The 144,179-nt window shown below is 40.7% G+C and overlaps 1 protein-coding gene across 3 annotated transcripts; it reads left to right on the plus strand.

Annotated features, from left to right (window-relative positions):
- Positions 1–38,313: 38,313 nt before the first annotated feature.
- Positions 38,314–107,183, plus strand: SHB (SH2 domain containing adaptor protein B). 3 transcript variants are annotated; one of them, XM_015849495.3, is made up of 6 exons: positions 38,321–39,171; positions 58,371–58,488; positions 77,096–77,311; positions 87,436–87,607; positions 91,538–91,657; positions 104,509–107,183. In XM_015849495.3, the coding sequence occupies exons 1-6, from the start codon at positions 38,614–38,616 to the stop codon at positions 104,690–104,692; spliced, it is 1,368 nt and encodes a 455-aa protein (XP_015704981.1). In that variant the 5' UTR covers positions 38,321–38,613; the 3' UTR covers positions 104,693–107,183. The 3 variants fall into 3 exon arrangements, with proteins under 3 accessions (XP_085385629.1, XP_085385628.1, XP_015704981.1); XM_085529502.1 differs by lacking the exon at positions 91,538–91,657 and having other exon boundaries at positions 38,320–39,171; XM_085529503.1 differs by lacking the exons at positions 77,096–77,311; positions 87,436–87,607; positions 91,538–91,657; positions 104,509–107,183 and adding an exon at positions 70,019–71,571 and having other exon boundaries at positions 38,314–39,171.
- Positions 107,184–144,179: the final 36,996 nt, after the last annotated feature.

The following is a 144,179-nucleotide window of genomic DNA, read 5'->3' on the forward strand; positions in this document are numbered from 1 at the left end:
CTGCCATGAGGCCTCCCCTCAGCTCCTCTGCTCTGTGCTGAGTGCATGGAGGGGCATCAGCTGCTCCTCACACATCTTGCCCTCCAGACTCCTCACTGTCTTCATAGATGTCCCTTGAACTCTCTCTAATCATTTGTATTGTGGCACCCAAACCCACACCCAGTGCTGGAGGTGAGGCTGCACCAATGCAGAGCAGATCTGGACAACCCCTTCCCTCACTCAGCTGGTGCACTCCAGGGAGCAGTTGGCCTATATCTTACTTACATTTCACATGGGAGTTTAAAAGCTCTGATGGCTTTTAAAGGGTCTTCCTTGAATGACACTCCTTAAACCAAGACATAGCAACTGCTTATTCTTGTCAGAAACACTTTTGTTATCAACGTATTAAATCATCAAAGCTTCTAACAGCTTAAAACATCCCAAGAGGTTTCTTTCTAAGCACCAACCCTGCCTGACATATATTTAGATACATTAAAGAAGCATTAATAGCCACACAGCTGACTCAGCGGTGCTGGGGTCCTGCACTGTACCACACACGGTCTGCAGAGAGGCTTGAGTGACTTTTTTGAGCTTCTCATCATTCTCTTTCACCATTCTTCATTTCCTAATACTTAATTAGCCTAACACATCTCAATGAAACTGAAAAGCCAGAATGAGGTCCTGCTCATGAGCAGAAATTTATATATCTGAATGTTCCTGTTAAAATCAATTTTCAAAAGGATATGTTCATATGGACAAAGTTAGGTTCAGAGGTAATTTCATGGTGGTGCTTTTTCATGTCTCTGATATTAGGCGAATAAGATCTTCAGTATAATTGACAGAAGAACATTTAGAACAGAGTTATAACTGAAGCTTTAGCTTTGCTGGAGCTGTTAAAAAATAGAAAGCTAAAATTTCTGCAATATTATAAAAAATTGTGTCCAAAAGTTACAGAACCTTTTCTCTGCAAAATACAGTTTTCAGCTGTGGTTCTAGTGGGTCAAGTGATAGATAAAACTGAAGAAGGTTAAGAACTTTTTTTTTGGTCCTTAAGCTAGCAATTGCCACACAATCTTTTTATTTAAAATACAGAATAAACATTTATTTAAATGTTTGGACCCCTGGGTGTACCCTTACAGCATATGCAATGACATACTTTGCATTTGTTTGGTGGCCTGCATTCAGCAACATCTTAGCTGACTCTTTTCAGCGGGGTAAAATAGAATTTCTAGCAAGCTCGCCTCTTTCTTGTCTTTGAAGGCCAGCTTTCCCTAAACAATGTTTGAGATATTTCAGCTTTTAAACAGCAGGAAATATGACTCAAGCCTTCTTTGTTCTGATTTGTTTTTCTGCTGAGAAGAACAGAGAGCCGATCAAGGAGCACTACAAGTGTCAGGCAGACGGTTGGGTGCCTTTGACGCAGTGGGAAGTCACCAGTTGTGTTCAGTCAGATCTGCTACTCTGCGGGAGAACATGAATATATGTAGCTGTGGAGCTATCAGGATACTAGAGGCCTGAAGGCATGGAAGTTACTTCACCAGCCTTACTAAGTGGAGGAGAGATCAGGTGTGGGACTGGTGAAGCGTTTGGCCAACAACCTCAGGAGGAAATATGAAGACTGCCCTAGTAAATACCTGTGCCTAAAGCCTGGGCCAAAACAGGGCAATTCCCCATATTCACTGACTTAGGTGGTTAATTCCACAGACTAATGTTTTACTTTTCTCCTTCACATGAGGTTTTGTGTTTAAAGCTGAAAATGTTTCATTTCCATACACCCAATGGCATAACTTCAACATCTCTCCCAGTAACTACAGCTGTTGGCAGCCAGTGTCTGCTCAGGATATTGTCCCATGCAATTCACAACACTGCTTTCAAAACAGATCATGTCTGTCTGTCTATCCGTCAATCTATCCATCTGTTTACTTCTGTAGGTGTACTTAAAATACGCAGCTGCTTCCACAGAGGAGTTACTGCAGTGTTTCTTTATAGAACCTGCTCCTCAACAATTCTTTGTACATCTACATCCCTTCTTGCAGAGGTTGTAGTTAAATGAACGCTGTTACCTTGCCTCTCTCTTTGTGTCCTTCGAAAGTTTTGAGCCCATTGGAAGATTACAACACATGTATCACAGGAAAAGCATCTCAAAGGCAGTAAAATTACTAGTAGAGAAACTAAAATAAAACTAGGAAATATAAATAAAATAAATAAAATAAAACTAGGAAAAACTAAGTACCTCAGTTAGAAAAATTATTCTGGCATGAACTAAATACCAAAGAATCCTTGCATAGGAACAGTTATACCTGTGCCCATAAGAAGGATGTAGGAGACAGGGAGCATCTAAATAACTAAATACAAGAAAATCTTCCATCAAGAATTTTAAATGCACCAAGAGACATAAAGATGACCACATCTTATTAACTCTGTTGCTCGCAAAATTATTTTCTTTAATTCTGTAGCTGTATATTTTCTTAAGTAATCTTTTGTCACTTTGGGTTCCAACCCACAGCATGAAGAGGAGCTGGCAGATCATGACCTTTGGTGTCACCTTCTGCATGCATCCCTGTTAGCCTGCAGAAATGAGATGTAAGTCACTGTTAAAGCTTTCATCCAATTTGTTATCAGCAGGTGCAGTTAAGGCCACTCCTTAATGCTCCTTTTCTTGTTTATTTTTTTTTCCTCATGCTCATACCAGTGTGCTAAGGAAACACATGTTCTCAGGATGATGATTTTTTTAGCATACCTCCGTATTCAAAACAAAATGCTCAGTGTGGCGAAAAACAAAACCTGCATTTTTCCAAGGTGGCTTCTGCACAAAACACATCAGTTTGGCAGAACACGTTTTTCTGTTGAAGGAGATGTTCTGCTGTGCATTAGCTAGCGACTCAGTGCAACTGATGCCAAACAAAACCTGTTCAGACTGCAGTCAGATTTCTTTTGAGCCACCGCTTTAACTGTCTGATGCACCCATATGCTAAAAATGATAAATTCCATAAGATTAAACTTTGCAGCGAAACTTGCAGGAGGTACTGCTGCAGTCACAAGAGTCAACCATGGATGGTTTGACAAGGGAAATCAAGTCTTAAGTAGTTATTTATCTGAATATGTTTTAAAGGCCTTGTATTCTACTTACAACAAAGGGACCATCTGTTTTTAAAAGCATGCAGCTTGTTCTTCCTATGTTATTAACTGTATTATCTGAATCTTCTCTTTGTTATCTAAATTTTAAGCTGATTTCACAGCATCTAGAGTTTTCTTTAATGTGTCGATGTAATTGTTCCTGTAGCGTGATAGCTGTCAAGTCTGAAAAGACTGGATAAGAACTCTTGAAATTAGAACATTAAAGGAAAGCTGTGCTCTCAGGAAGAAAGATGATTTGCCAGAGGTAGGTGATTTATTTCTAATTACTCTAGTGCCATGTATCACTGGCTTTAATATTTATAATTCCATTTGCAGGCTTGTCCTGTGTCTGTCCTTGCTTTAGGTGAGCTATCGGAATGAAGCACTTTGCCCAAACTTATATGAGGTAAAACATGAACACAGACTTCCCTGTTTTGGGGTGGTGTACTACCAAGCTCCATTTCGGTCTCACTAAGCAGCAAGGTTTAGTTCCCACATCTGTAACACACCTAGAGCAAACATCACACCAGGCTCTAGTGACTGTAACTTCTATTCCAACGTATAATAAAAATTATGTCCTGAGATTATTCCTTCATTTATTATATTATATTTTTCCTGCTTATATCAAACTGGACTTAGTGTTCTCATTGAGTGAGGAAAAATAAAATAAAATAAAATAAAATAAAATAAAATAAAATAAAATAAAATAAAATAAAATAAATGCTGTGTGAATTTGTTTGAAAAATAAAAAAAATAAAAACAAAAGCTGTCAAATCTATGGTATTGGAATTTAAAAATAGTTTTGCAACATTTATCCTTACTTTAGGACTTTTAAGTCAACCAAGTGGAAAAGTCACAGAATTATCAAGGTTGGAAAAGACCTAGAGGATCATCCAGTCTAAGTCTTCCAGAAAGTCCTTAATCCTTCTAGATTTTACATAGAAATGAAAGTGAAGGAAACGAGGCTTGGGAATAAAGTATAGATTTAAGGAATTTACATCACTTTACACAAATCTAGCACACAATTTAAAGTGTGCTTATGTGAAAAGCAGTCTTGAATATAATAAGGTTTCTGACTTGTGAGAAAATATGAGTTCTAATGCATTCTGAAAGTACGAAAGGTTCAAAGAGAATGATTTGTTAATATTAAAGATTTATAGTATGGATACATTAAATTAAAATTAATAGTCTAATTATAAGTATTAGGATCAGAGCAAATGTAGATCAGATCAGAGGAAATGAAATATCCAATCAAACAGTTTGAAATAGGAGCAGAACAAAATATTAAGAACAGCCAAAATTTCCATTTTTGTCCTACAAGGTACTAAAGTATTTTAGGTATCTAAGCAACTGGGCTGAATGATCAAAAATCAAAGATCAAAATGACTTTACTTGTTCTCGTGGACCAGGTAGCAAAGGCTTTTATTTCAAAAACTTTCTCTCTGGAAGTTAGAATAAGATGACAGCTCCAGCTCGCAGAAATCCTGAGTGATTCCTTTCCATTCCAAGTTCCATAAGTCAGCACCAAAAAGCACCATAGAAACAGAAAATATTCAAACTGCTTACTTACACATGGGAACACATTCAGTACTATAATGTATACTGGTCGTATACTTATTTCTCATAGTCTTACCTCAGCTTTATTTCCCTGAAGCAGAATGATTTGCTGGTGGACAAACTTAGCAAACTTATTTACAGCCTCCATTTAATTCCTCAGTGTGCATATTATCATGCTGAAAGCCTGGTAGTAACAGTGCAAGTAAATTCAAGACACTTTTATATTTTTTAATGAAGAATTCACTTAAAGAAGAATGCCTGTTATTAGCTTTCACAAAGATTCAACTTGTCAGAATTATTTATTTCATGCTCAGTAATTAGGCTGTATTCACACAAAAGAGCGTGTCGAATAGTTACAAGGATGAATTGAATAATAATTCATGTGAAATATTTCCTACCTTGTTAATTCAATATCATCTTTGCTTCTTGCCAGAACTGAGCAGATTTTTCTCTGTTCAGCAACAGATATGGACAATTTATGTCTATACAAAAGGAAACTCCAGTCAGAAGCTGATAACACTGTTCCATTGATCCTTACAGGAACAGAACACTGCACAGTACTGTCCTTTAGAGGATGGCAAAGTATTTGGAAGCAGAACAAGTGCTACCCAAAGTCATGGAGAGTAGGATAACCCAACAAATGAGCTAACAAGACTCAATCAACCTCATGGATGAAGTCAAATGTATTCTTGGAAAGGGAAATAATGGAATATATGGGTAGGAAGGACCTCTGAAGTTCCAGCCCTCTTCTCAAGGAGTAGGTCAGCTTGTTCAAGGCACGACTTCTCTTGTTCTAAGGCTATCTTTGGTCACTCTCGTTATGAAAACATTTTTTAATTACATTTCCTATATCACATGTGTCTGTTGTGTTTCCTGACAGCATTGTGCACCTTCAGGAAGGCTCTGGCTTATCTGCACCTTTCCTATGCCTTACCCTCAGGTAAACGAAGGTGGCAATTAGATTTCCCATACAACTTTCTTCATGAGGTCCAACAAACCCAATTGAATATCCAATGCTCCAGCACCATGGCCCCTCCTTGGCCTTGTCTGGACTAATTTTGTGAACAGCCATGTCTTTCTTGTAGCAAGGAGCTCCAGCTCCAAAACCAGTATTTCATATGGTGTTACAATGCCTGAACAGAAAGAAAGAATCATTAAATACTGGAAAATTGTTCTGAAACTGCCCTGCTGGCTACACTCATGATAACAGAGACCAGCCAAGAGGTGGTTGGCTTCTAATGGCACCAAGAATGCATTGCTGACTGCCACTCATACCCAGCTCAGTATTCTGTAAAGCTCTGATCCTTCCCTGAAAATGCACGTTGTGAAATTATTCTGAGCTCACTGAAGCTGTTGTGTGGAGCCACTGGCTACTGCCATGAGTGTTCTTCTGTGCTGATTGCACTCTTCAACTTACAGCTGTGCAGCTGCCCAGCAGCTGAAGGAAAAGTGGGGTGAAAGCACAAACCAAAGCTTTCTTGCTACTAGAAATACAACACATCAGCCAAGCCCAGAAGAGTTATATACAACATGGTTTTATTTTCATTATTATTAAAGTTAATGTCAACTTGATATTTATCATACACTTTTTTTCCTTCATGCTGAGTTTCCTTAGTAGTGAATCCCAGCATTTTGGTAAAGCTGAAATCTAAATGATAAATAATTTGCATTCTGCCTTGGAATTAGAATGTTGTGTTTGTATTTATTTCACTTCCTCCAGGTCTGCTGGCCGAGGTGGAGCAAATAGATGTGCAGCCCCCTGGGTAAAGCAATGCTGGTACTCTCCAAGCTGCGAGGATCCAGGCCACTTGACAGCAGAAGGGCTAGTGAGAATCCAGCCTTTCCCAGCTTGAGGAGCATTGTTTGGTGGAAGGTATGGTTGGACTGCATGATCCTAGAGGTCTTTTCCAACCTCAGTGACTCTATTCTGTGATTCTGTACCTCATCCAAAAAATAATGTTGTGTTGGATATTGCCATTGGCAAACAAGTAGTAGAGGAAGGTGAAGGCAGTGCACAAATAGGAGAAATAAGAGTAGTTGTCCTAGAAGCCCAAAAATGGAGCAAAAATTATGTGTGTAGATTCTTACACTGTGTGGGCTGGTACCACACAGTTCCTTTGTCAGTGGGAAGCCCTGAATTGGGAAGCAAATGGATCCCCAGTTTGGAGGGGAAAGGATTGGCTGTTTTTAGTAGATGAAGCCAAGATAACACCTTTTAAGATGGGAGGGGTAAAAGTCCATGCTGAGAATAATGAGCCAGCCTCAAGATGGAATCAAAGGGTGGGTGATATAAATAAAATTAGGAAAATCCAGACTGGTATTGGTTGGGAGAATGGTTACATCAGGTCATGCAGGCACTTTACTTTGCTGCACAGAGCAAAGGCTTGATCCTGTCAACTGTTACCACTCACAGAACTGAAATGTACTTACAAGAAGGATGGAATTTGGATAACACTAAGGCTCCCAACCCACAGGAGATACAGGATAAGAAGCAAAGGTAGGTTGTTGGATGGTCAGCGAGTCCACCCATGAGAAGGCAACTCAAATATTTATCTGTGACTAAGATTAAATGAATAACAGCAGAGTTTCATCTGTAACTTAGAATCTCTAGAAAGAGTATATCTGGAAATAAATAACCCTAACACTGCTTAGATATTTTGTGTTTCTCACTGTGTCTTGAAATACCAGCTGCAAGATTCTGTAGAATACACCTGACTTGTTCCCACTTGAAAGACCAATTACAGGTTAGACTTCCCAGATGTAACAATATACAGACATTAAGGAATCTGCAAAATAAGCTGAGCATGTATAGAGTGATTTTCTCATTGACAGGACTGGTTTCCAGCAAATAGAGATTATAGGTCTCCTAAACTAAAGTTACTGTTTTGTTTTCAGCTTAGTAGATTGGGTAACTGTCTGCAAATACCTGTTGAGTTACAGTAACTACTTTATAGAAGGCTTACAAGGTTTATAACAGACATGCCTGTCTACTTCTGAAGCTTAAAAAAAAAAAAAAAAAAAGGCAAGTTGTCTAATAAACCTTAAAATTCTCTTGATACCTCTTGTGGCAATGAGTTCCAAGATGGGTTTGGTTTGCACTGGATTTATCCAGAGGTTTTTTGCATTTTTGAAAGGTTTTCATCTCCTTCCCTTGATCCTGAGCCAAAGGGGATTTTCTTGATGCTAAAGATAGTTCCAAGAAACACCAAGGCCATAGCAGCAGACAACTTTTGTGTAAGCTCAAATGACAGGTCCATAAATCAGTGCTTTCTTGATAACGAGACCTTCGTTTGTTCCCTGATCGGCCAGCAGGTGGAAGCAAGCAATGGCACATGTATCTGCACAACTGCAGCACTAGCCAAGCGTAATCATTCAAGTCTGTAATCAAGAGAGGAAATGCTAGTGACACTACTCTGCAGGGCTCTTTGTTCTTTAGGCACTTTCTGCCGCGTATTTCTATTAGCCATTTCTGAGGGAGTCTCTCTGTTGTTTTCTGTACAATCTGCTCTGCTTTCAACTTTCCTGTTCGCCTTTTTGTTACCACTACTTGGTGGCATTTTAGAGCAGGCTCAGTGCTGCAGATGACTCAGAGTGGGTTCTCTGCATGTTGTTTAGCTGACCTGAGGCATGTTTTGCCAGGAAGAGAAGAGAAGCATTAAATATTGAACATCAGTGTCTGCTAGTGCTGGGGAACAGGGCCAACCTGGCAGACTGGTGACAGGTGAGGCTGCCGCAGCTTTATACCCTATGTCCAACCAGAAACAAGGCCAAGCATGTATCCCCCATACCTACACCTATATATTTGTACTACACTTGTATACATAGCCAGAGCATCATACAAAACACCACAAAGAACAGAGCATATGCAAAAATGAAGAGCAGCAGCAGCTTTAGCCTGTTTCCCTCTCTAGCAGCTCAGGATAGGAGTCCATCAGTATGAGGAATTGTGTGTGTAATTACATTGTGAAAGGTTGGACTTGGTGATCTTGGAGGTCTTTTCCAACATAGATGATTCTATTGTGTGTCTGTGTGTATGTGTGTGTGTCCACATGTCTGCAGATGAGATGACAGCAGCAGTTAGCTACTGGATGGGCTAGGGGAGTCTCAGGTAGCTTCTGGAGAGACTGTGGAGATGAAGTTTAAGTCCTTCATTGAAGTCTGTGTGGTACTGCTTTAGATTTGTGACCAAAAATGTGTTCATAACACAACAATGTTTTATCTATTGCCAAACAGTGTTTTCATGGTGTCACAGCCTTCTCTGTTTCTCAGCCTGCTCACTGCAGTAAGTGGCTAGGGATGAGCAGGATGCTGGGAGGGAACAACGTAAGAACTAAACCAACCAAAGAGATAGTCTGTACCATACAATGTTACAGTGTCCTCTTCAGTAATAAAACTGGAAGGGAATTTTTCCAAGGTAGCCATCACTTCAAGTCATGGGGTATTGGACTGCGGGTAGCAAATGATTGTTTTGCATCATTTGCTTTGTGGGCTTTTATTATTTTATTTTTATCACATATTAAACTGCCTGAATTTTGACTTATCAGGATCTTCCTTCTTGCTTTCACCCTTCTGATTCTCACCCACATTGTGCAGGGGAAGATGAGTCAGCAGCTGTGTAGGGTCTTGGCTGCTCACTGCATGGTGATTTTGGAGAAGATATTTTAATATATATATATATATTCCTTTTTCAACAGTGTCTGCTGCATCATTAATTGTGTTCTCATAGGTGGTGACAATGTATACTGCAGTCTTTGTAAGTAGTTTAGAAGTAATGGATACTACAGATGTCTTCAGATGGTATTTTGAGGTTTCGTTTTAACCATTTTTATCAGTTTCAGCTAGGTGATGACAATTTCAAGGTCATATCACTTTCTAGCTGTTAATAAACTGAAACTTTCTCCATGTTTTTCATGATCTTGAAGAATATGGACCTGGCAAAGAGCAGAACCAAGATCCTGAATTTCAGGAGTGAAATCCCAGCTCTTTGTGGAATTGTTGAATGAGATCTTCTGGGAAACTTTTCTTAAGGTCAAAGGAGCAGAGCAGAGTTGGCAGCTCTTTAAGGACATCTTTCTGAGAGCACAAGAGCTCACCATCCTCCAGCGTAAGAAATCAAGCAGAAGAGGCAAGAAACCAACATCTCTGAGCAAGGACTGCTGGTCAGACTGAGGAAAAAGAGGGCCATGAAGATGACCAGAGAGCTGGAAGGTAGGCTGAGAGAGCTGGAGTTGTTCAGCACATAGAAAAAGCCCCGGGGATACCACACTGCACCCTTCTGGTACTTAGAGGAAGGTTATAAACAGGAAGGAGAGCAGCTTTTTACATGGGGAAACAGTGATAGGACAATGGGATATAGTCTTAAAGTTAAAAAGGGGAGATTCAGGTTAGTTATTAGGAAGAATTTTTTCCTTCAGAAGGTGGTGAAGCACTGGCACAGACTTTCCAGAGAAGCTGTGGATGCCCCATCCTGGAGATGCTCAAGGCCAGGTTAGATGGAGCCCTGGGCTGCCTGATCTAGCAGCCCTGCCTTCAGGAACCCTTCCAACCCATGCCATTCTGTGACTGTATGATTCTAAGTTTCTACATTTCTATGATAATAGCACAGGGAAGTACTCCTTCCTCTTTATGTCACTGACAGTTCAGTCATGTTATTAAGAGCCTGGTCTAATCTGACCTTGAATGCCTCCAGGTTTGGAGCATCCACCATCTCTGGGCAACCTATTCCACTGCCTCATTAGATTACAAGTTGAGAAGTCCGGGAAGTCTAAACTGCGAGCCACTGGTCTGAGCACCCTCATGTTACACACAGAGCTTCCCCATGAATTCATTTCCATTTGAAACAAAGTCTAAAAAGAAAGCAAACAAAAATAAACCATTCTTAACTAACCTGCAAGTAGAAAGATGTTAGCACAGACATAGCAGTTGTTCTAATGAGTTATATGTTCTCACAGTCAAGATGGCTTATCCTCAACTCCATTCAAATTTCTGCTGTTTCAACTTTCATATGCTTGTACTCCTTCTGGTTTGGTCTTCAGGATAATGACAGAGTACGGATGTCTTTGTGGTAGAGAAAGTGATTTCTGGCTCTCCAAGAAAGACACATTTTACACATAAATAAAAAATAGCAAGAATAAGTTGGATGTTGTTCTGGCTCACATCTGCTTCCAAGTTCTGCTCAGGTCATGTGAAACAAAATGTGACAAGCTGAGCCCTATAGCTAAAACCAATTAAGTACTCTAGACTTATTAATTATCTTTTGCTTTTGTATGACAGAACTTCCCATTAGGGTAAAAAAGATCCTTTCCAAGACAGTTTAAATTAGAAAAACAAACTTGCATTGTTTAAATTTTGATCCCACTGTGATAAAGCCTAGAAAAATGTTAGTTTAGATGGCTTTAGTCCATAAGAAACTGCTACATATTTTACTGAAATGCGATTATTGTTGCTGCTGCTCTCTTTGCTTTGTTGTAATTTTTATGTGTAATTAAGCCTTCAGGATATCAAGATGAGGTATTTTCTTTTAGTATTCTATCTGTCTCAGTGCTTTTCTTTCCCAATGAAAATTTCACTGATGCAGCAGAATCACAAATTTACTATCTCTAAGATTAAATAAAAGAAAGTCCAAAGTCAAATCACTCTTTTCCTTGACACATCTGATAGGAAAAAAGCAGCTAAGAAGAAACATCCAGAAAGTTTAATTTTGTGGCAGCTCTGTGCTTATCAACCAATCTTTTTTGCTCTGTACCTGCCCAGCATGAGCAAAGAACCCACACACTTTTGTCAGACCAGTTTTTGTCAGTCGTTTACCATGTGCTGTTCATTGCCTGGAGGATACCAGTTGACGAAGTGTTCAAACTGAATTTTTCAGTGGTCCCATTTGTGAATGAGGTGAGGGAGGTATAAATCCATGATTTTTGTTTTTGGTTATACCTACAATAATAGGCTTCATAAGGTACAATCTATCTTTTAATACTATTGTCCTTTGTGCATGGGTCATTCAGGCCACAGGTATGGATCAGTGTACAAGAAAAATTAAGCTGAATATGTAGAAAAATAAAAACCAATGTGAGTAAATCAAAACCTGTTTCTTTGTTACAGGGGGAAACACATTTCAAAGATTTTTAAAGATATTAACTTATCTGTATCATTATTTTTGTTCTTCCTTATTTTTGTTCTTAAATTTAACTATATGTCAAGTTTTGCTGTGATAGAGGTATAAGGGAACAGTGTTATTGTATTAATTTTAATTAAAATTAAAACAGTGTATTAATTTCTTCTTCTCTAATCTTGTGACTGCAGTATGACAAGTTTTATAATCCCTGACATGCTTCATTTACCATGAAAAGTATAAGGGAAGTGCCAGAACAAACACAAGGTTTCTCATAACACGATACATAGAAACAGTAGCAGAGGTATTTGTTAACTGTGACTTACTTGTAGATAATATTACTTCCCTTAAACACTGCTGTGCACTCTTTGAAAATTACCAGTAAATATTTTATAATGTATTTGTTTTCACTGATCCAACAAAGTAATTAAATGAAGCTCCTAAACAAACACTGCAACAGTTATTACATCAGAACATCTTTCTCCTTAGGTGCATGCATCTCAGGTCACTTTAGAAAGCAAATATCTTTGGACATTATCACATGTGACTTTGCTGCATTTTAGTTATTGAAGATTAATAATACTGTGGAGTGGAAGCTGTGAAAGGAGGAGCAAAATGGTGAGAGCTGAACAGGGAACATTTAGGCAGAAGCAGAAAGAGATGACGTGTTCCATGGACATCAACTTCACTATGCCATCTTAGCTCAAGTTGTTGCTCATATATGAGACACACAGTTCCTCCTGCTATTGGCAGTGTGGTTTCTCTTCTGCCTTGATTTAGAGAAAGAAGAAGCAGACTTCAGAGAGGAACAGAGCCTAGGCTTGCACCTGGTCTTGACTTTCCAGCCCCTGTAGGTCCTACAGGTAAGCCAAGCCACAGCAGAACTGCTTTCTAGGGAATATGCTGAGCTTTCCCCTTAAATCTTACAAATGGGCTTTACAATGAAGCCCATGTAACTAACTTCATGTCCCATGCTTGGGACATGTGTTACATGTGTAACTATGTTACTCTGAAATAGGCTACAACAAGGTCCTTGTTTGTGTTTACTGATAGCTTTGTTACCATCATTGTGCTTGGACTTTCTGGAAAAATGGAGTCCAATCCCACCCAAACTCAAAATTCCTTTCAGTGTGCTCTCCAAAACCTGCTGTCCAGTTGTTCAACACAGGAAGCTCTCAGCCTTAGAAGGTCTGCTTTGGCAAGACAGTGCAGCCACCCATTAAGCCACACCAAACACAGAGTTATATTCCCTGAGGAAGCTGGCAGCAGGCTGGGAAAGGATGCTTTGGTTCTGCACTGGGACCTGTCACATACAGTTCTTAAGAAGCTTGAAGTTGAAGGCTTCAGGCTAACCTATGAGTAGGGCTGTCATCTTCAAACACAATAATAAAGAAAATACTTGAGGGATACAGTGGCCAATCTGTGTGAAGGAAGGAGAGAAATCCAGCATCAACCTTTTGTAAGTTATAGCCTGGTATTCTCTCATCGTACATCTCATATACTATTAATATTATTTCGCATTCTGAGCAGCCACTTGAGATGACTGTCGTACACCAGGACAGATGTATTCTCCATCTCAAATACTAGTACTGCATAAGCAAATGGTGAAAAGTTTAAATGTAGCTTCGTTACTGAGCTCTGGAGACTCCTGATTCAGTCCGACAGTAATCTCACTGGCTTATGTATTTAGTAAAACTGGGACATAATATAACACTCTGTCACAATGGACCTAAAACCAGAAATTCCCATTACCTTGTGATGCAAAACTCTGCTGGAGCAGTGGAGAGGTAACTTTTACCTATGTAAGTCTTTGCTAAAAAAGTTCTTGTTTGGGGAGAGTGGGAAGCATAGGAGAAGTAAAAGAACTTCTGTCAGCTAAGCTGATTGGACAATGTATTCATGGAATTCCTCATGACAGTCCACTTCTATGAGGATACTCTGGCAGTAGCAAGATATTTACTCTCTCCATCTACCTGGATCTGTTTTCATTTACTAGAATATCTGGTACAACATGACTCATGGGACAAGCAAAGACTGAGGAATGAGAACACCCAGACCTCACCGCTCCACACACCCAGCCCCATGCAATGAAAAAAATGTGATTGCTTAACCCACGTACAGTGATTTTCTTCTGGGGAGGAGCAGTCCTGCTCTTTCCCGTGCTTCCACACGTGATGTGCAACAGAACAAATTCAGAGTTGCTACAGTCCACAGTGAGGCTGGCAGGTGGACTTTCTCCATGACAGCAGTTTCTTATTCCACATAGATGGAATGTGTCCTTGGAGCTGCTGCTGACTGGTGCTTCAGATGCAGATCCTTGCAATGTATGACAATGATAATGAAAGCTCATGATGGACTCTGATGGGACAGAGGAAAAAACACTTTGGTCACTAGAAAATACAGTGTGCACCAAAAATAAATGAAGCCATAGATGTAGATATTTGATTCATAGTACCTCTTGCTGGAGTAGCTCAGATATTTCTGATGAACACCTGTCAGCAAAGATCCACCTTCAGGAGATGACTCAGACTGTATGGAAAAAATGTCTTGGGAATTTCTTTTCACACCACTTTTTGTTGGTCTGGAGTTTTCCTAAGGAGGTTTATGTGAGTGAGAATGGCCAGGACCATACCAGAGAAAAAGCTAAGCAGCTGAGAGCACGAGGACCAGTTATCCCTGGTTAGTGAAAGACAAGGGGGAGGTGTTTCCTATTTGATGTCACATTGGTAGGTAGGATGAAAAAAGTTTGCAGGTTGCTTGGAAATGAACAATGAGTAATAAGGCCTCTTTTCCCACAACACAATTGTTCATAAGTATGTTAAAATCAGATGATATCTTTCATAAAACAGTGATGAAAATGCACAGACTGAAGACAGATATTGATTTTATATACAATTACTTGTATATACCTGGTAACTCTTCTCAAAACAAGACAAAAAACTGACCTTTTTTAAAAAGTATTTCAGGACCTTCTGTCATAATCAGCTGTGGCCAATTGACACATAGTCAGCTGTGCCATAGTCAGCTGTGGCCAAATGCAAACTGAGCATTTTTTAACATAAGATCCTGTAAGCTCTCACAGAGGGTGCTGGCTTTCCCTATTCTGAGATGCATTTCAGCAGCAAAGTCTGAGACCTGGCTGAAATGCATTTAAGTGGTGATTTAGTAGTACCCACACTTCTAAAAAGCAATTAACAGTCAAAGTTCATGCCTTGGCTTTGACGTATAAACAAATAAACTTTTACAGAATTCTTCTGTTGTTTAGAAGAACTGAATATCATGGGTACCATTGTGTGTGCTTGTGTTGAAGAGAAGATAAACTGCATTATTACCAAAGTTCAGGATGAGAAGTATCATGATCACTTCAGAAACCAAGTTATCCAGTTGGGCTATGGTATATTCAGTTAGGCTATTTCATTACAATTTTAACAACAATTTCCTGTTCCCATATAATACTTGGAATGCAATCTGAGGGATAAACATGAACTCAACAGTGTTTGTCACTAAATCATGTCCCTCAGTATAACATCAAAATGTTTCTTTAACACCTCCGGGGATGGTGACTCTATCACCTTCATGGGCAGCCCACTCCAGTGCCTGACTACTCTCTCAGAGGAGAATTTTATCCTAATGCCCAACCTGAATCTCCCTCAGCACAACTTGAAGCTATTCCCTCTTGTCCTATTGCTTGTTACATCACCACAACCTCCCTCCTGGCAATAAGGTCTCCCCTGAACCTCTTCTCCTCCAGATGAAATAGTAACAGTTTCCTCAGCCTCTCCTTAGATGACATGCTCCAGACCCCTCACCAGCGTGGTTGAGCTTCTCTGAACATGCTCCAGGGCCTCAATGACTTCTTTATAGTGGAAGGCCTGAAACTGAGCACAGTATTCAAGACGTAGCCTCACTAGGGCTGATTACAGAGGGATGATTACTATTTCTGATACAAGCCAGAAAGCCATTGGCCTTCTTGGCTACCTGGACACACTGCTGGCTCACGTTCAGACATGTCAACCAATACACCTGTGTCCATTTGTTCTACTCATCCAGCCACTCTGTCCCAAGCCTGTGGATTTGCTGTGCATTGTTGTGACCAAGTACAGTATCCAGCTCTTTGTCTTGTTAATCTTCATGCTGCTGGCCTCAGCCCAGCTATCCTTCCTGTCCATATCACTCTGTAGAGCCCTCTTTAATCGAGGCAGATCTTGCCAACTTGGTGTCATCTGCAAACTTACAGAGGGCGCACTGAATGACCTCATCGAGGTTATCAATAAACATAATAAACAGGACAGGCCTCGGTTTTGAACCCTGGGAAACATCACACCTGACCGGTCACCAGCTGGATTTAACTCCATTCACTACCACCCTCTGGCCCAGCCATCCAGCCAGTTCTATACCTCACCAGAGTGTGCCTGTCCAAGCCAAGGGCTGCCAGCTTCTGCAGGAGAATACTGTGAGAGACAGTGCCAAAGGCTTTGCTGAAGTCTAGGTTGACTGCCAACAGAATACGTCATCCACCAGGTAGGTCATTGATTATACAAAGAGATCAGGTTGATCAGGCAGGACCTGCCTTTCATGAAGCTGTGCTGGCTGGGCCTGACCCTCAATTGTCCTGCACATGCTGTGTGATCCCTCTGCTCTATAAACTTACCCAGGACTGATGTCAAGCTGACAGGCCTGTAGTTCCCTGGATCCTCCTTACCACCCTTTGGTATTTACAAGATGTTTACATCCCTTTCTTTCTAACGATGTCATTTCCTAGTACCAAACAGTTCCTGTATTAAATCCCGTGCCATTTCTGCAAAAATCACTATATGAGTTTCTTTTACACATCAGTATGAATAATCAAAATGGCTGAACAGGAACAAAACCAAACAGTGCATATACTCTTGTGTTAAACAGCCCTTCAAAGTGCAAATAACTGCTCAGCACCTCAGTAGTTGTAGGAATGAACAAAGGTGTGCAGCTCAGGACATGACACTATTTCTTTTACCCATATTGCACAGTTCCTTGGGTTTATGATAGCTTATAAAATGTAAATCAGAGTCATAGCTACAAGTATGCATGGGAAGGAAATCAACCGAGAATAATTATCTACTTCCTGATTCATTCTGAAGAGAAGTAAACGGTGTACCTGTAATGAAAGTGAGACATGGAAGAGAGAAGTCAACAGCTGAGACATTAATGTCTCTAGCTGCAAGAAATATCTGCTCAGGAAAGGATAATTATGGACATTACCAATATCTTTGCTTTATCGTGCAGAAAATTCCCCAGATTTAGGAAGAAGGAGATTAAAAAGGGCTTTGCCAGAGTCTTCCAAATCCTGGGACACTCCCAAACTTTTCTGTCCAACCTACCACAATGGCTATCAAGGGAAAGCACAAACATTAATATAAAAAGTTGGTTGACTCCCAAATGTGTAACAAGGTGACTCATAACAACAAAGCTCTCTAGCCAGAAACAATGAGAATTCACTGTTCTACCAAGCAGCCATGGGAGCCAAAGTTCTAAATAAAAATGAAAAGATCTTTTGCTCTGCCTTACAGACAGATGGATTTTAATAATTTCCTTGCTAAACTTGGATCCTAATGGGTACATCTGTAATAATAAAACAACCTGATGATTTAAACCTTGCTCACAGGCTCCCTTTCTCCTGCACAGCCTGAGAAGTATGATTCATATCAAAAGCTGCAGTGGAACTTCTGCATGATCTATATCAGATATTTTCTTTGCTCTTTGCAGCCAAAGCAATCCCTAGATGCACTGAATCATGGAACAGTTTGGGTTGGAAGTGAACTCTGGAGTTCATTCAGTCCAACCCTCCTGCCATGGGCAGGGACATCTTTCACCAAATAAAGCTATTCAAAGCTCCATCCCACCTGACCCTCAACACTTCCAGTAAAATGGCATCCATGGCTTCTCTCTCCAATCTGTTCAGTGCCTCATTACCACCAATGTAAAAGAAATATTCTCTATATCTAAAGTAAATCTGTCTTCTTTCCATTTAAAATCATTATCCCTTGTCCTGTCTTTACAAGGTCTTGTAAAAACAGTATGAGCTCCCATGATTTATTGAGAAGATGCAATGAGGCCTCCCATTCTCCAAGACAAACAATCCCAGTTCCCTCAACTCTTTTGCAGCCCTCTGATCATCTTAGTGGCCCTCCTCTGGACCCGTTCCAAGAACTCCATATCCATCCTGTGCTGGGGGGCCCAGTCCTGGACAGAGTACTCCAGATGGGGCCTCACAAGAGCTGAGGGTACAATCACCTCCCTCTCCCTGCTGGCCACCACTTTTTAAATGCAGCCCAGAACACACTTAGTCTTCTGGGCTGCAAGCACACACTGCAGGCTCATGTGCAGCTTCTCTTCCACCAGGACCCCCAAGTCCTTCTCTGAAGGGCTGTGCTCAAGATCTTCCCCCAGTTTGTATAAATACCTGGGATTGACCCAACTCAAGTGCAATCCCCTGTACTTAGCTTTATTGAACCTCATTAGGTTCTCATGGGCCCACTTCTCCTGCCTGTCTGGATCCCTCTGGATGGCTTCCCTTCCCTCCCCTCCAGTGAGTGTATCGACTGCACCACTCAGTTTGGCGTCGTCTGCAAACTTGCTAAGGGTGCACTCAGTGCCATCATCTGTGTCACTGATGAAGATGCTGAAGAGCACTGGTCCCAAGACCAACCCTTGAGGGACACCACTTGTGACTGGCCTCCACCCTGGCACAGAACCACTGATTACAACCCTTTGGCTGTGTCCAGACAACCAGTTCTTAATCCACCAAACAGTTCATCCTTTAAATCCACACCTCTGCAATTATGAAAGAAGGACCTCTTAGAGACCCACACTGCAAGAAACTAAATCATCTGCTCAACATTAGTTTCTGGTACTGAAGTGTAGCTTAGTCCAGTCGTCCAGTAGAGGCACCTTTCTTTAAAAAGTATGGTCACAGAGTTGTGGTAGTAGCACATCAGACCCTTCTCAGCTTCTCTTCTTGGTGCCATGGTGAGCCAATTCATCTGCACAGATAAACCTGGCTGCTCAGTTTCATCAGGAATAATAAAGTGTGTTCAGCATCGTTCAATAATTTTAATTATTAGTTTTAATCTCTAGAAGCAAAAAGGATGGGAGGGAAATTTAGCTACAAGTAATATATTGTTTGCCTATAAAATTATTACAATGCTTTTTGAAAACCAAATGCAGAAAAGCCTTAGATAGGTTTACCTGCTCATTCTGAGTCCATTTATGCCCTTATCTGTGTAGACAGAGTGGAACTATTTTCACTGTTCTGAAGTGCAAGTACATGCAGCCAGTTTACAGTTGCACATACTGGAAATTCAGCTTTGGTAACTGACAGATCAGAAGATTAAGAATAAATAGGAAATATTGGATTTGGGATTGGAGAGGGGAAATAATCAAGTGTAACATCACTCCAACATAGAAAAATAAGGAGACAAATGCTTAGATGTTCAGAGACTTTCATTTGATTCTGTTTCCCTCTTTGGTCACACTTTTAGTCCACAAATCGAATTTCCCTCTTCATGAATAACAACATGCAAGAGAAAATCTCAACAGAAGTGAGTCCAATTCATTGCTTTCTGTGGCCCCTTAATACTCAACAGGATGTGAAAATGATCTATTTAAGTAGCACTGACTATTTTCACAAGTGCAAAAAGCAGAGGATTATTGCTTTTTTCCCTTGCTATTTTGTTTTGTCCCTCCCATGCAGTGTTTCCAGCATGCACAGCTCTTCCAGCACTCAGTATAGCTGGGAAAAAAAAAATAAAAATAAATAAATAAAATAAAAAGACAAACAAACAGAAAACCAAAAAAGCATCTTTTTCAACTGATTTGAATTCTCCTGCCAGTCTGTGCACCTACAAGGTGAAGGAGACATTTGTGTCTCTAAAGAAATCAATATGCTAATCTCAGATACTACTTTAGATGCACAGGGCAACCAAATTTCTGGACCACGGGGATCAGCTGCCACAGACCCTGAGGGAAGATATAAATTACACAGTGCATGTAAATGGCTCACACTGAGTACGCTGGACGAGAGTGGAATCAAGGTGTGTCATTTGGCTTTGATGTCTACCAAAGGGCAAGCGGCAAAACTGTCTGAAGACACACACATCTCAGAGAGGAGTACACTGCAAACGTATAAATAATTTGCTCTCTATATAGATATGTTCAGGTAGCAAGTTCTTTATTGCTTTGACATCCAAATTCCTCTTAAGGATCTCCTCCCATGCAAAAATTACAAAGATTAGACTGGGTGTTGAGGCAACCTCATATCTGCCACTGAATGTTTTCAGCTTCCTTTGAGGGAGGTGAATCATCCTGCTTTTATGCATAATGTCAGTGATCCATAGTTACCCTGGATATTTCGACAGCTTTGCCTTAAGGAAGTACCTTTTTACCTGATTCACTGAAGTCTTACCTGGGAACACTTCATTGTGATTATGGACCAGAAGGAACAGCTGTGGGAAATGAAGGTGAGATGTCTGTATGTTTAGAATGAAGAACAATGGTCATATATAACACAGCACAGCAGTTCACCAGCACAACAGCTTGGACAAGGGGCATGAGCTCTATTTGCCTTCTTCCAAAATCCAGTAATCTTCAGCTCTGAGAGATAGGAATGCAACATGCAGGCCCCTCTCACTCAAGTCAGAAATCTCATGTTCTGCAAACTCCAGATGACTGACCGTTCCCTGCATGGCCAAATAAAGTTCTTGTGGCTAACTATTAAATTGTTCCTATTCTTGGTTCAGACTAAGTTCAAAAGTGATTTCAGGACTAATTTCAACCTTATGAAGGATATTTCATAATGAAATAGGCAGACCATTGTGGCAAATTTATTACTTGGTGAAGGAGAAATTCAAGCTGTAATTGTTCAGCAGTGTTAACTTGTGACCAGCAGATAGTCTGGTACAGAGGATAAGAAAACCTGTCTGCAAGATGGGTTAAGCTGATGAGGAGCAGCAATACCAAAGCAGAACAGCTCCATACAAGGAGTGAAGTTTCCCTTGCTGCTGAGATGAAAAGTGACACACTTCTGTCCTATGGAGATCAGCCACACAAAGCCACCTCTGAGCAGCAGAGCTACTGCTGGGGAATGGGCTCAATGCCAGGTGAAAGGCTCCCCATGCCCATGCTCATGCTTGATGCTGGGGCAAGTGTATGTAAGGGATATGTTCATGGCACATGTTTGCCAGCTCTTTGTAGAACTATACATGTTGGTAGGATTTTGTCTAATGCATTGTTCATTAAATGTCTTTATATTAAAGCACAGATAAATCTAATTCTCTCTAATGGGTACAGTAAAAATTCCCCAGTAGTCTGGAGTAAGGAATTAGATTTCTATAGTTTTGTAAGGGCTCCAGTGCCTGAAGGATTAGGCTCGCACATCTTTTTATTTTTGAATTGCCAAGTCTAATCTAAGTCTTCTTGGGTATGCTCAGACTTCTCTATCTCTTTACAATGAAAATTTTTTCTCCTTTACTAAGAAACAGTACTTTGCCTTAGCTTTGTATTCCCCAATTAGAAAAGTCAAAGACCAATTAGGAAAACATGAGATTCCTTCTATCTGGATTCTAAATGTCCAATAGGCTCAATGTGCCACAATTATGACACAGGACTGGGAGGAAATAGGATCAACTGGTATATCCCACCTTCCCGACAGTGGCACTGTTATGCTCATCCTGAAGAACTACAGTTTCTGGAGATATCCTGATCAAGTAGCTTAAGCTTCGCAATTGCCACAAAAGAAAATAAATGGAGACAAAGGAATACTTGTTCTGTTGTGGTATGAAGAGGCAAAAAACCACCAGCAGAAACCCACAATAGCTAACATACATGGCAATAATGCAAAAATGAAAGAACATATCAGAAAGATGAAACTAGGTGAAAATCAGAATAAAAACCCTTTTAAAACTTCAGTTGTGGCACCTAAATCAAGATGTCCCAACCAAGATTAGTACTTGGTGTTTATATATAATGTGCTATCCCTGACCTGTCAGCAACACCAACCATCCTACCTTACACCCCAGGCGGAGCAGGGATGGAAGAGGGTCAGGCTCCTGGCAGGGCTACCAAGAGAACAGAAGAGTCTATGATGGTACTCAAGTCACTTGCTCACTTTTTCAGCAAAATAATATAAAACAGTAGAAATACAGCTGCATGTCCTAAACCACAGTGGCCATTTGTAAATTTTCAAATTGATTTTAATTGGATGTCTAAATGCAGTTGTTGTGCTTGTGTCACTTTAGGTATGTTCTCAGGATGGTTAAAGGCTCATTTTGCAAATAGTCAGGTGTAACTGTTGCAAGAAAATAAAAATAAAAATAAATAAAAATAAAAAATAATAAATAATAAAAATAAAAATAAATAAAAATAAAAAATAAAAAATAATAAAAATAAATAAATATAAATATAAATATAAATATTAAAAAAATAGAAAGTTGCTGGTAAAACTAATTCCTGTATGTGATATTCCTATAACACAATATAGCATTCTCCTAACACATTTTACAGAAAACTGATGCAAAAATTTTATACAGCCTATCAAACAAAATGAAAATGTCATTATGCCTATCACTGCTAATCCAGGGGGTCTGTAAAAAGGAAAAACGGATCTTTGACTGCATGGAAGTTGAAGGTGCTTAACTTTTGCATATATCTGCCTATTAAAATCTTGGGAGGTGGAATCTCTATTCAAGCTGCTTCTTATGTATTTACTGAATGGGAAACACTACCTACCTGGACATTTCAGACATGCTTCTTAAAATCTCTGACATTTGGTTTTCAAACCAAAACCTGACAGATAACAGCCTTCTAAAATAGGAGTGTTAATGAAATATGCAAAGATGGCCCGTACACCTGAAAGGAGCTTTTCCAGAATGAATCACTGAAGTGTGTCACTCCTCAAAACCTGGAGACTGGAAGTGCTTGAAGTTATACCAGTGAAAACACACACTTTGGCTGCACTGGAAGGAACTTTATTAGGTACCTGTAATTACTAATACTGCAGTAAAGTGCAGGGGTGTGTTCCACTGGGTCTGTACTTCCTGGAGTAAAAGGATCACATCACCTTCAGACACAACACAGGGTGTAACACCTGTGACAGCAGAGCTGAAGGATCAGTATGAACTTCTTTTGATCAAACCTTGACAACAATATAACCTACAACTCTGCAAACAGACTTTGATGACCCTATTGATATCACCATAATCTGTTGATTGTTTATAGAAACTGTAAGTTTGTTTGCTCTAGGATTATGCATTGTGTTCTTATTGTTACTGGCCATAAACTCACCTGTCAAAATTGTTATATGATCATATCTCAGGAATGAAGGATTATGAGTATATGTGGCTCTTAAACCTGTTACTTTGGCACTTGATACAGTAGGATATACTTTTTCCTCTGGCACCTCAGTGCGTTCATTTCTCTTCTGGAATGTTTTGGACAACTTACCTAATGTAGTGAATTAAATACTAAATGCTCTGTGGAAAATCTGCTAGTTACTTGATGAATGGGCTTCCACCAGCTTTCACAAGCACTTTCATCTCTGTTAATAGTATCACAGCTAGAGGATGTGGGTTAACACTATTTCAGCCTCACATTAGCAATAAAACAAGCACCTCAAGAAAACCTGCAAAACAAGATTACCTTAGACTACATCAAGTCACATGTGTATTCGTTCATAGCATTTGCTACACACATGGAGACCATGGTCAGAGAATAGAAATGGACATTCATAAATTTGAAGTAAACTTCAGATATTGTATTAAATACCCTTAAAATAAATAAATAAAAATTAAAAATTAAAAAAAAAAAAAAGAAGCTTTTTTGTTGGTGGGAAGTACTCCCAGAAATAGAAGGATAGTTGAGAAAAAACACTAGCGATGAAGTGTACTTTGTTGGGACTGTTAACTTTGGTGATCATATATATATTGGTCCAGTTGATTTTATCCTGTAGCAAACTGGTATAAGAGAGGATGGAATGAGACACAAGACAAGAGAGGAGAAAGAATGCTGATTATGTTAAGGGATAAGAAACAAGAAAAGGAAGAAGGGCTTGGACTAATGACTGTAAACGATTATGAAATCTAGAGTCAAGAACTCATGATAGGTCAGCATGATCTATCCTGGATTTCCAGGACTTGTGAGCAGGATGTCTGTAGGACTACACTGCCATATTCTCCATATTTAAAGAAAGATAGTATGACATGGAATGATCCTCTCTTCCTGACAACATGGGTCAGCATGGAAAAGCAACTTGTTAAAAACACAAAATTAAAATGAGAGAGTTTTCTTGAATTCATTGGAAACATAAACAGTCAGTCTATGCTATCATTAACAGAGAATTAACGGCAAGTAAAGATCATAATGCCTGTTCCATACTTTGACATTAGCAGGTGTATGGAACACAGATCCTTGGATATCTTGAATAATAACTCAGAATTGGGAATTTAAAGAATATTAACCTCTGACACTCTCACTAATGATCTAATACTGAGTCAGTAGTGTAAAAGGCAAAGTTGTATTTCATAATGAAAGGAATTCTAAAAGGGTAATTAACAAATTGGTTATCATGTTAAAGGTTCTCCCAGGTTACTATCTTGAAAGATAAATATACCTGTATTACTTCCTGTTCATTTTGTCGGCAAGAGTTGTCCCTCAAAGCAGGGCTCAGTTACTGGAGACTCACTCATAACATGATGCTTTTTCCATGAGTCAGAGTTGCGAGGCCTGTGCTAGGAACTGCTGTGGGAAAACAGAATCTGTCTCCATTCTATAATCCTCTAAAAATCTCCTTTGTTCCTGACGCTAAGTAGAGACAAGCTCAGCTACTACTGCTGTGCTATTAAACCTTTTGCGTATGCAGTCAGCCAGCTTTGGAGTGGCCTGTGAGCACAAGTCTTTTGCTGTGGAGAAAAAAGTTCAATCCAAACGCATACCATGTCTCCTTTCAGCAGCACTGCTCCACCTGGTGCCAGAGGATGTAAAACTATTAGAGCATGTCCAAAAGGAGGCTATGAAAGTGAGGTCTGGAGGAGAAGATCTGTGAGGAGCAGCTGTGGACATTTTGTGTGCTCAGAGCAGAGCAAAGGAGCTGAGGGGAGCCCTCATGGCGGCTGCAGCTCCTCACAGTATGGAGGGCAGCCCTGAGCTCTGCTCTGTGTGACAGCGACAGGGTCAGAGGGAACGGCATGGAGCTTGTGCCAGGGGAGGGGTGGCTGGGGGCCAGTGAGGTGCACCACTGCACTTCTCTGTCAATGAGCCATCACATGAAGCTGGTGGCCTGGCTCTGCAAGGAGCTGAGCAGCCACACAGTCAGCACTCCTTCATCCAGGCCACAGAAACGCAGGCTGGAGATGACAAGGTGCTGTGCTGCAGAGGATGCCCTGAGGTCAGCCACAGAGAGCTGCCTTAGCTCCTGGCACGGGCATAAGCATAGGAAAATGTTGGCATTGAGAGGCAATGTCAACTTGGTGCAAATTTCTGTTCCTGCAAGTTTGGGGAAAATGACCAAGAAGTTGTGAATCATGAACTGAAGGAAGTCTTGAAGAACAGCACTGTCTTTGATATCAGTGGATGTTTCTGTCAGTGGCTAAAAACACAGACAGTATCTTATAGTGTGTCAGGCCATTGCCAGTCAGAACTTGTTTACCCCTCAGAGTCCACCTGGCCATACAAACGCACTGCAAATGACTGCTGCTGACAGTACAAAGGCAGTACTTGGTCAAGATAAGCAGGAGTAATATCGTGCTTCCTTAGATCCACAAGGAGTAAGGAATCAACTGCAAAATCTGCATGCCTGTCTCCTGACAGGTCTAAAGGTAAATGCATAACCAATCTAAAAAGTCAAGCTGGAGAATCTGTAATTGTCTTTCTGTGGTTACTGGAATGTCATGCAAGTGAGGTGGCACAAGACCTCTGGAAGTCATTAATCCACCCCTCTACTTAAAGGAAGGCAGTGCTAAAATAAGGTACAATAAGTGAATGTGCCACTTGCATTGTAAAGTTGAGTAATGCTGGAATTAAAGTTGCGTGCAGAAACTTAATTTAACAACTTTCTTATAGGTATAATAATTCAGCCTTTAATTGCAGAACTGTATTGTGTTTCCATAGAACTCACACTCAATTAGTGCACCAACTGAATGAACTCAGTATGAAGTTCTTTCCTTGATTTCCACATGGAACAACGCCTCACCCCATACCTACTGTACAGTCCATCTCTGAAAACAAGATTATAGAATGTCTTATTTTATTTTATTTTATTTTATTTTATTTTATTTTATTTTATTTTATTTTATTTTATTTTATTTTATTTTATTTTTTGTCCAAGTAGTTGCTGCTTGTACATTTCAGAAGCATCTGTAGATAATTACTTGTGCAATTGCTGAGGCTGAGGTCAGCATGCTACACTTCTTCAGCTTTTTTAGAGGCTTGTAAATGTTCATGGGCAGATGCATTCATTTTCTAGAGTCTCTGGATTTAAATTCCATCTCTTTAGCTCCTTGAAGTGTTATTAAAACAACCCATACACAGAATCATGGAATTATAAGAATTGGAAGACACCTCTGGTAATCATCTACACATTAAACTTTTCTTCTTGTTCAGAGAGTTAGGGTAGTATGGTTAGGTTGTGGTTGGACCTGGTGATCTTTAAGGTCTTTTCCAACCTGAGTGATTTTATGATTCTAGGTTTCTGTTCCAGTTCTCTGCTGATAAGCTCATACTGAAGAAGTGCCCAGCAAAAATGGGTTATTAACAACTTATGAAAAGAATTCTCCTGACAACTTTATTGGAGAGTTATAGCAACTCCTATGAAGTGCTTTTCCTTCATTGTATTCATTGTACTGAAAAAGTAATTAGGTATTCTGAGCTTAATGTGAAAGAGGGTCAAGAACACTGCAGGATTTTTTTAATTTATTTTTTCCCATTAAGTCAAATTGTCACTTCTACACATACTAAAAGCATTGTGTGGAGCTCTTTAAACAAGATGTGTTTCCTCATTAACAAAGAGATTTATCCCAGAAACTGGGAGAAGCAGGGAAATTTTTCACTCCTTTATTTGTTGTCAGAATTATTTGATAATTCACTTTAATGTTTTTAAAATTACACCTCCTGAACAGCTGACCTGAAGCAATGCATCAGTGCCACTGTCAGTAAAATGTGCAATGGACATCCACAGAACAGGATTTTTGCAGGTGAGAGAAAAGCTACTTCAATGTGAAGAATTTTCCTTTTTCTTCACAGTGAAATGGAATTTTTAGCAGACATGACCCCAAGTCAAGTCAGAAAACTCCACAATGTTGCTAAACATAAATGCAAATTTTCCATCTGGAGATTTTATGAATATTCAAAAATAGTCAATTTCTTCTATGCCTGTTTTATCCATCCTAATCTTCTGTGAAACATGATAATTTCTTCCCAGACTGGCCATGGTTCATCATACCATGAGGCTAGATATAGCCAAGATAGACATGGTATGGCCAGCACAGGCAGGATTGACAGCTTTGTAGAAAACACAGAGGAGGTGAAGTAGGACTCACCTGTGTTGCATGTCACTTGAAAAATAACCAGAAAGAATACTGAGCAGCTGACTAATCTTCAGTGAACTGCCTAAATCCAAGTTACAAAATGTAGCTTGTCCCTAATTAATGTGTTGCTAATGAAATTGTGTCATCCTATCTGGGGGGTCAGTGATTGCTGTTGATCTAAGATGTGCTTGTATAGAATTAATTCGCCGTTTTTATCTTTTCCCTTCCAAAGTCTTACATGGATGTCTGTTTTCCCACAGTTTCTGATCAACACATGTCCACCCAGATCTTTTTTGTGATTCTACAGATCATTTCAGACATAACTGACTCTAGGATATGAGAACTCCTTTTCCCAGTTTGCATCAAAATATTGACATAGGTAACCTGTGACTTAAAGCCACCAGTACACTCAAATAAAGGATTTACTTAATTCACAGATGCTACAGGTGCATAACAGAATCCAAGTGGTTTGCTGAAGCAGAACTTCTGAAATGTACAAACATACAGCCTGCAGATTTCATTCAATTTTAAAACCTTGTGCCAGTACCAACAGTGTGCCAGATTCTTCCAATTGCTGTTCAATTTCTGTGGTCAATCAACAAATTAAAACTGTTTTTTTCCCACTTCGCAGTGGCCACAGAGTAAGTTTTCTGCCATTTAATTCTTACTGATCCTGATGTATGGAGGAATTATTTCTCTAGCTTTGTTTTCTGTGTGACAGGAACTTTCCTAATGCTGTCAGCTGTAAAGCATCTGGACTTTTGCATTTTTCTCTGTGCTTTATTAAAGGTTTCCATTTCTGCTGAAATGATACACCTCTTCCACAGGGCTTTGAACACTTGATAGGATCTTGTTCTGATGTGTTACCTAATGCATCTTTACAGAAAGTATGTACTTTCCACTGTGTTAGATACCTTTGTGTGTAATATGCCATCTTTCGGGATGGTTACAAGGTCATAAACAAGTCAAACACAATCTTATCTTTGGTTTCTCTGTCTCTTCACTCTATTCTGTTAACGTTCATTTCCACATGATATCACCCTGTATCAGGGTACAGAGGTACAGAGAGCCCTTGAGAAAACATCATACACTAAGTGTTAACCATCCTGATCATGTAATGATTGTTCTAACAGCCCCTACACTTAAGAGTGAGTAGCTTATGTGTTAACACAGGTAATCACCATAAGAGAATCTGCTGAAGTGTCCTGTGCCAGCCTGCACTGCATGCTGGTGAATGTTGTAAGAGAGATAACATTCCAGCCTGTCAGAAGAAGATCTGTGGTTTTGTATATTTACACAAGATAAAAGACACCATGGAATGGGAGGGGGAAGGAACATCTCCAGGACAGAACTTGCACAGCATGCCTTGGGAAAATCCATTTGGGATCTCTCCAATGCCACATGAAAGCAAGTCTCCCAGCATCTGAAGGGACTTAAGATTGACTCACTATTTACTGTTCTCTTTTTATGCCATCTTATTAAAACTACTGCTTTATTACTCCATTTTCTGTTTACCTTCATTATTGAGATACAGAAAGAACCATGCACTGCACTGTGCCTGCTGCCCCACCTTCAAAACGTAGAGCACCTAGCTTACGTTGCATTTCTGCTTCTGTATGAGCCACTGTTCTGCTGAAGGAAGACTTTGGTGAGGATATAGCACAAAGAATGCTTGCTGAATTTTTCTTTGTACTTGCTCTGCACATGGCAAACGCAAAACCTCTTTTGGCCACTGTTGTCACCATACATGCAAGTTCATATAATGTGATTAACACTAAGCCCTGTATTAGCATTCAATCTGACTGTCTTCAGACAATGACAGAAAAGTCAAAACTCAGATCCCTTGCTAATCCAGTGTAGCACTGAGGGAGAACAGAGGGCTTTCTATATCAATCTTTCAAGAACACTGCAGAAATGTAGGATGTTAAGTCAGCAAGTCTTATTTTTACATTCTGCTGAAGAGAAGCACAGTGAAGGCAAGATGGGTGAAATTCCATGCCTGTTGCTTTTAAATACTCTGTTATATCCATCAAAAGTAGCATGTATCTCCATGCAAAGTAATATTAGGAGTTGTTGTGACTGAACAGGCCTTTTTAGGGTGGATTCAACAGTTCTATATTCTGTAACTCCCAAGTCATGTATGACAATTTGATGTGAAGAGAAAAAACACCAACGGCTCTTCTTTGAGTTATAGTGTGGTTAAAGGTCTGAAATTACTCTCAGCTACTCATGAGCGGTGACAATCTATTACTCCCCACTCCTTCTGGTAGCTTAAGGTCCTCATTTCAAATACAGAGATCCTTCCACAACTCTACTTCACATCTAGCTGAAAGTAAATGGACTTGCCATATTCATAACCATATGATACCAAAACTTGTGCAACAGTGATCTTGGAGGTATAGCTTCTCTCCCTCCAACGGTGGGCAACACAATGTTCTGTAACCTGAGGAGGAATAGTGTCTATACACTTCTGCATTCTCTAGTTCACGTCCTTACCTTGCTGCCTGACTAGGGAAGGCATTGTTAACTGTAAACAAAAGACTCTGGGTTTTACTCAGTGCTCTTCCTGAAGAACCAGAAATTCCTGGCAGTGAATGCCAGTCCCATGTTCTTGCATTCCATAGCTAGTCTTTTGAGGTAAATGCTGTGGTTAATAACCGGTTGGTGTTGTTTTAGATGACAAGAAAATCCCACTGAGTTGATATTTGAGTTCATTAAGATTGGTTTTTCTATAAGATCACTGGCCTGACATTGGTTTATTAGTCTTTATTTTCTAAAGCATGACTACATGTCCATATAATATGAAAGATTTTAGAATGATAAAATCATTTGAGCTTGTAAGGACTCTTATAGGTTACCTAGTCCACTTTCCCTGCAATTAGTAGGGACACCTACAGTTAGATCAGGTTTCTCAGAGCCCCAGCAGCTTGACCTTGAATGTGTTCAGGGAGGGGATGCCCACCACCTCTCTGGGCAATCTGTTCCAGCATCTTGTCACACTTATTGTAAAAAACATCTTCCTTATGTCCAGTTTAAATTTTCCCTCCTTTTGTTTGGAATCATTTCTCTTTGTTCTGTCTCAAAAGACCCTGCTATAGAGTCTATTCCCCTCCTTTTGATAGCCTCCCTTTAGATACTGAAAGGCCAGTATCAGGTTTCCCCAGAGCCTTCTCTTCTCTGGGTTCAGCAGCCCCAGCTCTCTCAGCCTGTCCTTGTGGTGGAGATATTCCATCCTTGGGATCATTTTTGTGCCCCTCCTCTGGATGTGCTCCAACAGGTTCACGTATTTTCTGTACTGACGACTCCACATCTGGATGCAGTACTCCAGGTGAGGTCTCACCAGCACAGAGCAGAGGAGCAGGATCACCTTCCTTGCCTGCTGACTAGACTTCTTTTGATGCAGCCCAGGATATGGTTGGCCTTCTGGGCTGTCAGGACACATCACTGGCTTATATCCAGCTGCCATCCACCTGTACCATTAGGTCCTTTTTGGCAGAACTGTGCTTTATTCTCACAACCAACAGCTTGTACTTGTAGTGGGGGTTGCTGCTACACAGGTGTAAACCTTGCATTTGGATTTGTTGAACTTCATGAGGCTCACCTGGGCCCTTTGCTTGTGCTTGTCTGAGTCTCTGGATTGCATTCCATCTCCTGGTGTGTCAGCTGCACCTCATAGCTTGTCTGAGTGACACCACTTGTTGGTGAACTCCATCTGGATATTGAGCCTTTGACCATAATCCTCGGGGTAATATAATCCCCATCCGCTCTGTCCAATCCACATATTTCCAATTTGTAGCAAAGGATCTTTTGGGGCACTGTGTTAAAGCCATTACTAAAGTCCAGATAGATGACATTAGTGGCTCTTCCCCAGTCCATTGGTGCAATTAGAACATCACAAAAAATGACAAAGTTGGTCAGACAGGACCTGCCCTTGGTGAAGCCGTGCTGGTTATCCCATGTCACCTCCCTCTCTTAGGTGTGCCTTAGCATAGCTTCCAGGCAGATCTGCTCCATGATCTCCCCTGACACAGAGTTGAGGCTGGTTTTGGTAGTTCCCTGGGTCATCATTTCTACCCTTCTTAAAAACAGTTGCAACACTGCCTTTTTTTCAGCTGGGTGGCCTTTTTTTGAAAGAAGAACACTAAGTAACCTAGTAAATTTATTGCTGTAATGTGTTTTGTTCTATTTCTTCAGGTTTAGCGTCACATTTTCCTTCCTCCTATGGTACTATAGCAAAGTAATTTTTAATTTTAGAAGTGCATTTTGATCTTTGAATTCTTTCTTTTCCTTTTTTCTTTCCATGACTTCTCATTTGTGTCACTGCATCAGAGTACCATGGCTTCACTCTCCCTGTTATACCATGAGGGAATAGCTCCTACCTTCTACATTTCCCTCCAGCAACACTGGAATGTGAATGACTACACTTCATTCACTAAGCCATGCAGATAAACAAGAAAATTAACCAACCTTATATTACTACATACATTTTCTGGTAAAGCAGAGAGCTGTCTAAAAAAAAAAAAAAAAAAAGAATACAAATTACAAATGGGAAAATCTATTTCTATCAATAAAATGCTTCAGTGCAAACAGTTCATATGTCATGATGTAAATCTGTATTTTGGCATTAGTGATTAAACTTCACAGTCTCCTGCCTGTGCAATGCTGCACTTGATGTCAGAACTAATGTTGTCAGAATTTAGTAGTAAACACATCTCTAGTGGTTTAGAGGCTCAGCTGATGTCATGGATTGTCAGTGTCAGTGTTCAGTCTGTGCAGAAATCATATATCTTTGTTCAGAATGGAAGATGCCAACAAATCTGGTTTCCTTCACCTCTGTTTTCTGTCTACTCGCATCCCTCCCCTAACCCCCCAAGAACTGTAAGGGAGAGTGTGAAACTCATGGCAGAACAATGTGGAAGACTGGAGACAATGCTTTTCTTGCCTTAGCCTAGACTGATAAGTATTACAAAATGTGTATAGAGGAAATAATCAAAATATATCATATCTGTTTTAGAACTAAAGCCTGGAAAAAATAGTTGGCAATTTTTGAGCTACTATTATTTAGTTCTTGTTTCTGTCGTTGGAAGGGTACATTGTCAGATATAGGAAAGACTGGCCCGTGTTGACACTCCTAGTGTAATATGAGCAGAAACTTTTTTAAATGAATACTGCATGGGAAAGCCAGTATACCAAGGCAAAACTTGGTCCCATTGCACTGTAAGCACGAAACTCCTCTAGGAGAGATGATGCATTGGCTTCTGTAATTCGCTGGACTGCTGAGAGTTCTGGTAAGTCTTTTTGAAAATAATATAATTAGGAACAGCAAAGTATCTTCAAAACCTGAAGTGCATCACTTTAATATGAACATGCACAGAGTCCCTGGATCAGTCTAAAAAGAAAATTTGGAAAGCAAAGTCATTTATTTTAGAATTCAGTGAAAAAGTTAAATGCATGACTCGGGTATAGGATGTAGTTAGGCTTTCAATAAGGCTCCTGGTACTGCTTCTCACAAGAAACTTATCAGGGAATTGAAGTAATAAAGGACTAATAGTAAAACCCTGTGAGAGATTAAAAACTGGTTAAGAGATTGGAAATGAAGGAATAAATGGCCAATGATCATGTCTGAAGGAGGTTAACAAGAGCATGCCTGTGGGATCCATGTTAAGACTGCTGATGTTTGCTAATAATAACCAAGAATAGAGTCTGAACATTCAGCTGGCAAAACACACTGATGACTTAAATTTATGTAGGTTTCTTACAGATTGTAAGGAAATGGAGGATCCCCCAAGAGGTTCTAAGCAAACAAGTTAAGTGAGAAGTACCAACAAAACATATATAGACAACTGCAAAGCAGCAAACAATGGGAAGGCTGTGGAGTAGTACAACAGCTTTGAGTTCAGGATGAATAACGACATCTCAGTAGGGCAGCCACGAAGCATATCCATCAGGAAAATCCTCCTGTTGTGCCAGCAGAGGCTTTCAGGTCAGAACATGTTCTATCTTATGCAGCACAAGAGCACAGGAGCTGGAGAGTACATAAAAAGGAGAGCAGATTCGTGGATGCACAGAATAATTTCGGTTGGACAGAATATCCTGAACTCAAGTCCAATCTACCAGTGAAAGCCAGGCCAGTGTAAATCTGCATGTTTAGAGCCTTCTCCAGCTGAGGTCTGAGCTACATGCTGTGGAGATCACAGCGCCACTCTGGGCCCCTGTGGCACTGCCCAACTTTTCATCACTAGCATTACTGCTATGAAGATACATGTAGTACTGAGCCTCAGAGCAGAAACCAGAAATTCTGAGATTATTGTATATTGCAACATAAAGCAAGGAAAAATAAATAAATAAAAATCCTTGCAACAAAACGACTGTTTATCCAGCCGAGCCAGCGAATGCTCAGCCTCACAGGCTGAATGAAGGTCCCCAGGCAGATTTTACAATTCATGAAGAACTTTCTGCTGCTGCAGCTACATCTCTGCCAGACCTAATCATTTTCTGATGAGCTGCTGGTGTTGGAAAGCTCAAATCCTATGATTCCAGACTGCCCACATCCAAAGCAAACCTGTGATGCAGCCCGTATTGTTCTCCTGCCAGAAACCTTCAGAATGCTTGCAAGTGAACAATGTCCTAATGCCAGCTGGCTTTATGAGCAGTTCTTTCTATGGTGCATCTGAAAGTGAGAGAAAAACTTCAAAATCTGACCTTGTTCATAAGATAAATGACAGAATCATTGGACACAAACTACACTGGTCCTTGGGAGGAAAGAGATTACCTGGAAGGAAAAATATGAAAAGCAGCTCCCTTTCTTTTCCTGCAGTAAGACAGAGTGAGAAGAATCAGCTGGGTTTCAGTAACCAAAACTGATTCCAGAATGAGCACTCCTACCTACTCAGAAGTGATCTGGTTGCTGTAGGTGATCACTTTGGAAAGCAGAAAAATCAGATGTTCACATTTAGCCACATACATACACAGAAAGGAAAATATTTAGAAATATAATGGGCTATAGGTCACAAACTAATCTAGAATCGTTACATGACCATGATGCAATATGCACAATTAGGAGAACTCCAAAATCATTATGGACATTACACACCCTTTCTGAAATATCCAGTATCAGTCACCAAGAAAGAAGCATATCAATAAAGTAAACATTTTCAGTTTTATGATGGCATTTTTTAAAGTGTTGAATGCTTGTGATGTTTTGCCCAGCCCAAAGCTGTGAAAAACAGTGTAATTCCTACTTTCCATCCTTGTGAGAATTCCAGTTGGAAGAGCTGATAAATACAGAAAAATGTTGTACTTGTTTTCTTAGAGAACTGTGAAATTATATATGGCAACATTGCTTGTATGTTTATTAACCCAGAAAGTTATTTGCTATGTGTGGCACTTGCTTCTTTTTCCTCTTTATCTTAATTTAAAATGCAATTAAAATATATAGCAATACTTATTACACATGGAAACGAGACGCACGAGGGGAAATAAATGTCTTGTAAATTCCCAAGAAGTTGCTCCTTAACTTCATAATTTAACTAAATAAATATAATTAGCAGTGTGCGCACTCAGCACAAATGTAAAATAATATACGCTTGTATGTAATAATATATACGTATCAAATTCCAGCTCTTCTTTTGGTCTTGCTGGCAACAAGAATCTCAGTATTACTCATTCTCTAAGTTGGAGCAAATTACAAACCTCTCCCAGTGCTTCTACTTCAAGAGATGAAAAGCTAAACAGGAGCAGATCTACTGACCCTTCTTTCCAAAATCTGGCTTTAAAAAATAAAATAAAATAAAGTAAAATAAAATAAAATAAAATAAAATAAAATAAAATAAAATAAAATAAAATAAAATAAAATAAAATAAAATAAAGTGATTAAATAACCAGCCAGAATTCATAATTCCATTCCAGGCTCTGAAAAGATGAAGCCTGGTTCCTCCATAGATCCGTGTGTCACAGAACAGAGATCAGTCATGCTGTAGGTTCACCTGCGTGAGCATGGGCCTGGAAAGCAGCCAGGAGTGCTATGGTCCTTACAGGCTCAGGTTGGTGCAAGCTTGAGGCTGGTATATTCAACAGGTGGCAGAAAATTAATCTCATTTTTCTGCTATGCTGTCTTTCAGATACTTTTGCTTTCATTTATGCCAGTTAGCACCCAGGCTGGACTTTTCTTGGGCTTACCCAGTCTCCCCAGCTTTCCTTTTTTCACCCACTGATGTGATTTTAAGGTAGGTAAATTAAGAGAACCACTGAAGTATTAGATAAGCTGCCTTGCACTGGTAGCATTTTTTCACCTATCCATCTGCAAAAGCAGTGTTTAAAATGCAGTTCTTTATACATCCATAAGTGATGGCTGCGGAACTGAGCTTGTTGTACTCCTGGGGCCTTCCTGCCTTTCCCATGCCCCCATACTGGAGCCAAATTCTTGGTGGAAAGACTGGTAGAACAGGAATTAGGGAGCAATTAGGAAGCTGGTTTTCTGAGCAATGAGGTCCTTGGAGTCTTAAAGAAATTGAAGCTCATCTCCCTTCTGGGCAGAAACTCATACTTTTGCATAAGGGACATTCCTAGAAATAGAAGTTCTGGGAGTTCTCAGCTATGTGAAGGACCCTGGCTGTCACCAGGTAAGATGCTGGACACCTTCCAGTGTTCATTTCAGTCAGGAACACTGTTCTGTTAAAAGCTATGGTCATTTTAACCCTATGTTGGCAATGGAGGAGCTCTGCTCTCCGAAGGACACTATACAATGTTCAGACTTAGTCTGAGCAAGGTGACCAAACCCAGTAAATTTTCTGGCATTCAAAAGAGAATGGAGCTTTCCATAATGTGTGAATGTGCCAAGAACAAGGTTAAAATGGCCCACAAAACCCAAGGAAAAAAAAACGTGTGAAAGTCTAATCTATCACTACTGAAGCAGTGAGCACAATTTACTTTATTCTGCCTTCAGAAATCATGACTGAAGCTGAGTGTGCCAAATATATCACAGGTATGGCTCTGAGGTTGGATTTCAACAGTACAAAAATGCAAGCAGGGCTCTACACAGCTGGCTTGTAATCCCATGCAGTTAGTGTTTTCTCTTCTCCCCCCTCACCCCCCCCTTTATGGATAGAAAGTATGAGATAAAAAGAGGGCCCAAGTGACTCAACGGGAAGATGGTCCTCCACATGAAAGCATAGGTCTGAAAACCCTGTCATAAACTTGATTTGAGTTGAAGAGGTGATATTGGTGGTTCCAAAAGGAGGCAAAGAACCAAGGTTTTAGTGCTTGTGTTGGTATTCTGAATCTTGGCTGATGGAAGCCTCCCAAGGATGTAATTAGTGGGGACTTCACCATTTTGTAAGCTGAATCCTGCAGTGCAGACTGAACAGATAAACAGTGGTAGCCTCCTGTTCCAGACTAGTTCCCACAATTGTAGCACTGCCAAGTCTAGGTCCCACTTGGAGTGTTCTTTGATCTTCTTTCTCGTTGCAGAGGCCATAGATGGGCTAGAGGGATCAGCCTAAGGATGTTCATAACTGCACTTGAACATCCATTCAATGCTACCAGCTTTCTTCAAGACCAGACCAATTAATTAGTGATAGATACTAACAATGCAGATGAGACTAACACAGCACTTCAGAAGAAAACATGGGAGGACCTGCTAATTGTCTGTGCAAGAGGAGAAAGTTACAGCAAGCAATATTAACCAGTCACAGCAACAGTGGCCCACATGAAAAACCCTCCTGACAATAAATCAGTGTGATTCATGCAGATAACATCTCCAACTCACTAGAACACATAAGGGAACTCATCTGGGAAAGGCATCTACTTACAAACACCACTACATCTTCTTTGCTTAGCAGCACCATCTCAAGCCAGCAGCAGAGCCTGGTGCCCTTCCCTGAGGATATGGTCAAAGACCTCTGTCTCATGGAAGGGAACAGCACACACAGGCAGTGGGGTTGTGATGTCAGGGCTCAAACTGAGGAAAATGGCAGGAGGGCACAGCCCTGGCTACAGGCCTATGGCTTCTCCAGACAGAGGCTTCAGTGCCCCAGCCCATCTGGGAGAGGAACAGGACCCATGACTCCTTCCTCCTTATGGTGGGGGATGAGGAACCCCAGAAGGACACTGCTGCTGCTAATGGCAACAGTGGTGGTGGCTGCAAAGGTTAGCTGTACTCTATACTGCATCAGGCCCAGCACTGCCCGCTGGGCAAGGGAAATTGTCACACTCTGCTCTATATGGTGTGGCCTCACCTTGGGCACTGGATGCAGTTTCGGTGGCATAATAACTTAAAGCCATAACAGAACATACAAAGGGGGGTTTACAAAGATGGTGAAGGAGAAGTTGTGGATCTTTTGTGTGCTCAGAGCAGAGCAGAGGAGCTGAGGGGAGCCCTCATGGCGGCTGCAGCTCCTCACAGGGAGCGGAGGGCAGCGCTGAGCTCTGCTCTGTGTGACAGCGACAGGGCCCGAGGGAACGGCATGGAGCTGTGCCAGGGGAGGGGTGGATGAGGGTCAGGGAAAGGGGCTGCACCAGAGGGAGGTGGGCATGGAACGGGCTGCACAGGGCTGTAAACCTGGCCCCGAGCAATAGGACGACAGGGAATGGCCTCAAGTTGCACCAGGGAAAGTTCAGGTTGGGTATTAGGAGACATTTCTTCTCAGGAGTGGTGATGCAGAGGCACGGGCAGCCCAGGGAGAGAGCGGAGTCACCGTCCTAGAGGTGTTCAAGAACCGTGTGGGTGGGGCACTGAGGGATGTGATTAGTGGGCATGGTGCGGATGGGCTGACAGTTGGACTTGTTGATTTACAGGTCTTTTCCTTAGTATTCCCATGATTCCATGACTCATTTGAGTCCCTTCCAAATGGGAATATTGTGCGATTCCCCGGTGACGGTCACTTCCAAATGGCGCTGTTCCACTTCCACGCTGGAAGCGCCGCTCGCCCCATCCCGCGGCCGCGCTCCTCCCCAGGGCTGAGGCAGCCCCTCCCCGCCCCGCCCGTCCCCTGCTGCCCCGCCCCGCGCAGCCGCGTCCCCCGCCCCGCTGCGTGCTGAGGTCAGGCCGGGCCGCGGTGCAGGCACGGCGGCGGCGCTCGCGAGAGCGGAGCTGCGGCTCGGCCGGGAGCGGCTGCGTCCCGCGGGGAAGCGGGGCGTCTCGGTGGCGGGGAAGCCGCCTGTACGCGGAGCGGAGCGGAGCGGGGCGACCGGCCCGCCCGCCCCGCCGCCCAGCTGCTCCATGCGGGCGGCGGCGAGCGGGGCCGGCGCGCAGGGCGGCGGGGGCAGCGCTAGTCGCTGAGGGGGCCGCGGCCGGCGGGGACGATGGCTAAATGGCTGAATAAGTACTTCAGCCTGGGCAACAACAAGACCAAGAGCCCCCCGCAGCCTCCGCGGCCCGACTATCGGGAGAAGCGCAACGGTGCCGGCGGCGCGCCCCGCCCCGACGGGCCGCCGCACCTCCACCGCCACCAGCACCACACTTCGCCCGGCTTCCCGCACCGCCACCTGCGCGACGACACCAGCGAGCTGCTCCGCGCCTACCGCGCGCAGAAGGACCGCGACTTCGAGGACCCCTACAGCGGGCCCGGCTCCTCCTTGCGCAAGCTGCGCGCCCTGTGCCGGCCCGAGCCCTGCACGCCCGACGAGCCGGGCCCGGCCGCCCCCCGCGCCTTCTCCTCCGCCTCGTGCGGTGCCGCCGCCTCCGCGCCCGCCGGCTCCCCGCTGCTCGCCCGCAGCCAGAGCGAGCGGCGGCCCGGCACGCCGCCCGAGGTGCGGTACATCTCCCCCCGGCACCGCTTGATCCGCGTGGAGATCGGCGACGGCGGCAGGTTCGGCCGTGGCGGGGAGCAGCTGGCGGCCTCCGCGCCCGCCAAAGAGAAGGTGAGCGCCAGGCCCGGCCCTGCCCTCCGGGGCCGGCTGTGGGGAAGGGGCCGGGGAGGCGTTCGTGTCGGTGAGCTGCTGGGATGGAGGGGGCCTTTGTGCGTGCTGCAGGTCGGTGGCGGTGCACTGGATGCCTACCCTGGCGAAAAGAGCTGGGGCTTGTTGTAGAGTCATAGAATCGCAACGGTTGGGAAAGATCTCTAAGATAAGTGAGTCCAGGCATCAGCCCACCCTCCCCATGCCCACTAACCACATCCCTCAGCGCCACATCCATGTGGTTCTTGAATACCTACAGGGGTGGTGACTCCACCGCCTCCCTGGGCAGACCGTGCCACTGCCTCACTGCTCTGAGAAGCAGTTCTTTCTAATATCCAACCTGATACCTGGCTTCTACTGACACTCTGGTACATCTCAGAGTAGATGTGCTGTGGAGGAACATGGAATGTGTTGCTTGTTCCCGAAGTACTGTGATTACAATCACACTATCAGCTCAGCTCCTAGGGTGACAGCAGGCCTGGGCCAAGGGTGCCTAAGGGCTGCTTGGCCTACAGGTGCTGCAGCATGAGTGGCAGGGAGTGCGCCCAGTGTGGTGGTGGTGGTGGTTTTTTCTTCATCTCTGCCCTCCTGTAGTCACTCACAGCCTCTTGATGGTTTTGTGCAGGCCGGGCTGTGTATCAGCATTGTGCTTGTTTTGGCACATGAGGACTAATTGGTTGGTCAGATCTCAGGAGCAGGGTAGAGGCTGTTCTACAGTCTGTGTGAGAAGCAACTGTGCGCAACATTGGAAGGGGTTTTCTTTATGTATTACTAATCCTCCGCAAATCTGTGTACTTTAGTGCTTGCTGCAGACTTTGGCTGTAACTGCTGGAGGAGGCATGTTCCGCTCTGCAGGGCAATGTCTGCTTATCAGCCAGGCTTCTTACATCTGTATCTAACATACATTTACAGGAAGAATTTCTATCCAAACAACAGCATCCTCCTTGCTTTTTCTGGAAAAAATTGTCATGCTCTAACTTCTTCGCCTCCTTGTTCACTGCTGAAGGTGAGGTTGATCAAAGTCCTGTGTTACAACAGCACAACACTTCCCTGCACATCTATGTCTTCAGCTGACAGCTTAAGCAAGCTCTGCAGCCACTGGCGTGGCTGCAAATGCTCTCTTGTCTTTCAGTGGTGGTTCTTTACAAATATTTACAAAAACACTGTAGAAACAGTGCTGGGAATGCTCCAGGCTTAGGAACTCAGGTTTAGGGGAAAGGCTTAGCAGATGCTAGTGCGGCTCTGATGTTCTAAGCACAGCACCTCTGCTCTTCCTGTAAGTACAGGTTTTTGGTGGTGTTTTTTTGGTGTTGTTTTTTTTTTTCTTTTCTTTTTTTTTTTTTTTGTGTGTGTTGAAAATCAGTTTTTCTGCAGTTTGTAAATTGGCTTGTGAAACTTCGGAGTTGTATTCTCATCGCAGGAATTCAAAGTATGTGCTGAACTTACCAATTTAAACGAACTGTGGTTGCATGTTTAAGTATGTAACAGGATTGAATTGAGTGGTAACACATTTCTGTGACAACGTGATAAATTGTGTCCTGCCCAGGTGGAATTCCCAATATACCAGCTTGTCATGATGATAAGAGATTAAAACACTAGCATTTATTACGTAGTCTGTCATTTTACACGTAGCTCCTGACTGGAAGCAACTTCTTTCTCGGAAGTGAATCATCATTAAAGTTACAGTCTCAGTATATTCACTTTCGTGTCAATTACCTGTGTTCAGACCAAGTGCTCTCAGGCAAATTCTTTCAACAGCCTCATGCTGTAGGGAAAATAACTGCTCGGGGCAAAACGATTCCAAGTGCAACTGCTGTTCTTTTTACGTAGGACAGGATTTACTACTATTATCTTTGTATTTTAGGCCCGCTGACGCAATTTGCAAAATGGAAATGAGATCTGTTTCAAGTAACACTCCTTGCTAACTTCTGTGATCATAAGTGTGTGCTGCTGCTTCTAAAATTTGCTTTGAATGAAAGATAGGATGATTCCCCAGAGAAACAGAATGCTCATACTACAACAACATTCTTTCTGGTTTTGAGAGAAAGTATGCATGACAAACAGAAAACCTTAGCCTTCTGAAGGGGCAGGTGTGCTCATCCTCACCTTGTCCCAAGGTTTTTTTTCCCGTTTGGATGGAACTTCCTGTGTTTCTGTTTGTGGTCATAACCTGTTGTCCCATCACTGGGCTGAAAGAGCCTGCCCACTTCCTGATATTGATAGATATTGACAAACATTGATAAGATTGCCTCTCAGTCTTCTCCAGACTAAACTTTTCCAGGTCTCTTTATCTTGCCTCAGAAGGGAGGTGCTCCAGGCCCTTAATCATTTTTGTAGCCCTCCACTGGACTCTCTGTAAGTTCTCTGTCTTGAACATGGGATCCCAGGGCTGGACACAGTACTCCAGAAGAGACTTCACCAGGTCAGAGGAGAGTGGGAGAATCACCTCCCTCAGCCGACTGGCCATACATTTTGTAATGCACCCCAGGACACCATTGGCTTTCTTGGTCACAGAGGCACGCTGCTGGCTCATGGCCATTCTGTTGTCCACAAGGATGCCCAGGTCCTTCCTTGCAGAGTTTCTAACCTGTACTGATGCATGGAGTTATTTCTTTCTGGCTGTGGGACTCTATATTTGCCCTGCTTAACCGTATAAGATTCCTCTCCACCCAACTCACCAGCCTGTCCAGGACTTGTTGAATAGCAGCACAGTTGTCTTGAGTGTCAGTCACTCCTCCCAGCTTTGTATCATCAGCAAACTTGCTGAGTACGTTCTTTCCCTTCATCCTGGTCATTGGTAAAGATATTGAACAAGACAGGACACAGTATTGACCACTGGGGAGCACCACTAGTTACTGGCCTTCAGTGAGACTCTGTGCTGCTGATGACAGCCTTTTGAGTTTTACCAGTCAGCCAGTTTCTCAATCTACCTCACTGTCCACTCATCTATCTCACACTTCCTAAGCTTACCTGACAAGAGTGTTATGCGAGACATTGTTGAAAGCCTTGCTGAAGTCAAGATACACAACATCTGCTGCTCTTCCCTTATCTACCTAGACAGTCATGACTTCCTAGAAGGCTACCAGTTTGGTCAGGTGTGATTTCCCCCTGGTGAATCCATGCTGACTACTCCTGACAACCTAACTTTCTCTCTCTTGCTTGGAGATCATATCCAGCACAGGTTGTTCCATCACATTCCCAGGAACAGAGGTGAGTCTGACTGGTCTGTAGTTTTCATGGTCTTCCTTCTCGCCCTTTTTGAAGACTGGAGTGACACTGGTGATGTTCCAGTACTTTGGCAAATTTGCTGTTCTCCATGACTTTCCAAAGATTATAGTAAGTCTTTTCTCACAGAAAAATATTAGTGTTTAGTAATCCAGGAGTGTTCATTAAAGTCTTGTGGTCTGTTCCAGCACCTCTAATCTGTGTTTTTCTTCTTTTTGAATATACAAGGATATTGCTCTGCTTTCTTTTACAGAGAGCTATGGTTTCCCACTAATTCCATGAGTGGTTTTTCAAGCTTTGTTTCTGACATCTGGGTAGAACTGTTGTGGGTTAAACTCGCAAGAGATTCTGGAATGGGTAGTAGATCCAGAAAAATACCTATTCATTGAGGTTTCATGTGAAGGACAAATAGTAAAGTGTAAGTAACAGCAGAATAGACAGTATAAATTTCTGGGAAAATGATGAACCAGATGATCTGAGTAGTAGAGAAGAAACACACTAAAAGTAGTGGCAGGTCAGGATGCATCTGGCAAGATTGCAGACATAGGTTGTAAAAGTAACCACAGAGTTAAGAATGCTGACCAAAACCAGATTGGTAGCAGGCCGTGCACATATAAAAGTGAGGTGAGCAACCTTCGCAAGAAATAGACCAGGGAGGGTGTCATCACTACGAGGTTATCTTTGAATTCAGAATGGTTTGTGGACTTTTTTACCTAGGTAGTACTGTCAGACAGATTTGGGGGCTTTAGCAGTGATGTGTATCCGAAAGCAAAGGAGATCAGGCAAGGTTATAATTTGTGGCAGATTCATCTCAGTTCCTCCAGTATGGGTGATGAGAAGTGACTGGCTTCTATCTGCAGTGCAGGCCTGGGAGAATTTAAATGCTGTTTTCCTGCAGCAGAAAAATGAGTTCAGTTGAGTTGGAATGGCGTGTTCACACACAGCAGCTGCCAGGTTCACGCATCTGTGTAAGAATGGATGTGAGACTCAGCTTGCCATCAACTCAGTGGACAAACCTGTTAGTGAAGAATGAGCTGAAGTCTTCCTAAGTCACATTTTTTCTGGTATAAATCCGCAAAAGTAGTAACACTTAAAGGTATAATAGGTTGTGGGTTTTGTTTTTATATTTTCTTACTAAAATACTTACGCCTCTGGCTTTGGAGCTGTAGAACTATTTAGACAGCAACTGCATTACCCTCCATTGCAGTAAGTTCTTAGCATTTAAGAGGTGGAGCTGTAGTGTACTTGTAAAAGATGATTGTTTCATAATAATGAACAGCGTTTTCCCTCTCTGTGTGCCACAGAGACAGATCTGTGCAATGGATCTAGATAGGGTGTGCAGAAGACAATATAAGTTGCAAGATCCATTTCTGCAGAAGTGACTGTGAGAGAGCCTGTAAATGTCATGCGGCAGCAGGAAACCATTCAAGGCAGAATAGCTGGTGACTTGATTTCCAGAGGTCTGAAGGCTTATGTGAATCCTGCATTTGTGTAGGAAGGGAAAACTTAGTTTCCATGGAATCCACCTCAGAAGTGTGTGGTGTAGGGACTGAATACTAGCTAAGTGTGAGGGCATCAAACATCTGCCTTTCTTACAGTACAATAGGCAATGAAAATGCTGTTTGAGCTTTCCAATATTAACATCTGTGGATGATTAACACCTTTTAGTAAATGTTGAGAAGGTGTTTGTCTTATTTTTGTATCCACAAGGTCTAAGCTGTATTTGGTCTTGCAAGTGGGAATAAGTCATGTGTACTTAACAAAATCTTACAGCTGGTATTTCAAGATACCTAAGCAGTGTTAGGCTTATTTATTTCCACATATATACTTTTTAGAGCTTATAAGTTTCTGATAAGACTCTGCTGTGTTCCCATGTTTGATCCTCTGCAGCAGGCTGTCGGGCTGCCATTCTTTCCAACTGGACATACTCTGAATCATACCTTCTCTCTTCATGTGGTACCTATTGCCATATGGCTCTGACTTTAAGCCACAGATCTGGAGTAGATACTGGTATCTGCTGGTCTTGTAAACCTTCAAGAGTGGCTTGTGCAAGGCCATGCAAGCTGTATTTCTTTCCACACATCTCACGATGTGATGGCAGTAAGACTCTGCTAGAAATGCATTTTTCCAGAAATGTGAGCGTCATGATCAAGGTATTATTAAAGTCTTATGGTAAGATGCTTAGTTGTTACCTGAACATGTGGAGTGCTAGGAATTTTATGTCTGTTCCAAGTGTTGTGCTAGACCTGTTTGGTTAGAAGTGGGCCTGGCTTCTCTAATGTATGGCATAGCTGGGAACCATCTCAGCTCTGGAAATGATCAGATTTTCATACTCTTGGATAAAGAGAATTGAAGCAGAAAAAGGCTAACTGAGGGAAGTTCTGAAGCTGTTGGAAACATAGAGATGGGAGAAAGGTGTGATCTTCTGAAAGAGCATATTATGTACACTTTCACAGCTGGCAGATCCAAAACACTGAAAGCTCCTCAGTTACTTGATTCAAACAAAATGACCGACTTGCCCTTTTTCTGTACTCATTATTGAATCATTTACATGAAGACTGTACATGTTCCACGTGGCCTCATTCTGAAAAAGTCTAATGTTACAGCAGTGGACCTTTGTCCAGTTTTCACCCCCTACTGTGCAGCTTTATTATCTAACTTGTATGAACCATGCTCACCTGGTGCTCAAAAAGCAGAAGCACATGCCTGCAGTGCTCTTTTGTGTGTTCCTTCTGTTTTTCCATAAGAAAGCAAACAAGATTCTTGTATATGCTGGGGTGTTATCTTAAGTCCAGTATGTCCACTCTGCTCCTGGAAGTAGTAGCTCTGAGTTTTCATGAGTGTAGAAATTAAGCAGATGAGGTGAACTGTTTATTCCTTTTGGATTGTTAGGATGAAACAGAACATTAATTGGAAAGTTGAGTCTGCAAGTTCTGGGCAGAAACTCAGATGGAATTGTTTGCTAAAACTGCTTGTGTCTGTCTTTCCTAGAATTATCCAGCATAAGCTTTCTGATTGCATCTTTAATAACAGAGAGTTCAGTCTTGATGTTATGTTCCTGTGCTCTTTCCAAACAATAGGATGTGCACTTTTCTGTTTCTCCAGGCTGTACTCTGAGCATCCTCTGGACTGAGAGCTGGCCAGTTTGTGTTCTGGAGCAGTTTGTCTGTGTTTGGTGCTTTAATTTTTGTCTCTTCATCTGTATTCATGGTCAGATTTTCAAGTGGTTACTAAAATACATGAAGTTGGCACCAGAGCCTCATCCTTTATTGCAGGAGGCGGAATCATAGCGTAGATCAGGTTGGAAGGAATATCTCAAGGACATCCAGTCAAACAGTATTGCTGCTATGGCTCTGTCCTCTTTGCACCTTCCCTTCAGGTATACTCTTCAGGTATTGATGAGATCTTCCCTGAGCCTCCTCTCTTCAAGGCTGAACAGATTCGTAGTCTTCTTGGTGACCCTTTGTTAGACACTCTCCAGTATGTCTATGACTATTCTCTACTGGGGAGCTTGGAACTGAATGCAGTGCTCCTGGTGGGGCCTCACCAGGGCTGAGTGGAATGGAGGGCCCAGCTCCCTTGTCCTGTTGGTAATACTTCACCTCGTGCAGCCCAGGTTGATATTAGCCTTCTTTACGGCAAGGACACTTTGTGGTTGGTGTTCAAGTCTGCCAAGATCCCCAGGTTCCTCTCTACCATGCCATTTTTCATCTGGAGGCCCCCACGCAGGCACCTGGGGTTGTTCCTTCCTAGGTGCAGAGCTTGGAGCATCTCCTTGTTAAACTTCATGCTGTTCCTGTCAGCCCATTTCCTCAACCTGTTGAGGTCCCTCTGGATGGCAGCACAGTTCTCTACTGTACCAGCCAGTCCTCCCACTTGAATCTGCAGACTTGCTGAGGATATACTGTCCCATCATCCAGACCATTAATGGAGATGTTAGACAGAACTGGACCCAGCATTAACCCCAGCCATAAACCATACTTAGTGACTTATAGCTAGGTGTAGTCCTACTGATTTCTGGGCTTAACCATTCACTTCACTGTTGGCTCATCCATTTCTTCATCAGCTTCTTCATGAGAACCTTTCTGAAGGCAGTGTCAGTGGTTTTACTGAAGTCTAGGCAGTTAATATTCACTGTTCTCATTTACTAGGCCAGTCGTCTTGACTTCTTGACCATAGCATTTTATTTCTAGCTGAAAAAACAGCAGAATCACTCATAGCTGCTGTGGCCAGCAAGTACTTGGGATGCTTTCTCTGGAGGTATGGAAGCCAGCGTAATATGAATAGCTTGTTAATCTTTAACTCTTTAAAAGTAGCTGTGGTCTGTTTGGCATGAGTGAAGAATACCTGCTGAACTGCTTTATTTTTTTTGTAGCCGAATTCCAGACTTTGAAGTCAAACAGTAATGCTTGCATTTTCTCTGTGCAGAAATACCTGATATTGAGTTACCAGTGACTACAGTAGTCTTGAAAGTGTTAAAACATTTCATAGGTTTCGTGTATGAGAGGGGAGTGATGGCAAACACTGAGGGACTTCGGCCACTTACAGTTTGTTATATGATGGTTATTAAGGATGGTATACTGAATGCTGCCGAGGTACTAGAGGAGAGCATCTTTGAAAGATTACAAGGATCTCTGATCTTCTGAGATGTTTAAGGACATATTTTAATCTTCGATGGTTTATGTTTTTTCTGAGGTTATTTTTGTTTTGTTTTTAAATAGAAATACTCTTGAAAGAAAAGTCAGAACAGTGTGCCAGACATAGTTTTAAAGATCCAACATGCACTGTCTGAATGAGATATGAAGGGTCTAGAGCTGTGTTACCTACTCTGTGAGTAGTTACTATGAACTGATATTGTAGAGATTGGTTAAGTGCTGCATTGCAGTGGATCCTCCTCAAGCGATGTTTTAGTGTCTCTTACGTCAAGTAGAAAGTGTTGGTCCAGCTTGCGCTTCTCTTGTCTGCCATCCTCTGACATGTTTGCGTTAAATAAATAACGTGGTTAGCCGCAGTGCTTGCTACAATTGTCCATCAGTCAGTGTACAACTTGAAATTCATTTGAGGAGCTGTGCTGTGCCTAACAGACAAGCAAAAGCGATGCAAAATTACTGAGACTGCAGCATCAGTGAAAAAGGCAAGCTGAATGGTTCGCCAGATTGTGGGGAGAAAGAATGTGTATTGGAAGGATTAGACAAATATCTCAAAGGTAAATAAGGATCAAAAGCTATGAGCTGCCACATGCTCCAAGATCATGGTTAAGTAGTTGAGAGCTACCCAAAGTATTTATTGCATTCTGTCTTGAGAAGACAATATTGTCCCCAGGGCATTAGACAAACACTTTCATTTTTTCCCACCCATACTATTGTCATGAAGTTCCAATGGAAAGTTCTAGTGGGCAACTTCTAGAGGTCTCTGGCTGGAGGCTGCACCTCCTGCATAATACAGCACTGAAAATGAATGGGTGGCTGATTTGGCCTGTTCATCATTGTGGTGCTAAGCGTATGGGAAGGTAAATTGATGAATCTCGTAGTCTGGGTTGGCTGAAGTGCAAGTGCACAGGTGTTGTTGAAAAGTTTCCAGCTGGCTTTCAAAAGGTGATGGAGAGCATTGGAAGAAGCACAGGTGCTTTTAAGTTAGACTTGCCATCACTATACTGTTCTAAAAGGGTTCTTTGGATACAGAATAGCGAAATGATACATGAGGCGAAACCGGATTTACAGTGATTTATTGTAGTTTTGCCTGCAATAAGCTAGAGCACAATCAGATAACACATAGGAAAAGTAAAACATTAAGCAATTGCTTAAGCTCAGGTTGATGGGATCTCTCACCCAGGGAGACTAACAGCCAAATCCATCCTGCATACCACCATACACCTCCATCAGGACATATCCTTTGCTGGGTGGCCCCTCCTGTCCAACCACCGAAACAAGTGGTCTCTCAAACCAAATATTCTTTGTGTTTTCTGGCTGGGAGACCTTTTTGCTCACTGTTTAGTTCTGTAATCTGTTTTTAACAAGAGAATGGACATGCTGCTTTGGGAGCCTGCTTTGTTTCAGGCTACTGCACCGAATTTGAGTGGAACAGTGTGAACCATAAAGAAGAACAAGGTGGCACATGTTATGGTGTAAGTGGGCACACTTGGCACTGGAGTTTGCTGCTGTCATTGTGTTACTAAGAAAATTGGAGGAGAGGACAGCAGCACCTGGAGCTTTATTGTCCACTGTTTGGCACAAAGTTTAGAAAACTTTGTGGCAGTGGCCAGTTGTTGCTGGCTTGATGTATTCAGGTTGTGCTGTGATCTAGTGCACTGCAGGAGCCTGCTTGCTCCTGATTCTGGAGATGGAGTATAGAGGGCTACAAGCTGCTGTGATGGCAGATGGCTGTGAGGTGAGATACCCTTTTTGGAAAGTGGCTATCTGCATGCAGGGCAGAATGTCATGGCAGGATGTGTTTTCTTGGCAAGGTGTTAGACTGGAGCTACACTTGGGCTTCTGTGAGCTGTTGGGAGGGCCCAGCTCCCTCTCTGCTGCAGAAGGAGGAGCCCTGCAGCATCTTTATGGCTCAGCAGGTTGCTGCCATATAGCTGAGAAATCAGCAGGATGCAGAGGTGCTCTTGCAGGGAGATCACTGCACCAGGAACCTTCCAGGCCCCAGCACTGGCATGCCCCTTGCAAGCTTGCCTTATGAGTTTCATGGTTGGTTTGCATCTTACTTCTGCTGCATAAAGCCATCACTTAATCTTCCTATCTGGTGACTGCCATGTTGCTGTGTGCTGAAAAAGCCAGCTGTGGGAGAGGGAAGAAACTTATTGCTGCTGGATGCCTTTGCTGATTCAATAGTGATGACATTGACCTCATTCTAGCAGCTGACAAATGCATGGGGATACAAGAGAAAGCTGTGTGCTGCAAATGCAGTTCTTGCTCTCCCAGTCTTTGTAGATTGTTCGTGTCAGACAGGAGACCCTGAAGCATTCCCTTGAAGTTCACCTTGCTTCTGCTAGCTTACCAAAAGTTTTAGAGGAATGATTAATGTTAATAGTAGCGGTGAGACTTGTCCCTGTGGTTATGCTTCTGTCATTGCACTTGCATGTTGAGATAGCAATTCTAATTGAAGCTGATCAAACTAATAAATGTAGCGGACAAGGCTACGTGGAGAAGGCATGCTGTTTGACCTCAAACGTTAGTAATACATTTAGTAAGTTTGCATAAAGCTAAACATGTCTATTAGATAAAGAAAATCTTCCTGAAGGATAATGCAGTACTTGGAGTTTGCATGGAGAGCAAAAGAAGGCAGATGAACGGAGATTTATTGTCCTGCAAGTTCCAACTTCAAATACAAGTGAAAAATAAGTGATGGATGCCATGCGTTGCTTGTGAAAAGATTTCTCTAAACTGAATGTGAGCAGAGCAGGAACTGGGACAAATGTCCAGCAGTCTATCAGGGTAGTGTTTGAATGCCTTCCATCCTCAAGGAAACTGGATGGGAATCCAAATACACACTTAGTTACATCTTCTGGTGCATACATCTAAAACTGTTCCTGCAGTCAGTTACACTTGTATTCTTTGTTTGTTTTGTCTCAAATGTAGGTTTCCCTGTTACATATATTAAAAATAGTGTGTAATGTGTTCATGTTTAAAAGGAGGCTCAGGGGAGTCTTTGCTGTCTGTACATCTCAGTGAAGGGAGACTGTAGCGAAAAGGGGGTTGGTCTCTTCTCACAGGTGACAGTGACAGGGAGTGTCCTTAAGCTGCACCAGTGGAGGTTCAGGTTGGATATGAAGGAAAAACTTCTCTGAAAGAGTGATGAGGTATTATTGGCAGAGGCTGCACAGTGAGGTGGTGGAGTCTCCACCCCTGGAGGTGTTGAAGACCCGTGTGAATGTGGCACTGAGGGATGTGGTCAGTGGGCCTGATGAGGTTGGACTGACAGTTGGATCTGGTGATCTTTGAGAACTTCATCAACCATAATGATTCTATGAATCTGTCATAGATGCGTATACCTAAACATGGCATATGTGTTATATAGCCATAATCATTATGCACAATTTTATATGCATAAATGTACATTCTGCTGAAAAAGTGATTATGGAACTTTCATCTTTAGAACATCTTAAAACTTATGTGGGAAGTATCCTGAACAGTGAGCCCCTGCTTTGAGCAGGTGATTGATTTAATTGTTTTCAAAGTCCTCATAGAACCCAAACCTTTGTTTATGTGTCTAAGTCAGATGCTCAAAACCTGCCCTGAAGTCTGAGTGCTGCTAACATACTGATGTAGTGCGTTCCTGTAAGAAGAGTAGTGCTGGATGTAAAATGTCTCTGTCAAGCTGGAATGTTTTCACTATTCTGCAGCTGAAACTTTGCAGCAGGTGAATGTGGACTTACATCAGCTTTGGTCTCTCTGGTTCAAGCTTACTTTCTTCTGCAGCACATAAAGGAATGAATAGGGCTTTGTTCAGATCAAGTGTGTACAGTTGGGCATGGCTGGGTGAGTCACTGGGGGAGAATGGTATTGTGAGGACACCAAAGCAGGGCTGAATACTGATCAGCAAGAAGGAAAGCATTGTGCTTGGTGCTGTAGATTGTCTTCTGAACTTCCAGGTGGGTGTGTGCAGGAGTTAAGTACATGTTAATGCTGAAATACTGAGACACTCAACATCCGCTGAAGCAATAGCATTACACAACTCTATTTCTACAGTTAGGCCACCATAAATACAGCATCGATAGTGTCGTCTGGGAGGACAGATACTATCTTCAGTCTTAAGCTGCTCGGATAAGGAAGGAGGTCTGTAGTACAGTTATTTACACATGCATCTTTAGGGCGACTTGCACAGGGTTAGGACTGTTCTGCTGTAACATGGATGTGGGCAAAAGGAAGCTTTCTGCAGACAGAATAATGTTAGGCCATTGCATGCAATTTAGACGGCCTGTAAATGAGAAGGCAGCACAGTAAGAACATGCATGGAAACTTAGCTAAGTGGCTTGTAACCTGATTTATGAGAAAGAAGGTCTAGAAAAGAAAGAGGTAAATCTGTTTCTTTTTAATCATCACGTTATCTAGTAAGCTTCTGGTTTGCAGTCTGACCTTGTGGTGATGGCCAGCTTGCATTTGTGTTTGCTTTTATCCTTGACAAAATGCCTGTTCTGTATCTTTGCAAGCTCCTTTGCTCCCCAGGTTCACTGAGACTGTTCAGGGAGACTTGTGCCTTTAAACATCTTAGTACAATTCTTGACCAGCAGCAGGGCGTTTGGTGCCTGGACCTCAAAGCTGTGGTCAGCACTGCCAGTGACAAAGAGTAGGGTTTGACTTCTTCACTCTGCTACGTTGTGTCAATGTGATTGTATCCTGTGGCTGAGTGTGAGGCACTGGTGTCACAGTGGCAGAAGTACCAGACCTTACAGCTGAAAAGGTGTATGGTGGATTCTGGTGACAGACAGGAAAGGGACTGCAATCCACGTCTCCCTGGGTATGTCACTCTTTCCATAGGTGTTACAGCAGAACAGCCCATTAACGTGGAAATGGACATAAGCCATGAATTTGGAACAGTTATACATTGCTCATGAAATGTGGAAAATTCTTATATAAAAATTCTCATAACACTGGTGCATGAGATATAAGATTTTGGGGTTTTTGTTTGTTTTTTAGGATTGTTTTTTAACCTAGTTTTCCAAAGGAAACAAGACACATTAAGCTGCATCTGTCCGCCCTTCTGTAACTTTTGGATCTACTGGCAGATACTGGAAGGTGTATTTTCAAATTTAAAATAGAGAATAGCTCAAGGTTGTACCCTTTCCCTACTGAATGGAAAACAGAAGTCTTTCTAAGCTTTTAGTAGCAGTTTTTGGGCCTGTGTTGCCCTATATGAAGTAGAGACATCTGGAGTATGAGCAACCTGATGAACTGGGAGGCGTCCCTGCCTGTGGCAGAAGAGGGTTGGAAGTAGGTGATCTTAAAGGTCCCTTCCAACCCAAGCCATTCTGTTATCCTATATCAAGGAACTGCAGGCTACTGAAGGACTAGAGTGAGGGATATGAGCAGACAAGAAGACAAGAGCTGTTGTTAATGTCTCAGATTGTTAGAAGTTGGGTTCTCTTAGTGTGAGGTGGAGGCTAATACATTTGCTTGAGATCTGGAAACTGCAAACAGCAGTCTCCTGTGAGAATGGAGCCTTGTGGATGGGTGAGTGTCACTAAACAATTTTTTCAGTGCCTTACCATCCTTCCACCTTCTGTCTAAGGGTATCTGTCTAAATTGCTTTCTGTCTGAATTACTGTCCCAGTAATTTAGGAGCTACCTTCCTGAATTTATGCACTAGTTACATTTTATACAAGAAATGCATTTCCCTTTAGAGATCATAGCTATTAATAAGGCCTCTAACTTATTCTGGGGCAGAGCTGATAAAGGTCTTTCCAACATGCAAGATAAGCAGTAGAAGAAATCAGCCTGCACATAACACAGAACCATCTGTGGGGCAGTCCCCTAGTATCATGGCCTAAATTTCTGAAGTCCTTCGAGGGCTCTTCAGAGGCCTTTCTGATGTGTAGCTGCCTGGGCATTACATGAAAGTATTATTTTTAAGGAAACATCTGTCCAGGGAATGTTTGGGATGTGAGACCTGGAAATCCCTTTGGGGCAAAGAGAAATCTGGTTATGTTGAAAATATCACATGGTAGTTAAAAGAAGCAAACAAAAGGCAAAGCAGCATGTAATGCAGAGTGATTTCTACTGTACCTAATGACTGGTCTTTTCTGACTGTAAATTCTCAGAGTAGATGGAGAATTTTCATAGCATTCTGTTAAGGGTGTTAACTGTGGTGTTTTCTGATGCAATGTGAGAGGGCTCATTTTAAATGAGAGCTCCTCCTGTAAATGCTGCCAGCTGCTTGTTCTTGTCTGTGATATTAGCAGACTTAATCGCTGGTCACAAAAGCTGGAAAAGGCAGACTGTGCAGTGGGGGATTTAGTTACAAAATAATGGTGAATCTCCCCCCAAAAGGATTTTTAATAGTAAGTCTCCCAAAGGTTTGGCTACCAAGAGAGGTTTTTATTGTTTTTAATGAGATAAGGATATCTGCAAAATCATGCATTAGGCTTGTTCTTTGTTTTCTTCCACTGATTTCGTATGCAAGTCATGCCTTTTCCCTATACAAAAGCACAATTAAACTTGTATGTAACATAATAACATATGTAGGAATTGTACAGTGATTTAAGACTGTGAGTGAGAAAGACAATGATGCTTGCAGCTTAGTTAATGTAGGATTAAAACTGAATTTCATCTTGTATTTAATTTTCTGAGTTTTATTTTTGGAAACATCTTGTATTCTTGTATTCTAATTGGCTTCTTAATTGGTGCTGTTTCTTGGAATTTGTTTACCTAGTAACTAAGCCATTGCTCGTTTTATTTTGCCTTTTAAAAGAATACCTGCTTGGGATAACTCCTGGGAGTGTTCACTATTTCTGGTTGATGTCTCTGATCCAATAAGGTCAAATGTAAGATTCACTTCATTTGATAAAATTGGATTTCTATTTATATTTCGGGGTTTCTCTTGTATTTATTCATACCTTGAGTGTTACTAGATCTATATACTATATATATAAAATAACTATATAACAGTTGAAATCCTGGGGAGAAGTGATGCCCATCCTAACAATGGAGTAGTGCCAATGTGGATGTGTTGCAAGGCAGAATATGATGGGGTAGCAAAACAGGTGCTGTTCAGAAGTCTTGTAGTTTCTGTGACACAAATAAGCTTTTACAGCTCTGGCTTATGATGTCATATCTTCATAGATGGAAATAGTGACAATTATCAGAATAGCCTGGGAGCTTAAGGCAAAGTGTAATGTATGTCAACAGCATCATTGTGTCACATGCTAGAACAGGTGTGCTTTGATTTCCACAACAGACCTTGCAGTATGGGAAAACACAAATTTAGGTTATTCTAACTTCTGTTCAGAATAGTAGCTCTGAGCTAGGCCCTGTCATAGGCTATACGTCAATTTTGTACTTGCAGATCTCTCAAGTGAAGTATGGAAAGCATACTTCTGGGTATGTTAGTGATGGTCTGACCTGAATATGAATAGTAATACTGCAGAATCCTATTACAAATCCTGTTTCCAAATACAGGTAAGTAATCGCTATATATTTAAGAAATAAAAAATAACAAAGCAAGTAAAATTGTGGTTGGTTGACATCAGGCAGCACAGATACATTATAAACCATTTAGATCTGTGTTTAAGGTGGGCTTTTGGCTTTGTGTAGTTGTGTGTTTTTGGTGTGGGTTTTTTTTGTTCCTTTTGTGTTTTTCTGTTGGTTGGTTGGTTACATGCAAATAGTACTTAACCACATTTTGTAAGCTGTATGGGAATTAACACTTGTTGTATTTGAGATGAGCTGGAAATTTGACAGTGACACAACTAACTGTCTGTTGACAATAAGGTTGACTTAAAACTTGTATCATTAATGTGTCTGGCAAAAAGAGTCAGATAGAACATTGCAGCTCTCATAGTTTGTTGTTTATATTTTTGTTTACCATCACAGCACATTTGCACTGAGGAAGTGGAATGCCTAACTTTTGCTGCTTGGTGATAGGATAAGCTGTATACCAAAGTTCACTAGTCTGTTGGTTGTAATAGGGAGAGTTCTTTACTTCTCAATGTTTTTCTTGATCATGGATTGTGTATCTAAAGTGGAATCATCAATATTTTTCTGTAGTTCATGGTTTCACCATTGAACAGTATGCGCTGTAGGTCAGTTCTTGGTAAATGCAGCAAATTGAGACATTTGGAATCCTCATGGCTGCCTGTGGCCATCTTGGGATTTCCTGATATCTATAATTCATTTTGGCAGCTGAGACCTGCATGAAATGTGGCTGGATTTGGCAAAGGAAAGAGGCAGGTTATCTGTCCCACTGAGGTCAGACCCTGTGTGTGTGAATGCTATGTCTAGCTTTTGTTAACGGAACCTCAGTATGTTGCTACTCCATGTCTGTGGCAGATAGAGCAGGTGCAGCATCAGCTTGTGAGTATTCTGATCAGTTCTGGGAGAAGTGTCTTGGTAGATGACAGCCGGCATCCATTCCCTTTGTTCTCCTGTCACTGTTTGTCCATTAGTAACATGAAGGCTCAATCTGGAAGCCACTGATACAAGATCAGCCATTTGCCTTGGAAGTGCGCTTACCCCAAGATGTGAATGTGTGTGTATAAGTATCACCTCTACTGGCCTTGGCCCCTGAACCACAGAAAATAAATAACTGGCTGAGACCACTTTTCTAGGTAGCAGATGAAAGGTTGTTGAGAGAGAAACCATTACGCCATCATCTCCATCTGAAACACTGATGAGTTTTAGTGAATATGGAGGCACTTCATTATCGTATGAAAAGGCCTGTTCCCACATGCCTGTGGTAGGAAGGATGGCAGCATCTTTTCCGTGTGGCATAGAGATTATTCAGATCTCAATCTGCAGAGCCTCACTGCACAGCAAGGTGTATATGTGGTGAATGTTAGCTGGTAAACAAAACATGCGCAATCGGCTGACAACATAGTTCTTGGTGAGACTGGTATTGTAATGTGACTAACAAATATACTAATTTGAGGTCTTGATGGCATTTTTGAATTAAACTTTTTTTTTTTTTTAAAAAAAAACAACTAAGTGTAAAATTGGTAGCTGTTAGCAAGTACAGAAGAAATCAGATGTTACTACTGGCCAGCTGCCATATCTAGGCTGAGAATTTATACATTTGAATATAAGCAGAAACCATAGCAGTCACTTGGGAAGCTTTCTTACAGCTCCTATCTGTAGAGCTACTTTTAATAGAGAAGTACAGATGCACAGCTTGAGGAGGGGGAAGCAGACTGCTATTTTTGTGCTGTGGAGTGGGATGGAGATTTATTTGTGTTTTTTTTCAGGGGCCTTTTGGAGAGAAGTTTTCTCAATCTGATAACTCTTATAGGTGATCTGATTGAAAACATGGTTATAATTTGCTATGCACAATTGCTCAGTGCTTTGACACTGCTGTTCCTCAGGATGGGAAGAGTCACACCGCTAGTCGAGCTAGGGAAGATTTTCACACTGGGGAATATGTTAGCTGGTGTATTTCCAGCTAAAGTCTGAACTGAGGCAGATTGATGGATACTATGTTAATTATAAAAAATATATAATAATGAAATAATATTGATTTTGACTTTTTTTTTAAACAAATCTTCTAATTGTTAGAAAGCAGATTTTGTTCTATTAGATCTCTTCTGAATATCAAGTTAGCTGCTGAAGTTTTTGTGTTCACATTAGGTATCAGGAGCTCTTGGCTGTTAACATTTATCAGTCTTGATTTTTGCCCCATTTCACAGCATTTTGTCTGTATAATTTTCCTTCTTCCTAATTGGCCAAAAAATATCAATTAACTGTCTGTAAGACTGTTTTCTGCTTCATGTTTTGGTATAGTTACGTTAAGGATAGGCAGATATTAAATGTTGGCATTTGTAATAGGAGAGCAGCAGGAGTCCCATACTACAATCAGCTCTTGACAGGATTGCATCAGAATCATAAATGGATGGGCATTTCAGCTGCAGGGCTTTTAGAGATAAACCTAGCCTTTTGAGGAGCAAAAATTAGTGCTGCATGATGCACGTTGTTGCCTTTGTCTTAAGTCTGCTCAGCAGCTGACACGTCTCTGATTTGCAGCTGATTTGCAGCTTGGGCATATGTCGCCTGTGATGGGGGGAGGGGGCTTTTCTCCTTGGGGTTTCACAACAATGAGACCATCATTTTGGTTCCTACCAGAGAGATAACTATGTTTTCCTCCCTCTATTACCTTGTCAGCCTGGTGCTTTAATCAAACAGATTTCCAAGCACTTTCAGCTTTGAGTGATGGAAAACACGCTTGATTTCTAATTAAAATGTCAATCCAAGACTGTTTGGTAACCCAGCTGTTAACCTGTAACTGGAGGACAGCTAAGCCTTGCTCTGACGCTTATCCCTTTGTGGTCAGTGGTAATAAACACATGTTCAGAAATCTCCCGTTGGGACATGCTTGAGAGTGGTGTTTTTCCTCTATCTCGTGGGATATTCTGGCAGGAGGAGTGGGAGCAGATGCAGCTTCAGTCTTAGAGCTGGCACTGAACCACTGTTTCTTTGTTTAAAAAATTGGAGCTGTTGGTGTAGCAGTCTGCTTTCTGTCCCGCTGTTACTGGTCTTAAAGATGAAAAACTGGTGGGACAGGTAGACTCGTGGTTAAAAAATCCCTATGAAGGAGAGTTGCCTTCAGGGCAGAATCCTTCAGGCTTTCCCTGCCCTGAACAGGAGACTGGGCAGGTTGGATTTGATCCCATCAGAACCGTTGCACAGTTCTTTGATTTCTGGCAGAGAAAGACAGAAACCTGCTGCTGCTCTCTCAGCTGCAGACTCCTGTTCCTGTTCTGCTTTACACCTGCATGCTCTGCAGTAACTCTCACATGAGGGTTTCTCTCATAGCTCTGGCTCCCTTGTCAGCTTCTCAGCCTCTTCCATAATAAGGGGGAATGATTCCTACCAGCTGATAAGTTGTTTAGCAGTATTGTGGATTATGACTTTTTAAACCAGATGTTAGCAAAAATCTCTGTTATGAATTACACTGGATTGGGTATGCTGAGTGGTTGGATCCTTCTGGTTTGCCCATACCAATTATTCTGTATCTTCTGCTAATTGGAAAATTTCTGACAAACAAGCTGTTTTTTGTTTGTTTGTTTTGTACAGTCTCTGGGATGAAAAGAAGCAAGCATATTTCAGCACCATTTAGTTAATGATCCACAGCAGTTGTATCTGTCCTCTGAACCAAAGTTGTACTCTGAAGATGGCATATGATGCAACTGAATGAAACTTCAGGTTTTTTTGCTATTAGGGTGTTACTGCATTCTGGTTTGCATGTCTGACTTGAGATCTAATAACAGTTACTTTCCTGTCTTTCAGGTCTTGATAGCTGATGACTACTCAGATCCATTTGATGCCAAAAGTGAGTTGAACAAAATGGTAAAGGGGGAGAACACTGGCTATATGGAGCCATATGAAGCCCAGAGAATAATGACAGGTAAGAAAAGAAAATTGCACATGTGAGATTTAACTGCATGGCAGTTCACTTGGATATTACAACTGCTGTGAAACCAAAATGTCTTTTAAAACGCAAAACCGTGTTTTGCTTTTTCTGAAAATGTCAGATAGTAATAGTAACTGCTGTGAAGGCTTTTCATGTACGTATACTTGCCTTGATATCTAAAAATACTGCTCTGGAGCTGGCTGTCAAATATAAATGGTTTGTACTATCATGTATTGAAGTGAAAAAATGAGCATGGGGACTGGAGTCTGCACTGCCCTGCTTGGTGATGACAAGGTTATAATCTGTGTACATAGCAAGAATGGCCAAAGCATAATGTTGTAAGATAAATTAATGCCGCAATTAATCCATTTGCTTATGGCTTTTTTTTTTTCCTCCTTCACATTCATTCTTTTCAGCTTTCACTGTGTTGCAGGAGGGCTGCAAAGCTACATCTTTATTTTCTTCCTTCTCTAATAAATTTCTGTGACCATGCATGGAATGAGACACTTTAGGATGCTTGAGAGCCTTTAACCAATGTTCTTGGTAGTTGCTTTCCTATTGTGTTGTGAAGTGGTTTGTAATTGCAGTGTTGTAGGAATTTGGAGGGATGCCTTTGTCCTGTCATCACGTGCCTGTCTTGTCTGCATGTTTCTCTGATACAGCCTGCATCCATTTCCTACTCGTTTGCTATGTAGCCTAAAAATTTCCAAGGTCTGCAAACGTAATTTTTTTAACTTAGAATGATTTGATGTGATACATACCTTTGTGCAGATAGGTTGTGCTTTTCTTGTATTCGTACAGCAGATCTTTTGAGGTAAAAGATGTGAGGTAAAAGTCACTGTGAGGTAAAAGTCACACCTGTGTCCAGATGAGTTCATTGCATGCTTTCCTTTTCTGTTGGACAGCTCCTATTTTGGGCCATCAGGAAAGATGAATCCTTGGGGAAAGATGAGGGTGTTAGTTGCAGATATCCCTTTTTCATGCAGATGTTTGTTTTTCCCTTCATAAACTGATTTTCTGATGAGGTGCTCGGGAAATTTCATGATGACTTTATTGTTTGAAAGTTCCAATAGAGGGAATGGGAGAGTTGTTGTACATCTATTCATTCTAGTCGAGTAATCTCAGAAAAACAAACTGGTTTAGATGACTTCTTGCTGCTTGCACACCAGTGATGAGCATTGGTAATTTCAGCTTTGAAGTTTACAGCACCTTGATTTCCCACTTTCTGTACTCCTAACAGAAACTTACACCACTTTCTTTTCCAGAATTAGCCATAATAAATGGATGGTTTATTGTACAATACTGGATGTCATAGCTATAGCGAGTGATAGTAGATGTGTGTACTGTTGCAATTGCAAGAAGCTGTCACCTGCTCCCTTGACCAACTATAGTGTTTGTTGCAGCTCATAAACTGCTAAATTTGCTTTGTACTCGAACAAATGTTTGCTATAATCAAACATTATAAATGTTTGTTATAATCAAACATTATAAATGCTAAAAGTACATTAGAAACTGTTCTAACCATGTATACTCATGTAGTAAGTGTTCTGAATATGCATTTGGTTGATCCAGTAGAAGATGACTGAAACTTAACTGAAAATGTTTAGTGGGTTGAGATCTGGGTGATTAGTTTCCAGTCATCTTGTCCTGATGCTAGTAGAAATAAAGTCTTTTCGCAAGTCTCCTTGAGATCAGGTTATGTTCTGTCATTTTCAAGCATATGTTTTTGTATTTGTTTTATTTCATAGAATTTACATTTCTGTTTTACTTGGCAAATGAAAAACTAAATGTGTCTTTTTAGGGAGTTTTTACAGTTTGTATTTCGTAGGTGAATTTTAGTATTTAGTACTTGTAAAGAAGTCATTTGGATTGTGGTATGGCCTCAGTGCTTGGTTTGCTGCTTTGTTTGTGGTATTTGTTAGCAAAAGGATGTTTATATGGCTGTCTGTTTAACTTAGATTATAGTGAAGTCCTTCTTGACTGTTAAGCATGGGCTAATTCCAGATGGGAGCAATCTGCTTTCTGCTTCAAAATGTAATTAAGGAGAGCCAGCTAAAAGAGCTACTCTCCATACTTTCTGGGCTTTAAGCAAAAAGATTTAAATTGTACTTGAGAAGCAATATTAAATATGCAGAGGACAGTATAAGGGAAACAACTTGTCTTGTGGCTTGATATAGAGGAATATGTCCTAATTGGCTCATGCTAGCCTCTCACTCTGAACTAGTTAAAAAGTACCCTCTTGGATATGACTATAAACAGAGATGTTTTTAGCACAAATGCAGGTGTAGGCTCACATCCTTCATTTTGTCAATCACAACTTGTTTTCTGTTTCTCTGACCTTACTGATGTTGAGCATAACATCGTACACTGTGGAAGGGTGTATATTCTTCATAAAACAAGATATCAGAAACCACAGCTATCACTGTCTTCTGCTTGAGAAGTCAGCTGTTCACGTTTTACACTTTTGTGTTACACAGGTAGTGTGCAAGGGTGCTTAATGCAACTTGGTTGCTCCACTTACGTTTCCTGTTTATGCTACAGTTGTGTTAATGACACTGTCATAGCTTGATTATGCAAAATTTTCCCCCAGTTGCTCAAGATCAGGCTATTTTGACTTTACAGTTATTACAGATTGAAACAACACTATCAAAGGAAGCCTCAAGTGTTTATACTTAAAAGATAAACTACAATGCCCTTTACTTTTCTTGAAGATTTATTGGAGATTACTACTGTTTTTCCAGTTTGGTGTACTGATTCTATTCAGATTTAGAACTTTTGGTGCTTATGTTTCCATGAAGTCATCAGCAGGCCATTCTCTAGTTCTGTGAACAGCACATTGTCAGCTAACATGGATGTTTTTCCTTTGACAGTCATTTTGACAGATGCAAGGGCTTTTTGGAAATTGGGGCCTAAAATTTTTTTGTGCATACTGTGTGCTTCTTCAGATAGTAGAGTATTTGGCAAAAGCAAGTCTCCATATGAAGAAATACCCTGTTACTCCAGTTTGAGAAGATAAGGTTACATCTGGATAGAAATTTGTAGTGTCTTAAATAAATGATAAGTTCATTTGAAACTTTCTCTGTTTCTCGCTGAAAGCTGTGGACATTCATAATTGTGGAAACTCCAGGTCTGGAAGAGAGCAGTCAACAACTAGATGAGTAAGCTGTGAATACTGGTAAAATCCTGTTTGTTCATCAGCATTGGCCTTGCATTCTTTGAACTGTTTGACTCTGAGAAATTGATTCTCAACGGGCACTTAAAAAGAAAATATGCCCTAAAGTGGATTATTTCAATAAACTAGTTAATAGTCTATTTGATTCCATGCTGTCTGTGATAGAATTGGATTTAATCAGGCTTGAATTTTCTTCTGCTTGCAGTATTATCTCTCAACTTTGCAGTTTTGCTGATTAGAGGAAAGCAACCCCTGTGCCAAGGTTTGTGAAGATTCTGAGGAAAGGCTTGACCTGAGGCTTAGGCAGAGCATGCTGAGAGCCAATTTATGTTTATAATAAGATGTTATCTGATGGCAGCCATCCATATCTGGTGGCCTGAGCTGATACTTGCAGATGTCTGTCACACCCATACAGAGGTTGGGAGAAAATCGCTGGGAATCCAGTTTCTTTGTGCTTAAAGTGTAGTTGCATATTTGACATATCACTGTTCTGTCTGGGGATTTGCTGTACTGATGTAAATAGAAATGTATGAAGAAAGTTCTACAATCTAAATATCTGGCATAATGTACCCTGATTGAGATCCTGGCTGCTCTCATGCATGCCTGGAAACAAGTATGGATAGCTGAGATGTTCTGATTTCTAAGGATTCTGATTAGAATTTGGACTAGAGAAAGAAGTTACCTGCTAGAAAGGTAACAGCATTGCTGATACTAACTGGATAACCTCATCCTCATCCAAGAAATAAATGAAGAGCTGGAGATGAGAGAAGAAAGAAGAAACAATCAAAGTTACCATCACTGTGATTGGTGTTCCTTGTAAAGCTGCTACCCAGTTGCTCATTTGCTTCCAGCCTAACAGCTGAAATAACTGTTCCCTCTGCAACTGTAGTTAAAACCTTTCTCTTCCTGTGCAGTGGCTGAGCTGTCTCTCCATGTGTGTTGTATGATATTCCCACTATTTTCCTATGCATGCTTTCAGTGCTTAGTTTTCCTTTAGCATCAGTCTAGAGCTGCCTTCTGCTATAATTAAGGGACCCATAGTAGAAACAGGTGACAGGAACTGTTCTTTCATAGCAAGTGTTGTTGTTTGGATCAGACCTGGGAAATGAACTGTGCTTAGGAATTGGGGCTGGAGCTGCTGTGCTCCAACAGAAGTTAGTGACTGAGACTCTGCCAGGCCAGCATGGTAATGCTAGAGACATCCAGGCTTTCTGGATGTCGATCATTCTTCATAGGCAGTGTTGGGGAGGTTTAAAAAAATAAAAGTCTCATCTGGTTATTTACTCCTGTCAGCTTGCACTGGATGCTGCACAATGATGCAAAGGGCTCTGTTTGTTTTCTGTGGTGCCTGAATGGAGATAAATCTGGGTGATTTTTTTCTCTATCAAAATTCCATATGATTGTATCATCGCCAGGTGGGCTTCCCCGTGGGGAGCTTGGAAGGGGGTAGTGCCCTTACCCCGCCTTGTGACAACTGGATGTGGTGACTCAGCTCTTCCAGGTATCTGTGCTTCTCAGGAATTAGTCAGCTCTTCAGACCACATGCATCACTTCCAATCAAATGCCAGATCTAGGCAACACACAGATATCTATTTGTTGGGCCACACAGATGATAAAAAACTCACATTACATGGAGAATTCAATTTTAGATACTGTTTAGATGAAGTTTGTACTGTTACCCTTTTGAGGTATCACTAGGAATGATGGCAACAAGAATGAGATAAAAGAGCAACAGATGCAGTCTGTGTAACTTACTGTTTGGCTTTGAGGGATCTTCTTACCTCCAAAGTATGATTCTTGAGTACTCAGTGACTGACATGACAAATACTGTCATACAAAAAAACAGTATATTTGAACAATTCTAAAACTAAGGATAGTTATTCTCAAACAGATTTAGAACCAATTTATCAAAAACTTGTGGGATTCTTTTTACTGGAGAGGATGAAGTATTATCAGAGGGTAAGGCTATGTAAAGGAACATTTAGAGAAGATTGCTGGCAGCAGAAAATGACCGTCCTTTCCAGATCAGAAGCAGTGTTTTCTCTGCATTTGAATGAGGAACAAAGGAATATTTGGGCAAGCAAGGCCTTTGAGCCTAGATCTTGGTTAGGAAGTTGAGGTAAGCATACAGTACATCAGTACTCTCATTTCTTAGAGGTCTTTAAAGGACCTTAGGTCTGTGCTCTGCCTAGCAATTTAAGAAAGCCCCTTGTTTTTCTCTTGCTTTTTCAGACATCATTTAGTATTGGGCCAGAGGCCAGAGTCTCTGCTAAGGTCTCTGGCCTCTCTTTTGTGCTTCTGCCTCAGGGCACACAGTAGACAGGGAGAAAGCCCACCTCTTTTATTTTAGACTGGTACAGATTACAGTGGCTGGTGTTTCTGAAAATAGTCCCCTTGTCTGAGATGTAACTTGCCTTGTGTTCTATGTAGAGTAACTGCTATGTTGTGTACAGGCTTCAGAAGCCTGTCACAATGCAACTGATTATACACTGGGAAAAAAAATACTGAAATACACACTGAGCCTGCCTTCTCTGGAGGTGTTCAGGACCAGGTTGGATGGGGTGCTGGTCAGCCTGATTTAGTGCATATCAACCCTGCCCACAGCAGACGGTTGGAACTAGGTAATGTATAATGTCTCTTCCAAACTAAGCCATTCTACAATTCTGTTACAGATTTCAGAGGCAACTCAAGGCTATTTCAGGAAAATTAAAGGCGCAGGGGTTTGATACTGGGGAGAAGTTTTTTGTTTTTTTAAGGTATTTCTTGTAAGAGATTACTTGCACAGTTGTCCTGGAACTGGATGTGTTAGATCTTGTGGGTAGGATATGCTGACTCACATGATGTGTGGAAGCGCCAGTGTGCATGTTTTTGAGTTGGTCCTGAATCAGCACAGCAGCCTGTTTCCAATATCCTTTGAATACTGGAAGATGTAAGTCCCAGAAGGACTTCTGCATTTAATATGAAAGTGTCCTTCCCCATGCAAGTCCAGCATGTACAGGACAGGCTAACTAAATCAACTTCTGCATGTATTCCAGGAATGACCAACAGCTACAGGAGAAAGCTGTGTATGCTAGATTTAAGGAGCTGGAAATGCTTTCCAAGAATGCTTTAGAGCATTTGGTTCAGGTGCCTGTTGTCATCTTACAGCCTTGCCTGTGTTTTTCAGCATTTTCTTCAAGCTGGGTGATGGCAGATAAAATCACAGAATCATAGAATGGCCTGGGTTGAAAAAGACCAAAATGATCGTCTTGTTTCAACCCCCCTGTCATGGGCAGGGTCGCCAACCACTAGACCAGGCTCCCCAGAGCCACAGCCAGCATGGGATCTTCACCATCAGTAAAGTTTTGTAGGTGAACATAAACCAAGGCCAGTGCTGGATAGGGAAGGACAGAGTCTCCATACAGAGAAGTGAGAATTGTACTAACAGTAGCTGCTTTTGAGGCTAAATAAGAATAGAGGGGATACTATTGAGGATTTCAAGTAAAAATTCACTGCTTTGTTCACAGGCTTATAGCATTACAATCCTCTTTTCTCTATTTTTTCTGTGTACTTATTGTCCTGTTTCTATCCACATTGTTCTGACTATGTAGCAGAATAGCAGTGAGCAAGTTTGATTTTCTGACCGTCATGGTTTTTGTGCTTTGGGTCCTTCCTTATCTGGAGAAAGCATGCAGCCAGTGCTAGAAAAGCAAACACCTTCAGACACTTCATTGTTTTTTTCTAGGTAATGCAGAAAGAGTCCATACCTGAGTCATGGAGGCATCTCCAATGTATGACATACAGCCTAGGAAGAGCAACCTCATCTGTCTTAACTGGGAGCTCCCCATGGGCATCCTGGGAGCAATAGGACTGTCTTCCTTCAGGCTATCACGGAAATGCTGGGAGTGTACAGAAAACAGCATTCCCATGAACCTGCACCTACTTCAGAAGGCCTTGAGTGTCAGTTTCCCCTGTAACTAAGGAGTCTGTTTTTTTGTTCAGACATGTAGTCTCATCTGAATAGTCACTGCAGTGCATTGGTGGTGAGTCAGGTCTTGTAAAATCCTTATTCTTCCTTTACCAGGTTGCCTCTGGCATGTTGTTTGCTGGCGCCAAGCTTCCAGCTGCAAATAATGCAAAAAAGAACAATGATAATTGCTTTGACAAATATTAGTCTGGATATAGCAGTGTGTATGGCATGAAATGTTTAGAAAGAAAATTTCTGGCCTCTTCAGGGTGGCTGAGTTGAGTAAACCAACCTGTGATCTTTCAGCACTTTAATGACCCCACAGTTTAAGGTTTGCCATTTGCTTGTACTTGCATATTCCAAACAGCACTAGCCAAGGTGTAAGAGTGTACCAATCCACTAAGCTTTACAGCTGATGAATTTTTGAAAAAACTACAAGTTTGTTCTCTTGCACCTACGTTTTTGTGTGCTGTAGTCATAGAAAGTTCAACATTGTGCTAGTCATGGCTAGAAGTTGGCCCCAAATGGGAACTTATCCATCATCAATCTACCTCATATGGTATTGTGGATTCCTCACTAGTAAGTACTTATATATTGTCCTGTTGCCAAATAGTACACTGCATGCTAGTCATTCTGGCACAGCAAGATTTGTTTTTCTTCAAATATAAGGTGGGAAAAAGTTGAAAGAATTTCACTCTTGAAATTTGGTGTGTATGTTCTCTCAGCTCTTGGTTTACAGTTGCAGCAGGTGAAGTTTGAAGTTCAATAGCACACAAACAAGAATTTTGACTAGTAACAAGACAGATTTATTTACATGTTAGGAGCCCTGTAAAAGACCACACTGGAATATTAAGAGAACTAAAGTTAGTTAGACACCTCCTGTGCTTTGGAATCTATTTAAAGTTGTTTCTTGCTTGGTTGGAAATATCCTAACTATCCCATTGTTACTGAGTAGTGGAAAACAAAACAGAAGATGACTCGTTCCTTTCCACTAGGCCTGATGTGCATGAGTTGAGGCAGAACAGAAATTATGCTGGAGTTGCTTCAGTCTAAGTCCTCATCTTTTCTCTAACCAAAGCAGCCAGTCTCACATGTGCTGTGAAACTGCATCATTTGGATTCATGGCCAGTGGCCACCACGAACACTTTGCACCCCATGGTGACTGTGAGGAGATGAAGCCAGAAATTCTTATGTTGGGAGGGAATGCGATATGTTGTGGTTGCTATAATTGGCTGCATAACTGGGGATGGAAATCAGCTGTACATAAAATGAATAGCATTTCTCTATATTTAACTCTGTCACCTCCTCTAAAATAATTTAACACATTCTCCCTAATGTTTAACATGGTGTTGCTTGCTGCTTAGAGTAGTGCATACCAGCTGACAAATATGTGAAATTAAAAAGAAACAAACCTTCTCTACTATGTGCTGCTGAGTAAACGTTAAATACAAGGCTTGGCCTTTTCATGAAAAGGGTAACTCTCCCCCCTCCAGCCTTGGTCTGGAATTGGAACTGGGAAGACAGATCTTGCTTATTACTGCACCATACACTGGTTTCATAGGCAAGAGCTGAACACTGGAGCCAGAACTGCAAAGGTACCAATTCCTGTGGTAATTTCTGGCTATTAATTTAGACCAGAGAATGTTAAGCTGATGCACGGGATTTTGTTGCCTTAGCTTTAGTGCAAAAATATACTATGCAAAATAGGTTTAAGCTAAAACTGAAAGGTTGTCTTGTTTTCTTTTTTTGTGTGTGTGTGTGTGTGTTGGTGTTTTTATTTGTTTATTTATTTTTTTATTCTTCTTTTTCAAATCTTCCATCTTCTTAGGACTAGATGCAACCTGGAAACTGACTAAATGGGAAAAATCTGAATCATAAATCTTACTTCAGAGATGTTAACTGTTAGGCCTTTTTTTTTTTTTTTTCCCTGTCACTTCTCATCATGATGAGTTTTTGTCTTTTGAAGTAAAGGAATTTCTGACAGTGCTGAAGAAGAATGTCCTACTGAAAGTCCTTTGTATTTACTTATTTCTTTATTGTTAGCTGGTGAGTTTCTGTTCACCGAAGTACTTAATCTCTCTTTTTCCAATTACTGCTTTTCTACTGTATTATACTGAAATGGTAAGCTAGCTCAAAGTAAAACAAGTTGTTACAGTAAATACTAGCACAACAAACACAATACTTTTTGTAGTATTTGTAGTCAACTGTAGTATTTTGTGTGGCTTGCTGGTAAATTGATGGAATTTCTTTGCCTGCTGGCTTTTCAACTGAACTCTGAAAGTCTGTAGTGGCAAAACATGAGTGAAATCTTAATTAAATGGAGTCTGTTTCTGGAATCAGACAATAAATTGATGGCTGCAGTTTCTCCTGCATCTTTCTAGGCTTTTTTGTAGTCCACAACAGAGGAGATTTTCTTATCTTTAAAAGTAAATGAAGATTGAAGTTTCAGACAGTTCTGTCTGATTGTTACAGAGGTAGAACATCTTGCTTTATTGATTTGGCAGCCTTTTACTATGACTTCACAAAATAGGCTTAAAAATTCAATGGGAACTGGTCAGAAACTCAGCTTTTGTGCTCTATATGCTTTATGTAGACTGATGACACAACATACAGGTTCAATACAACTATTTGTTGACTTTATGCTTGCTGACATGATTTGAGGCCATTCTCTGCAGGAGCAGCCTATCAGAGGTAGGGCAGACATGCCTCTTCTTGTTTTTGGTCCATGTTGATGTGCTAATAAGAAAGAGCATTTGTTTCTGTATTACTTTCATAGATGAAGATCTAGTAAATGGGTGGTATGTTTATGCTTGCTCTGCAACTGTGATGAGTTACTATGACTGGATTTTGTGAGCTCTATCAAAATGTCCAAAAAGAACATGGAAGAATTCAAATTTAGTTCGAGGTTTTTGTTGGTTCTGCTTTGCTCAGCGTCATGAGTTGGTAAAATGGAGTTGAGGAGCTGGTGCACAGCTTGGCATCATGAAGCAGGATGTAGGTATGCAAAACACTTGCTCTTGTAGGCTAGACTAGTAATTAAGAATAAACCAGGCAAACTACAGGGAAATAAGGCTTGCCTGTAGGAAATCTGGACTTGTTTTGAATTCTGCGTTCATTTTCTGTGTAGTAGGTAACTGTGAAAGTGGTGTGAAAAAGCACTGGATTTGGTAGCTCTAGTGCTATGGTTCTCTCTCCTGTGGTTTGTCAAACTGTTGCACTTGTCTAGTACTGGGTGTGAGGCAGGTAAGTGTGATGGCAGAGCTGAGCCCTCTTGAGCTTTCCTGAAGTCCTGGAGCATATGTTACAGCTGTGATGCAGCCTCTGGTGGGCAAGATGATGTCTGTGTTTCTGTCTCAATTAGAATGAAAAGAGAAGAAAGAGAGAAGGGAAGAAAAGCATCTTTCACATCATAATTTTTGTGTATGTTATGTGCTCCTTTCCTTGGGCTGCAAGATGCACCACCACTAAGAAAACTTGGAGTTATAGCGGAGTATAGAGCAGATCAACATAAGCTTGTTCCAAAGTCTCTTTTTGAGGATGTTCATGTGTCTTTTTTTTAAAAGCAGAACATAACACCCAGAAACAAATACAGCTTTCTACAGTCATCTCTTTGGATGTGGCTTTGCGCTTTACAAATGTTTGCATGCACCCTCATTGTTGGTTTAAAGGCACATATTGGAAAGTAAGTGTAACTGCAGAAATAATCAGAAATTGTTGACTCAGTAATATGCAGCAGGATCATGGCTGGAATGAATTTTAAAATATGGTGTTTTCTAACCTGACCTCAGTGGAAAATACCAGATGTTACTCTTCATGATTTGTGATGCTTCTGTTGCATGGAGGGGAAGAAAACTGATTAATGGTGTTTGCATGACTGTGGTTTGGTTTTCCTAAGGGTAGAGTCTGTTCTTAATGATGCTTTACTGAATGCTAGCCAGATTTATTTGCTGTTGTTAGGTATTTGTGCAAGCACAAATGCTCTTGGATGGTAATGTGAAAGACTGTATGCCTTATAGCATTTTGTCAATAGCTGCAAACGTTCATACAGAACACGTCAGGTTCTGTTCTGTTGTATGCAAGCGTTACCCCAAGGGGAAAAAAAACAGTGCTGCATTACTAACGGATTTTTTTGTAAGAAAGCATTCAACTAAAAATCAGCATCTAATCATGGTTTGTCTGAATAGCTTAACAACTACAGTAAAGTTGCTAGCAAATGCAAGGTATTGAACAAGAGCAGCTGGACAGTTCCACTGAGGTTTATAGATGCTGGGCACTAGTTGCACTTCCCATCTATCTCTTGCTGAGTTGACTTGATAAGCGAAAGAATCATAGACCAAGAAGGTTAAGTTGAAACATCTTTTCTCAGTAATTTCGATGTTCACATCCCTTTCACTTTTCTATCCTAGAAAACCATCTGTCTTCCATTTCATGCAAGGCCTTGGATTGTCAGAGACAAAAATCCGTGATGGTGGATACTATCTCATGTGGAAGTAGTATTCTAAGTCAAACTGTTATATCTTCAGAACTGAACAGCAAATCCAGCCCTTCCTTCACTGTGCACATTGATGATTATTGCTGTATGAGTGTAGAATCATAGAATCACAAGGTTGGAAAGGACCTACAAGATTATCTAGTTCAACCGTCCTCCCATTACCACATCTACAGCAAACCACTAAATTATATTTCATAGCTAATGGTGGACTATGCTAGACACTGAACTTACTGAATCTCCTATCCTAACACTTGGAGTTGTATCTGATGACTTCTACTTCCAACAGATGATGACTTATCTTTATTGCAAGTCCTGGGGTACTGATCAGTGCTCTTGAATTGTACTGGTAGCTGAATTTCAGTGACAGGACAAAGACTGCAGCTAGGATGACATTCTCCTTGGAAAACCAAACCAAGTGGGCAAAACTGTAAATAATTTTTGTGCCTGATCCACGTGTCTTGCAGTTGTGAAGACAGCAAATAATTGCTGGTAAACACTCACTGTGGCTGCTCCTTGCAGTGAACAAGGAAAAAATACACAGTTTAAGAAAGTATGAGAACTGGTGGTGCTTGCTATTGCTGGAATCCCAGACAGAAGGAAAGCTCTCTTACATCAGATATCACTTCCAAAGCTTTGACTTTTTTTGTTTTAATGATGCTTTTAAGAAAAATTACCAACTGAAAGAAAATAAATTTAAATGGATGTTAGTCATCTGAGAAGCTTCAGGCTATATGTTTGAGCTTTCAGTTTTGTTGTTTTTTAATTATAACTGGCAGAATTGTTCACAAGCTAGATATTTTGTTTGAAAAAAATGGTCATTCACATTTCAGCATAGCTTTTGACAGTGTAGCCACCTGTCTTTGGAAGTAATCAGCTCCAGGAGTTATTGAACAGAAACCCTTCTCCCTACACTGAACTCTCAACAGGGAATTTTGCCAGATGGCTAGGATAAAATGAGAGTGGATCTCATCTGTCTGAGAGCAAACCTGGTCTGGCTTTTGTTAAACCAAAGATGGCAACTGTTTTGGTTAGGTGTATCTAGTGCCTCAGTATGCCATATGTTTTATTCTTGTGAACAACTTCGTCCCTACTCTGTGTTGCTGGGCATTCAGGTTTTATACCCACTAAAAAGCTTATTGCTCAGTCTCATTCCATGTTTTGAGTAAACTATCTGCCCATCAAAGTCTCTGATTATTTATGAATTTCAAGAAAACATCCCAGTTGTATGAAAGCATTGAGCTGCATTTACGCTATGAATGGATCCTATCTCCAGTCCCCATTCCTCTCGAGGTGATATATACCAGGAGGTGAGATTGCCTGCATGAAGAGAGAGGGCAGGGAGTTGTGATAGCCACTGCATTGGTACCAAAATGTCATTCAATAAATTGATTCTGTTTGTGCAGATTGTTTTTTTTGTTTGTTTGTTTGTTTGTGTTTTGTCTGTTTGTTTGTGGGGAAGATACTGTCATTTATTTCATGAGACAGTGAGAACCATTGTGCTAATGGGTGTACGTGAAAATACCAGTGCTCTGTTCCCGAGAAGCGTTCCATTGCAACTTGACGCAGGAGATATATCTCTTCTTTTGCATGGCTTGGAAGTTTCTGAGTGTGTAATGGCAATCTGAGTTTTGATTTAAGCAGTTTCTGTTTTGCTTTATTGCCACTTGAATTGTCCTGTTTAGCTCATGGAACAATGATCTTTGATTCCTGCAGTTCAGTGCTTCCGATCAGAAAAGGTCAATAAATCCTACAAAAACAAATGTAGTGCAATGATGCAGCTGGCTGTAGCAACATCCAGAACTGACTGTTGACCAGGCTATCACTAGATGAAGATAATCTAATGAGGTTTTTCTGAGGGGGTTTCTTCCCCCTTTCACCCCTTCTCCTATTTAAGGTCTCTCAGAGAAAAGTATAATGAGTAACTGCCTAAGCAACATCAAAGTATCTCTTATACAGACAATGTCTGCAGAAATTTTGAATTTTAAAATGTCAGTAGTAATGTTAAATCACTGCTCACTTAATATGAAATTTTATGTTTGGGAGGAAGACTTCATAGAATAAATTCCTGCTTTCAGAGAACTGAAGAAATTAAGCTTCACTGCATCTGCCATAAAAGAAATTACTCCAAAGGCAGTTTCATGTCCTTTGGAAACTGTACTATTGTTCTTCCAGTAGGCTAGGATTTAGTCTTCCTATGTGTTTTGTCTTTTAATCAATATCTCCGTACTATCCTGGATATCTCCAAAAGAAGAGCATGTCTTTTGTGCCATCTTTGGCAGGGTGTATTTCCCTATTTTGTTTCAATGCATATCTTCTGTGGAAGATAGGAATCTGTTCTGTTGCTTGTATATTTGTACTCAATCATAAAGGGACTTCTCCCCTTCTCCTTGCTTGCTTTGTTGGCAATTATGCTCTTTATCACAACTGTTGTAATGCAAAGTTGCTTTGTTTCCTGGGGTAGTGAGTCATACCTGGAGCTCAGTAGGATTTCCGATACAGTGCAGGCTGTTTCAAGCCATTGCTTTTCACATCAGGAGGTTATGCCAAACTTTCAAACCAAGGCTGGACAGTAATAATCTGTTGTTCATTCCTGGAAAGGGGCTCACTTCTGAGTCATTTGGCTTGTGTTTAGAAGGGAAAAGGAGGAAAGAGGTTGCAATATCCAGCTTTTCCTGCAGCAAAAAATATTATTCTGGAATAATGAGAGTTGGGAGGCAGTTGCTACAGTCTCAAGCCAAACTACCATTGCTGTATTGGGATGTTGATGCTCTCTTCTGTCCAGTAGCTGGAGGCATCTGCCTGGACCTGGAAGCAGAGCAGAAAGCAGTTTGAATTCCAGTGTTCTAAGGTGACATTTGAGCAGAGGTCAGTTTTAGCTTCTGTTGTGTATAGTCTTCTTGCTGACATGATGAGAACTCTATGGGCTGAGTTCGGAAGCGTTTCCAGATGATCTTACTGAGATAGGTGTGAAAATAAACATCTACAGTGAGGCTTGAAAGAAGCAAGCAGCTGGCTGGCCTGCTTATGGAAGAGGAATTGTTCAGTGAGAGCAAACCTTCTTGTTTCAAGGTGATCTTTGTATCAGCATCTGATGCCTCTGGGAAACTGGCAAGTTATTGGTTGATCTGTTGCCTCGTGTGAACATATGCCGAACACAAACAGCTCTGTAACCTCCTGTGAGGTTACATGCCAGATCAGTAGCTCTCCATTGAAAAACTCAAGAGCAGCGCATGCAGAGGGCAGGATTTTAGGCCAATTCAGTAAGAACTGTTCCCTGATGAAGAAAAAGAGAGGGACTTCAGACCAGGCATACTTTTCTACATACAGATCTGGCCCTTATGTGACCCTTATCTTCTAGAGACAGTTATAGTTTCAGGATAATGTCAGATTAAATGCATCAGGTATTCGTCACTACCCTCCATGTGAGCCTGAGGCTTCCCAAGTTTCTTTCTGCTCCCACTGATAATTTCAGTTTTTTTTGTGGCAGGTAAGAATACAGGTGGCTATTATACACAGACAGGCATGTTCTTGACTTATGTACTTGTTTTTTGTTTTGTTTTTTAAAGTGTGATTATTTATTCTAGGCCTGTTGATAGAAACCAGTGTGCTACACCAAGTCCTCCAGTCACATAACAAGTTGCTTTTGCGGAGCTCTTGAGTATAAAAAGTTTGAACATGCATTTTAAAAATTGGGATGCCAAAAAGGTCTGTAATTTCCAGATAGAACTGCTACAATGCTGAGAGCCCTGCCAGTGGAGTTAACTAGCAGATTTAAGTGGTGCAAATGTATTAAGCATCACAGCAGTATTTGCTGTAGGTTGGTTGTGGTTTATTTTATGTAGCTGGTGGCAAGTTGTGTTTTTGATGTGTTAAAGCAGGAAGCCAAATCTAGGTCACTAAGATTGAAGCTATTTTAAATGCTGACATTTGGGAAGAATGGAGCAACTATTCAGAAGAGACCCATATTCTGAGTTCACTGATATGAAGAGAGAAATTTTTAAATATCTTTTCTGTAAGCAGTCCTGTTCTGTACAGTCCTGCTTCAGCACAGTTTAAATATTTAATTATGTATATTAAGTAAATGAACTTAATATACTGCTGTGTTTACTTCAGATGGCTGTGTATCTGATAAAAGTTACGTGCATTCACGAATGACTTTGAAAAATCATTATGCTTTCATTCAACTGGCAGCTACTGATTACAGTAGTGCTTTAGGAATAGGACAGTGCTCTGTCCACCAGTCTGATTTACATCAATCTCTACTGTTGAATGGAGATGGGTGTAACTACAAGTGCTGTGCAGACTCTCAGCAACAGCATTCTGTCTTTGTCCTGCTCCTAGGTTTGTCAAGTACAAAAGATGTTGATAGTCGTGTACTCAGCTTAAAAATTAGTTTCTGTGCTACCTGTTCAGAAGCTGTCACTGCCATTTCCAGCATATTACCTATATATTTTCTTGATGGCGTATTCCAGTTCTCTCCAAATTCACCTCAGGAACACAGCACATCAGTGAGTAATGCTTTTGATTTATTTGGGATTATGAAAAAGTCTGCAGTGGCTGCTGGAAAGGTTACCATGAGGCTATGTGTGTGTCCAGTGGAGCTCAAGGTCTACTCTGTATGTGCATTTTTGCTGAATTTGCTCACCAGCTAGAAACAAGAATGTCAAATTCAGTCATGTATCACAGAATCTATATATATATTCTTTAATTTATTTAACTTTTGGTAGAATTACTTCATAAATATACTTTCATTATATTATGTAAAAGATAGACTTTTAGACAAGTTTACACAAAGCTGTGAAAAGTATGTGTGAATCTTTCCTAAGGAAGATTTTCTGCCTTAGGAGCAAAATGTTGATGTTTTATTTTATTGTATTTTCTGACCACAAGGCATGAAATAGTAGTCTGTGGCCTTCTATTAAGAGATTATCTTTTCTGTGCAGATTGATGCTCTAATTCTGTGAGTAAACAAAAAGTCTTGATCATGGGCTCCTGTTTTCACATATATGCTAACAGCCATTTGTGTAGATGTCTTTGGCACTTAAAATGAATATAAATTGGTGGAGTTCTGGCTTCCATGATGCAAACTTTCTGGGATAGCAGTGGATGGCTCCACAGTACTGGCAGACAGACAAACGTGTAACATTAGTGACTTAGAAGCAATACAATGTTTGTCTTTGATCCAGGAGAAATCAGAAGAGTTTCAGCCATGTGTTCTTTCTAGTGCAACATTCTTCTTTTAGAGCAGTATTTTAGAGCAGTAGTTGAAACAAAGAATTGTGTTTTACTTTAGGTAGGTCAAAAGCACACTTCTTTTCAAATAATGTACCCTTTAGAATACCCTTTTCTAGATTTTCCCTGTATCGGAATTTGTTAATGTGGTTTTCGTTTGTAACTAGAAATCATCCTGACCTGTCTTGTTTGTATTTACATCACTGGCTGTGGTATAGATTTCATCACACTTAATATGTTTATAATACACAAAGCTTAGGTGTTGTGTTGGTTTTTTTTTTTCAAGCAAAAAGGGTGTTGTCCTCTTACAGACATTTCACAGTATTTTTAAATAGTCTGGAACAATTGCTCTATCAGTGTTCTTACTGATAGACGAATTGATGAAGTGAGGAGGACTGGTCTAAGTCTTTGTATCATTTATACATTAAAAAGTTCTTTCTCCTTTTCCCTGTGTCATTTTTTTTGCTCAAGAAGAGTCAGTAGAACAGGTTGCCTGTAAGTATATCTAGTCAGGTCTCTGGTATCTCCATTGATGGTATCTCAATAGCTTCTCTAGGCCACCTGTTTCATGTTTGACAATAAAAAATAAATATTTGCTTCTGTGTAGGTGAAATTTTCATGTATTTTGGACTATGCTTTTTGCCTCTTGCCTTGTCATGGGGCTCTGCCAAGAAAAGTTTTGCTTTGTCTTCGCTCTGTGCCTTCAGGTATTTATATACCTGAAGACCCTTTCCGAGAAATCCTTTCTTACCTTTGCAGGCTGAGCAGTCTCAGCTCTCATTGAAGACATGCTCCAGTCCCATCATAATCTTTGTGGCCCTATACTGGACATTCCTCAGTATGTCTGTCCTTCTTACACTAGATGACCTAGAACTGGACATAGATCTCCAGCTATACTCTCACTAGTACTTAGTGGAGAAAAGATATCACCACCTTGTGCCTACTGTCAGTACTTCACATAATGCAACCTAAGAACTTACAGGCACTGTTTATCCTCATCTGCGAAGCTACTCATCTTACTTAGAAAGGTTATCAGGCTGTTCAAGCAGTTTTCCTTTTGTAAATCCACACTGGATACTCACAGTCACCATTCACATATCTGGAAATGGCTTCCAAAATTAGTTGCTCTAGAACTGAGGAGGGACTGATTGGCTTACCATGTCTTCCTTCTTGAAGACTAGAGTTACCATTTGCTTTCTTACAGTTTCTTTCTTCAGTACCTCAAGGTTACCGCAGTCACTCAATAGACAATAGAGACTGGCTATTGATCACTGCTTCCACTGCATCTTCTTTCTGCAATTTTGCTGATATCCTGCATTCCCTATAGATTTTTTTTATAAGCATATTTAATTACACTATGGAATTCATTTTGGTTGGACTTTGTGTCTGAATTATCTCCTCTTGAAGACTTAACCACATACACAAATGTCAGTGTTCTTGAGGATTTATGTTCAGTTGCTTGTAAATGTACCTTGCACAAACTGACAGGTATTGTGTTTCCTGTAATCTGGTTCTACGCAAGCTGGTGTGTGTTAATGGAGGCATAAGACTGTCCGTACTGTGGTTGTTTGCTAGGGCAAGCTTTTGCTTCCAGACAGTTAACCAAATGCAGAGGTGGAATTTAGAAGTCTTGTAGCAGCTTGCAATCTGTGTAATTAAGTAGGAATTAAGGAGTATGTGGAAGTTGAATGCTCTAAAATTAACAGTGATAAGGCATTGTGGGTAGTGACACTGATGCAATTTTCTTTCTTGACAACAGAGTTTCAGAAGCAGGAAGTCATGAAGACCCATCAGAAAAACATGCAACTCTATGACACACCCTATGAACCAGAAGGCAGTGGTGTGGAATCCGATTCTGAAAGTGTGGTGAGTCAACGTTTACGAGAAAGCAAATTGCCACAGGATGATGACAGGCCTGCAGATGAGTATGATCAGCCGTGGGAGTGGAATAAAGTCACCATCCCAGCTCTGGCAGGTAGGATTCTTTGATTCTGACCAGAAAATTCTTTCTTACAGCATTTGTTTTTCCCTTTGGAAGAATTAGAATATTTTTGTTCTTTTGGGGCCAGAGGGAGATCTCTGAAAAGCAAATATGTGTAGTCCATAATCTTCAGAAATGTGCAACATTACACTTTTCTCCTTGGTGCTTCAGCTATTGTACATTGTCTCAGCACTTAGTTAATGTTAATAAACATCTCATTTCTCCCACCTCTCAATCTCATCCCTATTTTAATGAATGTCATGCAGATAGTGTTTACTGTTATGTGGATCTATGATGAGAGAGTAGCTTTGCAACATCCTTAAACTGTGGGCCAGTTCTTAAAGGGGCGGGACAAAAAGCCATGTAATATGCCTGCAATAACATGCTTCTTCTCACCAGTGCTTTTTGATAGCCATCGTTTTCAATCTATTCATTTATCATTCCTGTGGATTTGTAGAACTTGTTCTCAGATTAATCCTTCTGAATTGCAGAACTTCTCAAGTCACAGAAATCTTGCAGAAAATGACTTGTTCTCTCTGCAAATGTCTCTGTTTGTTGTTGGTTATGTTCTCCCTTTTCCCTGCTGCTGCTTTGCAGAAATAGCTGAAGGGGCTTCATTCACTGATTCTAAAGGCCATAAGCTTTATCATTGGTCGAATCTTTATGCTTGGAATAAAAAGGGAGAGCAGTAGATGTCTTCTGCCTTGGATTTGGTGTTTAATACATTATACTGCATCATTCCTGTTGCCTGGATCGGTATATTACAAGATGCGTGGAAATAAATCCAGGCCATTGACTACCAAAGGGTAGTGCTTAGTGACTGATGTTCTTCCTGGACTCTGTATGAATGTGATTTTACAGAGGACCCTCCCTGTTTGACATCTTTATCAGCAATGTAGTTGAGGGGAGGGAATGCACATCATCAAGTTTGCAATTACATCAAATGGGGGGTGGTACACAGTAGTCATTCAGAGGGAATAGAAGAGGCTGAAGAAATTGACTGACAATAGGCTTGTTAAATCCAATCAAAAAAAACTTAAAATTTGCAAACTAACCCACTTCAGTGATACAATGTAAGGACTGGCTGGCTGCACACTTTACAGCTTTACTGGAAATGGGCTGGGAATCCTGGGGAAGATGAGGTAAACATGGCTAGCATTGCTCCCTAGTAGTGATGAAGGAAAGAAGTATCCTCAGCTGTGTAAACAGGCTGTAGCCTATTTAGCCAGTAGCCCTTCAGTTGACTTTTCATGCACAGTTTATGGAATATTGGAATCACAGAACCACAAAATTGATCAGGATGGAAAAGACCTTAAAGATTATCAGGTCCAACCTCAACCTAACCATACTACCCTAACTCTTAACAACCCTCCTCTAAATTATGTCCCTGATCCAAATGGTTTTTAAATGCATTCAGGGATAGTGACTCATCCACCTCCCTGGGAAGTCCATTCCAGTGCTTAACAACCCTTTCAGTAAAGAAGTTTTTCCTGATATTCAACCTAGTCCCCCACCCCCAGTTCAACTTGAGGCCATTTCCCCTCATCCAGTGAAAACAGACCAATCCCACTCTTGCTGTAAGCACCTTTCAGGTATTGGAAGAGAGCCTCCTTTTCCCAAGACTAAAGTGGTGGTGGCCTCACCAATGCTGAGCAGAGGGCCAGTATGACTTCCTTAGTCCTGCTCACCACACCATTCTTGATACAAGCCAGGATGCCACTGGCTTTCTTGGCCACCTGGGCACACTGCTGGCTCATATTCAGCCAAGTTCCCTTTCCATCAGGCAGCTTTCCAACCACTCTTCCTCAAACCTGTAGGGTTCCCTGGGGTTGTTGTGACCAAAATGCAGGACCCAGCACTTGGTCCTATTAAAACTCCTACAGTTAACCTTGGCCCATTGATCCAGTCTATCCATGTCCCTCTGTAGTGCCTTTCTCCTCTCCAGAATTCCCTCCCAACTTGGTGTTGTCTGCAGACCTTCTGAAGTTGCACTCAATCCCCTCGTCAAGATAATTAATAAAGATGTTGAATAGAAGCAGCCCCAGTACCTGAGGGACACTGCTCATGAGCAGCTGCCAACTGGATTTAACTCCATTGACCACAACTCTTCAGGCCTGGCCATCCTGCTAGTGTTTCACCCAGCAGAGCATATGCCAATCCAAACTGTGGGCAGTCAGCTATGCTGTGTCTAGTATACTGATGGCAGAGAGATGTTGATAAATGTTGATTTCTTGCCACCAGAATGGGAAGAAAACTTCAGCATGTGACCAGTGAGGAGGTGCTGAGAATTGTTCTTAGCCTGCAGAAGAGAAAACTTTAGAAAGCTCAAATAAATAGCTTTCCATTGTATCTGAGGAGGTCTTCAAGAAGAGAGAGAGGCTCTTCACAGATGAGCAGGTGTGTGATGAGAAGACTGGAGATAACAGGCATAAGTTCAATAAGGCAAGGTTCTGACTTAATATACAGAAGAATTTTTTACATCTTTGAGGAAAGCCAAGCATTGGAGCTGAATGCCTAAGGAGATTTTGCAATCTTCAGATGTTTTTATCCTGTGTGAATGGATGGCTGGGTAAAGTTCTGAATTACCCGATCTGATCATGTAGTAGACCCTGCCTTGATCATGTTGGACTACACACCTCCCAAGGCCTCTTTCTAGTTGAATTATTCCCTGATTCTGCAGATCTGTCTACTGTAATATTACCACACTGCATAAATGGGGAATTACTTGTCTGCACAGCTCTACAGGGCTAACTGTTGTATACAGCCTGTTGTGATACTACCCCGCTTGGGTGTTTCTGATCTGATTGCCTGATAGGTGGAGGTGAATGACATGAATGCATTTCTTTTGTAGGACAGTATAATAAAGCAGCGGAGATGTGCTGAGTGAGTGATTCTACCCCTCTGCTTCATTTATTCGTATATCATTATGTTGCAGTTGGTGCTACATTTTTCCAAATCGTCCATAGAACCTATCCTGACAAAACGAGTTGGGAACAAGAGATCTAGGTGAACCTGAAGCAGTTACTTTAAAAAAAGCCTCTTGCCAGAGCCCTACAGAAGAGAGAGGATAGAGAAAACTGATCTGTACTTTCTAGCAGCATGGTGTTCTTTGGCATGTTGGATGTAAATAATCTTGCAGGATTCCATACTCAGTCACTTACCCTTAAGTATATGCTAATAGTTGTTCAGAACCTGGATGTAAGCCACCATCCAGTTCTCCTGCATGCTGTGCAAGTACAGTCTCTCTCCCTACACTGCATGAACTCTAACTCAAAATCTTAACCTGCTTATGTGGCTTCCAATAGAATGTACAGCTCTGGTCCGGAGCCCTGCTGTGTTGGCAGCAGGCTTCAGTTCAGGCTTGCCTGAGCTGACTCATCCCCTTTGTTAGGCCAATTAAAATGTTTACAAGAATTGTGCTGGGAGACTGGTCTGTGAGATCCTGGCTACAGTTTGAGGTATCTGTTGTGTGTCAGGATAGGTTGGTCAGTTTGACCATGTTTTAAGGAGATGCATATCCACTGGGTTTCCTGTACCACAATAGCTGTTTTGCAGGTGCTGGAAGTCATTCCAGCATATATAAATAAATTCTTTGTTCTGGGCTCTTGCACCCTTTTTCTGTCTTACGTATCACTGCCCCAATTTACTTAGAGCCTTTTTGTTTCCATATGTTGTCAGCAAAGCTGTCCGTGGCTACAGCAAATGTACAACATCAGTCTTCTGATTGATAAGCCTGTCTCTGCATGGTCTCTAGTAACTCAATGGCAGAGGTAGGGTATCCACTGCTTGGAAGGATCTACAGGCTGCCTGAAACACCTTTAGGGGCTGCACAGTGCTGCAGGCAGTGGTCTTCAGCTGCTTTGCCCTGTTTTCCAGAGAATTTTCTTGATTCAAGAGAGGATTTCCTGTCTTCTTTCCCCTGCCACCATATCTGCATCTTGCACATTTTTCTTTCTTGTGGTCTCATATTTATATTTATCTGCTTTCCCTCTTTTTTTTTTTTTTTTTTTTTTTTTCCCTCTTACTGACTTTTTGCTATGCCTGCTCTCTCTCTGTCTTATTCTTCCTTCCCCTACTCAACATTTGGTCCTACATACATCTCCTTGGGATTACATGCCTCCCACCTTCAGACACCAGTTTTCTGTTGCCTTCTCCTGTTAGCTGTATGTGTATTTCTGCCCCACTGAAGAAGACTGGTGTGCTTTTTTTCATCCATGCCTTTGTAGACCTCTGGGCTGGATGACATGGGAAAGTCTGCAGTGACAACAGATTGCTGTTGAAGAGCTTGTGCAAAGAAACTGAACAGTTACTTTTGGCTGGATGCATTGTCTGAGAGACTTCCAAGTTTTTGACATTCTGTCTAGTATTTGTTTGGCTGGAGGTGTAGTCAGCCATTCCTACCACTTGTGACTAGAGCTACTTTTGACAAAATATTTCACTTGAATAAAGCCCCTGGACGGCAAAATGATTTTGGAGAGAAGCACATGCTTGAGTATGGGACACTTAAATGCAGAATTCTTTGAAGACGTTTAACTCTGCAGCTTCTTTCTGCAGCATAGGATAGTATAGTTTTAGCCTTGTGAGCTGAGCTTTTCCTTATGTAGTATTTTTGATCATTTTCCAGTGACTAAGAATAATATCAGTCAGTGATATTCCAGCACAAGGATAGTAACTGTGTGTACCCAGAGGTCATTTTTCTTTCAATGTATGTACAATAGCTAAGACAGAAACTTCATTGTTTAGCAACACTGAGATACAAGCTAAATATTTACTGTACAATGTTGTGAGGCCAGGGCACATCTGTCTGCAGTGAGATCACACTTCATAGATTTCTCAATTAGTAATACAGCAGGCACAGAAGGGAGATTACTGGCTTCAAAAGTTACTGTCCCAAGATTCATGTGTGCACATGGAAATCTTAGGCCTTACTCCTTATGTATTGTGCATATCATATGAAAATGTTGAGTTTTAATTAAATCCGGAGAATGTGTTAGTTTCTATTGCACTTCTTATTTTGCAGTACTTGGCATTTGTGAAGTTACTTGAGTCCTGTAATCATTTTCATGACCGCGTTTTTTGATCTTTAGTGAGTGAGTTCTGAAATACTCTTTTTTGAGTGTTGATTTTAAAAGGACCTTAGTATTGTCAATTCTTTCTTCATGGTATGCTTCTTAATTTGTATATACGTGAATGTAAATTAACAGGGCACAATCTATCCAATATTATTACATATTCTGATTTGCCTGTGTGTAAATATTCTTCTAAGGCATTATGTAGTAAACTTTGATGAAAGTGTACTAAATTAAAACATCGCTTTATGAAATTAACAGATTAAGAAGAAATTTAATTAAAAAGTGTTTTGATATGGTTGGATTCCTTATGGGCTCACATCAACATGTGGAGCTCTGTTTTACAGTGCTAGGAAAATAAGCTTTTAGATGAATAAGATTTCTGAAATGGGGTGTGTCATTCATTATAGCTCACTGTGTCTTAGGCACCTGGTTATTTGTTACAAAGCAGTGTATCAGGACTGTCCGCAGGCTGCTTCATAACCCGTTCTTTCTGTACTTAGTCTAATTCCTTGGATTTATAAATATTTAAAATAAGAGAAGAAGAGATCCAACTCTTAAGTTTGAAACGATGAAATGTTTGCACTGGAGAAGTACTGACCCTATGATGAGGTGTGTGAATTGCTTTTCTGACTTTTATGCATACCGTGGTTCTGTAATGTATCTAGCTAAACAGGCTGGATGGGTTTTGCTCAATTCTGAACTAAGGTGGATTTCTCTGAATAGCACAATATTGGCCTAAGTGGTATATTAGAAATTCTTGCAAGGAGCAAGTTCCACTTCACAGACCCACAACTATCTGGAGCTGTGGGGGTCGTGAACCTGCAGGCATCTCCTGCTAAAACCGTCCTTTGTTGAGAGAGGTTCATCTGCAGGGAACAGCATGCATTTGTGATGTGAAGTGCAGACGCAGTGAGCTTTATGCAGCAAACATTTTTAATTTGTTAGGTGATACGTTTAGGAAAGAAGCCAAAATGGCAAGAAACACTAGAATTACCATGAAGTCAACTACTCATGCAAGCCTTTTTAGGAAGACATTTGTACGTCTGGCACGACTTCAAGATTTATTGCTGAAGCGTGGAGAGAAGCTGTCTGTCTCCCGCCTGGAGTCTGAGATGTGCCAAACTGAAGGTGTACAGAGGCTGTGATGGCCGAGCAGCAGGAGCCTGCAGCACAGCTTCCCAGCACCGGCTGGGCCTGGTGTGGCTGAGGCCAGGGGAAACAGTGGTGTTCAGCCTTCCTCAGTGTTGCAGCTGTTACTTGCAGTGCTGAAAGATGTGGCTGTATGGAATGGAGTGCAGCATTTTGGCTGGCTGTGGCTTGAGTTCTTTCACAAACAGGTTTGGTTTTGTTTTGTTGGAGGCAGCAAAGAGAAAATAGTAGGAAGGAAATAATGGCTTGAACCAAAATGTTGTTTTGAAAGGCTTTTATGAGATGCGGGGCCAGTCTTGTTTGATCTCCTGTTAAGATAGGCAGACTAGTTTGCCCAGAAAAGCTTAGTCTGGCAAAATCACAGAGACAAAGTAACTCTGGAAAGTAAGTTTGCCTGAAAAAAGGAGTTAGCAAAACCAGAGAGCTGGCTCGGTACCTTCAAGGTGACACTGGTTACTTCTTGGGTGTGAGAGAAAACAGGCCTTTACATGGTGGCATGTAGGGAGAACAGACCTCTGGGAAAAGGAAATGCACACAAGGTCTGTAGAGCGTGTCCCAGGATCACTTAGTAAAAAAAGTGGCACTCTGATGTGAAGTAGGCCATCTGGTAGTTGCTTTCACCACTTAGCACTGATCACAGAGCCCTTGAGGGAGGATCTTCAAATTCTAAACTTAACCACATGTTCTGGATGCAACTGCTAATGTCAGGGACCAGGGTGAACATGGAGAAAGGCAGCTCTGCCACACCAACCCCGGAGGGATGAGCTACCAGCTACAAGCACGAGAAGGGAACTCCACATTGATGGTGAAGAAAGGCTGGGGATGCAGGCAGTTCCATAGCTGACAGCTGTGTAAACACAAATACCATGATGATAAGTAACTTTTCATAGAATTGCTCAGGTTGAAAAAGACTTAAAAGATCGAGTTCAACCATAACCTAGCCAAACTATCCTAACAACCCTCCTATAACTAATTCCCTGAGCACCACATCCAAATGGTTTTTAAACACATCCAGGGATGGTGACTCAGCTGCCTCCTTGGGAAGTCCATTCCAGTGCTTAACAGCCCTTTCTGTTAAGAAGTGTTTCCTGATAACCAACCTAAACTTACTGTAGCACAACTTGAGGCTATTTCCCCTCGTCCTGTCACCTGTCACCAGTGAGAAGAGACCAGCCCTGCTCTCACTGTAAGCACCTTTCAGATATTGCAAGAGAGAAATAAGGTCTCCCTTCAGTCTCCCTTTCCCAGACTAAACAGCCCCAGTTCCTTCAGACACTCCTTGTAGGGAACATTCTCCAAGGCCTTCACAATCCTTGTTGCCCTTCCCTGGATCTGCTCCAGCACCTCAGTGTCCTTTCTGTACTGAGATGCCCAAAACTGATCACAGTACTCAAGGTGAGGCCTCACCAATGCCAACTACAGGGGCAGGATGACTTCCCTAGTCCTGCTCTCCACATCATTCTTGATACAAGCCAGGATACCACTGGCTTTCTTGACTGCCTGGGCACACTGCTGGCTTATATTCAGCCAACTGTCCATCAGCACACCAAGGTCCCTTTCCATCAGGCAGCCTTCCAGCCACTCCTCCCCAAGCCTGTAGGGTTCGCTGGGGTTGTTGTGACCAAAATGCAGGACCCAGCACTTGGTCCTACTGAACCTCGTGTCATTAACCTTGGCCCATCGATCCAGTCTATCCACGTCCCTCTGTAGTGCTTTTCTCCCCTCAAGCTGATCAACACTCCCTCCCAACTTGGTGTCATCTGCAGACCTATGGAGGTTCACTCAATCCCCTCATCAAGACTGTTATTAAAGATGCTGAATAGGAGCGGCCCCAATACCAAGCCCTGGGGGACACTGCTCGTGACTGGCCACCAACTGGATTTAACTCCATTGACCACAACTCTTTGGGCCCAGCCATCCAGACATGTTTTCACCCATTGGGAGCATATGCCCAGCCAGACTATGGGCAGCCAGCTTCTCCATGAGAATATCACTCCTAGCTGCGTGGAATTTAACTTTTGAATCTTTGCTATACATACTGCAGCTTAGGTGGAGAGTGGATCTGCAGCACCCTAAAAATTCATCTTGAGCATTGTATGGGTTGATGCCTGAGTTATCACACTTGCCAGTGTTGTCCGTCTGGATATCCCTTTAAACTGCTTCTTCCCACCAGTTTAGTTTGCAGAGAGAAATAGGGCAGGAGTCCAGAGGCTGTCTGAGCTTTTCAGACAAAAACATTCAAAACATTTTAAATTTAACTTTGTCTGTGCTATTTTTGCCAAACGAGTCCTATTTTTAACCATCATAATGTTGTAAAAATTTTGCTGCTACTGTTAAGAACTGTATTTTGTGTTTGTTTTGTTAACTGATTTTTGCTGTTTGGAAGATGTTCATCAATCAGTAGCTGATAACGTAAAGATCATGTACATTCACAGAGTTCCCAAATTTCAGTATGCAGGTGTTTCTTGAAGTTGAAACAACAGTGCTGTTCGTGTGTCACTTGCAGGTACCCCACATACAGTATTTCTCCTTGTTACGCTAGTCTGCTTTCATTATCCAGCAGTAAGGTTAATTTTGAATGCACATTTCAAAATGTAACCATATTTCTGCCCTGTATAGATCAGAATTTGAATTTCTACATCTGTCCAATTTTGATAATATTTAGTGCCTAATTTATCAAAAAAGAGGAGAAATTTGAAAGTGTGCCCAAGACATGTGGAAAGCATTTAAAAATAACCAAAGCAAAACCCTTCATAAGATTTTCCAAGTCCAACACATTTCTATTCTGTATGCATTATATTATTGAAGATTACAGCTTTTTCCCTGTTGTCCAATTGCTTTAAAGCAATAAGTACTACCAGACACATAGATGTCTGTGTGTTACAAGCTGAGATCTGAATGCACATGATCTACAACATGCTGTGGTAGCGTTTCTCTATAATTATCCTTGCAACATTTTCATTTTCTCTAATGCTGCTGTTGAAATTCACACAAAAGCTGGCTGCTCTGTGTGCACTGTCATATTTGCCTGCTGATACAGTGAGGTTTGTTCGACTTGTTCCCCACTCGATGATTTTTAGAAACAAGAATCCATCTGCTGCTGGTAATTTTACAGTGAAGAAGCAAAGCCCAGAAGGCAATGAGTGTCTAGAAAGTGTAGATAGCTCCTTTCGCTGCTCCTGTCAGTATTTGATCACTCCGTTCTTTGAAGTTATAGATATGTAGAATCTCTAAGTGTGGTGGGTTGGTTCCTTTTTTTTAGGGGGATGAGGCTGCAGGTCTTGCTTATATATGTCTTGATAAATAACCATATTGCTTTCCTTGACATAATACAGTTTGAGAAAGAAACATAACAAATGCAAATTTTCCTTTTCATCACTTCATACCCTAGTCTTTCAACACAAAAACCTTGTGGCAGTGTTATAAAAGAAAACATCTTTAATTGTTTGCTACTTGCTAGCATTTCTGATGTGTGCAGATGGGTGTCACCTGTCTAAAAGTGCACCAGGATCACTGTGTGGATGACTCCACATAAGCTGAGACAAGCTGAGTTTGTAATTTTCTTGCTTACTTATTGTTCTGAGCGGTTGAGTGAAAGCCTGTGTTCATTACTGCAAGTAGTATTTCTGCAATATCATCCAATGGGGAAGACAACACCAAGTGTTAACATAAGTACTGACAATTTTAACAGCATTTAGAAGTGTGTGGATTTTAGGACTGTATTTTACATTGCTAGAAACATTTCCAGATGATAAATATTATTTTGTAGGCAAACCATTTTAATGTTAATGGATGCGTGCTTATTCTCCTTGGGAAGCAGGAAACTTCTCTAAATGCTACAGCCATTATGCTTTTTGTTAAACTTGCCTACAGAAGTAACTTTTTTATATCTTGCAGCTCAATTTAATGGGAGTGAGAAACGACAAGCATCTCCTTCTTCTTCAAATGACCAGCGCAGGCAATTAAGAGCACCTGGAAGAGGCTTTAAACCCATCAAACATGGCAGTCCAGAATTCTGTGGCATTCTAGGAGAAAGAATAGATCCAACTGTTCCACTGGAAAAGCAGATGTAAGTAACACCAGTAATTGCACTCCAGCTCTTTGCGTTCCTGCTTACAGGAGCAGCAGATGTCCTAGATTCTGCTGTCCGTCTCCACTTCTTCTGCATCCCCTCTGTTAGTGCACTCAGAAAACTGTTCTCATTAATTCTCTAAGGTGTAAATTAACTTCTGTGGGAAACAGAATAGGAGTACTTCAGGAACAATCAGTTCCATCTTATAAGTCATGCCCAGTTATTTTACTTTAAAGCATACTGTGTTGCATTAAGAAAAGCAAGTGTATTTCATGTACATTCAAATTGTGCTTTGAAGCTGTGCAAATTCTTGTGTTTTTATTGCTGCATGTCATATTTCTGGTATCTCAGGAAATGCCTTGCATTTGGCTATAATACTGCTGTAGGGAGAATTTTGATGATACAAGTAACAAAACTTAAATAAAAGAGACTATTCCCACTCTGTGGTGTCAGATCTGAGGGTGGTTTGTAGAAACAGCCTTGTCAGCTCCACATTCATATTCTGGGAGTATTCCATGGAGTTAATCAATCTGTTATCTGCAAGGATGGCCTCTGTCGTGTGTCATTACCGTTCCTCAGATTATTCCAACAGACTGGCAGGTGTGAAGGAGTGACCAAAAAGTGTAGCCCCAAGAAAAGTGTCTGAAACTCCTGATAAACAAAGAAATGAAAATATTCCTGTGGAGTCATTTACACACATTATGCTGATATTTGTATTTAGAGGGTTAAGTCAGAGATGTGTGTTTTTAATCTCTTAAGGGAGTCCCACTCTAGACAGTACTCAGAGTTTCTTTTCAGGTGAAAGAGAAGACATGCCTGAATGGTAATGGTATTGGTGAGATTAGCACTGAGTAGTTTTTGCACTTCCAATTCCTCAGATGGAGAAAGTCTTTTCTGTCAGTTGATTCTGAGCAACGGTGATTCCAACAATTCCTTTTCCTTTGATACACTATTTTTACATGCATGATATTACATTAGCAGTATGGAGCTTTCAGCTCCCAACAGTGAATATTATAATCCTTATGGTATCATTTTCCACCAAGCCAGCTTCAGCCTTTGAAGCACCTTCCTGCTAACAAAGGGTAGACTTACCTAGAACAGAGGAGATAGCAACCAGGGTTGTGAAATCACTCACATTACAGAAAAATTACTAATGGCCACAAATTTGGTTGTAAAACTTGGTCCTTGTACTTGGATTGTTTCAGTCCACAGTAACCAAAAAAATACATTTAAAACATTGTAGAGACTCATAAGTACATTATTGTAACAGATTTATGCAATGTAACTGCAATTTAGAACTTCAGTCTGCAGAGTTAGTTTTATTTCTTCTAGTCATTTAAGTGTTAAGCATTTAAGATTATTTTTGATTCTTTGTTTTGCAGGAACAAAACTGAAATGGATAGCCAGTTAATAAAAATTGGTTAAAAAAAAAAAAAAAAAAAAAAGGAAGAGTTTGGATTTATTGTACTTCAGATTATTTGTAATAATTTAAAGTGCTTAATCTTTGCTGACGTCAGACTTCTTAACAGCACTATTCCGTCCTTTCTCTTTAAGAATGGAATTTTTATTGTAAAGAGGAACACAAGATCTAGATGAATGAAAGCATGCAAATTTACAAGTGAATTTTTAATATGTAATTTGGGAGTTTCCTAAACTGACAGAAAGTCCAATATATAATAATGCATGAGGAAATTACTTCTAGTTGCTTGTGACTAAGGAATCCATAACCATAAACAGACTTACTCACAGACACAGGGGAATTGAATGAATTTGTTCCACTTTCTCAGTCTAACAGTGAAAAAGGAAAGTGTGTGTTCCGTGCATTCTATTGAAAGTGAATCCCTCCTCCCTGCTGTGCACACACGGTCTGACTTCCTGTTTTGCCCTAACCAATTCAGAAACAGAGTAGTAGTGTTGTACGTCCTGTGAGCTGTAATAACTGATCACACTTACTGGATAGCTGATGTTTGCCATCTTCTCTGCAGTGGAGCATTGGCCATGTAGTGGCTGTAACACAATCAAAATAAGGCAAATCAGGAGGAACTTCTATAAACCATGGCCAGGATGCTTTCAGTTTGTCTTAGGAAGTGCGTGATTGTGTTTGAACTTCGCTTCCAGGTTTACTGTATGCTGCTGTTTTCCAGGGTTCCTTTGAAGATATACATGTCTTCAGGCTCTCGTGTCCTGTACTTTTCCTTTGGTGTGTTTTACAAGCTATTTTACAGCTTTGTAATCACATCATTCACATCTGGAATCTTTGAACTTTCTATACAAATATCTATATGTTGACATCTCAAAAATAGGCACGCCCAGGGCAAACAGCCACAATACATTTGAAATTGCAGTTTAGGCAGGAACTTTAAACTTATTATAGCACTATGCTTATCTTTAGCTGGCTGTAACAGGAGCAAGCTAAATGTCCCATTTACTTGGGCATATGATTCACAAGCAATTACACTTCTCAGCACTGCTGTTGATTCTCAGCAGTAGCCAGAACAGCTTCCAGGCATCATTTCTGAATCAGATGTTCTCCCATCAGAAGTTGTCTTCACATTTTGCTGTAGGTTGTTTTTTGTTTTGTTTTGTTTTGTTTGCTGTTGTTGTTTGTTTGTTTTTTCTGACTGTTCTGAGCATCAGTTTTTTTCTTCTTGTTTTGTTGGTTTTTTTTTCCCCTGGAACCAACTCTGTGCTTGCTCTCCATGAACCTCTCTGCCAACTGGGAAACATGCAGCCCAAAGAATCTATCAAATACTTCCCTCTGAATATCCAACTCCAGATACCTCCCTGATTTGGTCTAGGTCACTTCTTATTTTGGCTGCATTTGGTCCTTTAGGAGAAAAAAAGAAATACAATTTTTAAATAATAGAAATGTTTTTTATGCTCTTCCAAATGCATTTTGTGTTTGACATTATTAGCATCCTTCATTACATTCAGAAGACAATTTAGACCTTAACTTCTTCCTGAGAAGTTTTCTCCAGCAGTAAATAACTGTTGAGGCGCCTGAAAACAGAAACATCTCTGTTTCTGTGGTATTTGTGATGTGATGGAGCTGTCTAGGGTAATCCTTGCTAGTCTGTCTTGAATATGCTGCAGTATAACTTCTAGCTTTCGTTAGTGTGGACACATGATGAATTTTTCTTTTGAACACCAATTTTCATTTAGCGCATTTACAAAATTTAACAGCTGAGCTGACATTGGCTCAGCGATTTCTGATAAAAGAACTTCTGTTTATTCACTTATATTTTAATTGGAGCATCTCTCAGAGTAATTTAAACAGGAAAATAAATGTAGAACAAACAAAAGGAAACTTTTGCACAGGGTCAGTTTTTGTTCCTGGTAATGATGGAGAGATGGCATTCCAAATGCATGTATTATCCAGCTTGGGAAGACAGGGAGGTGTTGTACCATGTTGTTTCAGAGTGTACCTTGCAGTTGCAGGAAGGGGGAGATCTCCCTCAGAGGAGCAATCAAACCTGTGGAGAACTAGGCTTGTTATCTCACTGGGGAACATTTTGGGAAGGGACAAAGCACTTTCCACTGGATTGCAAAATTGTAACTTGCTGATACAGAGCAGCAGGCACTGAGGAGATTGTTTGCAGTGGTCAGTTTAGTGAAGGACCTTCTCTCCTCTCCCCATTCACTTCATTTCCTATATAGAAGACTGAGCCTATTCCACTTACTCTAGAGATTGGTAAGTATGCCAATTCTATCATATGCTGACCTGTTCTGACTCATCTTCTTTCAGCTGAGACAGACTACAAGCCTCCACAAGTGGTAATGCTAATGTCAGATAAAGCAAGCAATATGTTTTTAACCTACAATTTCTTAGATCTTAAATATATCAATATCCACACCTTAAAGAAATAAAATAGTAAAGTAGTATGACTTGAGAAACATGTCTTTATTAATTTCTCTGATTCTTCCTAGATGGTATCATGGAGCAATCAGTCGGACAGATGCAGAAAACCTTTTACGTTTATGTAAAGAGTGTAGCTACCTTGTAAGAAACAGTCAAACAAGCAAGCACGACTATTCTCTTTCACTGAAGTAAGTACTTGTCAGTAAAACATAGTAAATGTCATTTAAAAGCCATAACTTCACTGGTGCAAGAGGGAAAATTATTCAGTTTGTTGCTGCACTAATTCAGATCTGAAGGGCACCCAGAGGGTTTGAGACTGTCAGCCTACATGATGTATAGTGACAGCTGCTGAATTAAGACCTTGTAATTTGGGCATGTTAAGAGATTTTTAGTCTTCCTTTGGTGCCCATTTAACTAAATAAACTTGGGTATTTTTTTCTGGTTCTGGTTTGAAATGGTCTCCTGCTCCTGCTTCAGGTTGAATAAATACTGGGAGAGGAGCAGGTTTATTCCTTTTGTAAAAGTCACTTGATTTATACATGGAAGGATGTCATTTTGTTGCAGAGGCCAGCAGTATTGGTTCAGTTGTTGGAAATAAAAAGCCCCACATCAAGAATTAGGAAATAAACATTATTCCAATTCCAGTGCTGGTTTTAGCATCACCTACCTTGGCTTAGCAAAGTACATTACAGATCTTTGCCTTGACATATGCTCATTTGCATATCCAGCAGATGAAGTTCTCAGATTCTCAAGTTTTCCACGCAGGAGAACAGGAAGGCTCCTGACCTTCATGTTAGCTATACAGAGACAAAGAAAACTGTCTACTTGATTTTCTCCTTCCAGGACAGGATCTGATGTGGAACAGATTTTCCTAGGTGGGAAAGAAACAGATCTTGGCTCTTTCTTAGGTTTTTTGTGTTTTCGTTTTTCATGGTGGTAGTTTTGTTTTTAAACCAGCATTACTCCTGACTTTTAAACATTTTATTTACAGAGCTGTTGTTCAAGCATACTTTACAGCTGCAATAATGGTAGTACATGATGGTAACACTTTTAGATACATTGCTGAATTTTGTACATCCTTAGGTTAATTAGAAATAAAGGGTCATATCTGTTCTACCCTGCTTTAACTGGATGGTATAAACAGTAGATTTCAAACTGGTCTTCTATCTCAATTTTAGACATAGTAAAAGTGCATGTATTGACCTAGTTTTGACATTCTGTTCAGATATTTTGTAAGGATTCATTAAAACCTCAACTACTTTGTTATAGTTGTGGTCTCTGTACAAGAGAGGTATGCCTTAAACTGGAAAAGACCTGTTTGAGGAATGTAGTTCAGCTCCTGTTGTCACTTTTGTCATTTGATCAATTTTGCCAGTTTTTCTCTAGCTTCTTTCAGACATTGGAGGCTTGATGGCGTATGCTTCAGGTATATGTAGGGCTTAACTTTTCATATTCTGTAAGTCTTAAAATACAACTTCTGTTATTGAAGCATGTCATAGAGTTTCACTTAATTCTTGTCTTGGAACAATTCCTTGTTATTTAACAAGAGGCAAGCTCTGAGAAAAAAAGATAGTCAAGGTCTAGTGAATTGGCTATAGTGCTTAGTTATCCTTAGTTATCCCACTTTGCCCGGTGTTCTTTATTTTCTTCACATGTCAGAAATTTGTGCAACTGGATGGTAGTCATTAGTGCCCTTTTTCTGTGTTGTATTTCAGAATAATCTAAACTAGATTTTTCTTGTGGCACTTAGCTAAAGGTTCCTCAGCATCTGCTTGATAAATGACATCCTCCAACCTGTGTTTTCTAGAGTTTAAGACAAGTTTTCAATAACTTTGAGCTCTTCCTCTGTACATTTATCAGATCCTCTGCCAACCCTCACCTGTTGATGCAACTCTGTGTACCACTTTCCTGCAGTGATGTTTATTCTCCCATATCCTCACTAGAACCTGCATCATTCTCTCAAGCCCATGGTATTGCACTTAGAATTCATGTGCTATCCATTGCCCAGTCATCAGTTTTCTTTTTTCTAGAAACTTCTGTGACATCCTGCAAATGCTGCCAATGTTTTCTCTCCAAATATGTAGTTAAACAAAAATCTTGCCATTTAACCATATATTAGTTATCATGCAAACCTCCTCACTCTTCTAGCAGCCTGCTTCTGTTTTACTTTCCATTTTCCTGACCACTACCATCTGCAAACTACTCACAAAGCTAATATTTGATACTCGTGTTCCCTAACACCTGATTCCTACTCACTGCCATAGAGTTCTTTTCTCCCTCATTCTGCTTGCATAACTCATTGCTCTTTTTTAGTTTTCCAGTGGAGAGAATTATTATTTTTTTGTTTTATTTTAAATCAACTTGTGGAGGGTAAGGCTTCTGATAGTTTTGATAATGGAAGAATTCTTGTTCAATATGCTCAAAAGTGACATTCTCAGTTTTCAGATTTTAGTTAGAACTTTTGTGAAGAGATGTTTCAACCAATCAGGCTTGCATATGACTACTTTTAGATACAGGAAATGGGCCTTCCAAAGTACCAACCACATGCTGCTATGTGGGGCTCTGATTCATTTGCTCAGAGGTAACTAATCAGTACATGATGAGGCTATTTTGTGCTAGGTACAGCCAGGAATCTCTTCATTTAATTCTCATGAGATCTTATATACTCATTAGCACTTGTCTTGTGGGATCTCCTGCTTCCTTCATTAAAATGTGAAATAATGTGTATGTACTCATTTCTAAACTATGCAGTTTTTCATCTTTTCCCATGAATTTCCTCTGAATTTGGTATGTATGTTTCCTTTACAGTATTTGTTGTTATCTCTTCGGGGAGCTTTAGTCTCAAACTCCTTCTACATTACAGTGTTTTTTGTTTTGTTTTTGTTTGTTTGTTTGTTTGTTTGTTTTGATTGTTTGTTGTTTGTTTTTTGGTTTGGTTTGGTTTGGGTTTTTTTGCATTGCTCTGTATTTTTTTCTCAGTTGCATCTTTGGACATTACTGCAGATACTGTTTTTCTGGATATCTTTCCAACTGATAGAGTGAAATCTTTTGTGAGCATTAAGTGAAGTGACATCATATATTGCTGGTGTACCTTATGTCACAATGGAAGCAACAGCTTAAGGAGTCCTGTGTCTCCCGCTGAGGGATAAGAGAGATCTCATACCTCTGTCCTTACTCAGTTTTGTTGACTTAAGTGAATGAGCTACAAAATTTTCCAGTAGGGCTGCCAGTGTTCATATGGTTTTGTACTCTTCCCAGTGCTCCACTTCTCAGTGAGATTTATGAGACAATCTGCTTCACCTCCCATTTTCACCAGGACAGATGTGTGGCTTGTATGAAAGTGCTCAGAACAAGATGCATGGAGTAATTGGCAGGATTAACCACAGGCACAATGGCAGTCAGCCATCCCCTTCTCAGACTGCACTGGGGAAGTGTATAACCTAGTTTGTACTACTGCAGATAAAATTACTTCCCTTTGAAGAAAAGAGCCTCTGGAACATTCCAGTGCAAACTGAAGTTGCTGGATGACGTTACTGGCAGGCAGTTGATTTCCATCATCATCAATAGAATGTAAGACTGGCTTTCACATCAGAAGGAAAAAAAAAGATGAAGGAGCTGCAAGAATTTGGCTCTTGTCTGATCATGGGTGGGGTTGTTTTTAGGTGCATCATACCGGCGTCTTTGGTAATGCCAACCCCAATTTTGTAATAACGCACTTCTCCTACCTCTCCTACACAGAACAGGACTTGTGTTGCTGTACCAATCCAGTGCTCTCCTTACTGTATGACTCTGGATCAGGACTGGAAAGAAGGCTTTGCTCACTTTTCATGTAGCAGACTGTAGACACATATCCAATAAGAGAATAATCTTGCTGGGAAATTTAAAAGCGGCATTTCTGATTTGTGTGGTGTTGTCATGTATCTTTTTCCAGTTATATCAGTGCCAGAATAGGAAACTGAGCTAAATGAAAGCTGTAAACAGAGTGAGAGCTCAGTATGTTATTGCCATTGTCAGCTAAACTCTTCCCTGGTAACTTCAGTTGTAATTTGATTGAAATTCTTGCTGTCTGACTGGCAATGAACACTAGAACAGTGCATTTCAGAAGGCAAATAGTGTCTTCTCCTTTTAAAAATAATGAAGACCTTTATTCCAGTGATAGGGAACTGTGGCATGGTATTGTCATGAGCTGACTGAGGCTTGTGTGGAGCATCAGTAGCCTTTTCAGGCCAGTGGGTATGGGTAGCATTCTGTTCCACACTTGACTTGTATTTAAGTTGTGAATAGCTCTCTGGATGCATCTTCTAACATCTACTTGATAGGTCATATGCTTGAGCTCACAGCTGGGAGGATAGGTGGCAATTGACACAGGTTTTGTGTGGTTGATAAGATCTTTGTTTTATTCACTCAGCAAATCTAATCTTGGGTGCCAAAAAAGCATGTTGGGTAGGGTAGGTTATTATAGAGGCTTGCAAGGAGAGCCCAACCTCTCATCAGATAGGGGACCTAGGAGCTTATTTCCATCCACATTCCATCCTATTATGTAAAGCCTTGAATACTATTTGATTCATTCCCCCTGAGCTGTTGAGGAGCTGTTTATGGACTTACAATGCCAACCTTTATTTCCCAAAAAGAGAACTATTCCACTGATAGATTACTCTCAGCAATTCCAGGAGTATCTGTCTTGGTGTCTCAGTCTGTCTTGGTTTCTCTGGGGCTTTGCTAGAGGGGACAGTGGGGCTGCTTCTTTGTTTTCTATTCAGCCACACTGAAATGGAAGCTCATGCAGCAACAGACTGCTGAAGAAATGCAAATAAGTCTCTGCTGTCACTGCATTTAGAAAATGTGAAAGCTGTGCTGAAGATGAGGCCATGAGGCTGAAGAGAAAAGCCCTCCAGGCTTTAGCAGTGCATCAGATTAGATTTGTGAAACGAGTAATTACTAAATTTGTTCTTGTAGCATCTTGCTGTTTCTTTAACTATAATAAATTTGAGGAAAGAATTGAAGCTCTAAGGAGCACTTAGCTATCCATAGTATGCATCCTGCATCCATTCAGTGCCCTGGCTGAGATTTTTCACGCTTCTTAACACAGACTTCAGCTGTACAGGTATGGCAGACCCGAGCAGCTGTGATTAACAAGATCTCCTGAATGGGCATGGTATGGGGACACTGACAGGTCAGAGGTGATGATCTCCCCAGAAGAGTAGATGAGGAGCAGAAGCAGGATGATGTGTTTTGGTCTGTCCATGATTTATTGAAATATGAAAGGGTAGTTAGACTCCAGCTGGCCCTTAGAGCAAACGAGAGTTGATAAACATCATGGCTTCTGTTGGAAGGAGGTGAAAGGCAGGCAGGATATCTGTTTACCCACAGAAGTGACTCCATGAAGTGAAAAGTACATATATTGAAGTATCTGTGAGGGAGAAATAGCATTTGTAGAGAAAATATTGAATTTATTCAAATGCACATATATATGCATGAGTATACTCACAGTTCATTCATGTTTTATGTGAAGCACTTGACTATTTAATGCTAACTCCTGGCAAATCTTCTAGTTAGTGTTGACAGCAAGCTCTTCTGTGAATGTAGATGACTTTTTGGTATATATGTATGGAGGTTTGAGGCTGGCTTAGGTCCAGCTGCCATCCATTGGTACACCCAGGTCCTTTTCAATAGGGCTCTTCAAGACTCTGAATGGCATCCCCCCTCAGGTGTGTCCACAGCCTTGCCGATGGTGCACTCAGTCCCACTCTGAAGATTCTAAATGGCACTGGTCCCATTACTGACCCCTGATGGGAACCCCTTGTCATTGTTCTTTTTGTTTTCTTTGTGTTCTTTCAGGGTTGTAGGTGCTTGGCCCTCTCGTACTCCTTCACTCTTTCCTTAATCCCAGTTCTGATTGCATAAGGCTCAGTGAAACCTTGAGATCCATACTCCTGATAACTGTTTCACTGCTGCCAATGAACTGCCCAGTTGCAAGCTTCTTTATGTAAGGTCTGCTTTTTACTAGAAATTAGGGTGGTAGAATAAGTGCAGGCAGAGGTATAGAAGCAAGAGGAGAGCCATCGTGCTTGCATTTCAGGTGTTCAGCCATGAATTCAGTGCACATCAGCTCTTGTAGGTGCACTGTGAAATGTAACAGTAGGAAATCTCAGTTTGAATACTGCCTTAAGTTTCAGTCTTGCTCAGTGAAATCCAGCCACCTGCTGGACTGTAGCAGCTAAAGCAGAAGCAAAAGGACAAAAAAGGGATTACAGAACACTACTAGTGAAGCTGTATCTGGTGTGAGGCCTCCTATAAAAAAATGGGACAGGTAAAAAATGGGACAGGTCCAGAGACAGAGCCACTGGAAGGGTTGGTAGATGTTAGCTCATAGTACTGAGCGCCTGGCCACTCTGTAGAAGAGAAAGCAAGGTGGTGAGCTTTGGAATGCCTTACCAGGAAAGTTACTGAGAAAATGGCTGTTTGTTGGACAGTGAGTCATAAGCTGCAGCAAGGAGTTCCCATTGGACATAAGGAAGAACTTCTTCCCTGTGAGAGTAGTGCAACCCTGAGACTGGTCTCAGAGAGGTCAGGAGATGTTTATCCGCACAGATTTTATGAAACTGCCTGTAGAAAACATTCAGCAGCCTGATGGGCAGATCCTACTGGGGACAGGGAGTTGGACTGGATGAGAACAGAAATCTGGAGGTGTATAGGTGTGCTGCAAGCCTCAGCTGGAATAGAATTGAAGTTACAACAATTAACAGCTATTGTATTTCTTAATTGTTGTTAACACATTTAACCGTCATCTTTTAATGATGTTGTAGTGGTGAAAAAACATTTCCTGGTATCTGAGCATTGGTTTGCGTCAGGAAGTAGAGTTTACAGCTTGTCAATAAGTGGTGTGTGCTGACAGAGATGAAAGGTGACTACTTTCTCTAAAAATGGAAGAGGGCAGATCCTGTATGGGTTGGTTTGCCTAGAGCCATTGTTACTGTGCATTTCTACAGGCTTCCATAGAGTTATTTAGAATGCATGAAAACAGCTGGCAGATTTAGATGACTGATTTCTGTCCAGATACTAGTAAGTATGTTGGAAAAGGGAAATCCAGAGATCTGAAAGTGGCTGAAGTATGCTTGCCTGATGGGTGGTGAGGATTCATTTTCTCTGGATGAAATGGTGGGTAATTTCAAAATTAATAGTACAGCTGAGTATGCTTATTCACTGTAAAAAAGGTTTCCAGCTTGATGTCCTGAAGAGAACAATGTGTGCTTTTAATCCTCCTGAAATCTACTCTAGTATTTAAATTTATCTCAAAATCCTAAGTACAGTTGCCTCCAACGTTACATATTTGCTGGCTTTGAGACTGTTGTGGTCACAAGAAATATGTGGTGCTCATCTCTACATGAAATTTTATCAGAACCTTCAAGATCCTCTGCCACAGTTAAGTGATTTTTGAGTTGCTTGGCTTTCAGCAGTTTTTTGAGGTTTTTAGTGCTGTTGTTTAACTCCTTCAGTAAGAGTCTCCTTTTGTCAAGGCCCTTTGCAGTGGTGTGCACCGTGCTTACACTTCATTTTCTGACTTACTTTTCAGTTTGGGGAAATGTGACTGCTTTTAAATTTTAGGCTAAGATTATTTCAGAAGTGAGCTGAATACGCATAATGTAAGTGAACACAGGAAGGGGCTTTCCTTTCTCCTTTCTGAAATAATTTCTGTGCAGTCGTTGCCTTCAGTGGGAGAGAAGAACTGAATCCAGCCTTTTTGACATCCGTGGACAATGTTGTTTACTAAAACCCTGATCCTGTGAGCTTACAGATGTACTTGTGGTTTTCCTTAAATGGCCGAGGAGAATGAAAGCAGAGTTTTTGTTGCAAATGAAAATGTAGGACTGATCTGTAGAAGAGGTCCTGTTTTTCAAGACTGATAACATAAGATCTGCAGTAGGTTTTGGTTTTTGTATTAACCCTGGGCTCTTTACATTGTAAAATGTAAATTGTGTTTAATTTTAAACACAAAACACCTTGGAAAGTAGTAGTTGTAACATAAGAAAATCCTAATTCTTATCTCTCTATGCATTTCTAGTCTACTGTCAGCCTAAATAGAAATTACAAGGAGCTGGCTCTTAGCAGATGAGGATTTTGCCGCTTCTACAGAAGTCCAATAGGCTAAACATCCTTCCTACTTTCTAAGCAGCAGATTAGCATTGGTTATAGAGAAAAGAACAGAGCCAGGGCACAACAGAGCACTGCTGCAAACTGCTGTTTTACATGCTGCTGCAAAGGGAGGAACACTAGCCCTCTTTAGCAGAGGAAGTGACACATGCTTGTACAGTGAAGGTAGTAGCTGTTACATATGGGATGACAGGGCTGCGTGTACAGTGCTTGAAAAAGCTGAGCTGAGCCACAAGAATGATAGTCAGGTAAAATCTTGATTTTCTCCAGTAAAGGACTTGTTTAATTGATCACTCATATGGGGAAAAAAACAAACAAACAAACAAAAACCCACCACAGGTTTGTTTATTGTTTGCTTCAGAGGAGACTTGAATTCATTTCTTTGTTGCTGTAAGTTGCCATGAAACATTGTCAGTTTTGTTCAAAGTGACAGCGTGAAACAACATACATTTCCAGCGTTGCTAGAATGCTTTTTTTTTTTTTTTTTCTGATGCTGCTGCAATATTGTTGCCTTTTTCCTTGCCCAAGTGGCATTTGACTATGAATGCCTTGATGCAGAAGATCTGTTCTGACAAGACAGCAATTTCTACAGCAAAACCTGCATTCAGAAAGCTTGGCCAATTTTCCTGATTGTGAACATGAATAATGTTTCATAGTTGTTAACATTTTCTGGAGAGAAAAAAAAAAAAAATAAAAAAAGCTAGGTTTAGTGCCTAATTAGTATTTCCTAAAGGTTCTTTTACCAGAGTTCAGGCATAAGATCAAACAAAGCATGATCTGATGAGCTGTCTGCACAATCCGTTTTCCCATCCTCACTGGATTTTGAAAACTGAGGTAAAATGTGTGGGAAAGCTCTAATTCAAAGTCGCTTGGTTTTATGGTTGAGTTGCAAAACATTTTAAATGAGGTGTGACTATTAGTCATGTATCATGTACTGTGTCTGTATAAACACCTGCCCTGGAGAGTCCAAATCAGTTTGGCACAGGGATAAGTATCTAGGAGCTCTCTAGCTCTGCATTTGAGACTCATGGGAATGGTTGAAATGAGGTAGGAATTAATATTTTCTTTAGTGTCACTGTCTTGACACTGTCTTCATTTTGTCACCCTCAGCTGAACAAAAACTCGGGAGAAATACTGAGAAATCGTAGCAACGTTTGGAAGTCACACAGTAACAATCCAGCATATTTTCCTGCAAAGTGATGATGTCAGATCTACTTAAGACACCATTTTTCATCAATGTTCATGTATTCGATTGGGGATTTTGTTAGAGGTTCTACTTCATGGTTGTCAGACATGGAAGACCAGGAAGTTTCTAATAGCTATTGTTGCTGAAATAATTGAGTAATCCAGATTCCAAAAACATGACAATATGTTATCAAGGGCATGTTTTGCTTGTGCTTGTAAAATTCAAGTGGACGCAAATGGCACTGCAGAAAACTAAGCAGAAACTGATTTACAGCTGCTTCAATCATAGAGCTTTTCCCTCATCTCTAACTTGCATTTCAATAACCTCTGTGTTTACTAAGATCAAGGCGTGAATTGAAAAGCTTTGGAGGAGATGATAATGGAGGAATATTGTAATATTCCTTTCAAGTTTCTTTCTGAGCAATATTCCTGTAATTCTAGTCACTGGTCTAGCAGAAGTAGTGTTGTAAAACAAGTGTAGACGTATTCTGTCCATGCCAGTTACTAATGGGCCCTAATTTGAGTTGAGGCTTGTCAGAAGAGGGAAGCCTGTAAGGCAGACTTCAGAAACAAAAGGGGAAGGGTTTACAGGATCCCTAATGGAGATGTGAATTGTTTGAAATCCTTGGCACTTGGAAGGGCTTAATTCAAGGGCGTTGTTTCAATGTGCTAACCTAACATGGAATTGAGTGGCTCAGCTGGAAAGAACCTACTGAGATCTTTGAATCCACCTGCCACACCACTTCCTTCCAAGTGAATTTGTTCTTCATTCTAGAAGACTGTAAATGTCTGTCCTGGTATTTTTGGCTGCAACAAATGTTGTCTCTGTTGGTTTACTTGGAACAAGGAAAGCAGATAACAGATTCACAATCTAATTTTTGGAAGTTTAAAAGAGGGCAAGAAGGGAGAGAGGAAAGTACTAAAAACACAAAATTCAGCTTCTAATAATCTTTAGAATTAATTCTAAATTAGAAATTTTTAGAATTTCTAAATTAGATTTAGAATTTCTAAATTAGAAATCTTTAGAATCTATTCTAATTCATCTGCCAGTAATCTCAGTGCTCAGCTTAAAGAGTTCTGGACATCTGAAAAAGCAGCTGGGATAGAAATTAGAGCTCACTCTGTCATTAAAAATGCAGTGATTACTGTTGCATACGAACACTGGCAATCAGCAGAATCAGTTCATTGTTCAAATACTGATCTTTCCTTTTAGTCCCTTAGTTTTGTGGACATGCATTCTTGACATTGCAGAGCTCTGAGATCAGTTTAACGTGGCTGCTTGTTGCCACCTGTGCTCCACAGAGAAGGACTTCAGAAATCTACTTCTATGCAGGTCAGATGGGGCTTTACTGAGCAAAAATCATTCTCTTTTTCTGGGAGAACTGAAAACCATAGAAGTGCAAGGGAGGAAATACAATGAATGTGAGGGGAGTTTCTTATTTTGTTTTTCTGTTTGTTTGGTTCTGAGGGGATGGGAGTTATTTATTTCACAAGAAACTACAATAAAATCTACCCCTGTTTCAGACCTATTCAGGGAAAACCTGCAGAGGGGAAACTCCAGGTTTTTTTGTCTGAACACCAAGGACTTCTTTGTACCTTCTCTTCAGCAGGGGAAGGTGAGGGGACATGTATGTGGGTGCGGAATCCCACATTTTCAACAGTCAGATCATTCGGTTAGCTTACCATCTATTTCCTACCAGTTTTCTGATAAATACTTTCAAAAGAAAAATAGCTTTTGGTGAGACCTGTCAGAGATCTTACTGAATAATTAGAGAAGATAGGTAAGAATGAAAATAACTGAAGATAACAAAGAATGCAGCTTTTCATCTCCATATGACCAGTTGAAAGTTTAATCATCTGGGAAGTTCCACAGAGATCTCCTATAGCAGTTGGTTTTAATAGAAAAGCCTTGTGCAAATAAAATCCCTGGGAGTGTTAGCCTTGTGGATTTCATCTTTCAATGGCTAAGTGAGGCCAGTGTAACAGAGGGCTACGACAATTAAATGGTGATATAAATGATGATACAGTGGCTGCAGGGAAAGGTTCTTTGATCATCAACTTAATCCTTCTACCCCCAATAGTCATTTTGCTTCATTACTGATTTTTAACAGTTGCAGGTCTACACCTCTTAAAAATTATAGTTCAGTCTGACTGAAAAGGGAGTATGTGTGTTGAGATACTGATGTGTTAAGGTAGAAGGCTCAGAAAACAGTGATGAATTTTTGATCCTATAAATATGAATTGCATGTAGCCTACATTAAAGGGAACTACTATTTCTGTAGGATGAAAGTGGTCCCTCTACCTCCAGTCATATCAGTTTTGTATGAAAGGTTTTTCAGTCATTCTACTATGAAAGGAATTGATTTAGGGTGAGTGTGGCTTGTATTTTTTCATGAAAAATTCATTGAGCAATTACCAGAAAAGTAAGAGCTGTAAGAGGTACATATTAGCTGCAGGCAGTATGTACCAGCAGCTGCAAAATTACATCATGTATTATTAAATATCTTGCTTTTTAGGAGTGGATTGGTTTTGTTACTAGGGTCAATTTCATTAGTAGTATTTCATAGCCCTTTTGATCAAAAATTGCTTTTTGTTATGGTAATGGATGTTATCCAGCATTGGCATGAATTGCATGTTTCCTTTCAAACACTGCACACTAATAAGATGCATTAGTGCTGGGGGGTTCTCTGTGATTGCAATTTGCTCTGCAAACACGCTTTACCAAAAGAAAGAGAAATTGCCGAGAAAATACTTCTTTTGATGAGAAATGGGACCACTGGAGCTTCCCTGAGCAGCATCTCTGAGCTTTGATGGAATAATACGGTAAAAGAAGTATTAGTTCATGCCATACCTCAGCTGCTTTGCAGTGAAGGGAAAAGCCAGCAGCACAAATGTTCCCTTGTTTGTAAGCAAATGGTCTGGGGCTACAGCCATTGAACCAGAACACTGCTCAAGTTGGCTCAGGGCATGCATGTCCGCAGACTCCTTGTAGAACTGCCAGTGGTGGTAGAATTTTGCCCAGTGCTTTGATAGTTAACTATTATTATGTTTAAGTTCAAGCATGAGTTTAGTTTGCCTTAAGAATGTTAAAAGAAAAAATAAAAAAATCCTCAGCAAAGTTGCTTACTGACTTGTGCCTGTAGAAAGGCTGCAGGCTAGCTGACAGAACTAAGCACAGTGCTGATTAAATTTTTTAAGCTCTGCAAAGGGCTGATCTGAGGGTTTTTCCCCAGCTGAGGGTAGCAGTTCTGCCAGCACAAGGCCACGCTTCGGGCAATCGCTGTAGGGTAAGAAAAGTGTGCCCTACACAGGGGACTCCGTAGCACATGATCTGTCTCATCTGGGTGAGGCTTACAGCCTGCATGGACCCAGAACAACGAAAAGAGTGACACCTTTTGTTGAAAAATGATAGGCAGTTTCATGAAAAGTAAATGCTCACAGCAAAATGGGAGGAAAGAGGAAAGAGGCTGTCCTCTTACATGCCTCTAGGTCAGCTCTAGTATAAAACAACATTGGTTTGCCTTTGTGCTGGACTGCCTCTGGAGGCTTTCAACTAACAGTCAATGTGCTTTGGGGTAATCTTGGCCTGTCACTTAGAAAATGTCTTTTTCTCCCACATTCCCCTGCAGTGTGAGTGAGTCTGTTGTGGTGCTGTCCTCCTCCCTGTACAAAATCGTGAACTAATACTTTGTTTTTCTTGCAGGAGCAGTCAAGGTTTTATGCACATGAAGCTGACAAAAACCAAAGAAAAATACATCCTGGGTCAGAATAGCCCTCCCTTCGACAGTGTTCCTGAAGTCATCCATTACTACACTACAAAAAAGCTTCCTATCAAAGGAGCAGAACACTTGTCACTGCTCTACCCTGTGGCTGTGCGGACCCTCTAATATCCTAGTCTCACCCCTTCCTGTGGATGGGAGGTGAGAGGTAAGCAGGGTTGCACTAAATCCATTGTTGGAATCCAGCACTCGAGTCTATGATGCAGAGCAACTGCCTTTAGACTGGGGCATGCAGGTGATCTACAGAATTGTGTATGGGACTTTCTGTATGGTAATTGTATGCTGCAGCATGCCTCTAGAACTGTGCTTCTGTGTAAGAGAAAGAAATCTTACCTGAGTACAGAGAGAACAGATAGCCTTCCCAGAGCTTCTCTGTGAATGCAGATACTTCCCAACAAAATGTTCCTTCTCCGTGGTTTAAGCTGAATCAACAAGTTCTTCTCAACAGTAAAGCACCAGCAACATTTATTCTTTTCCTACCCTTAGAAGCTTTTCCATGTGAAAAAGTAACCTGCCCATGAGGTTCTTGGTGGACTGAGAAGGATCTGATAGCAGGCAAACCCTTGCTGCTCAGTGTGATCACTTAGTTTGGTGCGTTTTGATTTCTTAATGCCCAGAGTTTAAACCCCAGTGTTTATTGGGGTAGTCAAATGTGGAAATGTTATTAGGCACATCAATCTTAATGAATAGTTTTGTGAGAGCACGTCACGGTCAATTATTTATGAATAAGGGGATATAATTAAAAAAAGTAGTCTATTCTATATTTTTATCCTTTTTTTTTTTTTTTTTTTTTTGGTACAATAATAAATCTACAAGGTTTACTGTCTTCATTTGCAAGTTTCATTCCTAGATGCAGGTGGCTAATATTGTCTGGGGAAGTTGCACCCCAATGTTTTAAGTAGTTGAGAATGAGTCATTTTAATATGTGGGTTAGTATTTATGCATGAGGGTGGTCAAAGGCTTATAAACAGCTTTTGTAGGCAAAATCTTCACTTGCTTATTTCATCTGAAACAAACAGTTGTCATGCTGAGGTAGCGGACTCAGAAGTGTGTGTTACACTGCTGTTACACGAGCTGGCTTTCACAGCTGGGCTAATGAGAACAGTGGTATGTAGCAGAGCAGAAATTCATTTTTGCAGTGTGCAAAACATTCTTAAAACATGGTTCCTCAACACACACCTTCTGGACAGTGTTCGTTTTCCCTGTGAGCAGAAGTCCCCTTGCCGTATTTCATACAGTGCCAGCAAGAAGCGCTGCAGAAGCTGCTCTCTACCTCAGTCCTGCCAACTTGGTGCCCATCCACTTGAGAGATATTTGGTACATACTCTGTGTGCTCATTGAATGCATAAGTGAAATACTATAATTGTTCAGAAATTGGAACTGGGGATTCAATAGCCTGGTAGTCCTCACTTTGTGCCATCTCCCACCTATATCTAGAGTGTTGTGCATTAACCTATCAGATGTTTTAGTAGCAAACTGGTTTCATGCAGTTTAGGTATTTTACAGACTGCAAAAGGACTGTGAAATTGTGTGTTATTTAATTCAGCTTTTCTTTCCTTTCTTCTCTTTTATGTATGTGTAGAAGTGCAAATCTGAAAAATGTAATGAAATAATCACTTACTGCCTGTAAAAGTAGTGCTTCACTGTATTGTCTAATCTGATAAGAACCTGAAGGAAGTCACATATGATGTCATCAGTGGTGAATGTTCTGCTGCCTGTCTTTCAAACCTGCCTTTTTCTGTTTATGACATCCAACACCGTCTGAGCAGGAGTGGACCACATGCACACAAGGAGCCCAGTGTCACTCTGTTTATCAGCTTTAGTGGATCGAGCTGTCCCTATCCCACATGGAATTCAAAGGCAGAGGTTCTTACTGGTTTTCTGAGAGAAGGGTTGTACAATGAAGTTTACAAAGAGACAACATTCCTCTCCAAGAAACAACTACTCCAGTTTTTGTGTTCCCACCTATGCACACTCGCTTTTCCCTGATGCTTTCATTCTCCCCATAAAATCCCAATTGGCAAGAGCATAAAAGCACTTTATCATTAGCATGTTTTTGCTGGTACAGGACTACATGAAGGCAGATGTCTCATAGATTAGAAATCAGATTGCTTGCATCTGCTGCTGTAATTCTACTACTGTTTTTCTCTTGTTATGGAAAAGTAAGCCCCTACACTCTAACAACAATTAGCAGCAGAGGACAAAATAACTGTAAACCAGCACCTGGCCCTTTCTTACCTACGCTTTCTTTAGTTCACGGAGAGGACTGTTGTACTGAGTTTTTCTTGACACAGGCTGATCAAAAGTCAGTTGAAGCCAGCGGTGCCACTTTATTGCCGTCTGCAGGTTTGGGGTTGGGATCCCAAGCCTGACACAAATCAGGTCAATATGCAACATACAGATATGTATACAGTTTATTACAGCTTCAAGGATCAGACCATGATTCAGCAAAAGGAAATCATCTCAGAAAATGTTGGTTGTCAGTGGGTAGGTTTTTTAATTATTTAAAAAAAAAAAAAAACACAAAAAAACAACTTTTAGAAAGAAAATACTCAGTAATTGCAGAATAAATAAAACCAGGATTTTGTTTGCACTGTAATGTTGTCTTTGTTTATTTAAGTGATTGTATGATATTTTTTCCAGTGAAGGAATATTCTTCCCAGACTTTTTAATGTACATTGAAAATGCAGTGTGTTGCAGTGTGTAGTATTGCATATAGGTGGAAGATCTCGTAGTGATCATGCCTATATAGCACATTAAAAGTTTATTTTAAAAAAATATATATAAACATCTCCAATTTCTTCCTGTAATTGTCAGTGTGTTCTCAGATTGTTTTGAATGGAACAGTTGAAGTGGCTTTTGAAAACACCTTATGTTTGTGTGTCTTAACTGTGTTCTGAATATTATTGTTGGGCTGTGGTCTCTTCTGGAATCTGGAAAATCAGATGCCTCGGTTCTGCCCTGAGAAATTCTTTGGACAGTGTGTACCTTCGCAAGGGTGCAACAAAAGCAGGACAGGGGCAAGTATGAATGACACTGCTGTCTAATTGCTGGAGATGCTGAAGGAATCCAGTTATTACTGCTTTTACTGTGAACACTGCTGATTCATTTTTGCAGTCTCTGAAAGAGGTGCTCATTAGGCCTCTGTTTTGTTGAGCATTTCAGCATGGTGGAAACGTCTGAGCTGTGAGCATCTGTATGATGGGAATGGGAATTTTATTGGCCAGGACTGCACTTCATGTTTCCTTCCATAACTGGAAAAATTCTTAAGTTTTGTCTAAGTACAGCCTTCACCATGGATTCTGTACTTACTTACCCAGAGATACAAAACACACACTTAGAGTTTCTCAAAGAATTTGGCCTGAGACCATGCTCTGAGGAAAAACATTTGGAGAATGACACATCTATGTACTGTTCCTCCATATTGCAGTGAGATGCATGGTTTGCCCTTTCTCTTGCTGTCATTCCACAGGTTGTCAGTGCAAACACTGTATGGCAACATCAGTATTAGCTGCAAATGCCGCCTTTCATCCAAGATGTGACTCCATGTTCACCTTTCTGATTACTCTCTGGGTTAACCCTTCCTCAGTAGCTGGATGGCAGGGGAGAGCCTGCCTTAATCCTCCACTGCTGCTGCCAGTTATTCATGCTGTCCTTGAGTTGGGGCATTTCAGGGCTGTGCAACAAGAATGACACAGACCTGTGTGAGGAAGAGAAGAAGAAACTAAGTGGTAGAGCATCTCCCTTTTTTTTTTTTTAATGTGGTCTTTCCCTTTTAATAATCTACAATAATCACACATGAAATACTACGGATCGCTTCTTTTTCATTATTCTGGGTGTAGTCCCTTGTGAGAAGGTAAGAATGTCACAACAGACTAGATGTTAGACCCTGCAGTTAGTTCAGTTCTTTCTCATGTGTCTTTAACTATCTTTGTCTTTCACTTATTGATGCTAGTAGTTCCAAGACAGGAGCACAATAGCTTAATTGCAGCTTTGCAGAGCAGCTTTGGAATATTTATACTGATTAAAGGAAGACACCTCCCTGTCATCATTTTGCCAGCAGAAAGGGGCTGCTAGCCTGTCAGCTAGAAGTCAACGTGCACAAGGCCTGTAGATCAAGAGTTTATTCAAGGTAAATCCAGTGACTCTCTTAGGTCTGTCTCCTCTGTCCAGGGATCTGGGTACTGGGCCTACTTGGAGAGGAAAATATAAGACTGCTATGTCTTATTCTCTGTTATGCATCTTCTCAAGCTACTGGTGGACTGAGCCCTCTCACCTGCATTCCTCAAAGGAGACACTGGAAGTTATCATGGGAGCCCACTGATGGTGTTCCCAAGTATTGCGAGCTCATTGTGGGGGACTGGGTGTAAAAAGGGAGTAATATGAGAGTGAGAAACAGATGCTATGAAAATCAGAAATGTGTCATGAGGAAGGGCCTTCAAAAAGGACACACGGAGTTCAGTGAGGCAAGAGCTAAGTGTTAGATGCTGAGAGAGTCTGGATGCACTGATCAGGCATTCTCTACCCAGTCTGTTACAGGTAGTCCACAGTCACTCAAAAGAGACCTGGGAGAGACCCCAAATATACCTCAAAAAGCCCCTTGGGAGAAATGGAGGGGACATTATGCCAATGCTGTATTTCCAGCATGGAACACACCTGAATTCTTTCCCGTGTGGTTTCCTGTACAGGGAAAGAAAAATTTCTCAGGAACTCCTGAGACAGATCCTGGTTCTGACTCAACATCCTGGTTTCTTGCAGTCTGTCTTGCTATCACTCAGTTCCCAGCTCACTTTCTCTTGTTTCCTTCTCTTACTGCTCCTCAGCACCTGCAATATCTTTCTGTGTGACCAAGACAAGAATATAACCGAGAAGTCACCTGCAAACCACCTGCACACAGAAACACTTCCTTAGTCATCTCTGCATTTCATGTAGCTGGGATACCAGAGACCTTCCAGCACCATGCAAAACTATTGCCACATAACATTTAGCTTCTACAAAGTTTTTCACAGTTCTGTATTATAGTGGTTGGGACAGAGACAGCAGAGACAGCTGGGATAATGTTGATGAATCTGATGCAGAAATAACTGATTCCTAATATCTGGTATCAATTAGGCATTTGACTAAACAAGATGTTACTACTGATGAAACATAAAGTGGCAGTCTGCAGAAACATGACACCACTAAAACTCAAGATTTTAAAGTAGGTAATCTACAGAAAATTCAAGGAACATATAAAAAATGACCCACAGAGTCAACAGCTATGCCAGCATTGGCATAAGGAGTAACTCTGTTTGCAAAAGCAACAGATGACTTCAATCTTGATCAGTCTTATCACAAGAAATGCCTCAGAAAGCAAGCTTTAAGCCAAAAATAAAGACAGGTTCAGACATCATAGTGTTTTCCTCACCTTCCAAACCTTATAGACTTTAGCCACCAAATGGGTGAAAGGAATCCATTATTAAGATCAGGGCAATGAACCTACAATTCCTTGGTGAGGCCTAAGTGGATTGCAGGATGCATTGTTACAAGCGCCGATAATAAGCCACTGCATCAGTATGAAGTCCAAGGTGATGAACCTATTCTGTAGGATGTCCCTGCTGCATCCCCATTTGTTAGTTGTATGGTAAGAAGCCACTGGGACATATGCAAATACACCAGGTTTTACCTATGGGGACCCTTTTTTGCAAGAGCTCTGACAGACCATTGCAGACTGTCACACAAGAACTAAGTCCTGAACCTCCCATTCGTAGGTTACAATTGGTTTAACTTAATACACTCAATCCAAATCAGACGGTTAACAAAAGCTTGGCAGTCAGTGGGCTAATTAAAAAAATAAAATAAAATAAAATAAAAAGATACTGCTAAGGAATAATCTCTTAATCAAAGTGAGAATGAGTGAGACAAGTAGAAGCGATCATAGCAGAATCATTGAATGGCTTTAAGTTGGAGGGGACTTAAAAGATCATGAAGTTCCAATCCCCTGCCATGGACTGGGCTGCCATCCACCAGCTCAGCTGCCCAGGGCCCCGTCCAGTCTGGCTTTGAGCACCTCCAGGGATGGGGCACCACAGCTTCTCTGGGCAGCTGTGCCAGGGCCTCACTGCTCTCTGATAAAGAACTTCCTCCTAACATCAGAGTCTCCTTTTTTAATCTAAATCCATTCCCCCTTGCTGAGTCACTAGGTGTTTCTACCTGTAAAAAGTTGGTCCCCTACCCGCTTAAAAACTCTGTTTAAATACTGGAAGGCTGCAAGAGGAGGACCTGTCCCCACCCACTGAGTCATACTGGACAATAAATTAGCAGCAAATTTCTTTATAGTCACTGGAGCAAAACCATTTGTGATTAAGGTGGAATAATGTCCTGAATTTAGGGCTTCAAAACAACACATTTAGTGCCCAACCAAAATATCAATGAAGTGGGATAAAGAGAAATACTAAACAGGCTATCAGAATTACTGATGAAGAAACAGTGCCAGTGTTGGCTGTAATAAATCTTTTACAAGCTGCCTTGATTCATAGAATCATAGGATGATGGAATGGCCAGGGCTGAAAAGGACCACACTGGTCATCCAGTTTCAACCCCTTTGCCACGTGCATGGTCACCAGCCACCAGACCAGGCTGCCCAGAGCCACATCCAGCCTGGCCTTTGAGGGCCTCCAGGGATGGGGTACCCACAGCCTCCTTGGGCAACCTGTTCCAGTGTATCACCACCCTCTGAGTGAAAAACTTCCTCCTAATCTCTAACCTAAACCTACCCTGTCTCAGTTTAAAACCATTCTGCCTTGTCTTATCACTATCCACCCTCATAAACAGCCATTCCCCTTCCTGTTTATCTGCTCCTTTCAAGTATTGGAAGACCACAATGAGGTCTCTGAGCCTTCTCTTCTCCAAGCTAAACAAGCCCAGTTCACTCAACCTTTCCTCACAGGAGAGGTTCTCCAGCCCTCTGATCATCTTAGTGACCCTCCTCTGGACCCATTCCAAGAGCTCCATATCCTTCCTGTTCTGGGGGCCCCAGGCCTGGACTCAGTACTCCAGATGGAGCCTCACAAGAGCTGAGTAGGGGAGGACAATCACCTCCCTCTCCCTGCTGGCCACCCCTTTTTTAATGCAGCCCAGAACACAGCTGGCCTTCTGGGCTGCAAGCGCACACTGCTGGCTCATGTGCAGCTTCTCTTCCACCAGGACCCCCAAGTCCTTCTCCTCAGGGCTACTCCCAAGGGGTTCTTCACCCAGTCTGTATAAACACCTGGGATTGCCCCAACCCGAGTACAGCACCCTGCACTTGCCCTTGTTGAACTTCATTACCTTTTAGTAAAGCTTTATTGAAATATATTGCTGACATTTTAATAGGAGGCCTCACTGATGAAATAGTCTATGAAACTACTACATAAAGTTGGGAATATTTAACCAGATTAGGACTGGGAATATCACATGAAAAATTTTAGGGCCCTATCTGGGAAGTTACTTACCTAAGAAAACAGTGGAATGGGAAGGAAAATCAGTCCCAGCTGTGACACTCAGTATCCTGTTATATGTTTTCTCAACAGATGAGAAATCTCTTGCAATTGTTCTAAGTCTCTGAGTGGCTTTGGAAGGACTAATCTCATTATTTTCATAAATATCTTGGCCTCTATAGTTTATTTAAGAAATAAATGAATCTGAGCATGGGCTTGCTGTCACAAAACCATGCCCCATCTTTAATAGAATTAATGTAAATAATAATAATTCCATAGTTCTACTATCCTATTCTGTCTACACCTCACAGTGAGATAACAGGTTTTACAGCAAGAACACAATGTTTAGCACCCCTGTCCCATCTGATTTGGGTCACATAGCTGGCAAGTTTCCCAAAATAAACATGTCCCTTATGCAGAAAGGTGGTTAGGGCAATTTATACCAATCTCAGAGAGATGGTAAACCTCACTGTAAATCATTCTCTGCACATCCCTCTGCCTATTTCTACAGTTTATGTAGAAGGCCAAGAGCTACCCCTAGGGGTAGCCCAGAAGCCTACCATTCAGCAGTGTGCACTTTAAATTAGTCACTGCACTGCGCTTTGGGAGAATTATTGCTCAGAGGGGACTTTCGTTTGAATGTGACTGTCTCGAGAGCATGGAAAAGACATGCCATCCTCTATTCCTATTCAAGATGTTTCCCTTCTAACACTAATGATAATTTAGAAGAACAGTTTACAGATGGAAGTGTCTGTCTAAGAAAAATTGTTTTGTTCAACAAAGCTATAGATATTTTTTCTGTTGGAAAAGAAAAGATAATTTAGGCTGAATTACTGGCTATTACCCGAGTTTTTGAAACTGAAGCCTTCACAGTTTATACTGACTCTAGTGATGTACAGAGCCACCCAGTGGCTTGGAAATTGTTAAAGGTGGTAGTGAAAAGAGAAGTTAAGGGATGCTTGTACTGGGAAAAACTACATCCTTTAGTTGTACTCTAGCATAACTTGCTCCCTGTGCATCTCAATCCAAAGATTTTGTCATAGAATTGGTCATAGCACTGGTCCCAGGATGGACTTCTGGGGGACAGCACTCATCACTAGGCTCTACCTGAACATGGAGACACCGACCACAGTGCTCTGACTGACCATCCAACCAGTACTTTAAACATGGAATAGTCCACCCTTCAAACCCCTGCCTGTCCAATCTGGAAATAAGAACATTGTGTGGAACTATGCCCAAGGCCTTGCAGTTCAAGTAGATGACATCAGCTGCCCTTCCTTTGTTCACTAATGCCATCCCTGCATCATAGAAAGCCAACAGATTGGTCAGGCACAATCTGCCCTTGGTGACTTATACACATTGAGTCCCACGACATAGTCTTGAACTTGCTCTTTACTTACAGTGGGTGGGATTTTGTTCCCTCAGCCTCTGCCTAGAGATTCAGGGACATAATAAGCATGGAATTCCTGACTGTTGCTGAAGACTGAGGCAAAGAACTCACTGAGTACCTCAGCCTTCTCTATGTCTGTTGAAGCCAGTCCTTCCCTCTCATTTGTCAGAGGGGGTTCAACTTCCTCGACCTGTCTCTTCTGACCAGTGTACCTGTAGAATTCCTTCTGGTCATTTTTTCACATCCCTTGCCAAGTTCAGTTCCATCTTCACCTTGGTTTTCCTGACCCTATCCTTGCACATCCAGGCAGCATCCCTATATATTTGAGGTCACCCATCCTTGTTTCCACTGCTTATAGTTCACGTTTTTGTTCCTCGATCTGACCAGAAGTCCTTGCTCAGCTGTGCTGATTTCCTGCCTTCCCTGCCAGATTTTTTATTCTGGGTAATGGAGAGTTCTTGTGTTCTCAGAAAAGCACCCTTAAGTGCTGCCAGTACTGTTCTGTTCCTCAGATTCTTAGGACAGTTTCCCACCGAGTCTCATCCAACAATTCCTAAAACAGCAGGGATGTCATTCTCCTGAAGTTCAAGGTCCTGATTGGAAATCTCTTTGCCAGATGGATGTTTCTGAAGATCACAAACTAAACCAGTGGATCATGGTTGTAGCCCAGACTGCCTCCACTCTTAACCTCTTTAATGTTCTCCTCTGCACTGATGAGCTCCAGATCTATTAATTCTTCACCTCTGGTTGGTTTGTCCAACTCATGCACCAGGAATTTATCCTCAGCATTCTCCTGGAGTCTGTTATCCTTTTGCCCTTTTAAATAGTCATTACTCCATAAGCAAGAAGTGTATTATAACATTCAGCCATTACATAACCATTCAAAATTGTTGGATTCCAGGTTATCTTTTAGCATAAAAGATGGCATATGTGTGATCTTGTTATAGGTTCTGGAAATACATTATTTTGTTCTATATCATGTTTCAAATCTTACTGTATATCAACTACTCAATTCAATGTTTTGTACACTATTCTAAAGGAAACAGCTTTGGCCAACATATGTAACACTGTCACCAGTAAGTCTTCTTTATGACCCCATTATTAAGCTGTAGGCTGTGATAAAGAGATAGTGTTATCACCAGTGTTCTTCATGGTTAAGGGGTGGTTTGGGATAAGTACACCCTGATCCGGACTTCTGGCAACATCACTGGCATAATAACAAGGCAAATGGCTATTACAAGTAAACAGGCTGATCACATATCATTACTGTCCTTTCTCCGTGCTCTTGGCATTGTGAACAGAGTATTTGACCATCAGTATTGTCGCCAGGGTGTGGTGACACCTATCACAGAACAAGAAAGCTTCCTGACAGCAGTGTGATAAGAAGGTTTACCCACCGTCATTTTGAAAACCTGGTTTGCCACGTTGCTGTGACACCAGGGGAGGTGCAAAGGAACATAAGACATGTAACAGCAAGCAGCTGCAAGTCCCTGAGGAACTCAGACTGGAACTGCTGCTGAATGGCAAACTGTGATGCCCTGAAGACCAGAGACAATTCCAGTGTTGACTGCTTCTCCCAGGGAGTGAGTGGCTCATGCTCTTTTAGGTAAGTTCTGAGTCTAGATTACGATTACTGTATTGTGTGCCCATTATTGAGAGCTGACTGATTTGCAGCAGATTAAAAATTCAAAAGTGACAAAAAATTCTAAATATGTTATATTAATGAATAAAAATGCAATGTAACAATGAGCTTTGCTGATTTCTAACGATTCTAGATAATACCAAGCTATGTTGATTGCTACAATGCTTATGTGATCATAAAGCTCTATTTACAACCACAACTCAGTGACCAGACCTGATTCCAGAAATGACATCTAAGAGAACCTGCTATCTCTGTTACATCCAGTGAGGGTGAGTCTCTCAAAATAGAGTTTGGAGTAATCCAAGAACTGGGACCAGTGGGTAATCAGAATGGTGTTGTGAGGTCAGTGGAGCTGCAGAGTAATGATGTTCATGCTGAACAGCTGTGTGCACTGATGAAATCAGGGAAAACCCTAACACATAACAGAAGGCACTGCAATGCCCTGCAATGCCTTTCTAGTATATGCAGGAAGATTCCAAAGATGTATGTCGCATGTACATATCTGGGCTCATTCCGTGCAAAGGAAGGAGTCAACAAGAGCCTCTTGCTGTGGCATCCTTGATGTTGAAGACAGATACATTCTTTTCTTTTCACTGGAACCCAGGAGCCTCTAAATGACTCTCTAGCGCTGTCGGGCCTCTGAGTATGACCCAGGTGGCTTCAGACTGGCTTTCTGTTGTCTTAGTTTGGGTTGGAAGGGACCATAAAGCCCATCTGGTTCCAACCCACTGCTGTGGGCAGAGCTGCCCATCACCAGCTGAGGCTGCCCAGGGCCTCATCCAACCTGTCCCTGAGCACCTCCAGGGATGGAGCATCCACAGCTTCTTGGGGCAAAGATGGAGGTGAGTGTTTTCCCTCATTAATTTAAATAATGCAATCTTCTCAGCCAGGAAGATTTGAAAGCAAAAGCTTGTCTCTCTTTGCACTTCCTTCCATAAGACAGGCTATATACATCTTTCCTGATGGTGAATGTGGGAGTACTCATTATTTGACTTGTCTGTGTCATGATTCAGAATCTCTCTTTCTGATTCTTTCATTGGACCAATTGTGATTAATCCTGAGGTCTATGAAGCATAGTTCCTATTTTATGGAGGGTATAATTACAAGAACAAGAATTTTGCATGGGGAAGATGCAGAGAGGCTGCCATGAAAATGAGAGGGTGTATCATACTTTGCAATGCTGGCTTTTTCAAGTTACTTAATAACTTCATCAAAGCGACTTGCTTCAAGTATCTCACAGTGAATAGGACGTGCAGGCACAGTGCTGTGCTGCCCACTGGGAGGTGAAGGCTGACAGAGAGACAGCCTGGAAAAGTATATTCATAATTTAAGTGTAAGTAGTCCAGCTACAGAAAAAAGAAAGCTCCTAAGATCTGATACAAATTATCAGTAGCTATGCTATATGTCTTCTTTTATTGACGAGAGGTTCATCTGCTGCTTGTTTTCACTGTCATGACAAGTGAGTTCTGGCTAAGTTTTACCCTAATAATTTCCACTCATACAGAAATCTATACCTTAACTGACATGTAAATCTGTGACTGTTGGCCATAGAATGAAGTAGGAGCTAAGAGGATTGACAGGTACAGAGACATCAGAGGAGTACTATGAATAAGGGAGAACTGTAACAAAACACAAATCTCAGGGCACCTCCTAACAGCTGATGGGCAAGGCCTGGAATTAAGTGCAAGCTAAATGATCATTATGTATTTTTCCTTCTTATGACACGTCAGTGAAGTATTGGTTCAATTCAGTGACCTGTGAACATCTTTACTGTATTTTTAATTCTAATTCCATTGGGATAGATTTTCTTACAGGCCATTCAAACCTGTATTACCCTCATAATTACAGATGTTGCTGTTGTGCTCTGTTCTCCCAAGTCTTCATTTTCCATGTCTCTCCAATTTATTTTTTTACTTGAATTGCTTGAGCCAGTGGCCAGCACTCCCTTACAACATTAAAAGAAAAATATCCCATTTATCATTCTGGTACAAAGGAAGATGTTATTGCTTTCTGAGGAAGTTTTAATTTAGTCTTAATTGTCTGGAAGACAGGATTTAACGTTCATTCAAATAATTTCCACACTGAGTCCATGAAGCCCTGCTTAGAATTGAAGCATTTCTCAAACAGACATCATTTTGACTAAGGCTCCAGGGAACACTTGATTTCACTGTCAATAAAGAAGCAGTTCCCAGTGACTTCCAGCCCAACTACATCTTTATCTTTGATTTGAGTTATAACTCTTGCTTGGTCACCTCATTAAAAACAGTTCTTGTTCATCATTTTTCTGCTTTTAATTTCCACAATCACATCTTGTTCTGCCTAAGTTTGGTAAACAAGTTTGTGAAACAGTAAGAGATTTTGAACACATTTCCTCTTAGAGTTCTGTGGTGTTTCTGTTCCCACCATCCTTTGATTTTTGTTTGTTTTATTTTTACTGAAGGCCAAGTTTTATTCCTACCCTTTCCTTTTCTGTTCTTGCCCCCAATCTGTCAGAACATTTCATCTCTCCACCAGAAACTATTTGCTCTTTACCTATGTGCTTCATTCTCACACCTCCAAGGCAACACATCTGCGCTTCTTCCATGTTGTCAATGAAGAGGTGATACCAGTTGTTGCTAGCTCAGAAACCATCTAGTTCTCTTTACTTGCCCTTTAACCGTATGCTAATTTTAGAAGAAGAAAAATTCCCTCCAAGGAAGGAGATACAAATCTATTTGTGCAAATCAGGGCACATTTGCACAAATTGCAGGTTGGCAGAAAGATTCTGTTAGGCCTCAGGCACCTTGTGCCATGGCCATTCTTCTTAGCCATGCACAGCATTTGTGTAATTCAATGTGTAACACTGAGAGATGATTGTAAGAGTAAGAAAAGAAACATCAGAATTCAGGTCTTTACTTCTTCCCTAGAGTTATCTTGAGATCCTCCTTCTAGTTAATCATTATGATCAGAATTTAACTTTTCAATTCTGTTAATTTGCACATAGATGACTTTGTCTTATTCATTTACAGCAGCAACTAAAAAAATCCAGCAAGAGCTGGAAGTTTCCGGTACTATGAAATAGTACAACATGAAATAGTCCTGACCACAGAAAACTGTCAGCTTCAGACACACACAAAAGGAGGCAGTATTGACACTTTTGTTTTATGCAGAGCTTTGTCTGGTAGAAAGTTGGAGGCACAAGGGACTTGTATTTAGGCAGGACTTTTACCTAGGCATCCACAATTAAAATCCTGATCAATCTAAACTTCATACACAGAATCTTTCTTCATTTCTATAGAGAGAAACAGGCACTATCTGGAGAAGCACTCACCCTTCCAGACATTTTACTTAACATGCCTGTCTCTACTGAGTAGAGATAAATAGGATCTTAATTCCAGCATTTAAATTATCTGCAGCAGGTAAGGTTGTGTGAGTCTGTATGCAACAGTGCTGACTTGTGACAGAACTGTTCTGTTCAGAACCAAGTGGATTCTGGGATGAGACTGTGGATATTTATTTGATGAATATACAAGTTAGTACCAAGACATAAGAACATGGGGCACTAATCGCTCATGCAGCCTCATAAGTGAAATGTCAATAAAAAGCTTCAACTGATTAAGCCCAAGTGATTTAGAGAAATGTAGCATAATAAAATCAAAGGGGTTTGGTTTTGCATTCCAGCAGTCACTGTCTCTGTATGGTTCACCAGCCATATTAAATGGAACCCAAGAAAAAGAACAAATGCCTGGCTTTAAATGGAACCCCCACAGAGCACTGGATCATGGCCTAGACTTCAAAGAACTGATTCACAAAATGCCTGGTGTATCTTTAACCTGGACCAAATAAAGTATGCCACAGCCATGCATACTTCACTTTTTTTTTCCTCTGATTTGGACAAACATGTAGTTGCTGCTATTTATTATAGGTCAGAAGTCACTAGCATTACAGTATTATGTAAGAGATTCATTAACTTTTAAAATAAAAGTCCATGAAGTCCAATTAACTGGGATTTAGAAGGTTTACTAGAAAATCTTGTTCACAGGACAAGTAGAATAATGCCAGGATAAACAGTATAAGCAGCAAAACACCTGGCTGAGGAAATCAGCTTAAAGATGGTGATATCATTGTCAGTGAACTGAGATTAAAATATACATTACAAGCTCTTCTGGGATACTTTGCACTGATAAACCTATTGAGGAGAAACATGAGAGATAATAAAAAAGGCATGCTAACAAAGAAACCTCAAAAGCCTCCTACATTTTCAGTTTTTTTTGTTTTTGGTTTTGGTTTTGTTTTTGTTTTTTTTGTTTTGTTTTTTTGCACACTGGACTGGCACAGCTGACAGTATCTTTAGAAGCAATATTTTTTATTTGGAGATAATTTTTGTTCAAGCAGATAACCATAAAGAACACATTGCTTTCATTGTGCAAGGGACAAAACCAGGCATTTCAGAGATGAGTTATGTAGTGTTCAGTGTTGTGTTTTGTTCAGCACTGACTGCAGACCCGGCCCTAATTACCCCTTTTCAGAGCTACAGTCAGTGATGACAAACAGAACTTCAGATGATATTTCAACACAGTGTGAATAAATACACAGCTTTCAAAGAGCCTGGCTCCTTCCTTTAACCAAAATTGTGCAGGAGTACGTTTTAGAAAAACACAGGGAACACTGCTTAGAGAATGAAATGAGCTGAGTTGAATCAACTGGTCAGCCAAAAACAGTGAGTGACCCACTGTCTGTTTTCACTACTGGTGTAACAGAAGGATTTGCATTTAAGTGGTGGAGCTGGAGTGTGCAAACTGAGAAAAAGCAAGGTCTGTTTCAGGGCATGTTCAATCTTTTCAGATCTAATCCAAAAGTCTTGGTTACTGGAAGACTGGTGGGTTAAGGAGCTAAATGTTTCCGTATAGAGAGCAAACTTTACACCTGACTTCCAGCAGTCCAGTGAATTGGAACATTTAGAAAAGAAGAGCAGCATTCTTGGAATGTTTGCCTGAAGCCTGAGCCTCTAGGTTAGAGATACCTAATGACTTCCGTGTAGCTACATTGTTAGATTCATAGTTGCTTTGGTAGACTGAATTCGGCAGTGGCACCTCATTAGTGCTTTGATATGTTCATTCATTTAAAGCAAGCACCTTGCTCTTTGTTTTATTCTTGATAGTTCAGAGTCATTTAGCCTTGTTCCACTCTCACACATGGTTCAGGAACATCCATGTACACATACAGTAACTTATATATATATATGTATATACATATGGTATTTATATTCCTTCTCTGTATTATATATGCATGTGCACATAGATATTTGCCTTATTTATTGCCTCTGTCTCTGATGCCTTGTTCTAAAGTGAAGACATGAATACTAGTCTCATAGGTGGTACACTAAGTTCTATTGAAGACAAATGCTAATTCAAAGGCCATATTTCTCACTTGTCTGAGTGGCAGGAAAACAGATCATGACAGGAAATATTAAGTTGCGTCTCTAGAATGCAGTTTTTCTTATTATGCTATTGGAATCCTATGGAAATTCTCCTAAATGTGAAAGAAGGCTGTACAACAACAGTTAAAAGGAGAACATTTGGTAAAATTGTTGAATGAAGTGTTCAGTCCTGTCTGTTTTTGTCTCACTCAAGAGGATGACATGCAAGTAGATGAGCATATACTTGCCCCTCATAGAGCTGAAGAGACCAGAAGTCTCTGCAGAGGACCATGGCTTCTTGGTAATGTACCTGATCTCTACAGCATATTTAAGAATTGTGGTTTCCTTGCAAAGATATTTGTATTTTGTGTGGGAGACAATACTGAGGCTGGCTGTCAGTAGGAAATATGATTTAGCAGATGGCCAGCTATCTAAAATATTCCGCAGTTATGTCCATCCATCAATCAAACTCCTACAACTTTGCTGTCTTAGTACCATCAAAGCATTGTCTTTGATCATCTGCTTTTCCTCCTAGTTTAAAGGTATGCATACCTTTTGAGAGAAGATATCATGCTATGTTAGAAACAGCTGTGTTTCTGTTTCTTTTTATGGCTGAAGTTTATAGCATTTTCTGAGAACCATCTGGACGCCTACCTGTGTGATCTATTGTAGGGTACCTGCTTTGACAGGGGGGTTGGACTCGATGATTTCTTATGGTGCCTTCCAATCCCCACCATCCTGTGTATTACCTCTTCTGTCTGAGCATTATCTTTAGCCCTGCTCACTTTCAGGTCCTAGTACAACTCCCTGACTTCACTCTCTTCTTATATAAACTCCAGCTCTACTCATTTTGCAGCACATAAGCCTTCTCGCTTTTCTTCTTCAGTTTCTTAGTAAAACAAGTGGAAAACCTTCCTCAGACAAGAAAGGTAGAATGATGTCTAATGATACAGAGAGAGAAATCAGGAAGATACAAGCAACAGCTATGTTCATTAAACTGGGAAAGCAAACAAAAAAAATGCAGAGCAAGAATGGAGCAGTTGTTTGAGCATTTATGAGAGGAGTACACAACTGTCTCAGTTTCCTGCACTGAATGGCATATTCTAGAGAATGGTGGTGGACTCAATCTTACTTCAGTAATAGATATATAGACAGGGTTGTGGTACAGACTTAAACAAAATGTGACAGCTTTCATTAAGTGTCCTGTAATAAATAAATCCTGACTGTAGATATATGCTGGAAAACTCTGGTTGAGTACTGAAGGCATAAAAATATTGTCACTCATCTAACTTGAGTGATTTCTGCTGCTGTGGATGAAGAACAGCTGCCAACATGCACTGTCACACATACTGAGCTGTGTGTCTATGCAGATACATGCTGCTTCAAATAGTATTTGAAAGTAGGACATATTGAGGCACATGCAGCTCCTGTTTCTGCGGATGGTCCTTTTCTCTGTTGTAAGAATGCTGAATAGGTCTTTCCATGCAAAGGATTTACTGTGTCTCTAGACATTACTATAATTCCCTGACATAACAACTCATCTATTTTCCTCCTTAAAGTCCTTTTAAACCTTCTATCCCAAAATACGTGCTGCCTTAGGACCTCTACTGTGCTCCATGGCCTATTCAGTCTGCAAAAGGCCATGTAGCCCTTAATTCAGACCCTTACTGCTGCCCTCAAGGCAACTGGATAAACAGTTCTGTCTTTTCCTTTCCTGTTATTACATAATGTTGAGACCTTAGTGTGACTGGAGGTAAAAAACACTGAGAGAAGAATTTGGAGTAAGAAAATAAGGGAAGGTACAAATAATTTATAATTTAAAAGAGGGTTTTTGTTTGTTTGTTTGTTTCTCACAATGTCTACAAACCCAGGAATGTGATAATTATGCTTTAGGTTGGTCAGGGTGAGATTAGTGACAGATTCCCAGAGAAACATGTATCTGTAACAAAAGCCATGGATTTTGGCTCCTTTGTTTCAAGAGGGTGTAAATGGAGGAGATACATTTGATGGAGTAGGGAGTGCTTTCTAAGAAACTGACCCTCATATTTTTTAATGAGGAAATCCAAGTGTGGAAAGGCTATGCTCTTTCACTTGGAGTTTTATATATACTTGTGGATAGGCTGCTCTTTTAGTGATCCAATTCTGTCAGACCTCTGAACTCAATATGTAGTTTTGCTTTGTCCAGGGGGCACCATCATGAGCCACAGCCCTAGTAGCTGCTGTGGTGTAGCTTATAGTATGGAATTACGATAGAGAGATTTTTCTGAGTAAAGGGAAGCTAGCATATAAAACATAGATTACAAGCTTTCTTCTCCCTAGAAATTATTCTCCTGAAAATACTGATATTAGTAGTTCTGCTCCTAACAAAGCCAAAAATGGACAGAATCCAATTATTCTACTAGAGCAAGTGGGGAATATATCATTGACTTTGGTGAAAATACCTTGATAAATACCGCCCAAAACTTGTTTTACCATGGACTAAGTAAGTAGAAACATAAATAGGAATGCAAAGAAAAATGGAATTATAGAGATGGTATTATTAGAAATCTCAAAATGTCAAGAGGTGTTTGCAAATACTTGCTCTTAGAGGTGTGGAAGAGTTGTGCCTGCCTCCCTAGATACTGTGTTTTGCCAGCTGGTGTGCTGTCACACAAGTTAATTGAACATCAAAACTTGTGATGCAGTAAGTTGTGCTTTGCATTTGCATGTGGAAATCAGGAAAATACAGTGACAGAAAATGATGCAAAGCATCTTTATTTTTGGTAATTTTAATAGTGTTCCCTGATGTCTCCATCTACACCTGGGTCATCAGTGTTACAGCACTGACCTCACAGAATTTTATGGTATTAAAGGTGCACTGACAGTGGTACCCCAGGACCTGTATATGCATCTCAGATCTAAAATTTATTTCTGCAGCCTAGTAAATAGGCTGCAGAGTTGATCCATTTGGAGGTTTTTCCATCCCCCTTCCTCTTCCCTTTATAAATGCATGGTGCCTCTTATCTAGTAAAATAAAGTCTTCCCCTCACCTACTAATTTTCATGAAAGGGTAAAGCTGAGTTCAGCACAAAACATGAGCCTATTCAGAACAAAATGAACATCTGGGTGCCCTTGGTGAGGTGAAGCATTATCATGTTGGCCTGTCTTGACTAGTTCATTTTCATGAGGCGTCTGTAGAGGTCTCCATTTCCTACCAAATAACATCCACCAGTGACTGTAACACACTCCGAATTAATAATCATTTTGAAATAAATGTTTCCTCCTTATGTTTTTCAACAGATGGGCCTACAGTCTTGCTTTCTCTTTCTACACTATTCAAGCAGCTCTCACTAGAAACTCTTCATACTACTCTGTTTGGAAGTTATTCACCACTTCTCCTTGTCCCTTACCAACATCTTCCATCCCCTCCTCACAAGCAGTGCACCTCAGCTACATTTGTCCTCTCCAAGGGAGTAGGGGGAATTGCCTTGCAAAGGCAAGGACTGTCCTGATCTCATTCACTATGTGCACACTATACACTTCCAATGAAGTGTGCAGCTTTTGTCCATGGTCAAAAGAAAAAGACAGTCCATTAGGAGCACCTGAACAGCTCAGTCTGTGGGAAAGGTGCCCAGCAGCAGCCATAGTATTTACATACCTTAGTATGTAAGGAAGAAAAACCGTCTTAGATGGTTCAGAAACTACTGAGGAAGGCAGCACTGAGATTCCTGCTTAGCACTACTTTGTCATTTTTGCTCTGGCAGCATAAGGCTCTAGTTCAGATTTCAGCTCTTGTTCTCTCTGTTCTGTTGTCCGATAGTGAGACATTTGTAACCCCGGGCAGATGGAACGGTGAGACATTAAGATACACATCCTTCAGTGAAACAGCAGAGCCATTTGTCTCAAGAACAGCAGAAGGTTGAGACGGCTATGTTAGCTCACCATGGCTCACTCACACAGCCGCGCAAGACGTGAAGCAGGCTGGAAGCAAGCAGAAGTTTGATGGCTCAGAGAAGCTTCTGCTGCAGACCTAAGACACCAAAAATCCTAACCATGATTTCTTAGTAAGGCAGGAAATAATAACTCTCCGTCCCCCCCGCTCATCCCCTGTCCGTCCGTGCTCCGTCCCGGCTCCTTAGCGCAGCGCCCGCCCTTCGGGCAGCGGCGGGGCACTGATGGAGAGGATGGAGGGCACCGCTGTGACACGGGGCTGCTGGGAGCTGGGAGCGCTGCCTTCTGCAGCCCCTCGTGCCAAAACATGGCCACGAAATCTTCATGCACAAATGTTGGCAGGTGGGAGAGTTCAGTAACCCTGAAGATGGTCCCAGGGCTCAGAAGGAGATGACAGCAACCTCATTGTGGCTTTTATTCACTGTGGTATCACGAAGGCTCTACTACAGAAGAGAGGCATGTCACTTTTCCCTGTTTGTGCCTGTATTCTAACACAGAATAGGTGATATCCTCTAAAACTAATCACGCCAGGTATATTAGTTCATCCCCTAATCTTGCAGTAAGAACAGAATTCTGCACTTCTTCACTCTTTCCCACATTAACTTACAGCCTAGATTTTTTTTTTAACTTTCTGATCAACCAAAACAGAAGGTTTACAGTTACACAAGTTCACTTAGGTTACTTACTGTGAGCACAAGGTCAAGCCCACCAAGTTAGTATACCAGTTACTTAGAGGATCAGTTGTGTCTTCTTGTGTGGTCTCAGAAAATTGCTTTCAGCAGGAGCTGTGTCACTGCTGGGATAGCAAACAGCTCACCCACGTGGAGTTTACTGCCTGAGCTGATTTATCCTGTCACTTATCACGTGCACTTCTGCGAGTTCTCCACGAGGAAAAATAGCCTTGCACACAAACCAGCATATCCTGAGATAGATGTATAAGGCAGACAATTGGATTTCACCACAGAGGTGAGTTTTCCTCCCTAGGGCATAATGAATTTAATGGGTATCTACCCTGTAGATAAGAATTCAGTGAAATCAGCTAACTGCTCACCTGTCAAGGAATAACAGGAAGTGAAGAGCAATTGATCACTGCCCTGGTCCCAAATGAGGCTACAGGGAACTAGAAAAACTCAGCTAATTTGTTCACCAGGATGTCAGCTGCAGTTAAAAGTTAGCAATGCGGAAGTAATATGACCTGTGAGGAAAAGCCAGAAAGAGAGATTGTGGGCATTTACTGCAGGCAGACAGACAGACAGAGCTTCTCACACAGCAGGAACTGTTAAGGGAGCAGATATGAGATGTGGGCAGACTAGGGGCAAGAGCACATTCATTCAGATAAAGTTCTATTTCTGTATCTTGTGCCATTTTAGTCATTCCTGCTCAATTGGTTCTGCAGAATGGGTGCAACTCAGGGGAAAAGACATAAAATAACCTAGAATCTAGGAAAAAGCTTCTTTAGCAGATGTCAAAAACCACAGGACTGTTTATCCTAGATGAGCACAGTAAGGTAAGTATCATAGAAACCCATCAAGTGTTGGAAGTCTAGAGCATCATGCTCCTTGCTGGAGTTCACAGCCATGGCAGACAACAGAAGGCAGGCAAATACAACAGCAAAGTGATGAGAAATCATTGCTCCTTCTCAAGTGAACATTCAAGAGAGAAAAATAAATGGGAAAAGAAATAAAATTAACTTTAAAAATTTAACTTCACTAATTGAAAAATACCCTAGTAATGCAGGACAAGAGGTTCTGTCCTTGAATTTTTTCTCCCATTAAAAATTAAGAGAGCATTGATTTGTTTCCTTGTTAGGAATTATGGGCTCTTTCATTTAAAATAATAATAATAATAATAATAATAATAGTAATAATAATAATAATCAGTGCCTTTTCTGAAGTCTTGAATATACAGGTTGGTGACATTCTGCATCATGGTGATAAAATAATCACCAATAACCTTGGTGATTCTATGATTCTATTAATGATGAAACAGAGAGAAAACGCAGTAAACAAAGATAAAAATAAACTCTTCCTTTGACATTGTCTAATTGGCCTACAAAAAGGCAGCAAAGATTATTAAGATGAACAGCTGAAGAAAATTCTGAAGTTTTTAAAAAGAAAAAAAAAAAAAGAATGATATTGTCTAGTTAGCATAGTTAACTGTACTGCAAAATGCAAAGCAATATAAGAAAGGTGAGAGCGTCATCATCATAGTGGCAGATCACACCACTGCGCTGATGGTGGGACAAAACAGTGGGTTAGATGAATAGAGCCTTAGCAAGCACAGCAATTCCACTATTCCTGTGTCATCAAAACTGTGCTGAGCAGTCAGTTTACAGATTACTACAAACTGTATTCCCTCAGCTGCTCTCCATAAGACTCGTGCTCCAGACCATTCACAGCTTCATTGACTTTCTCTGAACACACTCCAAGACCTCAATGTCCCTCTTGCAGTGAGGGGCCCAAAACTGATCGCAGAACTCAAAGTGATGCCAGGATGCCATTGACCTTCTCTGCACTCTGGGCACACTGCTGCTTCATGTTCAGACAGCTGTCAACTAGCACCCCTAGATCCTTGTCTGCCATGCTGCTTGCCAGACACTCTGCCCCAACCTTGTAGCTTTGCCTGGGATTGTTTTGGCCACAGTGCAGGACCCTGCACTTGGTCTTGTTGAACTTCGACCCACTGGCCTCAGCCCGTCTGTCCAGCCTTTCCAGATCCCTTTGAAAACCCTTACTGCCCTCAGGCAGTAAGTACTGAACCGTGGGGGGCAGGAGTTATTCTTATCATGTTGATTTTTATTTTTTTTTTAATTGTGTCCCATGAGTTTATTTGGTTTTCTCTTCCTTTCCTCTTTCCCATTCTCAGTGGCAGTGAGGGTAAGCAAGCAAGGGGCTGTGATATAGTGAGTTGTCTACGTGGGTAAACTTGCAACATCTCCCCATTTTGATTGAGCTAATGATGCCATGTGTCATAATAATCTCATGAAGTGTTTATCTTGTTTTTCTGACAAATCTCTCTCTTTGAAGACACAGGAATACTATTGGTAACAATTTATTTCCTCTGATTTTTTTCCTGTTTTGTTTTAAGAAACATCCGCAGACTGGGAATCATTTAAGTATCACTGCTATTTCAGCTTTAGCTTTATGATACTACAAACGTCAGTAACTCTGCGGGTGAGTCTTTCAGAATGTTTTGAAGCTGTCAGGAAGGGTGGGCACAGCTCCCATGCTCTGAAAGTCAGGAGTGAGAAAAGGTGAGGTTCAGTTCTGAACATGAGCCTTTGTCCCTCTTGTGTGTGTGTTCTTTTGCCACATTCTGCTTTACAGATGTCATTTGAGGAACATTTTAAAGACAAAAGAAAAGTTTGGGAAATAACATATCTGAAGCAAGTGCAACATTTTGTCAAGAGCTCCCCAGCAGTGTAAGTATCATGTTATTCACTCTGTGATGAAATGAAACTCAGAAAATTGTACAAGTCCTTCCCATAAAGGTTCTTCCCTTCAGAGTTTCAGGAAGGAGTTCCAAGGTAAGTGCTGTTGATATGGGTGACCCAGGAATGTGATGAGATCCCTCCAGCCTCTCAGTTCTCTGCTGTTTTCAGAAGTACATTGTGAGGTGTTTTTCTAGTACAATGTCATTCAACCCGTACTATGTACTACGTCATATCCCATCAAACCTGGCCTTGAACACCTCCAGGGATGGGGCAGCTTACTCTGCTGCCCAAGATCACATGTCTACGTTGAGATGTTAACTTTGTAAGAAATGTTTTCCTCTTCCCAGAAATCACTTAACAGAACTCATACTTGTTAATGACATAATGGTATCCCAAGAGCATCCCGATAATTCAAGGAGACTGAAGTTGAACAGCCAGAAGAGGCTAAGAACCAGGCCATCAATAGTACTGCTTTGGGTTCTGCAGCAGTATCTCACTTAAGCTCACTCTTTCCTTTCTCTGCAGTACATGATGTTGTAATCCTGAACAACAGTATCCAGGCTCTCTACTGAATTTTCCATGCACTGATGAGGAGCAAAACATTTATAAACATAAATATGTATATAAATCTGCAATAACTGGTTAGATTAGTTGAGTTCTTTAGGCTATTAGCAGCTGAGGACATGAACTTTTATGCCTTGCAGTATCAGTGTGAGGTCTATAGACGCACCTGAAATCATTTTTTTGCTACTAGCAACACCCCAACCTGGATTTCTGTTTAGTACCTAACAGCCCTTCAGGTCAGAGGGAGCCAAGCAATACTACAGGGCTCTAGCATTACAAAAACAGCTGGTGCAGCTTTAAATAACTTTGCAAGCCTCCAGAGTCTCTAACTATGCTCTCTGTTTTAGAAACAGCCTACAATAATGCAGAGCAACTGAATGCATATGCAACTCACCATCTTTCTTTGCATGCACCTGCTGAACATCTGTGTCACATTTCACTAGATTCGAGACATACTGTTTATGGACAAGAGCTCTCCTCACTTCGTGACCAGGATTAAATAGCTCCATTTCTCATAAGGTTTTGTCAGTGTGGATTCAGTGTGGGACTTGTAAGGCATGGGTCTTTGGTCCTGCAGGGCACAACATAGAATCATAGAATCATAGACTGGCTAAGGTTGAAAAGGACCTTAAAGATCCACTAAATCCAACTCCTCTGCCATGAACAGGCTTGTCACTCATCAGATCAGGCTGCCCAGGGCCTCATCCAGCCTGGCCTTGAATACCTTCAGGGATCATCCAATAAACTCTTTTTTCCCTAAATAGTTCAGCTTTCAAACCTTTATCTCTCCAGTCTGGAGATAAGGATGTGGTGTGGGACCATATCAAAGGCCTTACACAAACCCAGGTAGATGGCATAAGCTGCCCTTTCTTTGTCCACTAATGCCATCACACCATCACAGAAGGCCAACAGATAGATCAGGCATGGCTATTGGTGAAGCCACATTGGCTGTCCTGGAGCACCACCTCATCTATTATGTGTCTTCTCTTCCTTGAGTATCTGCTCCATGATCTTCTCAGGTACAGAGATGAAGTTCACTGGCTTGTTGTTCCCCAGGTCTTCCTTTCACTCTTTCTTGAATATGGGAGTGATGTTTCCATTTTTCCAGTCACTGGGGACTTTGAGTGGCAGACATGTTTTTTCAAAAATGATGGAGAGCAACTTGGCAACCACATCAACCAGTTCCTTCAGAACCCTATGATGCATGTTATCTGGCCTCATATTTGGTCTCAGGAGGCAGTATTGAACTTGCTCTTTTCTTACAGTGTGGGGAGTTTTGTTCCCCTGATCCCTGCTTAGATCAGAGAGAGTGGACTAGAGGCTGGAGAAAAGGAGGCTGAGGGGAGACCTTATTGCTCTCTTCCAGTATCTGAAAGGTGCTTGCAGTGAGAGCAGGGCAGGTCTCTTCTCACTGGTGACAGGTGACAGGACAAAGGAAAATGGCCTCCAGTTGCACCAGGGAACATTTAGGTTGGATGTTAGGAAATACTTCTTCACAGAAAGGGTAATTGAACACTGGAATAGGCTCCCCAGGAAGGTGGTTGAGTCACCATCCCTGGATGTGTTTAAGAGCTGTTTGGATGTGGTACTCAGAGATATGATTTTGCAGAGGGTTGTTAGAATTAGGGTACTATGGCTAGGCTGCAGTTGGACTTGATGACCTTTGAGGTCTTTTCCAGCCTGAGTAATTCAATGATTCTATGATTCTATGATTCTATGAAAGGCATGGGATGCCTGACTGTCACTGAAGACTGAGGTAGAGAGCTCATTGAGTACCTCAAACTTTTCCATGTCTGTTGAAGCCATTTCTCCCTTCCCACTTGAAGAGAAGGTACACTCTCCTTTGTCTGTTCTGATCAGTGTATCTAAAGAAATCCCTTCTGTAGAATCCCTTCTTGTTATTTTTCACATCCCTTGCCACACTCAGTTCATTGCACTCTGGCTCTCCTGATTCCATCTCTTCAAATCCAGACTGCAACCATATATTCTTCTCAGGTCTCCCAGCCCTCCTTTCGCTGTTTGTGCATTTCCTCCTTAACCCTGTTTGACCAGCAAGTCTTTATTCATCCATGCCATTTTCCTACCTCCTCTGCTTGAGCAGATAATCCCCTTACATCCTGGGAGGAATGGCAGCAGAGTTTTTGAGCCTCAGCGATAGAGAACAGAGGGAGATTAGTTTAGAACAGAGCTGGTGCTACCTGATTTATTGATTGTCCTTGACTGCAGTTTGATGATGGGCAAGGCAGAAAACATCACTACATTTAAGGTTTCGAAATCGGGATTAAATTTTGCAGCTCTGTGCATTGCTTTTATAAGCCTCATCTGTTGTTGAACTGCATGCTTATGTAAATCAGATGTAGAGTTTTTTATTGACATCAAAGCAGCCCAAAATTTCATAGGCTCTGAATTTCAGAGATCTTCAATGTTCCTAAATGTAGGATGTAAGTAGGACAAGAAGAACAGATTGCAGTGCATAAAAGTTGCCTTTCCTTTTCTCTGAAGACACTCAGTTGAACAACACCCAGTGCTTCAGTCATGACATAGGAGGAGAACTGACCTGCCTTTCTAGGTGGCCCTATGTATTTCTATCAGCTAAGTATTTCAAATGCTGATTGTGCACATCTGCTGTCAATAACAAATTCCTGGCTAGTATGAAAATCTGCAGGCACTCAACTATTTTCCGTAAAACAAGCAAACAGAAAAAGAAACTAAGAAACTAGGGACAGGAAAAAGGTGCCTGTATTTCCAAATGCCAATCAGATTTTTGCGTTGGTTGAAAAGCCAGCTCAGCAAAACAAGTTATTAAGTTATTTTTCCTTTTAAAAATGGAGAACTAAAATAAAAAATACTTTATGACCAACCCCCAGTTGCTTTTTAATTTGTAAAGTAAGCAGGCAGATTTCCATTAGCAAAGATGATTTTCTACATGATCAGCCATGATTCTTGTCTCTTGAAGTGACAAAGCATTTATATATTCAATTAATTTTAACTTTATACTGGCTGCAGAAGGTGAGCCACTTCTTTCCAATACTGACAAAAACTCTGTTGCTGTTCATTCATCACCTTTCAACCCCCATTTACCCTATTGATTGTTTGCAGCATACCAATAGTTTGGAACCACGTCATGTACGACACCTCTAATGTTGACTTCCAGCAGAGTGCTGTCCAAAGTATGGCAAACCAAAACAGTGTTTGTTGGCTTTCATGGACTAGAGCTTACCCATTTCTGACCTGGAGGAAATAAAAGATATCAACAAAAAGAAGTACCTTATGATTCCCTTGAATTTCGCATCATTATGATTTTACTTGTTGAGATTTTCTGCTTGCTTGTGACCAAGTATCACTAAGGTAACAGTGTCCCATCCTGCCTGGGTGATGCTTTTTATATGTTCTTGCAGTGGTAGCTGAAAGGGTGGAAAGTAAGGGAGAAAGAAGTACCCTGTTGATGTGAGCAGCTGCAGGTAATGGACTAGCTTGACTCGGCAAACTCAGTGAAAGTTGCTGATAAATGGTAAGAAATATCACCTGATTGACTGTGGACTGCAGTCAAATCTGGCATTTATTTCCACCAACAAACAATATAGATGATGTGTGGAAGGCTAAATGCTGGGACTTACATGAGTGAAACTGAAGTGCAAATTATTAAAGGGCTCATCCCAGTCAGAACCATGCCTCTTAAAACAGATTGTGGTCAAAGGTAGACCCAGACATGCAGGCTCACATAGTTTTTGCCCACATACCAGTTACACAAGGCAATATTTGTACATACCCAAAAATGCGTGCTTTCTCCTGGCCTTTCATAATTTATACTGGTCGTTATATAATCATCTGCTTTGTATGATCATCCCTGCTTTGGCAGGGGGGTCAGACTCGATGATCTCTAGAGGTCCCTTCCAACCCCTACAATTCTGTGATTCTGTGATTCTGTGATCTATAACATTTACTTTTGAAGTACAGTTGATCATTTGAAGAGAGAAAGAATAATTATCAGGGAGTAAACCTTAGGTTGAGGTGAATTATTAGGGAGCAAATTTTAGGTTATGGTCTGGAAAATGACAGAAGTGCCCTTACAAAATTCCTGCCATAGTCCAACATTTGTTTAAGTTGAGCATAGTTTGGTGGTCTGCATCCTATTAAAGAAATTCATGCTTGAAGAAATTAATGTTCCTTCCAAAATGAATCCTTGAATGTTGAAATTTTCCCAAGTACTGAAGTGTTGTATTCTGCAAAACAAGTTCAGTAGGATCATTTCATTATAGTGCTGTGAACATTGTGCACTTCTTCTCAACCACAATAAACATACATCATCAAACACTGAAAGTTTTAATTATTTTCAGTAGCTGAAATAACAGTTTATAAAATAATAAGACTTTGAAAGTATGAGTTGTTTTTTCTTAAAAATATATGTGTTTATTACTTTTTAACAAAGTTCTCTTTTACTAGCACTGCCATAAGTAATATTAACAATCAGCAGGCAATTTGTTTGAGTGGTAAGAAAAGATTTTCACATACTGTGATGCCAATGAGCCTTTATGTTAGTGAAAGGTTAAATGAATCAGTCCTGTTTAACTCTGATAAATATCTACTGCTTTCTAAACTGTGGGATTAGAGGAAGTAGCATCTGACAGAGTGTTCTAATGAAAGAGGGCAATTTCATAAACAAAAAGCAATAAAAAAAAATCTGCAATAGCAAAAAAAGCAACAAAAAACCAAACTAACCGTGGTTAAGGGACTGCTGATAGTTAATATTTGGATAAAACATGGTCAGAACATAGGAAAGAGCAGCAGAATATGTTTTTTTTAAGAAGATCCCATAAACATATCATTCTGTTTGGTGAGGAAGCGAGGGAACAGAGAAAGTAACATCTATGATACTTTAAATCTATGCCCACTGGAAAGACAGAAAGTGATTTTCAAGTGTTGGTTTACAGGAAATTCTACAGCAGGATAAAATTTGAATCTGATAAATCTTTCTGAAATGTTTCCTGGAGAAAATCCAGAGACCTTCAGTACCGAGTACTTTCATAAACTGATGAAGCAGAATAGACTCTCAGGTTCTTCAGAGGGCTTGGTGTGACTCATTTCTCAAATATCAGTAGTTAGGAAGAATGTAGTTTAAAAGAAACTCATGATGAGTAAGTGATCAAGTAATTAGTAGAAATTTGGGAACCTATTTAAAGAATAGTGAATCTGGGTAGAAATTTTCTTTCAAAACTTCTTATTGATGTTTTAATTAAACCAAAAATTTTGTCAAGCCTTTGTCAGTTGTAGTGAAAGTGTCAACAAATCTTTACTGACACTTTGATTCAAAACCAAGCTGTCTTGGTTTTATTTTTTTTCCAATTCTATCGTAGAATGTGTTGAAAAAGCCAAAATTAAATATAGTGGCTTACCTAAAATGATAAAAGAAGATTACTAGGAGATGACTGATAAACACTGAGGTAGGAAAAAAGTGGGTGAGTGGAGTGAAAAATTGATTTTTAGTTGCTATTTTAGGATGAGAGGTCATGTTAAAATGTCTGCCTTTCCTGTGACACAGCAATTCCAGATTTCTCAGCACTAAACAGAAATTTTAGTGTTTTGATAACAACACCTTCTTGAGCCAGTCTCAATGCAAACAGGAACTTTTTATTCTCTAGACTGTCGAATATGCCTGAAGAGAGAGCACTGGCACCCACAAATAATAATCTGTTCCCTCTACACTTTCATCACTGGAGCAGAGCATGTATAAATGAGGGTTCTATAAGTATAATGTAATACAAGCTGTATTTGTGGAACTCCTAGCTAGAAAATGAACATGGATTTAGTTCCTACAAGAAAAGCAATCTGCTTGTCAAATGCAGGAAATATAAAAAGATCAAGAGAAAAGATAGATACAGTAAGATTTCACTTGACATATTGAAAAGATCTTTTCTGCACAGTTAATTTTTGAAAGCTGTAATCAGAAAAGCTGCAGTTTTCAGAGTCAAACAGTTGACTACAGAAAGTGTGATAAACTTTTCCTCCCTGCATATTATCACTTGCACATTATGTTTGTGGGGTTTTTTTCTGGACTTTCTCTTGTAACCTTTGGTGCACGCTGTATTTGCAAACACTGCTTGAGCTGCACATAGCAAAACAGGATGTCATGTTGTTTCTGGAGCACCGGCATTGATGTGAGTTTAACAATAAATTTGTGAACAGCTTGAAGATGAAGCAGGGCCAGTGGACTTTATTGGTATATATTCTATACTTCAGACTCATGCTGGCTTTGGGCACATCTGATCACATCTGTTTCTCTTTGTCTATGCTCCTCATGTATGTGATATAAATGTATGTGCCCTTTTTAAATCTTATGACATCTACACCAGTTTCACAAGTGTGGAGGAATGCAGCAGTTTAGTGTCTACATAATATCCAAAAGGTGAATTAGTTACCCAGTGTGCAGTAAGCCAACCTTACACAAAGAGACGATATATAGGTTTATTTCAAAGTTGCACAGATTTAGGAGCTGTGTGCTCTTCTGCAAAGATAGAACACCCCAGGACTTTTGAGTGTCTTTTTATACATATTTAATCATTTGACTACTACCCTAACAAAACATGTGGACTACAATTAGTTAGTTAAAGACAGGGAAGATACCCCCTGTGAAGAAAGATGGAGGGAGCTGGGGTTCTTCAGACTGGAGAAGAGAAATCTCCAGGGAGACCTCATTATGGTCTTCCAGTACTTGAAGGGAGCATATAAGCAAGAGAAGGATCAACTTTCTACATGATCTGAGAGTGACAGAAGAATGGGGAATGGCTTTAAACTAAAAGAGGAGAAATCTAGGTTTGTTGTAAAGAATACATTTTTTACTCAGAGATCAATAAAGCACTGACACAGGCTGCTATCTCTAAAAGCATTCAAGGCCAGGCTAGATGGGGACCTGGGCAACCTGACCTCATGGGCACAGCTCTTGTCCATAGCAGGGGGCTGGAACTGGGTGATCTTTAATGCTGCCTCCAGCCTAAGCTATTCTGTATTATACATGACCCTCATTTCCCAGTTGTCCATACTCTCTGGTATCTCAGCACCTCTGATAGCCATATCCAGCCCTGTTTCTCCCTTGGTTCATCTGCATTTCTTTCTCTTATGCAGTGTCAAGGAAGTTTATTCTGTTTCTTCAGAATCTTCCTGAAGAAGAGAAAGAAGTTCAGTTGCATTAAGTATCTAATAACCTTCCATTTGCATATAATGACTTTTTGTTCAGATATTTCAGCTGTTGCCATGAAATTTGGGGAGCACTTACAGATCTTGATCTTGCCTGTGAATTCTTCATCTACCTCTCAGATTCCCCAAAGCTTTGAAACATGACTCTACTTTAATGTAAAAAAAATCACTTATGCTGAGTCAGGCCTTACAACACCCTACCTGTGAATCATTTCCCTTTCCTTCACACTCATCGCTTCCCTGCCACTTGACCAGTGGTGGGTTTTGCAGCACTGACAGATTGGTACAGTTTCCCAACAGGATAAGGGCAGAACTCTGTCTGCAGATCATAATCACCTCCTCATCAGCCTTCCTATTCATGCTCCCTGTCTAGTGGTAGCTTGAGGCAGAAGTCCATCTCAAGTAAATGTAAGTAAAAGCCCAAGTAATGTGGCCTGAAGCAGCCCTGGCAGAGTTGATAACAACCTTGGTTCTTTACATTCTTAATTATCCACAACACTGAGCAAGAATTTCAGTTTTCAGTGCACTCAGCACAGGCTCATTGACTCTAGGACCTTTCAGATCAAGCTCTGAGTAACTGTTATCTGTCAGCTTTTGTTTCTCCTAATAATACACAGAAAAGAGTGGATACTCTGATGGTTTTTATTTAACTCAATCATAACAGTCCAGTTATTTTAGTATGGTGCCAGAAATACTTTTGTCTGTTTTCCCAGAGTTGAACAATCTGCCACAACACTCGATTTCAAAGAGTACATATAATCACTGAGGCATTACTTAATTGAGTTTCAAGTACAATGCACCATAATTGCTTGCCTCTGCAAATTTTACAAATCAACTTCACAATTATAATTGACATTACCATGGAAAACAAAGACTGTTTGCTGTGAATCTGGTGATTCTCAAATCACATAATGTTCTCCTTTAGAAACAAGCAGTAACTTAAAACGGCCTATGTTCTGAATGCATAGCAATACTGTGTAGCAAGCAACATAATTTCAGAGAGGTCTATCAGTTCTAGAGAAAGCAAACTCTTAGCCAAGGTAAATATTTGACATAATAGATATTTAAAGGGCATGCTTCAAATCTCATTGATGCCAATGACTCTCAGGCTGTTAATGTATGAAACTGGTAGCATTCTGCACCTGAGTCAAATACAATAACTGTATTACAATAACTACAATAACTGAGAATATTTATTCTCTAAACTTCTTAATGTGTCTAATGTATTTTCTGAATTACTACAACACAAACACAAGCACACAAATTCCATTCCAACACTTCATACGAATAATCCTGTCTGTTCAGTAGAATGTGTCTACACCATATTTTCAGATTTTGCAAGTAAAATATGTGTATTTATGTATGCACCCACATCTCAGTCTGTGCTTCCATGTATAACATATTATAATTTTTTTTTATATGGAAGTTTTAGAAATACACATATTTATTTTGCAGAAAACTTTTCTGATTTGTGATAAATCCTTCATGTCTCAAAAGTAACACAAACATACAGTCTAATCAGCTTGCACTGCTCATGAAGTGTATGTTTCATTAAACAGTGCTTGTTTCACTAAGATACACAAACTGAAAACTACTGAATTTCTCTGTTTGAAGTATATGTTTTGTAAATATGATTTACAAAGAAGAAAGTTTAAAAAGGCCACACAGAAAGCATCAACTCAACAGAATCTTCATACAAAGGGCACATCCTCCCCCTCGCACCGATGGTATGAGATCTTCTGCAATTTTTGACAGCTTTCTCAAATCAAGAAGAAAGTATGACCTTGATTTCAAAATACCTCTTGAGGGAGGAAACATTTTTCCTACAAATCCTTCCAACCAATGAAGAAACCCTTTAGTGTGTTTTAGAAAAACCACTACCCAAAAACATTTATTTACTAGTCCTTCCAGCGGAAGCTCAGAAGTAACACAGTCCTCTCCCAGACTGTGTTGTGGATGGAATGGAAGTTGGTGTTCTGGCCACCCCTGGTACTTAATGAGCATAGGCAAAAATGTGCGTCAGTCAGGAGCAAAGCAGCAACTGTGATCCAGTATTAGAATTAAGTGTATGGGCATGCACTGAATCTCATAGATCAGTTTCACAAAGTTTATCCTAAACTTCATTGTTTGCTCTGAAAGGTAACTAGCTACTGCAGTGTTTTACCTGCAAGATCCCTAAGAAGCAGAAATTCAGCGCACTTTATAAAAGATAGGAAGCACGAATTAGCTTAGTAACGTATACTAGATGGTATACACACTTCAGTGAAATCTTCAAACACCCTTGTATTTTCTGTTAACATTGTGAAGAATGAAGTAAGAGCATTCCAAAACACACCGCTGCTCCTGTTCACTCTGAGGAGCAGTGGAAAAGCTTGCCTTACTAATTAAGGGATGTCACTAATATTTAAGATACAAGATACACTAGTATCCTCTAGGTAAAAACCAACAACCTGGAAGATACAACAGCAGGCTGCTTAATTTAAAATAATTTTCTATTCTGTTCTTGAAGATTTAAGTGAATACTATGATTAATTTATCTTCTTTTTCTGAGAAGACATTTGGTCTTGAAATATTCTCAGTAAACACTTGAAGTTCTGCTTCTGTTTGTCTTCTCTTACTGTACTTGTATGATTGCTTGAGAGGATTAAGGGAATATCCAGAAACAGAAAGTTCTTGCCCATCAAGAGCTCCAATAGTAGCACCAGAAAAGCACTGTCCTGTGAAAATGTGTTAATGAGAAAAGCATTGTGCTCAGATCATATTCCTTTTACTTCATCTTGATGGAGAGTTGATCTGAAAGCTCATCAAGAAACAGAACAATCATTGGTTTGATTAAAGTTGAGTTAAAACCAAATAGAAGATTCTTAAGTCATAATAAACCCAGCTCATGTTGGCTTTTCTAATACAAAACTAGGTCTAGGTTTAGGTTTATGTCAGCCAACAGTCATTCCACCCCTACTTGCAGGTATGATCTCAGTCTCCAAGCCTGTGAGGCACACTCTGGCTGTAGGACTGGTTAAGCAGCAATGCCAGAGGCAGATCAGTTCCAGCAGGGAACTGATTTCAGGGTTTCAAAGTTAACTTTCCAAGGCAAGTAATTTAAAATGTGCACAGCTGCTGAGGACACAAATTTTTCTACATTTTCACTTCAGAAGTCCTTTCTGAGTTTCAGCTCATTCTTCACCTAGATGCAAACTAAAGAAATATGGATATTGGTGTTAGCCTACCACTAGCATATGCTGTGATCTGCAAATATCTCTCTTCTGCTTTTCTCAGGAATTGCTGAATTCTTTCCTTTTTTTAGGAAAAAAAAAAAAAAAACAACAAAAAAAACACAAAATATCAAGTGTCATATTATTCATTCTTCAGTCAATATTTCTCCTTCAACATCTTTTCACAAAGGGGACTGTACTGAAAGATTCATCTACATTACAGATTCATTATGAAAGTAGTGCCTTATTTGCAGTGGTATCACAGAATCATAGAATCATTAAGGTTGGAAGAGACTTCCTCCCAGTTTGGTGTCATCTGAAGACTTGTTGAAAGTGCACTCAGTACCCTCATCTAGATCATTCATATGGATATTGAACAGGCCTGACCCCAGTACTTAGCTCTGGGAAACACACTTGTGCCAGCTGGATTTAACGCTGTCACCACTATTCTCTGGGCCCAGCACTCCAGCCAGTTTTTTGTCTAGTGAAAATGCACTTGTACAAGCAATGGGCTGCCAGCTACCCCTAGGAGAACATTATGGGAAACATTTGGACTGCAAATGGCCCCACATGTTTTCAGCTACTGGAAGCTGTTTATGTCTCTGAAATTAAAATTCAGCATAATTCACTGGAAATTTAAGTGAGGCAAAAATCCATCAAAATGAATAAATATTAAAAAATAGGTTGAGCAGCTGAACGTGAGCAATAAACCAGTAAATCTTTGGGTTTCTTCGAGTTACAAAATAAAGGATTTCAGAGGTAAAAGTGGTTGGTGAGTTGTTTTTGGTGGGTTTTTTTTTAAAAAAAAAAAAAGTGGTGCAAAGACTTTGAATAGCTTCATTAGGAGGCTATGCAGGGATTCAATTTATTTTAACAGGGACTTACTGGAACATGTGAATGGATTCTAGCTTTATGTTGCTCAAATGCTAACTTAAAGGAGGAATTAATTTAGCATCTAGTGAAAGAATTCAGATGAGAATCCATCTACTAGCTGCTAATGACAAAAGTCCCAGTCATGTTTCAGTGCTCCTCGTGAAGTGGAATCCTGAAAAATCACAGCTGCCTTCTGGCATTGCTGTCTGAACAGCAGTCCCAGTAGAGTTCTCTCAGGATGATGAGCAGGGAGAGAGGTGTTTTCCCCAGCCAAAGACAAGGGAAGAAGAAATTGGAGAGCTCACACTTCTTTAGTAGTCTCTGACTAATTGGCTTCTTTTCTCATTATGTACTAGTTTTCTCTCCACTAGTACACGGTAAGCCATCCTCTGTTGAGCAGCTGATGGCTGGATGTGACATGACAGGGATACTGGTAAATTTGTCTGCTGTCATCTCTCCCTAGCTTTAGTTCTCTATGCAGGTCTCTAAGGGAAACAGAACTTTGTTTCTCCCACATGATCAAGAGCCTGCCCCTGGGAAGCTGCAGAAAGCAGAACTGTTGAAAACAGGGCTTGGAGAAATTAGTGAGAGTTTGCCAGAGAGAAGTCATCAACTGTATCAGTGTCATCACTGTTCAGACCACATTGCTCAGGAGATTTATTTTCCTTTCCTGGTCCTCTAATCCACATGTTCTCTGATCTTTCCTCAGCTACAGTACTGTTGATAGTGTGTGCTAACATTGATGCTCAGCAACGTGCTTCAAGACTCAGAGAGAAAGAGAAACTTTTTTGAGGGTAGTCCAGTGATTAAAAAGCACCACTCAGGTTTTAAACTTTTCTGAGCCTTGTGGAAAAGTCAAGAAAATTTTATCTTATCTTGCATCTTGTCTCTTCCTTGTGAAGCTAAGGGAAAAATGTAGTGTGCAATATGAAATCCAAGGTACATCAATGCAGGCCATGTATTGATAATGGTGCTCCCTGTAAATACTGTCAATGCAGGCCATTGACATTATTATCAATAATAATGGTGCTCCCTGTAAATACAGTCAATCGTTCTTTGTAGCATGTATTTGCAAGTAGATTTGTCTCAGCAAATACTGGGGAATGACTTGAACGAACTTGGCCCAAACTCTCAATTCAGAGCTCAGTATCACACTGAGCCATATTTGACCAGTGAACCTTATGGGCCCTCAGCCACTTCCTGTGAAGCCAGTGTCTGTGAACCAAGTCACCAATATAGTTCTTTCTTCAGGTTGCTCTTCCTTGATCTGATACACAGAGCAACTATCTTCAGCACGTCTTGCAGGTATTCCTAGCACGGGAGATTGGACAGGAGCCATGCTAACAGCTTTGACTACATGGACAGTCATGTATGTGTTTAACTTAAGAAGAGAGAAAGTATAGGGCTACACAGTCTTCTGAGAGACAAGAATGTCCCAAGAATATGTCTGGGCCTTGTTCTCTATGATGAGGAGGGTGACAAACAAAGTTGGTATCTGCAAACCCTCAATCTGCACTTGACAGGGGACCAGGTTCAGCAACACGGACAAGTTGCTCTGTTTGGCCTTTGCACAAGTCCGCGGGCATGGTTTTCACCTGAATCTGGGCTACCACTTAGCTGAAGAGTGCCAGAAATTCTTCTGGCTGTTGTTTAAGAAGTATTACAATCTGCCTTAGTAGTTCAGCCCTCAGTTCTTCCTAATTTATCCAAGAGATTTCTCTGATCCAATTCTCACCTGAACTGCTGCATAATGTTCCACAATATTTCATTCAAACATTCATGTGAATGGGCCTGTGAAATTGATGGGAAGCCACATCAAGGGCTGTGGTAAAATTCTAGAAACAAAGGCGTATAGCAGAACAGTCAGAAGGAGATGTTACTTGCCAAGAGGAAAGTAAATGTCTCCTGTGGTTGGCATTGTTTTGGACTGAGGTGAAGATGCTGAGAGCAAACAAAACCTTAATGGCAAACAGTTATTTGCCTGCAAGGAATGTGATTAAAGCCAGCAAGAGACATGTTATTTAGAACAAAGAGAGCTCTTTAAATATTTACAATGCTCCTTCATAACAACCTTTTACAAAGACAGAGATGAAGACCAAAGAAAAAGGGGTAATCTTCTTAGAGCTGTGTGGGTTTCTTAACGTAGTATAAAAGTCAGACTTGCCCTGTATTGCAGAGAACCTTAATAAATTTTAGTACCTAAAGCATTGTCCTTTTGCACTATCAAGCCATTGAGTGAATTATTAACATTTCATATCAATGAAAGACAGTGAAAAACCAACACTATTCTCTGATTTATTTCAGTTTAATTAATGAACATTTAAAAAATCCTATGCAGACTTTTTTGACTGAAGAATAGCCTTCTTGCAGTTAAGAATGTGTGATAATATGTAGGTATATATAAGTGATTTATGCCACATCAAAGTGAATCGCTAACAGTGACGTAGGAGGAGCAGTACTGAAGTGTTATTTAATTCTGTTGTCAAAAATTCATGTCTTCCTTTCAGAAGTAGAGCTTTCCCCTGCAAAAAATGAAAAAGAACTGTAGATACATAGATTATCTCAGCTAGGGACAGAAAGTATCTTATGCAAAGGTGAAGGAAAATCATCTGAAGATCACACGCCCAGTTAAATCACCAACATTGTGTGAATAGTCATCATAAAAACAGAATGTACTCTGGCAGTAAGTCAAAGGTGAGAAGACAGGAAGTGGGGAAAGTTTTTTCTCCTAGTATAAAAGAAGCTCAGTCCAGAACTTTCATCATGCTGGGAATATCATGAGAGTTGACATCAAACAAGCCCTCTTCTGATCTAACTTTGCTGTCTGTTATAGCTTAAACAGTATTCAATGACAGATTATATCTTGATAGCATTGAAGTATGATACTTTTAAGGATGCTTTTAAGAAGAAATGCAAACTTTAGCTTGTAGCAAGGAGCAATGCAAATAGAGAGTGAGAATTTCCTGCTATCTCTGACAGACTCTTTTTTTCCTGAGCTTGAGGAAACTCAGGTTTGCACATAGGCCTTCATATTTAGAAGTGAGCTTGTTTTCACCTCAGTCTTTGCTTATGTGAAAGATAGAGAGTGTGTGATGCCAGTACATGTGAAAATTACCTTAAGGTTTCCCTAACACTCATGACAGTCAACATTCCAATTCTTTCCACAAAGGCATACTAACCAGGCTTTTTCATACATCATGAAAAGGTAAAAACTCTGGAGTTAAGAGTCCAAGTACTACACAGTGAGGATTCAAAGGAATAGAAATGTTTCAATAAGACAAAAGCAGAAACTCACAAGCAAGCAGTTCTGTTAAATCTTACAATTTGGTTGACCCACACTCATGACTTTTCTTGAAGTGGCTGTTCTTACAGGCTTGAGAAGAAGAAGAAAAACTTCAGTCATCTTTTAGAAGACCTCATTTTCAGAATGCTGTTAATCAGGCAAGGGCATCAGCTTTAATCTCTAGCCATCTGATCTGCAAATAAATTCACCTGCTGCAGTTGTTATTACTGTTATTATAATTACTGTTTTAAAGCCTGTCTCAGAGTTGCATGTTATTGAAGACCACAGATATTGCAAAAAGTATCTTTGGATTAGTATTGTAATATTGATTTTAACTTTGTACAGTTGTTTTTGGATGCTATGCTTAATAATCTTTGAGTCCAGGTGTTCCTAGAGCCTATCCAGAACTTCCAGAATTCATCACATCTGAAATTCCACAAAAAAAGTTAGACTAACTTTTGTCTTCAGTAGTCTTTGAGAAGAGGTGGGTTAGGTCATTGAAATATGGAAAATACCCCTTAAACAGTTGATTCTTGTTCATTTTCTCTTAGAATATCTATACCAGTTTAAAGTCTTGTAATCAGTACTGGGAAAAAAAAAAAAAAAAAAAAAAAAGTATTAAGTTTGTCTCTTGTTTGAGGTGAATCAGTTTTCACTCAAAACTAATCTACCTGTTTCTAAAGCTGGAAAGGTACTATGAATAGAAAGCAGTCATCTGAAGGTGGTTCATAGAAGGAAGAAGAGAAACAGCTTGTGGAAGGTTTGTTGAAATCTCACATTTTGGCAGAAATCTCTGTAATCCAATATGAACACTTTTAAAACACAGTATCTAGAACTTATCTGAAAAACTCCAGTATCATTAGTGAGCCAGAAAATTGTTAATGGTGCAAATAGGGATAACGTGCAAAAATAGGATTTAATAAAGAATAAACTGTATGACTTCCTAAGAGCAGGTATTGCAGTGATGCAATACATTGATTCAGTACAGATCATGACGTGATTAGATTTTGTGTCAGCTTCTCAAGAGTTCGTGCTTGGCGGAAAATGTCATAGGTAGGATACTCAAGGGCAAGATTTTAAAAGATTGGAAATGATAGTAAACAAAAAACAAAAAATAAACCCACAAAACCCATGCAGCATATACAAAAGTGAGTATTTACATGTTGAGCTGGGATTTTTCTCATGGCAACATGGCTAATACCCTGATTTGAAGGGAGTCTTA

Source organism: Coturnix japonica, chromosome Z (assembly GCF_054131305.1).
Source record: "Coturnix japonica strain WE chromosome Z, WE-NBRP24, whole genome shotgun sequence".
In the NCBI taxonomy this organism is placed as follows: Eukaryota; Metazoa; Chordata; class Aves; order Galliformes; family Phasianidae; genus Coturnix; species Coturnix japonica.

Coding starts and splice junctions, on each gene's coding strand:
- SHB (XM_015849495.3), top strand. CDS start 38,614: ATGGCTAAATGGCTGAATAAGTACTTCAGCCTGGGCAACAACAAGACC. Junction 39,172..58,370: donor CCGCGCCCGCCAAAGAGAAG/GTGAGCGCCAGG, acceptor CCTGTCTTTCAG/GTCTTGATAGCTGATGACTA. Junction 87,608..91,537: donor GTTCCACTGGAAAAGCAGAT/GTAAGTAACACC, acceptor GATTCTTCCTAG/ATGGTATCATGGAGCAATCA.